General features: G+C 39.9%; 1 protein-coding gene across 1 annotated transcript; it reads left to right on the forward strand.

The window, feature by feature from the left end:
* Positions 1-12,755: 12,755 nt before the first annotated feature.
* On the forward strand, positions 12,756-96,151 carry pcdh1a (protocadherin 1a). Its single transcript, XM_026943979.3, has 5 exons — positions 12,756-13,439; positions 20,626-21,444; positions 22,042-24,228; positions 61,486-61,705; positions 80,093-96,151. The coding sequence occupies exons 2-5, from the start codon at positions 20,653-20,655 to the stop codon at positions 80,446-80,448; spliced, it is 3,555 nt and encodes a 1,184-aa protein (XP_026799780.1). The 5' UTR covers positions 12,756-13,439; positions 20,626-20,652; the 3' UTR covers positions 80,449-96,151.
* The last annotated feature ends 48,028 nt before the right edge of the window (positions 96,152-144,179 follow it).

Genomic DNA, 144,179 nt, shown 5'->3' on the forward strand with positions numbered 1-144,179 from the left:
GGCTATTTCTGAGAACGCCCGTGATAAGCCGAGAAACTGAGTGAAGAGGATGTTAAAGCACATCAGTGTTTCACCAACACACAGTCAATCCTCTGCTAAATATGACAAGTTCATACTGGAAAACAGATGTGATACCAATGCCAAGATATCATCAACAAATTGGCACTGAGAACTGATTAATCATGCTCTAAAGGGCAGAAGTAAGAGTGTGATAGTGATCATGTCCTAAATACCGCTTAGGAATTTACAAATTATTTGGCTTAGCGACTTTCTTTAAAATGCATCTTGTCTCTGAGATTTTTACCAATCCACCTGAAGCTTCAGTTGAAGTTTAGCAGTAAAAAAAAAAAGCCTCTGCAAAGTTGTTCTAAAGTACTATAAATAAAGAAGACCTTTTGACCAATTATATGTTTTGCTTTTCAGTCCCTACACCAATACTAGGTCTTCAATCAGCACTAGATTTGTGTTTGTCACCAACCTATCTTGGCTGAAAAAATATTTTAAAAATATATCTACATGTATTTATCTATAATATGTGTATATCTAACTGAGAGCATTTTTATTGACTGCCAAACCTAGGTATCAAAACTGGGGAAAATAGCTGAAATATATATTTAAACGCATACACATGAATGTTGCTGGAAAATGGTGAGTGAATAAAGAAGCACTTTTTTTTAGGAGTGAACTGCAAAACCTGACTGTCATCACTGATTTTTTTTTCTCTTATTAAACACTATCGTATCTGCGCTAGCAATAACAATAACAATGTCCCCATGGGACATCAGCACAGCAAACAACCGCTGACCTCTCACAGGAATAACATACAATAAAATCCAGCACCAACCAACAGATCAGCACTAGAATCATTACATACATCGCAAATCTTTACAATATAAACTTATTTAATGTGTTTCAGGGTGGAATTTTCCTTTAAGGGTTCTTAGCTTCCAGAAAGGTTTCTATTTGCAACCCTTTTTGATAGTTCTGTTCTGAAAAGAGCCTTTAAGAGAAAAGAGAATGCTATGCTAGAAAAAAAAACAAAGACAGAGAGAGAGAGAGAGAGAGAGAGAGAGAAGTGAAGCTTAATAAAACTAATGACACCACACAAATATGCAAGACATACTGAAAGACAATCTTCTCAGTAATCCGTTCAAATCTAAGCTATTGACTCCAAACCTTATTTGTTTTTCCTAACAAAACCATTTGTATGCGACTGGAGAAACATTAAGCAGCTTAATTTGCTGTTTTCACGCTGGCTGTCCACACGGCGCTTGTGATATGAGCGTAAATGAGTAGCGTAGACAATGAAGAGCTCTCCCACTATCAGTCATGTTCGTCTACCAACCACGGCTGCACACACACACACACACACACACACACACATCATGCAGATTTAATCCCACTGAGCAAGGGAGCCTCGCAGCCAAAAGACACAAGCGCCTGGAATGAAAGTAAACATGCGAGAGAAGAAGTGAAGAGTGGCCTGAGGGGCACGTTCACACACATTAAACTGTAGATTTGCGAATTTCTCGAGAGTTCTGGAGAGATGGAAAAATACTAATATACATTCCACAGCACCTTGGTGTGTCGTGAACTGTTCTGTTTCTCTCCTCCATATTAAATGATGCACATTTGAAGTTGCAGTTGCTTGTAGGAACTGGACGCAGCGCTCCACTTTAGATTCCGAATCGGTTCTTGTGCTCTCTCCGGGGTCTCTCTGAAGCCTCTCACACAAAAGCCGGACAAACCGAATTCATAAATCACCTCCCGCCATTTGAAGCGGAGCCCACTTCCTGTGAGCGCTGTTCGCCCCGTGGCGAAGCCTGAGGAAGTTTCTCTCGTGCCCTCGGCCAGGCCCCGGGAAGATCTGCAGCCTGCTTGGATCTGCCAGAAGAGAGGCACAAGTCCCAAGGTTCTCACTGCATATTTTATGTTGCAAATTATACATTACAGAAAGTCTCTGGAATTATTTGTCATACGGTGTGAAGTTGAGACTAAAAATGACTAGTCCAGGGAGAGGGGAGTCTTCTCCACCACAGGGGGATACTGTGTGAAAATATTCAAAACAGAATTAAGCATTTTTGATGGGATTATTTTGTTCTTGTTTCAAAGAAGTCTGCATACTCCAGCATGCTGGAACTTTACAAACATACTTCCAAAAAAAAGTCTGGAAGGAGACTGGCACAGTGGAGAGCATCAAAATCCTGTAACCTCAATGCTGAATGGTTAAAACATACAGCGTGGCAATTTTTGTATTTATGAAAGAAGGGCATGTTGTTTTTTTAATCAATTTTTAGTTGCATTTAATGTTGTAGAACATCTGCAAAATAAGTAATTTCCTTTTTTAACATATGTTATAGTAGGAATAGTTTTCACATGTTATAGTAAGACATAAAAATGCAGCTTGTCAGGTCATGTTACTGAGAAACTGCAGAGTATAAACTCCTCTGTCCTGAAGATGTCAGAAAATGTAAAGTTACAGCTTTACCTCTGACTGTTACAAAGTGATAACGCTGGAGACACCTTCCATAAATGTTAAATAAATGTCTCCTTCAACATATCAACAGTTACACGCTTTCTTTTTTTATTTATAACATTTACAGAAAGAAACATTTGAGTCTAGACCCCTTATGAATATTCCAAAGTCCACAGTGGGAAAGGAAAAACTCCCTTACAAAAAAAACATATGGTGGTATATTGCTATCCAATATACTGGATTGTGTAATACAATATATAGAAAATATATTATAAATATATATTTGCCAATATATAGATCATTACCACCTTTCATATAGAGAACATCAGAAAACTCAAGAGAAGCTTAAATTCAAAAAAGGGAAACCTATGCTCTTCCTTTTGAAACGTAAATGAGAATCTCAGTCTGAGTAACTACAAGGAATGTTGTGAGAAATACATCAAGAAGATTGTACAGAATAATAAAGGAATATACAGTACAAATGCAAGGTCCTGAGAACCTCAAATTCAAGCCAGCAAAGAGTGGCCAAATGGGGCAGTGGTATCTCAGACATTAAAGTTCTGGTTAGGAACTAGAAGGAATTTGAAAGTAAACTGCTCAGTTCCTTGTATTGCATATCACCTTAGTTTTAAAAAAATAAGTTTATGCCAAATGAATATATTGTACTTCTAAAAGTATATATACTAACTTATTCAGAAAAGTTCATTAATGGTTCATTGGATAATTGAGTTCTTTGCTTCCAGAAAGGTCTCTTTCTAACAGTTCTCCCAAAGAGGCAACTGAAGAACCTTTAAAAGAAAACAGCATGCTATGCTAGGAAAAAAACAAGGATTGGTTTGTAGAGCACCTGCATTCTGTATAAAGCATGCCCATGATAAAAATAGGCGAAAAACTTCCTTCTTTTACTTTTCTTTTTCATGTTTCCTTGCTGGTTCTGCCCTACATTGTGTTATCAACCTTTCCAGAGTACATATGCTCCTGGTTCCCAACTTACCTCCAGCATAGCAGTGGTTTAATTAACTCTCAGAGTGTTCAGTTTGACCCAGCGAGCTCCCTACAGGCCGCCTCGTCCTGTCAAGTACATATCGTTAATTTTCATTCTTCCTATACTCACTGTACCCATCTTCATCTTTTTAACACTATACCCAACTTTTTAACAAACTTCTAAAATCTTCCCACACCCGTATCCTCTCATCTTACACACCTCCCTCTCAGCTGTACCACACTTATTAAACAGTAATGTGCTTTTAATGAGCAGACGCCACGGCTCCCTTGCTTGCTATTCATGCCGTAAAAGAAAAGGCTGTCTAGCTGGGAAAACACAAGGCCAAATCTTTCCTCCCTACTTCTTTTTTTTTTGCTCAAGTTTATATTCTGGCCCGTAAATGATAGTGGCATAGGGTAAAGGTCGTAAATAAAGTGAATGCCTATAGGATGCCATAACACACAGCCATTTGAAATAGAAGGAGAAGTGACAGTCATTTAAAAGCTCATCTGGGCCGGCTGACACAGCATTTCTCATCGAGACAAATGGCCGGAGCTTTGGTCCTGCTGCAGCAGCGCCGGCTGACAGCCAGGGGAACGACTTAAACATTGCTGAACAGCACACATCCTGGCTCAGATGCTCATATACTATTTTTGCGATAGCTGTTTGTTTGCCCTCTTCAGTATTTATGCTCTGTCTTCAGATCAGCTTCTTCCTCCATGCGGCACTGGGAATTTTTCTCAGAGGAGAGGAACAATCCTGACAAGTAAGAGTCTTGCCAGTTTAAAGGAAAACTCCACCCTGAACAGTATTAATCTTTATAATCAACACATTTTCAATGGCGTCAACAATTCAACTACCTGCTGATAGTGGTACAGTGGAATTTAGCCCTGGCTAAATCTTTGTGCAAAGCCATCTCTTCCTAAAGAAAGCGATGCAGCAGCACTTAAGTTCTTTTTATTCTGTCTAGCTTTCTCACCTCCTCATCTGTACAGATCAGCTTCCAAAGCTTCAACTTCCATGCTAATACTGCTGTCAACACCACTGTACTCGTAAACTCATAGATCGCTAACTGCATAGCTGCATTGCATCTGGGACATTGAGTCCTGCATTTCATCCAACATCCATACTATTTCTATGCTGGATTTCCCATTAATATTACACTGAACTTGGCTGGAAAATGATGGGTGAGAAAATATGCTCTTTTGTTTTCAGGAGCTAAGAGCAAAACCTGATCTGTTTGAGATTGCTGATTTTTTTCTCCTATTAATCACCATTGTAACTGTGCTAGCAATAACAATGTCCCCCTGTGGCATCAGCATGACACACAACTACTGACTTCTCACAGAAATGTCAAAAATACAGCACCAGCGAGCAAATTAGCACCAGAATCACTAAACGCATCACAAATATTTCAATATAAATACATTTAATGTGTTTAATGTTGGAGGTTACTGCAAGCAAAAAAAAAAGCTTGCTCATTTATCATAAATGAAGGGCTGTGAATTTCCTGTTTTTACCTTGGGAATCTATATACTATTAGGACAAAATCACATTGATCCTTTATCTGCCATGAAAGTGTATGTGCAAACATACTCATACATGCACAAGTTTACCTATCAAAGACATCAGCAAAACGCCTAAAAGCTTCATTGATGTGGAAGCAGCGTCTCAGAGCAAATAAGATCCTCATACCTCACAAATGGGAGAAAAATCAATTACTCGCCTTTTTTTTTTGTTTTGTTTTTGCTGCTCTGAGATGTAAAGGCCAAATGCAATTATCAGAGACATGGAGACAGATAAGGACTGACAGAATCATGCTTGCAACGATCTAATATGTGTCACTGGCAGTTGACCAAGAGAAAGCAATTATGTCGGATAAATGAAATGACTCAACACTATTCAAGTAACTGCAACAGTGTTACAATTCTCTTCCTCTGAATGACAACAGTGGCTCGAGAATCGAGCAAGGCCATATTAACGTTGCAGAGGATAACAAAAAAGGTTCAATTTAACTTTCAGCAAAAGTTTTGCTTGTCTGGTGTCAGAAGACTTATTGTGCTAAATACCGTGTTATGTATTCAAGTCCGTGATGGTCCTTTGTAGCTGCAATTTAAAAAACATTTGCAATCACAGCATGATATGAATACATGATCTGATTTCATCTAATGTGTTCTTGCTACTCGCTCAGCATTCAATGGAACTGTTTATGTACATACAGTGAAACATGCTTTATTCGCAATCAACAACAATTTCCATGCAAATGAGCTCCTCTACTCGCAGCCTCCGCTTGTGCCCAAAACAAAGACGATAACAAAAACAAAAACGGACGATTCGGCATCGGACATCGCAGCACCTGAACGCGCACACAATCACTCGCCTCACACGAATACTGTAACTACTCTCAAGGACCCTAATTGTTCCCATTATAATTTGGAGCTCATTGATTTGCAACCACCACAGGTAGGATTTATAATTACCATGTGATATAACAGCTCCATTATATCATATTGAATGCTAAGCTGTACTGCAATGAAAGGCTTCCATTCTTTCCTTTTAGCCATGCACAGTAGGAGGGTTCTATTTTGGTGTCTCAAGCCCTTGATGAAGGCCTTCATTTAACCATTTTCTTAGTGGCCCTGGATGGTCATCGAGAGCATAACTATTGCTTCAGGCAAAAGAAAGAGAGAGCTCGTTAGAGTGATGGGGCCAACAGGGCCATTTGAGCACTTCGAGCATTCCAAGCGTTCTCCATTTTGCTTTGGACTTCCACCATCTCTCATATTACAGATCGGCTTAGCTCTCAGTGGAAAAGAAAACGAGCTCCTCTGCCAGAAGGTGCGAAGCAGGCAATTGTCTGATGATCATCTTTTATAACAAAGAAATCAAACCACCTCATTTCACAACTAAAGGATCAAAACCAAATGTTCGCTGGGGAAACATCTGCCACAGGTTTGACTGTGCAACCTTCCAGCGATTAGCAACGTGATAGCAGAAACAGCATATGAGTGAAAGCGGCTGGTGGATGCATATCCCAGGTTTTCGCTTTGAACTACTTCAAAGTGCCATGCTCATGATTGTAATAGATCCATCGCTGTTTTGTTTCAGAGCGTGCATTGCATCTGCTTTTTGGCCTGGAATCCCTTGCACACTGAAGGCTGGGAGCTGGTACACTGCGGTTACATGGCGACTGACCCTGAACTCAAAGTTCAAAAATGACTCTGGAAAGATTGGTTCATAAGCTTAGTTAATTGTTCTCCAGTGGCCTTGCTGTGTGGGTAGCCTGCAGGGCTGAATCCCAAACTCACAGATCTTTTCTCTAACTGAACTGTTCTCATAAGAATGTTTGAAAAAAATATGCAGCCAGATGCAATGAGCCTTTTCAATTCATATTCTATAAGATCGCTAGAAAAAGAGATAATGAGAAAAAAGACAGAGGAAGGAAGAGAAAAAAGTTAGACAAGCGAGAATCAACACAGTCTCATGAGGACTTAATGCTAAGAAGTTTAGGGTTTGGATTAGGAAATGAGTTAGCCTTGGTATTTTTTTAATTACTTCATTCATTCTTTTATTCGTTCACCTTCAGTCTCCTGGTCAGGGTCATGATGCATTCCGGAGTACTGGGAACACTGGACATGAGGTAGGAATACACTCTGAATTGGATGCCAGGCCACCACATACATTCACAAAAGTATTCACACCTAGGGGCAATTTAGCATAGCCAATCCACCTAGCAGAATGTTTTTGGGAGGTGGGAGGAAACTGGAGAAGCCAGATGAAACCAACACAAACATGGGGAGAACATTCACTACTCAGAATCAAACCTGGGACAAGGAAGTGGCAATGCTTCCTGCCAAACCACTGTGCCAGTTTAAATTATTCAAAGAAAATCGAAATTCAGCCTCTTGTTTGTTTGTATTTGTAAGTTTTTTTATGAGATTGGGTTCAGCAGAGTGGACAAAACAGAGTTAGTTAGAGATAAGTCAGAGAAAGAGAGAGGAAAAACTGACAGTTTCTGTCAATTTTTTTTTCACACATACATCTTAAAGACGTAAAAAAAAATAGCAAACACTCCCAACCACCTCAAAAAACTGCATAATCAAACTGCTTTGTTTGTGCTGTTGTGCACTCACCACAGCATAACCCCCTCAAGGACTGAGCAAGCCCATTATGTGGTTTTATTCCCTTTGAATATTTCTGATTAGCGCTGATTGACGGCGGGTGGCTGTCATTACTGAGCACTGAGAGGCGAGTGAGTCATAACGATTTCACAATCAGAGAACAAAGGCCTTGTGATTTTACAGAGAGTCTCACCTTTCATTAGAGCTGGGAATTTACATCCATATAGGATATGGCGAGGAATGGCATGCACATGCCAGAATGTAGAAAAATATAAGTGAAAGCAATAGGTGAAAGTTTGATCCATTCCTTTTAGTTCTTGGTTCATGTCTGGCAATTCTGATGTAAGATTACCAATAAAAGTTTTAGTAGGGAGCACAACTATGAAATAAGTCTCCCATTGGAATGCTGGGAATGCTACCTCATCTGAGCCTTACCTTTAACCCTGATGGGCGGGTCCAGTGTGGCAAGGTTTTTGTACTCTGATTGGGTGTTAGTCAGGCAGTGGATGACAGACAGCACTTAATGAAAGCCCACGAGAGGCAAGCTGACAGCTGTTTGTTTGCCACTAATGAGGATTGGTCGAGAAGCCCAGATCACATGTTGGAGATGTTTGATATAGGCTTCTTTTTCTTGTTTTCATCTTGAAGCTTGGGTACAGGGTGGGCTTACCCACTGCTGATCATATTTGATGATCGATCTTGGTGAAATGTGGGTGGTCTGCTTTTGTTTTGCTGCATCCCTGGTCATTCTCTGTGTTCACACATGTTTCCACTGACCCGTTGGAGGCTTGGAAACCCAGCAAATAAGTTTGTTTCTTTGAATCTTCTAACAGATTGTCCAAAACTGATAGGGGGTATATGTTTAATAAGGATCTCTGCTGTGGATCCTGAAAGGCTACTATTGTGTCAGCTATTGCTGCAATTCTGTCTGTATGGTAACATACCTCTTTTTTTTTTCCTGAGCTCTCACAGAGCTGCCGCAGCGTGGTGGAAGTAATTAAATGAGCGCTTTCCAGCCGCAAATGCTTAGATGTCTGTCGTGGGTTTTGAAGAGCACAGACAGCCTGCTGTCTCTGCCCCATTTCAGAGCTCCTCCTCGTTTAGCAGACAGCATCAGGTGGCCGGAAAATGTACTCCTGCTGCAGGAGACGTGAAGTGTATGCCAAAACACGCAGGGCACTTCACAGACGTTGCCTTGATTTTCACCATTAAGCTAAGAACAATTATGTACAGGTGAACAATATTAAATATAAAGCACCCACAAGTGACTTAAGATGCACATTCAAATTTCAGTGGACATGCTGAATACTCCTGAGTGTCTAATAATTTTTATTCTACCCACTGATACACTTTCTGTTAATTACAATTTGATGTGGTCCAATGAACTGAGAACTGGGAACATTAAACAAATGTGGATGTTTCCCCAATTTCATATTAACTGTAGGAGCCACAATGGAAATATGTTAATAACAATACAACTGCAAATATATTAAATGGTGTATATATTTTTAATACCAAAAAGCTAGTAATTGAAGCATTTTTTTTGCAATGTAAACATACCATTTAGTTAAATCAGAGAGTGTTAGCATTCTGCCAAAGGCCTTGGCACACTACCATTAGGTTATAAGTGTATTGACTCAGCAGAAGGCCAATGGCAGCACAGATGTATTTTTAGAGAAATGTCCATACGCATCATTAAACTAGAGTTGAAAAGAAATAATGCATTCCCTGGCAATATCGAGCTCATCTCCAAAGTTTCACAAGAAAGCTGTTGAGTCCAGATCACAGACAGTTCAGGGGACACATTTCCTGCTCTGTTCCACTTCTTATTAATATTGCCCTGGTTGGATCCCCAATGCCATCATATGGTTTGTTCCAGTACTTTATCAGCTTAAACGATTATTATATGAGGGATCGAGTCAACACCACTAATGATCACTGTAGAGAGAAAGCATTGTAACCTGACACAATTTCCATTAAAAAAAGCTAAACAAATAATTGAGAAACCTTAGGTAACTAATATGCTAAGTATGCTTTTTGCTTTTAAAAAAATTGTTGCAAAAATAATAACTGCTGGAGCAAGATTAGCGAGAATTACTTTGTGAGCAAGTGGGTTTGATCAAGAGTGTCCACAGGAGCAGGTGTGATTTGTCAAACTTTCTGAGTGAGCAGGTCAAAATTCCTTCGGGAGTGGGTGGGATTGGTGAGACTGGTCAAGAGTGTCTGCAGGAACAAGTGGGATTGGTCAGAATTCCTTCATGAGCAGGTGGGATTGGTCAAGAATGTCTGCAGGAGCAGATTGGATTGGTAAGAATTCCTCTGGGAGTTGGTCAAGACTGTCTGTGGAAGCAGGCAGGATTGGTCAGAATTCTTTCAGGAGTGGGTAGGATTGGTCAAAATTCCTTTGGAAGTGGGCGGGATTGGTCAAGAGGCTGTCTGCAGGGGCGGATGCAATCGGTCAGATTTCCTTTGGGGTGCAGGTGGGAGGGGGGTTAAAAAACACTTCTGCACACCTCTAGTTTCTGCTGAAAAAGCTGTCCTCTGCATCCTAATCCCTTTCTTTACATACTGTATGCTGTAAATAGGGGAGAAGGAGAAGGTAGACACACTACTGAGTTTCCAGAGTGTATCTGAAATCGCAAGGGTTCCAAGTTTAAACTGAAAGGCATGCTGGCTCCTTCCTGTCAGGCCTAGTGACCATCAAAGTAGCCCAACATCACTACTGCCAAACCAACATGTACTGACTTGTGTGCTTTGCCCCTTCTTGTCACCCTCATAAACACAGGCACATAAGCCTTGATTTAAACCTGATAGTATTGCTCACACTCGGGCTTCACAGACATATTGGGGCAGAAGGTTTATGTCAAAAAGACATTCACCATTTCCTCGTAATGAATCATATGTCTACACAAGATGTGACCCAAAGTTGACAGACAAACATTCGAGTGTCACGCTGTAACCCAGATGTTTGACTTAGCTGCAGCTAATCCGATTGTATTGACTCAAAATAAATGTGGTTAATCTAAAATAAATATTTGGTGTGAGCATCATATTAATGGTGCATAACTTAAATGAAATACACTATATGGCCAAAAGTTTGAGGACACCTGACCATCACACACATATGTGAGCCTTCCCCAAACTGGTGCCACAAAGTTGGAAGCACACAACTGTATAGGAAGCCTTGGCAAGAGGGGTGTTAGATCCCCACAAACCCACTGTAATATGCATCCTGATGTGAAGGCAGTTTTGCCAACTTGCAACTTTGTCGCTAGATTTTTAGATGAGTTTTTAAAGCCCTTGGCTTTATTTTAAAAAAACAGCCTAGCAATATATCTAGCAACTTTTTGAGCAGACGGCCCTGTGACGGTTCACATCACAGCTGCTGGTTTTAAATGTTATGAGAGCAGGTTCAATCAATCAATTCACCACCAGTGGACAGCCTGACTGAGTTGCGATTATTCGAGCCTATGTTCTCAATGACCAATCACTGATCGCCATTGTTCCAAATGACCAATCACTGATCACCATTGTTCCAAATGACCAATCACTGATCGCCATTGTTCCAAATGACCAATCACTGATCACCATTGTTCCAAATGACCAATCACTGATCGCCATTGTTCCAAATGACCAATCACTGATCATCATTGTTCCAAATGACCAATCACTGATCCCCATTGTTCCAAATGACCAATCACAGATCAGCATTGTTCAAATGACCAACCACTGATCACCATTGTTCCAAATGACCAATCACTGATCACCATTGTTCCAAATGACCAATCACTGATCAGCATTGTTCAAATGACCAATCACTGATCACCATTGTTTCAAATGACCAATCACCGATCATCATTGTTTGTCACGCCTACACACAGTTTGTTCTTTGTATTAAACTCTCTTCTTGGTGATACTTACAAGTAATTAAAAATAGTTATTCCATCTGTAACTGTTTCCTTTGTGTCTATTTCCTGACTCCTCACTACCACTGCATCATTTTGTCTGAATTTGTGATAGATGTTTTGATAGAAGTGTCTAGAATTTTGTAAATATGTAAATACTTCGTTTGTGGTGCCTTGAACACAGACTTCTACTTTCTATAAGAAATAACTTCCGATGAAACTCTATCTCTGGCATCTTATTTCTTCCCAGAACAAATTCTGATATGCAAAGGATCATGACGGTTAAATGAATATGCAAGTTAGTTTATGTCATCCAGTGCCCTTTTGAGCACGCATTAGCTACTTTCCCCTGAAAAGAGTTGGCACACACACACACACACACACACTTCATTTTATGCTGTCAGTTTTTGTACCAATTTACCTGATTAAAAGTGACACAAGCTTGATAAACAATTAAGAAGTTGGTTAGATGCTATGCAACAAGTGTGTGTGTGTGTGTGTGTGTGTGACCAGCTGGGTCTGGGTGTGAAAGTGGGTACTCTCTCTCTCTCTCTCTTTTCTCTCTCTCTCTTTCTCTTTCTTTCTCTCTCTCTCTCTCTCTCTCTCTCCCTCTGTGTGTCTCTAGGGTCTGGATGATGTTGATCATGGGATTTAGGACCCGGTGGTTGTTGTTTTCTGTTGCTCATCTCCAGCGGTGTTCACCGAAGCGCCCGCGGGTGGCGCCAAATGAGCTAAGAGCGCGCTCGCGCACCTTCTGAACTGTTGAGCGCGAGACCAGCCAGCGCGCGCTCATCCGTCGCAACCACGACGCGATCGATCTCCATATTTTAGCGGCAAAATCTCCAAATCGTTGTGGAGTTGACGAGTTTGACAGCATTGTGACAGGACGTGACAGGAAACTCGCCCAATTTAATAATAATAATAATAATAATAATAAATAATAATAATAATATCGCTTACTATCGTTCATACAACCAGACAACGGTATCAGAACCATCACAGCCGTCTTGAAGGAAACTAGTTACTGAACCTGAGGGACTTGTTAGCCCCGCCCCCTCCTCCTCCTCTTCATCGTCCTCCTCCTCGCGCTCCAGCGTTCCGGCGGGAAGCGCGCGCGGAGCCGACCGTTGAAGAATCGCCTCAGTATTCATTTTTTTTTTTTTTTTTTTTTTTTTTTCGGTGTGTGTGTGTGTGTGTGTGTGTTTACGTGAGGAGAAGCTCCGAAGCTCCACACACAGGATTAAACTGAAATTGTTGTAGTCGTTTTTTTTTTTTTTTTTTGAGGAAAGAAAAGAAACCCGCCGGCATTCGCAGTCAGATAAGTATGGTATAACATTTTTTTGGGGGACACTTTTGATAAACTGCATCACATCCGAGTGAATACAGTCCCGTCCCCCAACCACCACCTCCACCACCACCACCACTTCCCTCCCCTCTCTCTCTCTCTCTCTCTCTCTCTCTCTCTTCTGGAGAGGGAACATCTTCCGAAATGACTTCAGTTAAAGTGTGGATTCTCTGACTTGACACGACGCGAGTGCTGTCCTGTCGTGTTCCTCTGTTTAGAAACGTCAAGACTTTTCATACACCGTTTTAAAACTGTTCTTCATCTTGTATAATTTTATCACAGACATTTCCCAGAAGCGTATCTGCCTTATCCAAGCGGCCAGGCTTCAAGAGGATGGCGGAGGCGAATAAAACGGTCACTTAACGGATTTTGTTCATCGACGAGAAGGATTTTGTTGTTGTTCTTGTTCTTGTTCTTGTTGTTTTTCCGCCTCTTCATGGCTGGATTGTGTATATGAAAGGGGCTGTGGCGGTTTTTTTTTTTTTTTTTACAGCGACTTGAGTCTGGAGACACCCGAAAACAAGCAGTCGGCTAATCTCCATTCTTATAGCGAGACCCACTGAAGGGGACTGGAAGTGAAGAAGAAAAGATAAAGTGGTCCACGGAGGTAAGCTCGCTATGATGAACTTTAAAGATCGCGTGCAGGCGCCATTAGCATCGTTTTCTTTTCCATTTCGGATGGATGTCACTTGAGGAATTCACTTGAGGAACCGTGTAAATGGCGTAGCTGCCTGCGACTGAGGGAATCGTACAGACTGTGTCCAAAAATAAATAAATAAATAAATAACTCAATCAAACGAAATGTGCATCTCGCTTAGGATGGAAACCGTGGCATGTTTGCGTCGTGCGTTTTGGATGTAGATACACGTTTACGCTTCAGATCCGTCGGAGGATCGGGATGCAGTTTGCTTGCATGATTAGAGCACTGACACTTGTTTGCCTTCCATTCAGTTGCATTGGTGAGTCCTGTTGGTGGGGGGAGAGGAGGATGTATGGCACGATTGGATCAGGATGCATGCAACACTGTGTCACTTTTATAACGTTTTACAATTAGAGCTCATACATCATGGCGTAAAAGCTTTTTTTTTTTTTTTCCCAGGACGATTTTATGCTCAGTCCCATAGGGGTGCAGGCTCGTGCCGTGTGAGTAACATTACCCTGCATATATCCTGAGTAATACCACACTGATCCACTTAGAGAGTATTTGATTTCCATGCTTGCACAAAAATAAAGACTGAATCTCAAACAAATTTCACAAAATGAGGTATACAGAGGTATACACCCCAAGAACCCTCATTCTCCAACTCTCTGGTTTCTCCACACTCACTCCCTTAACATAATGGATTTTAAGATAAATCTTAGGATCACCACATGCACCTGCTTCAGAAATAAAATCTGAAGGACTGTTTTAACATATCAGTGGTAGTATGGCCATTTAGAGTACTTGATTTTAATAAGAATATCCATATTTGGACAAAAAAAAATATAGTCAATTAAATCTCCCACAACCCTCATCCTTCAACTCGCAGCTTTTCTCCAGGTTCACTGATCCATTTGCTTTAACATATTGGATTGCCAAATGTAGCTCGCTTCAGAAATTAAATCTAAAGGCCAATTTTAACAGCCTGGTAAACTTCTTGCAGTAGTAGGATCAAATAAATAAGGAACCCTAATGTATGAAGTTTGCATCATTAAATATGTATTGTGGATGTGAAGCATTAAAGATAGAGATCATAAAATTAATTTCCGATGACACATGCTTATAGTAAGCAATCATAATGAATAACTGAGTGAATGCATGCATGAATTAATTAATGCAAATGCACGTTCCTGAGACGAGATGCCAGGGTTGAGTGGATTTGCTGGTGGGGAAATTGTAAGCTGAACGAAGCAATAGCGCACATAAACGATTGAAGCTTGCCTCGCTGAAATGTTAAACCTGTTGAACCTGAATGAATGTGATAACAGATGATTTAGAGTGCTGTGGAAAATGAAGGGAAAAAGACCAAAAAAAAAAAAAACAACAAGAACAAAAGGTCACAACACTTAAGGGCGATAAAATGTCCAACATGAACTTTAATTACGGTAAGCTGAGCCATGGGATTTGAAAGGTGCTTGTGCATTTTTATGCATATTAAGTTTTAGGCGTTGAACAAAAATACGCAAGGCTTGGAACTGGAGCCAGTGCATCAGCATGGGTTCTTCTTGGAAGTATTACTAACAGAGACCTGGAATAAAAGGTGGAATTTTTGAAATGTCGTGACAGTCCTGAAAATGGGTTGCTACTGCTTTTATTGAGCATCACTGCTGGCAAAACAGAGCATCCCATAAGATCTCATTATCATTAAGTATCATTAAGACTCAGGTTCCAAACTATTATATGGTAATAGGCACTTTGTTTTATATATACATAATAGTGCAATGTAATATCACAGGAAACATTTCACTGGGGATAAAACTCACTCGATATATTATATATACCATATCTTTCTTTAGCATCTCCTTATCAGTGGTGTAGACATTCTGTCTGAACTGTGACTACTCCCCTACCCCCTACACTGACCTCCACCCCTACCACTACCACGCTCTACACTGGGAAAGATATACACCATTATTGACAACACATCCAAATTGATGAATTCATCCTCATGAGTGTGTGGCTTTGCATTTGTGTGAGTTTGCAAAGACTGCTAGTTGTACATTTCTGGTTTGGAAACATCACAATGAAACAAATCTTGAGTGTGACAAAGATTAAATGATTGGTTAATGTAGCACGTTGAATTGTTTCAGCAAAACAAGCATGGTCACCTCCTTGGAAGTCAGTTCACTCAATCTTTCAATACAAGCTGCTTTGCACACGATAAGAGCGATCTTATAGGTTTATTGCATGTGACACTGTACACTCTTAGAAAAAAAGTGTACTAAACTGTACCAATCCTTGATGCTTGGGCGGTTCTCTTAAGGGTACATCTGTTGTACCTATAGTATGTGACTTTTACCTAGTAGTGTACATTTAAATGTGAACTATTTCCACATTTCTGGGTGAAAGATACATAGTAATATGTGGGTACCAGCTCTTTTCTGAATGTGTGTGAGGTGATGTCAAATTCAGACTTCAATGTACTTGTGTCAATCTGCAAGTTAGATTTCTCTACTTCTGCTTGGAGATTTCTGCACTTGTATTGTGACTGACCTTATATTGCTGTGGATGGTTCCACACGGATATCCTCCAGACTCAAGGCTTCCTAAAAACCGTCCACGCCCATGTCTCGCCCTCACATCATTGGATAATCTCGTCTGAATGCTGCACAAATCTACCTAGGAACTGCTGGTGAAATCACAAAGGCTGTCCTGTGCTACTATTCACAATCTGTTTATAGCAAACAACTGGATACTGTAATGATTTATTATCTGAGTATCTGGTATCAGCCCAAAGAGTATGGAAAATGTTATATGATTAAAATTCATTCATTTAAGATTCACTGATCTTTTTAGACAAGTATTGTAGGGCTGGGTGATATTGCAAAAAAAAAAAAAAAATCCATTTCCATCAACCTTATGAATGACTCAAATACAATTTCAATTTTTTTTTTATTCTTACATAATGCAATTATAAATAAATTGCTTATTTTTTCAAAGTTTTTAATTTATTAGAATGGACTTTGGAAAATGTAGATATGCAAAAATAGTAACAGCACCATCTATAGCAAATAGTGCAAAGAATGGTTCTTTGAAATAAAGAATATTTAAAGAAAGAATATTAAAAAAAAAAACATTGTTTGCATTATTTGCTATAGATGTCGCTATTTTTGCACAACTTAGTGAACCCTTCTTTTTTTGACAGAGTAAATGGGGATCATGTCTTTTGTGACATGAAATGTCACCGCAACTGAGAAGTCAACTTGGGGTTTTCTTCTCAAATCCGAGTTCCTTCCCCGTTTACGGAGTGACGTCAAATCAACATGGCTGCGCACAGCATCAGAAATAAACAAAGTAAAATTTCTTGCCGTTAAAAGAGTTATACTGTATGTACAAGTATTAGCTTTAGGTTAATCAACATACAGACATGTTAGTTTGTTAAATCTATATATATTTGTATATATGTATATATATATGTATCTCGATTATAACATTTTGAAAATCGTGTTACAGCATTAATTCAAATTAACTGAATTAATTGTAAAAACCGTCCAGCGCTGTAACACACTGTAACAACGTTCACAATCTGAGATTTTGAACTGAAGTTTTTGGACAGTGCCAGAACTTGTTTGTCGGCCATCTTTGGTTCCAAAGGCACTAAATTAGCCGTCATGTTATCATTCTGACACCATCAATCTTAACTCATGACCAAGGAATTCTATCACAGTTTTTTTCCCAGCATTATTGTGGTGAAAATCGTACTGTGTAGAGCAGTACATGCTATACATAGGTAAGATAATTATAAGTTGATAATTAAAGCCATTAAAATTTGGGAAATTTGCTTTTAAATGAAATTATTTTTTATCCTGATAGGTGCTTAGCACATCAAGCATTTCAGTTTCAGGTTTATTCATAGTTAAGTAGTCCTGAGACCATGTGATGAAATGTAGAGGTAGGTAACTAATAGATTTTGTACAGAAAACTTTGGATGGTTGGCTCCCTTTTCAGACAGAGAATTATGCTGAAATATTATAAAAATCAATTGAAAGTTTTGTTAACTGATCAAATGCTGTTATAGGACATAGAACTAACTTAGCTATCTAATACTTCACCTGAGATGATAGTGTACTTCCAGACGCCATGCTAGCAATGTTTTGGCCAGAAAATTACTGTTCCTGGTGTTAATGTTTTACCAGTGTTAAAAGTTTATCTTTGCAGACACTAAATAAAATTATCTTTAAACACAGTTTCAGTTTATATTTTAAAAATGCAACACTACTATTATCCTGGAAGTTTCTTAGCAAACCTATATATATAAGTGATGCATATTGTGTATCATGGAAATGTTTTCAAGTATCATATGATATTTTTGTCATATCGCCACCCCTAGGCTGAGATCTGAGAGCATTCAGAATTTGATTGACGGTTGCTAGATGCTTAGGGTTATGAGTTCAAACCCCAGGACTGCTAGAATGCCATTGTTGGACTTTAATCCTCAACTGGATTTGTATTTTGCCCCACACCCATGCTTAGGATAAAAGCGTCTGCCAAATGAAAAAAAAGCAAAATATTTCCTGTCTTACAGTTGAATTAAAAAATGTTAGAACTGGCATTTATTTGGTAGCAACTATGAATAATGCAAAATCAACAGCATTTTAAATTGTGTGGTTAGCGCTTTTGAAAACTCTTATCTTGGGGTTGACGGAGCACATGGACAAAATGGGAAGTTTGGCAAGTCTCTTATCTTAAGAATGTTTCAAGAATATTTTTAAGGTTTAAGGTTAGTCTGGTTTGGACAAAAATGTGGGAAGACAAATGCAGGAAGACATTTGTTTGCCTTGGCTGTTGAGGAAATGTATTGACTATCTTTCAGGGATTTGTGTTCTCCAGTTGATTGATGAAGTTGGACATTGAGTTGGTATAGATGACTGTGCTGCAGCAGGAAAAGTGTAAGCAAAAAAAAAAACACAATCTAAAAAATAAAGGGGCAGAAGTTAGGATAAGGTTTCCTTCGTCATAGACATTAAGAGATATCTTTTGAGCCTCTGTGTCTGTAGACAAGTACATGAGTGCTGTCAAATAAAGTATCTACAAGTTATTATTAATATAGCATTAATCCAAATAGGCTAGTACTACTTATTACACTAAAGTAAAGCAGCATTTCAAATCTGATCAATTTTTCAAGCAGAAATGGTGTCTAGTATGCCAAAAGTACATACACTAAAGACTTTAATTGATAGCAGGGTAATTTCTAGTTCAAACATAAATATTTTCCCTTCTCTAGTGAACTCTGTGACTTTGATGGATTTTGCAGCAAGAAACTTATCTTGTCATAATTTTAGAGGTTTTATTTTAACTTCAGAAAACAAATAAACATCTAGATTTATGCAAATGTGCTCTCATGTAACATGTTAAAAAGGCTATATATTTATATTATATTGCTGTTTTTTTTTTTTTCTGAAAAAGTATTTTTCTAGTTCATGTAACATGTCTCCAGGCAGTCATTAACCTTTTTTGTAAAAATTCTCATCTCATAGCTTGAAGCAGCCAGAGTTATTGCCTGGGCCTTTAGAAAGTGGGTTTTATGCCCCACTTTCTAATCATGTTTTAACCCCACATGTAATCATTCTAAGCAAATGGGCACTAGGCTGCCCTGCAAATGCGAAAAAACACATCAATAAATGAGCAATTAGCCCGTCAATATGCTGCAATCCCAATCTCAGCAGATACAGAGGAATTGGATTTCTGATTGGATTACAATACTTTCCGGTGTTTAGCTATTTTGTGTTACACTCATTTGATTTGCTTTGCTTCCGACCAAGAGTGATTGCATGATGGTGCAACACCGTATTGATCGTAGTTCATACCAGTGTGCCATTGGTACTTTGTTTACACACAGGTATACAAGTTTTGTCAAGAAGTGATCTGTCAAAGCATTAAGACTCAACTCAATAAACCATCTGCTTCTCTTTCAACTAACAACAAGGAATACGCTCACCAAGGAAATAATTAGTCTGAAAATAATGTGGAGGCTGAAAAAGAGAATACCTTAGCTTGGGGAATGTGGATGAAAGCAGACACTACAATAGAGGGTATTCATTAAGAGAGGCATAGCAGGTTAGAAATCCATCATTACCATTACAGTGTGTAAATTAGCTTTGAAACAGCAGAGCTGAGATGAAATGGAGATCTCTCTTAAAATTTACAGTAAAGCTGTGTTTTAAGATAAAGGCTATGCTCTGTGATTGGACTACAGGGGAACAGTGTTTGTTTGAGTTAAATACCTAAAGGATTGGTTTCACTCTGTGATGCTCAGTAGTGCCCTGCTGTGTAAATATTCCTCTCCTTAACTACATCTGTCATCTCATCAGCACTCCTCCAGTTTAGCATTATGGATGAATTGAAAGCTCTCGCTTAAGTAACCTGTTCTTGATTCATAGTCTTCACGCTAATAATACAGTCATTGCTAGTAAATTTTGCATTAAGTTAAGTACATGTTGGGGAAAAATACATTACAATCCAGTTATGAGCTGGGTCTTACTGAGGTTGTAAATAATGGAAACTATGCTGAGCTGTTGTTTTTGAGCACAGTCACCCATACATTCTTAATAAAAAGCCCATTAAGAACTGCCTTATTACTGGTGTTAAATCATTAATTTCCAAAAGCAGCTTATCTTGGACAGCCATTCAAAAGGGTAATAATTAGCAGTTTCCTGGTGGCATTAATGAGGATGAGTCTTAGGAGAAACACTGGATTTTTGCATGGGATAAATTGAAGAATATTATGATGTGCTGTGTCGGAGGAATATAGAACATTTCATGCAATTAAATTCCTTTATAAACACTCATTCAATATTGTCTCCTCACTATTTTGAAGAGAAGTATTGAACATTTTATTGAAAAAAAATGTTTCTAGTCAAATACTTATGATAAAGATTGGAAGATAATGACAATGGAAGCTTTTGGGAATAAAATCCATCTTTTCCCAAAATGATTTTACCTGAATTTACTGTTTTCTGTGTGTGTGAGATCAGTTTTATCCTGGATGTTGGGATTTTGAAATATCTAGTTTTACAAGGCTGTTGATAATCTTTATGTGCTACACCCACGTTTATGATTTAACCTACTCTTTTCTCTTACTTTGTATTTTCCAGACTAAGGTGCTACCTACCTGGGGCATCATGTACTTCTCAGTGGGATTGCATCTGCTATGGGCATTAGTGTTGAACTTTGGGCGTGGCACACTGGGGGGCATCCTGTACCGTGTGCGTGAAGAACAGCCGCCAAGCACCCTGATAGGCAGTCTAGCGGCTGATCAGGGCTTACCTGACTCTGGACATCTGTACAAGCTGGAGGTGGGCGCCCCTTACCTGCGGGTGGATGGCAAAACAGGGGAAATATTCACCACTGAGATCCCCATAGACAGAGAGACGCTGAAGGATTGTCGGATGAAAGGAAAGCCATGCTTTCTGGAGTTTGAGGTGTCTGTCACGGATCTCATCCAGAATCAAAGCCCCCGGCTGATTGAGGGACGGATTGAGGTGCTTGACATCAATGATAACACCCCACAGTTTCCCTCACCTGTCCTCACTCTATCTGTGCAGGAGAACACTCACATGGGAGCCACCTTCTCCATCCCACTGGCCACTGACAAAGATACAGAGCGTAACGGTGTAGCCGACTATACCCTCACTGCTGGACCAGAGGCTGTTGCACTCTTTGGCCTACAAGTGGCAGATGACAGGGGTGAGAAATTGCCTCAGCTCATTGTGATGGGAAACTTGGACAGGGAGTTGAAAGACTCCTATGACTTAACCATAAAAGTAGTGGATGGGGGAAGCCCACCTCGCTACAGTAGTGCCTTGCTAAGAGTCGTCGTCACTGATGCCAATGACAATGCACCTAAGTTTGAGAAATCGTCCTACGAAGCAGAGGTTTCAGAAAACAGTCCTGTTGGACACTCTGTATTACAGGTAAAAACCTATACTGTACTATTAATCTTTAGTTAGCAAGAGAAGAAAAAGGAGAGTGGAAGATGTTTTAATGAGCACTGCTGTTTCAATCCGCCCCAACTGCCTCCAATTTTTACTTTGATGCTTTTTATAAACAGAGCATTGTATGGTTTGCTGAGTTCACCTTGCTTAATTGCTTGAAAATCTAGTATAAATTAACAGTTTTTTCTCCTAGAGCAACTTTATCCTTTTTATATGCTTTTTATTTCTTTATGAGTACAATTGCTGATGTAACAAGTTCTCGTCATCATTTTTTTCAGTGACTTTAAATAATTTACCCAAACAGTGAATTATTTTTTTAATTACTTTACACATGAGACTGTGGTGCTTCAAATCAAGTTTTAGGAATGCATCTGTTAAAGGACTGCTGCAGGACAAGAACATTTTTGTTAGTCTCCCAGATTTCTAAGTTTTCTGTTTATTTCATGTCTTGGAATATAGCCATTTTGCTATGACTTTAGAGTTTTAGATGAGAACATCAAGACATTTATTCTCAATAAACTCTGACTACTTTTGATTAATTATTTGATTACTGATGACTTATTTTTACACTTACAGGTCAAGGCCAATGACTCAGATCTAGGTCCAAATGGTGAAATTGAATACATCATTCATCAAGCCAGTGATCCAGTGCCAAAGCTGCTACAGATTGACCGTTCCACAGGCATCATATATGTAAAAGGCCCGTTGGATCGTGAGGAGATCAACAGCTTGAAGTTTCACGTTATTGCACGGGACAAAGGTCCCTCACCTAAAAGCTCAACAACATATGTTTCTGTTGAGGTAACTGACCAGAATGACAATGCACCAGCTGTGGAGATCCGTGGTATTGGTCTTAGGACCCATAGCGATGGGGTGGCAAACATCTCAGAGGACATGCCAGTGGGCACTGCGGTGGCACTGGTGCAAGTGTCAGATAAGGATGAGGGAGAAAATGCTGTGGTGACCTGTGTGGTAGCAGGAGATGTTCCATTCCAGCTTCGACCAGCTGGCGATTCCTCTATTGATAACAAGAAGAAATACTTTCTGCAGACCACCACACCTCTGGACTTTGAGCGAGTCAGGGACTACCGGGTGGAGATAGTAGCTGTGGACTCAGGCAACCCAGCTCTGTCCAGCACCAACTCCCTGAAAGTCCAAGTGACTGATATTAATGACAATTCTCCCATATTCTCACCCCCGGTGTTTGAAATAGAGTTTGCTGAAGAGAACCAGCCTGGAGAGAAGGTTCTCGATGTCATTGCCGTGGATGCAGACAGTGGCACAAACGCAGAACTCATCTACAGCATTGTTGCAGACTCCTCAACAAGGGGGCTCTTTGAGATTGACCCTAGCACAGGTGAAGTACGAGCAAGGAGCCCACTTGACCGTGAGCACAAAGAACGTTATGAGTTCCGGGTTACTGCTGCCGACAAAGGTGTTCCTAGCCACAGGGGTACTGCTACTGTTGTTATCAAAGTACTGGATAGGAATGATAATGATCCCAAGTTTATGCTTAGCAGCTACAGTTTCTCTGTCCTCGAGAACATGCCGCCACTCAGCCCGGTCGGCATGGTGACTGTATTAGATATGGATAAGGGAGAAAATTCCCAAGTGCAGCTCTCTGTCGAACCAGATGTTGGAAAGTTTGTAGTACAGAATGGCACAGGAACAATCCTGTCAAGTATATCATTTGACCGGGAGAAAGAAAGCAGCTACAGTTTCCGACTCAAAGCAGTAGATGGAGGAGAACCCCCTAGATCATCTTATGTTGGTGTGACCATCAATGTACTCGATGAGAATGACAATGCACCTGTTATCACCAAACCTTCCAATTCTTCTTTCACACGTCTGTCTCCCCTGGCTGCACCTGATAGCGTCGTCGAGGTGGTAGAGGCAGAAGACATGGACTCTGGCTCCAATGCTGAGCTGGTCTATAATATTGCTGGGGGGAACCCCCATGAGCTCTTCTATATATCTCCGTCTGATGGAGAGATCAAACTTACCAAGGAACTCACTCGGAAACATGGAGGTCTGCATCGATTGGTCGTTAAAGTGAGTGATAGGGGTAAGCCTTCTCGCCATGCCATTGCCTTGGTGCACATTTATGTCAATGAGACCATTTCCAATGTCAGCCTGGTGGAGGGTCTAGTGGGACATAGCTTATACACTCCACTGGACACCGACATTGCGGGTGACCCTGACTATGGTCTAGCTGCTCAGAGAAGCAACATTCTCTATGGTAGTTTGGCTGGTGTGGCAGGAGTTGTCATGGTGATCATAGTGGTAGTCTTCATCAGACATCGCCTCCAAAGAGAAACCAAGAGCGGCTATCAAGCGGGCAAAAAGGAGACCAAGGACTTGTATGCACCCAAACAAGGACCAAAGAGCATTAAGGGTAAAAAAGGAAGAAAGGGAAAGCCTCCAAAATCACCCAAACCTCTTGGAGAAGATGAAGAGGTCAGCCTCCAAAAGAGTCTGAAGTTCAACATTGATGGGGTTAACGACAGCCCTCGGATCCACCTGCCCTTGACCTACCCGCCTGGCAGCCCTGACTTGGGCAGGCATTACCGTTCAAATTCACCCTTGCCCTCCATTCAGCTTCAGGCCCAGTCTCCATCTGCTTCCCAAAAGCATCAGGCTGTCCAGGAGCTCCCTGCCACCAATACCTTTGTGGGAACAGAACGAGATGACAACTCTACTGGTTCTGACCAGTATTCGGATTACAGCTACAAGACCAATCAGCCAAAATACAGCACAAAATCGGTGAGTGTTTACAAACTGAATTATCTGAAGATATTGTGTTTTTTTTATTTTCAAAATAAGTCCCACCGATGAATTTACTTTGGTAGACTTTAGTAGATGTTTCAGTAAGCTGCTAAATAATTGGCATGCTATTTATTTCTATTCTTTCCTTTACGTATTTCACACAATTGCAGCTAGTATGTTAGAATAATGCATTTAACAGTCAGGTTTTATAGCACAGGGAAATAGAGGCATAGGTGGTTCTTGCCTAGTGACTGTCTTTAGCTTTTTTCTTTATGTTTATGGTGCTCCAAAAATAGCTTTAGGTATTGCTCAGTCGGTGGTAAACTGTCATATACCAGTGACAGTTTGCTTTAGTCATTTGTTTAAAATATCAGATAAACTTCAGTGCAAATATGCCAGCATTGTTTGCTAATTTGGCTAGCTGAATTTGACAGAGAGACACAACTCCAAACATGCAATGAGAAAAACTGGAAATAAATCTGCAGTTAATCCACATACATTATACCATCATACATTTTGTGACAATCATTTAGAAAACCACATTTTGACCAGATAGTATTTTCCTTTCATAATAGTTTTTCTCTTTTCTCTTTCTTATCTTTCATAGATAGAATGTGCAATGTGCATATCTGTCAGCCTTCCCGCTTCACCCACAGGGTCGATAATTTCACTGGTACATATTTGACCTTCTGCCACTAAGCAAGTTCATGGCCAATTTCTCTGCACTTTTTGCTCAGTGATGCCAACCAAACACCCTATTTATTTATTTTGTAGGCAAGCAAATGATGTTTAAGTTATCGAAGCAGAATTATGTGTGTGTGTCTGTGTGTTGGGGGAGTGGGGGGCGGGGTTGGAGCGCTATCAGGTTAAGTGTATTCTCTTGAGTGAACATGTTATTGATGGTTAGTAGGCAGGGGATATGCATGAGACACAGGTTGAGGATGTGTAGGCTCTGGCTTCATCAGTACCAGCCCGCTGGTTGGTAATGCCAACAGATGCTAGCTGACAGTCAGGGTGAGTGCAGGCCCTATGGACTTACTGACTGGAGAGAAGAGTGACCCAGAGCAGCACCGGCACTGTGATGGACAGCATATGGCATGGAAGTGACAATAGGCTCCAGCAATGCATGCCATGTGTGCCTGCCAAAAATTGCTTGCATGCTTGCACATCAATAAAGAGTACTGACTGGCCTATATCCTGTATTCACTTAAACATCTGATTATGTCTCTGCGATATGTCTGAATCCATGGCAGAGCTGAGTGACAGGAGTACAAAAACAGGGACAGATGTTAACTCATTCGACATCTCTCAGCAGATGTGAACTCATGTGAGGGTTCCCTCCCCACATCAGGCAGAACAGATTGACCAAAATAAATATTAAAAACGGAAGCCAAGCAGAATGACAGATGTGGAGAAACGGGACTTGGTGGAACCAATGGTAATACACTTGACAATGTGTCATTGTGGGGTGCGAAGATGTGCTCAGGTGTTGGTGTCCGGTGAGGCATGCTCCCTTAGTCTCAGCAGTGAAGACTGTAAACATTACAGTCTTGTTTGCTGTGTACTGCCAGTGAGGGCAGATCATGGTGGCTGGCTTCACTGCTTGCCGTCCTGCTTCTTAAACGATCATTAAAGGGAGGTTGTTTGTCAGGGAAGGCTGATCCAAAGGTGCAAAAAAAAAAAAACTCTGAATGGTCAATTCACACAGGCATGGGTCTGACTTTGTGAAGAGGGATTTGTTAGCAGGGCTGCATATGTGTGTGTGTTTGTGTGTCAGTGTGTGGCAGATCAAGGGTTTTTCCTGTGCCTTTTCTTTCCACCTTCAAAAATGTCTTGGATTTTGTGAAGGTGCTGAGGAGGAGAACACTTGTGCAGCTGGCAGAGTTGCTGAATTGACCTGGCATTTTTTTACACACAGCTTTTTAGTGGCGATGTAACATACAATAGTATGACTCATATATCAGTACAGGTTTCACAGCCCACTTTTCCCATAATATATTTTAGCGTATAAATAAATATTTAATGAAAATTAGAAAACCTGCACTTTCCCAAGTTAAACCAAGTGTCTTTTATTGAACCTGCTATACCAGTATGAATAAGTAGACTGAGGAAGAAAATGAAGAAATGTTTTGGTCAGTTTTATGTAAACACTCTATTACATGATATGCCATTTAAGATACAGTTCTGTATTTTCAATGATGCCTTCCTCCTCCTTTCAGAATTGTCTGAGACACAGCCTCACAAAGATAGATCAAAGGAAAGACATTTCCAGTTATTTTTAAGTGGGTATGATGAGAGCTTGTGAAGCCATAAATCTCTGCTTAAATTAAATCCACACAATTAAAATCCCTTTTAACATGTAGATAGCATAGTGTTGTGCCCATGATGTGGTGCACTTCATCTCTCCACAACTTCAAACTTGACTGGTTCCACAGGATTGGGAAGCAGGGATGCGGGAAGGATTTTGGGGCTGGCTTTAATTAATGGAACACATCGCTTAACCTTCCTCACCCAGCATGAACTCCAGCAGCTAGAGTGTCAGGAGATTACTCCCCAAACCTCCTCTCTCAGCCTGCTGTGACTGTCCAGTGCTGCTCCGCAGGAGGAAAGCAAGCAAAGACAGCTCATAATTTTTCCACACACAGCTTCAATGCTATCATCCTTTCCGTCTCAATATCTACCACTTGCGCCTCATATTAACTCTCTGTGGCATGTGAGGCTGTAAGATTGGAAGATCTGTCGTCAAAAGGTTATGAGTTTCCGGAGAGTATTCTTCTTTTCACCCCTCAGTGTCTTGCTCTGTTTGAGCTATTCTCTCTGTGTATTTCTCATGAGTAAATTATTTCTACCATATTGGGAATCGAGCCTGCCTGGAATTGAGTATCAGCCTGGTCACAGAGGACAAAAGCTAAAGCCGTAAAATATACTGCAGTGTTCTCTGACCCTCTCCTACTTACTCTCTTCCCAACACAGGCTTGGCTTCCTGCAGGCAGCCTTTAGACCTGTCTCAGAATCCCCCGTTTTTGAGCATCTGTTCTCACTGGCTCCAGCTGGCAGTTATCCATAACAGAATGCACTTGTAAACCCTTCAAACCTGGTATCCACCTTTTCAAATTCCGCTCCCTGGTGGATCCATCCCATAATGCCCTCAGCCTGCTGCTCATTAGAGCACAATACCTGCATCCCTTGCTCACAGAGGGGGCAATCCACCATCAGATCCACTGGCCTCCCAGGCTCAGACAGGGAGAGATCAAGACCGTCTGTTGCCTGCAGGGAAGATGTAAGCAAGCAATTATAAACAAATACATTTTGAATAAATTACAACTGAGACATTTAACACTTAGGGAAATTAAGCCACTAATGTGGAATTCCATGCACTTACATGCAGCACCATGTATAAGTGAACCTTATCAACATGGCAAGGGCTGATATGGTAAGAAAAGGGAATAGCTTATAATGTATTGGTGTTTGTTGAGGACCTCTCTGCACTGTCTCTTTGGGAAGGTCTAGTCTCTGCAGGCACTTACCAATCGACTGGTCCAGGCTGACACTTTGAAATCGATTGCCCTGGACAAGAGCTCTGGGATTTAGTGCACTGGACAGACATATTCCAAATGAGTGATCTTGTCCAGAGCATTTGTGGAGATAAGACAGTAGAACCACTCAAGGCAGAACCTGTCGATTTCTCTTAGCACTGTTTTATATGAATCAACTTACTTTCTGGCCTATGTCCAACTCAGTACATTTGGATCGAGTGGTCTTGCCAGAATGCTTCATATGATCTCACCAGTGTGATACGTCTCTACTGGAAATAAATGAGGGCAAAAGGCTGGTTTTCAGTCTAGGCTAATCGATTTCCATGATCCTGACAAGCACACTGGGATTGCCTAGCAGAACTTTCACAATAGTATTGGATAATCTTCCTCTCCAAAGCATCTCTTTCTGAAACTGCATGTTGGAGTGGTGAAATTGGTTAGAGCAAAAACTTCTGCTCTTGCCGTGGCCCCTGTGAGTAAGGTGGAGATTTTGATCTAACATCCCCGTTATTACCTGTTAAGAGAGATTACAGCTCATGCTGAGGAAATACTTAAAGGGCAGAACAGGCCTGCTCTGAAGATCAAGGATGTGATTCCTGATCTTGTCGTAGAGATGGATAGAACAGTACACAGTGGTAGTATGCAGATGTGAGACTAATGATATTGTAGGCACAGATGAGAATGACAATAATAACAGTGATTATGTTAATATCCAAGGGCTCACAGTCAGTTTCATTTCTTCCTAAATATATTTCTTCATACAACCCAATAAGCCTGATTTGTGTAAACTTTGTTTCAGAATGATTTTTTTTTATTTATCATTATCTGCCCAGGTTTTTAATATCTCCACTGTTCCAAAGATCTAAAATCTCTCATCACATCAAATTACCATCTTACAGTGTGTCCGGGGAACAGGAAATAATCCAAGATAAGTGGACTCGTAAATAGTGAATTAGCTTTCATCAGGCCATGCACCATGGGATCTAATTCTGTGAGTAGTCTGAGGTTAGGTTCACACTTTTGTGTAAAAATAAACATGATACTAACTTTCAGGTGAAGCTTTGAGGACACTCAGCTCCCTGATGGTGTTGCCTTTAGCTCAGATGTTTTATCACCACACATACCATGCGCCTTACCTTCCACCAGTCAGATTAGTGCTTTTATCAATAAGCAGCTTACTGCCAAATGAGCTTCAATAATGCGCTACCATATTTCCTTTCCTTCACTTGGATGTGACTTTCTCTGTCTCTCTGTTGTGTCTGTCTGTTCACTATGCTCTCTCTAACTCTCTTTCTTTCTCTCCATCTCTCTTACTCTTTTTCCCTCTAGCATGTTCTGTCTGTTTTACTCTACAAATACATCCCTGTAGTGTTTTTGATCACAAAAATTAAAAGGCTTATCTTCTCAGTGTGAAAGAGCAACTTTGCATGATGTAAATGCCTCGTCGTCGCACTTGCATGTTAACTGGGATAAGCTTTTATTCATTCCGTGTGTTGCCATGGTGAGCATGAACAGTAAGTTCTGTTCTAGCTGTTGTTACATTTCATAACATTATTAAAAAATGAAAATGTCATAAATAAAGTAAATAACCGATCTCTTCCAGTCTGAGTCTTGCCCTTATCTTGATTTGTTTTCACTTCTCTAAAATGACTACAAGACTTGATGGACGGCTGGCTTCTTGATTTTTGCAGTACCTTATAAAAGATAGTTTGTCATTTGGAGAGTAATAAATGCCAGACATTCTAGGTCTTCACAATGCTGTCAGACAAGACACGTCTTTGAAGAAGCCAAGTCTGTTTCTCACATATGTGTTAGTGTTGAGATTGTAACTGCAGGTCAGGTGCAAGAGAGAGAGAAAGAAAGCCAGGCAACAAAGATCCCTCAGGCATCTCACCCCATTAAAGCAGCAGAGAGCTGCACAAAATCCATTAAGCTCCATTAGGGAAGTATACAATCACACGGACACCTCTAAGGCCATGCACTGAGGGCAGTGTGCCGTTACACATACAATCCAGGTTCATTATTCAAATTCTTCATTCATAAATAATGCAGATTACAAGCTACTAAGGGAAAACACTGCATGTTGTGCATATAATATTTGGGTCTAGATTAGCCTTAGGGCTGAATCTGCAATTTAGCATTGTATTAAAGGCATTATTTGAGCAGGGTATTTTATTAGCTGTTAATTTAATTGCATGTTAGTGCATTGAACGTGTTACATTTGTAAATGTCAAAGACTACTGAACAGTACATGGGGTTTCCATCCAAGTTATGCAAAAATTAATATACCCTCCCCTCACCCGTTGATCAGTTGAGGTATTAGTAATTCAATCACACATCACAACCCCAGGATCCAAATAAACAAGAAAGCAAAAGAGAAATCGATCTTTGAAAAAGCCATCTTCAGAGGCCTGTCAATCACCTGTTTGTCTGCTCAGAGTCTGTCTCACCAGCATTGAGATGTCGACCAATGGACTCCACTGACGACTTCACCAAAGGAGGATTCCAGACAAAAATGCAAAATAGCACCATCTCCAAGGGAGCTTCCTGATCTTTCAGCAAAATACTGATTACTCTCTATGTTTAAACAGTTTGAACTGCATATTAGAAGGGCGGTCATGGTTACAGGCAGAGATGTTAAATATCGAATGCTGCAAATGATTCCAGTCTCTGACGTGTGTGAGAACATTAATTTCCACATGTCCCACTTGGGAGAATAATCCACTTACCAAAACCCTAACAAAGAAAAACACAGAGAAGTGATTGTGAAGTGTGCTGTTGCATAATTCTCTCTCCGTGGCCGCTCGTGTTGGCTGGCATGTGGAATGATCATTATTTCTGTCTGTTCATCCTACTGGGGGCTCAGGATATTAGAATATTTCATGAATATTGAACCATTTCTTGCTCTTGGATTGCTGCAGGAAGATGTTCTCTGCTGTTTCATACTGGCACTTAATTGCACAAGTCTTTAAAAATGGGTTGAAAGACGTCTCTCACAATGTGAGATGTTCTGAAGTGTCAACTTGCATTTATCAAAAGGCAGGGACTTGGAGTTCAATGCAATCAAGGACCAGAGATGAAATGGAGCTTTTGAATGAGTTTAGACAAAAATGGCTAATGGAATCAGGGCATAGAAGTGTTTAGCTCTAATGCCCTATTCGGACTGGATTAGTTTTGCACATGGAGGTGGAGTAATGTATTTATTACTGGAATAGCTTGGGTTTTTTTTTTACCTGTTCAAATCTGTCAGTAATTTTTTTTTCCAGACTGAGTGTGCACACATCTGACCAGTAGAAGTAATATCATTCTTACTTTTTCTTAAGTATGGAGCCACTCCGAGAAGCATTCTTCTCTATTGTCCTCAGAGAAACCAAACCAAAACCATGTTTTGGCCAAGTTTCAAAAGATAAACACCAAAACATAGATAATGTTCAAAAGGACTTATATGTATCCTAGCATAGGTATAGGCTACATATTTATACTGTAGCTTACTCTATTGATCAACATCAGCTGACACACACCCTACGATGGGAATCGGTCATAATCGTTACAGAAGTTGTCTGGCAACATTACTTAATATACATTTCCTGAAATAGTAGTTAAGACAAAGTTTTAACTATAAAGTATACCAGTCTTGTGGTGGGACAACAGTAGCATTTTGGATATGCAACTTTATATTTGTTTGTGTGTGTGTGTGTGTGTGTGTGTGTGTGTGTATGGGGGGGATATTCCTTCCAACATTGATTCCAGAACCTTCCTCCTGCCATATGTTAAAATAATCTCTGGTGTTGGATGACATGGCTGAACTTGATCCATGGTCGATATTTTCCACCATGTTGGAATCCCTTGTCTGACAGGCAACAGCAGGAGGGAGAGAGGGAGAGAGATCTACTCAAAAAAATCCATTCATTTCTGTGAGTTTTAGATGCGGTGAGTAGTCTGACCAAAGAACATTCAGAACAAAGAAGAGTGGTGGACAAAGCCCCAGTGATAATCGTCTGTCTAAAAGCACTTGTCTGGATGATGAAATTCAATTAAAGTGCATTAAAACATGCAAGGAGATTGGATAAATAGTAGGACAAGCTAGCCTTCATTCCTCACGTGCATCAATGAGCCTTGGGGCCCATGACCCTGTCACCGGTTCACCGGTTGTCCTTCCATGGAGCGCTTTTGATAGGTACTAACCACTGGATGTGGCTGATCGGTGTGTGTGTGTGTGTGTGTATATATATATATATATATATATATATATATATATATATATATATATATATAAAAAACGTTAAATCAGTAATTTGGGTAACAGGTTTGTGACCTCATCACATAATATCATAGTATCATTAAACGTAAAGGGTTAAAGAATGAGACAATGTTTTATTCTTTGTGTGATCTTCAGGAAATTCGCATAATGTGATTTCCTATTGAACATGGGACTTGAGAGATGTTAAATCGATTCACGCATTAATGCAAAAGTAATACAATTCTTGAAGTATTTAAGAATTTACTTTACATTTCAAGCTAAAGTGTAGTTACAGAGGGACCTGGAATAATATTGTTTTCTAAGTGCTGTAGATTTTTATTCATTTTCTATGTTATTTACATGCACATAGGTAATTGAAAGAAACTTTACTATGTGTTAAAATGTCCTTTACCTTTATTTTACTTTACATACATATTTAAAAACATTTTGTCGGTTGGACACAAATATCACCCCAACTGATATCAAATAGATAAATATTTGGTGATAAGAATACATCATGCCATGTACATGAACTTAATAGTTCTGGCAAGCAGATGCCCTTTTCCAGATTCACTTACATAGCTTGCAGTTTACTCATTATCCATTATGTGGTTGGATACCCAGAAGAATTCAGGTTAATTATCTAGCTGAAGGAAATGCAATGTTGTCCCCAGTCAGGGCTGAGCCTGTGACCTCAGGCCTACCTGCTGCCTCCCTCAGGACCTGTAAAATGAATCAGAGCGAGATGGAAAGTTATAGCAAGAGCCTGAGACAGAGAAGGAAAGAGAGAATGTGTGAGTCAGAGAGAGACTGTGAGAGCATGTTTACAGCAGGAGATATACTCCACCGTTCATTATGCACTCGGCGCTCAGACTGGACACTGGGCCAATAAACAAGTTTGCAATTTTGCCTGCAATGCATTGAAGAGTGCTACGTCAGCGTCCGGACACCTCTGCACACACCAACATCCTGTATGCTGGATAGAGAGAAAAGAGAAAAAGAGAATTATTTATTTTATTTCCTATCTTGCCTCTGTCACAGTGAAAAATTCCAGATGCACCATGTACCTGTCATCTCATTGTCATTTTGTTCTCAGACAAACAAAATCATTTACTTTTACAAATTTAGCCTGAAAGCAATGAATAAACGCCACATCCACACAGCATTAACTGCAGTCAGCACGCTGAATCAGATGTGCAGCTGCATATTACAGATGAAGGACGGCTTCCTGTGCCGTCTATAAGAAACCTATGCAGTTTCCCCCCCCCGCAGGGGTTTCATGGGCCGCGCTCCGTCCTCCTAGTTACGAGCGAAAAGCGAACCAATTTGACAGTGACAAATGAACTGCTGTGGTGCTCCTCCAACTGCCAGTGCCCATCCCTCATCCACCTGCAATTCTCCGCTGTTCTCCTCTCCTGTCCTGCTTTGTCTTGTTGCCCACACTCATATTTCTCCTGTCCACTAGTTTTGCATTTCTCTCGGCTCAGCGTGACCGGAAGTGGAAGTCCAAGGCAGGTTCTCGATCCCTGCCCCTATCCCCCAGTGCCATACATTTATTTCAGAAATTAAGCCTGCGCTCCCTTGCTCTTGCGTTCACCTGAATTCCAAACTTGAAATGCTTTATCTGTTTGCATGCATGGCGATCGCCTAGGGGCCATCAGAACTGCTATTATTTTTCAATCTACTGGTTATAGTCCAGTGACTGTGAAGCAGGGTAAAATGACTGTTTTTGGAGGGTCTATGACAGCAACGGTGCAAAGGCGGGAAGGCTTTTTTTTGTGTGTGTGTGTGAGTGTGATTACTGGTGGGTTTTAATGATCATCCTGTTCCTGTAATAGACTTTCTTTGCTTGAGTGTTGAAATGAAATGCCAGGCTGTGAAGACAATTAATTGCTTGGCTACCTCTGTTTCTGCTTTCACTCTCCCTCTCTTTCTCACTCTTTCCATCTCGCTATCTGTCTTTCTCTCTTTCCATCTCTCTCTGCCAGTCTCCCCCCTCACCCCACCCCCCTTTTTTTTCTGAAGCCTGGCCCTGCAGACTGATAAGGGAGGTGAGCAGCAGACTTGCCCTGCTGCTCAGTGAGCCTGTCTATCTTCCTCTCTCCACTCTCACCACGGTTATGCTAATGCCGTGGCCCCACTCTGTCAAATCCTCTCCACTACCTCACACTCAGAGACACACACCGAGCTGCACTGTGCACCTTAGGTCCACAGTGACCAGTGCAAGAGTATTACAGTATTATAGTATTAACGATCCAATGCCCAATATCAAAGCAATACACAACAGTATACCCGAAAGAGCAATTAATGTTGAATTGCTTCTTACATCACAGAGAATCGAGAATAATATTGATTGTTTTCCTTGGGGAAGACAGAAAGCAATCAGTAATACCTTAATGTAATCCAAAGTGTAATCAGAGAGCCCTTGGATGTAGACTGCTAAGTTCTTATGATAACATTCTCAGTGTAAGGTATGTACTTTTGCCCTTGTTTTTAAATATTCATAAAATTTTTGGAAAATCTACAATATACTTTATAGTATACTATATGCTCTTAATACTATACTTAGAAAAAAAAGAGTAGTAAACTGCACTTTTTTTCACCTTTTCACTCTCAAGAGGAAGCAACCTTGAGAGGAACCAGACACAAATTATATCTTAACAAGTGAAAATAACTTGAATATAAGCAAATTGATCTAATATTTCTTATTTTGAAATCATTACTTTTACAGATTTCAGGCTTCTATTGGTAGATAGTTTTGCTTCTTTCTAGAAATAAATGCTTGAAATTAGAATAAAAAAGCCTAGAAATAGGTTTAATAATCATATATTTGATTTATTGTAATCTTATAGCAAGAAATACTAAATAAACCTGACAATATTCAAGATACACTACCAAGAGTAAAAGTGGACCAAGGCCTAGGTACTATAGATGACCCTATGAAAGTAATTCTATTCGACCAGTAGGTTCAGCAGCATGTGGAATAGGTTCATACTCCCATGACAATGTGATATAATTACACATAGTGGTAATAGATTCTCAGAGATGAAGGCGTGAACGTGGGTGTTGTGTAGTCCTTTGCCTGATGACATTTTTGGAAACTTGCAAATAATACGTTGTACACCAAGTCAAGTCTGAAGGGTAAAACTGGGTTGTGAAACAACACATAATTGTTGGGTTGGAGAACAGAGCAACAGTCTTGTTTCCGATTTCTGTCTGCGAATTTCAGGCTAGAGAAAGCAAGCATGAATTTCCAAAACCACCAAAATAGAAAAACATTTGCATTAATCATCATATTATTTCACACTGTTTGATAATGTCCCTATTACCAATGATGGCCACTTCTACTGGCTCATCTACACTTTCATTAAAAAAAGGGTACTAAATTGTACAGTTCCATGTTCCTGGGGTGGTACCAGCAAAGCTTCACCTTCTGTACCTTTAGTATGTATATTTTACCTAGAAATGTGCATGTACCGTGAAGCCTTACTCTATAAACTTATTACAGGCCAAATATGTACCTTACGTTTCACTGTACCACCCCAGAGGCAAAGAGAGGTACATTTTCATTTTTTTTTTCTGAGTGTATAGTGAACACATTTTTTAAAGTAAAGTTTTGTCTCTTCCCTGTTTGAATTAATGGAAGCTAAAAAAGAAAGCGAAATGTACACTAAATGGCAAATGTTTGTGAACACCTGACTAGCACACCCATATGTGATTCTTCCCCAAACTGTTGCCACAAATTTGGAATTACACAATTGTATAAGATGTCTTTGTATGCTGTAGCATTACAGTTTCCCTTCACTATGCCCACAGCCACACTCCAAAATCTATTGGAAAGCCTTCCCAGAAGAGTGTAGATTATTATAACAGCAAAGTGGGGACTATATCTGGAATGGAATGTTCATCATATGGGTGTAATGATCAGGTGTCCACAAACCTTTGGCTATATAGTGTATTTGTTTATGTATTTATGCATATGTATGTATTTATTTGTTTGCTATTATTCTTATAAGTATTAATAGTATTAATTGCTGTTATTTCTTCCTTTTTTCTGCTTCTCCTGTCACAGCAAAATGATTTTGCCTTTTGCCTAGGAACATATTGATTCTGATTGGCATCCGTATAAAATGTCAACTAGGATTTGACAAGTACTATATGAAGCAGACAAACCCCCACTGGAGATTTCTCAAGCACCAAAACATACTATATGCTGTTGTTCACTTGTGAGATACGTGCTGTACTGAGCAACCCGTGTTGTTGTCTGATAAAATTAATTACTAACTACAAAGCTGACACTGGAGCTTTGGCTGTTTAGGCCTGGAATAGTGCATCTGCTTCAGCATGCAGTGTCAGGAGCTTCAGTTATCTCTTGCTTTTTAAAACTCTGCCCATCCTTTTCATTGCAAACTAGCATACAGTATGAACATTCGAAGAATGTAAGAAGGGTGCGTCTTGTGTTCTGGCGTAACTGCATCATCACTGCTGAGGAACCCGAGCACATCTGCATGGCTCCTGGACTGTATTTCGCTATAACAGCACAGCTGGGATTCCTCAGGGGTGTATGCTGGGTCCGTCCTGATTTTTTTTTATCATCACTATGGCAGCTCAGCTGGGTTCTGATTTGATAAACTGCTCTCGTCCCTTATTCTACTATTGCCATAGTAGCACAGCTGGGGATCAAATCATCCAGCTCTGCGTTGTGAGTTGCCATGGCAGCACAAGAGTCACACGTGAGGGCTACAGTGCCCCGCATAGGCCCTACCCACAAAGCACAGCTTGATCTACTCTGAGTCTTAAAACACTCGGGCTAAAATCAACTATGATTCGGAGCCTCAAAACCAAATGCAGTGCGTGGAATGAATTCAATCTTCCGGTCTTAATCTGGCCTTGTTTCGAAGAAGCACTCTCTGGGGAAGAATAAAAAGAGGTTAAAAAAAAAAAAACTCACTATTGACTGCTCTTTTTATTTTTACTTGCACAACAAAGCATGGAAATATTTGCCCCAGCTCATATCGATGTGTTTTCACACAGACTGACTGGGATGAATTTCAATCTCTCCAGTGTAGTTTCTGCCTGTGCTCTCGCCATGGCCTTCAGCCATCATTTGCTTTTTACGCCCCTTGGACAAAACCTCCACCAACTTTAATCTCTCAGTATAGATTCAGTGGATGGTTAGCTGATGAACCAAAAAACTGTTCTGTAATGGTTTTATGAGAAGTCGTAGGCTGCGGGTCCCTGCCTCTCTTTGCATTTTACATTAAAAGCTCTGTGAGGATTTTCTCTGAACTGCATTCATAGTTTATATACAAAAAGTAAGATAATTTAATGAAAGGCATTGCTTTTAGGCTATTCATGAAATAAAGTCATGCTGTTTTTGTTTCATCAGGATTGTCTGGGGAAGTCAATGTCTTTCATTTTTTTTACACTCAATAGATTGGAGTTGTATTAATTGTATTTATTTATTACATTTAATTTTTTCACTCTATAGGTTGGAACTTGTTTTTTTTCAGTCCCACATTTCATTCATTCATTCTTATTTATTTATTTATTTATTTGTTTATTTATTTATTTATTTTAATGTTTCCTCTCTATAGGTTGAATGAAACTTGAGTTCTTGATTTTGGTTCATTTTACACTTTTCATTCATTCATTCATTCAGTCAGTCAGTCAGTCAGTCATTTGTTTCTTTATTACTTATCTATTTTTATTTATTTTTGGTTGGAAGGAACTCAAATTTTTGATTGTGGTTCACAGTCAGACTTTTCTTTGTTTCTTTATTTATTTATTTATTTATCCATTCATCAATCCATCTATCTAAACTTAACATTTTTTTATGTTTAAGCTTTGCATGTAATAAAGTTGCATTAGCATAGGATCTTGATTTTTTTTGTTTCATCAGGACTGTCAGTGGGTTGAAAGTCAGTGTCTTTAATTTTTCCACTCTAGATTTGGCGGGAACTCGCGCTTTTGATCTCGGTTCAGTCGCACTTTTCAAAGACAGAATCCCTGATCATAGATCCGTGTTCATCTAATAAGGCCCGCATCCTTAGTCATGGCTGTGTGCACCATTAGAGAATGCCTAGAGAATGAGTTGAGACTGGCTTTAGTTTGATAAGGAATACATATTTGATCTGCAATCGGCACGCGCTCAACTCTGTGTGCTGTTTAACTCGAGGGGCCGTGCTGGATTTGATGAAGCCTGTGTGAATTTGATTAGAGCTCATTGTGCATTTGTATTATGTATTATGGCCCAGGGTGGGCCTGCATCGCTGGCTGTAGGCTTTGTTTAGATCTGCATGAGTGTGTGTAGGCAGTCATCTCTCCACAGCCGCACTTTCCACCATGGCCACTGACTCAGAAACAATTACCTATGGGGGACCTCGCTGGCTTGAAAATGATTCAATTAATTCTCCTTGATTTCACTGGTAATAATGCTTGCCTCACAGTGGTGCTTTATGCCTGTCTGGAAATGAGTGAGAGAATTGTTTGAGAATACAACAGAGAAATAAATAAATGTTATATTATTTTTTATATCGTTTTATAAGTGGCTGGATCACTATGATGGCAATATAGCAAGAGGAAAAGAAGGCTAGAAAAATCAGAGAACTTGATCGACATTATTACTCTGGCCATCTGGGTGTCATATCGATTCAGCTTTACTATCTATTTTTATGTTAATTTGTTAATTAATTAGTGCATTTGCATTCATGCATTGTCAGACATCACAGATGTGTCCTGCCATGCAGAAATGTATCATTTGCTGGTTAATCTGATAATAAGCAGACCTGTTAATGTAGGAACTCAGAGTATGCTACTATGAGTTATCACTCAGAAATACAGAAAAAGAACAGCCTTCTTTTTTTTTTCCCAGCAATAAAAATGGCAGATGAGCCAATCAGCTTATGAATCTGTAATGACTGGCAATTGCATCTATGTTTTGAACTCTCTGATATTAACTGACACCCTGGAAGCCCCGCCCGCTCCCCCATCTCACATTAGCAATCTTTCATTTCATCTCAATTTTCCCACTTGACAGTCTCCTCTGTTTCTGTGAAGGTAAATGGAGAATGTTTTGAGTTCATCATTCTATAATCAATCTATAAATATATGTTTGACTTCGCTAATATTAGACAAGCATATAGTTGACATTAATTAACTGCGCCACTGAAATGTTTTGGCCGAAAATAGTCAAAAACTATTAAACTATTTAAAGAAAATGTTAAATAGGTCTTCAAGAATATGTCGTATCTAACACATTACAATTGGTAATGATAATGGTGATAATGTAATGTAATGGCGATTAAAAACATTTTTTTTGCTCTCCTGCATCGGTCAGTTCAGCAGACTGGTTCAAACAGCACAGTCAAGAACAGGAGGAAAGACAGTCACTTTTTTCTAATTTCCTGTATGTCATCATGATAACTAAATCAGATGATCAGATGATTTTTGCCCTCCCCCCCAAGTGCCTGGTGGTTTGCATAAAACTCCATATATGTGCACACTGCAGTTTCTACTTTAGACAAGTGATTTGTGAAGGAACTACAGTATATTGAAAATGTACTGTGAATTTACACCCCATGTCCACTCCCACAGACTACCTATTATTCTTCTACAGGGTTGGCAGGTCTGAATAAATAATAATTTGATCTATCTATGTACAGAAATATAAAATAGGGGCATTGATCTAAAATACTGGAGCATGGGGATGAGAAATTAAAATTCTCGGTATAGGCTACATGGTAGAGAATATGTTTCACATTTATGATTATATGATTACATATTTCACAGTAACATGCTAAAACTTGTAAGTCATAGGAAACCATCATGAGAGAGATTGGGTCACATACCAAGCACAGTCTGGCAGTAGGAGAGGGGGCTAAAATAAAAAGGGGTAAAGGCAAATCGAGTAAAGATCCAGGGATGCCTCCTGGGCCATCGAGACAGCCGGGGTTGCTAGGAGACAAGGGGATGAGACAAGGTGTGTTCTGAGAGCAGAGAGATGGAGAGGGTGCCAGTCTGAAGACCGCCTGCTCGGTGCCAGCGCCTGCAGCCATTGCATAGCCATCAGAGAAGATGTGCTAAAGTCGAAGACGGCAAAGGGATCCTGCTTTAACGAAGGAGTGGCGACGGCTGGCCCAGATCTCTGGGCTCTTCTGTAATTCAGACAGTCTAGAACACATGGTGTGGTGTCAAAAGGGAGAAAATCGTTGCACACACGAGCTCAGCCCATCGTATGCATAATTTAGAAGGAAGATGTATCAGTAATTGGCAGGGTTTAAACATTGCGATCTGAGGTAATTGAACAGTCTCTCCACTAATGGAAGCGTGTCGGACACGAGCTTCAACCCCGCCGACAGTGACTGACAGACACACTCATCCTCCAGCCAAGGCAGAGAGTCAGAGAGAGGGGACGACAGACAGAGCAAAATTCTGGTCTCTCTTCACATTGAGAGGCTGTTGAGATGAAGATGTCATGATGGCACAGAAGAGTCTTTGGCTTGCACACCACCATCGAGTTCCTTGCCCTCACACGCACACAGCAGCAGAGCTGCAGCTGATTGTCTTCATGTTAAGCAGCTCCAGAAAAGGCGAGGTGAAGCCAAAGCTTTTGCAGTTTAGAAATAGCTTCGGTTCCACAGTGACAGCAAAGTCCTATTGCATCTTCAGTGTTAATTATACGGCTTCCTCATTTTGTAGGATGCCATATCTGTTGTCCTAATTGAATGGCTAGTCTTATTTGTTTTAGTTTATGGATTTATTCTGGATTGGATTCTGTCAGGTCATTAATGTGAAACAACTGAGTTTCAAAAATGTTTATTACTTTGGTGAGTAATTAAAATAAGTGATTTAAACTTAACAGCATAATCTGTATATAACATCTCAGTAACTCACCACCAGTTACATGGTTTGAAGCCAATGAACAGAGGTTCACATTACCGAGGCACTTTATACTTGAATTTACGCAAAATCAAGACTGAACATAGGATAAGAAACAATTTTCCTAACTGGATTTTCATGAACAGCATATTTTCTGCAGATGATTTACGAATAAATTTGTTTGCATCCAGTTTGATAAACAAAGCCCATTGTTGGCTTTTACATGAAACAGTTTGCAGCGGCTGACAGCCCTGCTGGATATGGTAAGTCAGAAAGAGGTGGGAGAAAGAAAGAGTATGGAAATAAGAGAGAAAGGGGGGAGAGACAGAGAGAGAGAGAGAAAGAATAGCAGAGGCGAGCCAGCTTGCACACCCTGAGATGGCTGAATGAGCCAAAGTGAAGGGAAGAGATTGCATAGCGGAGGCGAGTGATTTCCGGAGCTGGTAACAGTGCACGCCTGTGATACTGTGGCCACTGCACTCCCCTCCATTCATGAATCAGCGCTGGGAGGTTCTCGGGTGAAGGAGAGCGCCGGCAGCCTTCCTGAATAATTCAGGATGGGAACGCATTCTGGCCTGCTCACACGCCATTGCCTCAATCTCCATTATGTAACTGAAAGTGTACACAAACGTAATATATTTCTGCAGAAAAAAACAGTAGAGAGGTCACTACCCTGCAGACAGTCGTGGAAGAAAGGTGGGGCCGAGACAGCATTACTATATTTATATATTTTCATGTTCTTATACCATGAGAAATGTGACAAATGAGCTCACAGTGGAGTCAAAATGTAGCAGTTTTGATCCAATATTTTTTTTAATTTTATATTTTTTTATATTTTTTCTTGTGATGGCCAATGTTTTTGTTGATCTCAAATGTCTAGGATGGCAGCGTGAAACAGAAAAAAAACAGGCTTTTTTTATACATCTAATGGATTTCTTCTTTCCTCTCTCCCCTGGGATCCTCCCGATGCTCATATCAAAATGCCACCGAAATGCCAGCAGGGAAATGGAGGCATTCACCAGGACGCCGTTTTCCCGAGCAGAGTGGCTGGGCGACGCCGCCGGCCTCGGCTCTCCTCGAGAGCTCCTTCATTATCTGTCCCACCTGCAAATGCCAGCGCCTTTCATCCTCCTTATCTCCTCCATCAGACTCCACCATGCATATTAAATCCGGAGCTGGATTTAGTGCCGTTTCTGCTTTATCGGTTTGCAAACCTCATTTTCTTAGGCTGTCATTTAAACAATGCAGGTTGACGCCTGATATAAACGGAGGAAGGAGGAGGTGGGGGCAGAGTGTTTACTGAATCACTGCTTTCTATCGTTGGTTGTACCTTAAATTAATTTCGATATTATTTATTTTTTTTAGCTTGACAAGCCAATATGGGCTCCTTGACAGGAGCAGTAGTGGCAAATAAGCGACTTTTCTCAGGTTTGTTTTGTGTGTTTTTGGTGAAGGCACGAGTGCGGGAATATCACAGTGAAATCGATGAAAACATCTACATCACAGGTGAGCGCATACCACATCTTTGACAGCAATCGGAGAAAACCGGGGGGATTTAAACAGCATGTTTAGAGATCTTAGCTGTTATCCAAAGGTGTGGGATGTCTGTGAATGTAAATGTGTGCTCATACAGACACACATATAAAGAAACGTGATAAGTCAGCTGAGGAGATCCTAAATAGCCCCGGCAAGATTCACAAGTCTCTCTTCCCATTGGCATCGGAGATACAGTGGCAGGCCAAATGACTGCAGAGATTTATGGGGAATGCAAGCAAGCATAGTTCAGTTAAATTGCTTGCCGTTGTTCGGTGCAGCTTCCCAAAAACTGTTCCTGTTATTGAAAGTGAGCGCAGAGCACATGCAAGGCAGGCCTCATTAATCTGCAGTTTAGAGGAGCGTTAGTGGGCGCATTCACACGGAGGGAAACATCTGCGGACCTTTGATGGAAGACGGTGCCTTTGCCCTGATAGATGGGGTTAAAGATAATGACCTGCTTTTATGTCTATTTCTAGAGACACTAGAGTGTGGGCCATATGACAGGTTTGTGTGCTCCGTTCTTTTTGAGCCAAGTGCTGTTCCTCATGGCCCTGAAGATAACATCCCTTCCATTTGTTCTGGAAAAAAAAAAACTTCTTTGTCACTTCTTAATAGTACATCACCTTCGTTCCTTACTGAAGTGAAAACCAAGGCCAGTGTTATTCTCCCAGGAAGCCTTTCAAACTAAGTGTCATTTTATCAAGGCTTCTGGAGCTGCTGCTGCTTCTGCTGCTTTTGCTTTAAGCTAATGAAATGTCCCCAACTGTGGAAGCAAGGGGAGGTTAAAAAAGACATGATGAGATAGCCCTCGTGTCTCTATCCTTATAACCAAACAGTCTATTTCACGGATTACCCGCTCACTCCGAAAAATGATCAGGTAATTGAAGATAACACCTCTTCAGCCTCCAGATAGTACCGTGTCAATGCTAATATCAAGTTGGCATAATAATTGGGTCTCAAATTGTCAAAGCACATTTAGAGACTTCGTGGATTCACGGAATTTTTGTTAATGCATGAGGGGAAGTTCAGGCAGATTCAATAGCTCTTTTATTCCTTTATTTGCAACAGAAAATAGTTAATGATTTGTGGAAAAAGATTAGATTGGAGTGGCCCATGTACTTTGCATTCATTTCTTTTTGCAAATGTTCAATAAATAAAGGAGGTGCAGCAATTTAAAATATTTTAATCAATGCAGAATTCATTTCTGCGTATGTTGGTCCTATTTTTACCAGATCTTAACCAGAGAATAGAGCGTTTAGAATAGCCTACTTGCATTTCCAGATCGACTCAATTCACTCAGTGGGCATTTTTTTTCCTTTTTGGAATCATAAATATTTAATTTTTAAACAAACAAGTCAATATTTTTTAGAAGTACTTCTATGAAAAAAAAAAATTTCTTATTTTACTGTGTGCCAAGACAAAAAAAAAGTAAAATAAAAAGCTATTTCCTTGTTTTCCCATTTTCATTTTGAAACCAAAAATGAATAAATGCAGGGTACACATACTTGACCACAGTGGTATCGATTCGTTTGCATCAAAGTAAGCAAGTGTCCAACCGTAGCTTATTAACAATACTGTGTGCACACTGTTTTTAAACCCTGTAATGCATATCAATAGCACAGTTACAACATTGCTCTAACAAGAAAAGAACACCACTCAGGGTTTAACATAAAAACAGTGAGGTATTGTCAGAATTGGCGTGTATCTGCGTTAATTACGTCTGGGTTTTATTCATCTGACGAACTAATTAACGTCCGGTTTTGAGAAGTGACTCTAATGGGCCACCTGGTCATTTCATTTCAACGCTACGTCTCCTTTGTGAGTCTAAGCGCTAATAAAGCATGCTCAGAGACAACCCCACTCAGATATCCATTATGAATGAGTAAAAAAAAAGAAAAGAAAAAAGTCATGCATATGTATGTTTAACCTTTGTAAAACATGATAATGGAGCTTCCCTCATCTCATCTCTTGTGTGTATGCAAGAAACATCATGGCACCAATATGGCACCAGTAGGTGAGACAGGTTTGAGCAGTAATACTAGAGCACATCATAGGGAGATCATAGGAGTTACTGAATCCAGTCACTGCTTCCTGTCTGTGGCGTTATTGATTTACAGCAGTTCACAGCTGACAGGTTACGGCACAATTCTCTTTCAACCATGGCATTACACAAGCTTTCACAAGCACAGGTGATGTATAAGTGAATGCACAGCTTGTTCTCGAGGCTCCCAGACAGACTTCTGCAAGGATGTAGCAGAGAGAGACAGACAAAGAGACAGTGATTGTCTCTCAGATGCGAAGCGCTTGCAATTCACGAAACTAACGCTACAATCTCTGAAAACAAGGGTACGAAATTGTACCTTTTAGGGAAATTATTATCAGATTGAACAGATAAGGCATTCTAAATGGATACAAATACAGATAGGAATAAGAGGCATCCTTTAAAAAAAAAAAAAAGTTTATTTTTTTGCATTTGGGATTGGGATCCCACAGAGCACAAAAAATAATCACGTAAGCCAGAGGTATTTACTTTCGTGTGATACATGTCCATGTTTGTTAAAATGACATAAATAGGAGGCGCACTGTTCATGGTTTGCTGCAGTAGCCTGACCCAAACATTGCCTTACTGAGCTCCAAAATGAAACCATATTTCTGTACAAACTGGCTTGAAATTCAACACAGAAATATGCTTTTGTTTATAGAGCTGCCACATCATATAGCCCACGCAGACCATTTGCTGCACACAGGGCAGCATATCATTGCTGCCCTTCATTTAATTAATCGTTTAATTCATTTACAAAATAATACAGAAGAAAGCCCATATAGTGTGCCTCCTATTTGAATCTGTATTTGTATCTGTTTAGAACTCTTTCTGAATAACATATTTGTATTCGGTTACATCCTAAGTGTAAGAGATTACCAGCTCCCAGTAAACTCCATCTTATCTGACAATGGACACACATCATGGTTAAATGTTTTGTACCCTTAATAGTTATCTTTCACCTGGAAACATGGATATAGTGTGCCTTTAATGATTTAAGGTACAAAATTGCTTTAAAAGTAAACTACACGCACCTTTCTAAGCAAAAGGTACAAACGGTGAACCTTAGTATGTGCTGCACTAGGAACAAGAAAGGTGCAGTTTAGTGCCCTTTTTTAATTTGTATCTGATGTAAAAACCATGAGTTGTGTTTTTTTGTAGTATGTATGATTTGCTGTATGATGCAAGAGATAGCCTTTAGATTTTTTTTTTTTTCAGGTGATTTTCTGAATGCTTATAGATTTCTCAGCCCTTAATTGGGGTCTCATTCCCCTTACCAGTTAACAATGTTCACCAAGATATGAACAGGGCTTAATCATATGTGAACCATGCCAAATGAGACAGGTGTATGTGTGTGTGTGTGTATAAATGTGCTTTTAGAAAAACAGAAGAAAGCAAGCCTTATCAGTGTACATTTGCATATTTATCCGGCGGACACTTTAATCCAAGGCGTCTCACTCTTGCTTCAGTGGATAATCTCACCTGGTACTGCTTATAATCATAAAGACTGTTCTGTGCTCATCCCAGGACTCCAAACATGGCTTTTAACATCAGAGTACACTGCTATGAGTTATCACTCAGGAATAGACAAAAAAAGAGCAGTCATTTCCCCCCAAAAATAAAAATGGCAGATGAGCCGACATGTGAATCTGGAATGATTGACAGTCGTGTAGGTCCTTTGAACGCTCAGATATTAAGCCCAGCCCCATCTTCCCCATCTCACATTAGTAATCTCTTGATGAACAGACAAGCTGCAGGTTGTCATATAACCCTGTATATAAGCTATAACAAAAATATACTGCATTTGTGAATTGAGCTAAGAAATATGGCAGAATTTAATCCAAGCACCTAGCTGTTAACATAGCTGACAATAATACAAGTGCCACAGAATGGAGTTTCTAGCAATAAACCAGAAACAGTGCACGATACTCATGGGAAGAGCAGAGAGAGCCACAACTAAACCTGAGTGCTGAAGTAGGTAACATTATAGTGCTATAATAGTCTTTTAATTTTAGGGAAATGAAAACTGGGAATAATGCCTTAAATTCACAGCGCTTGCATTTCTCAGTCACTGCGCTTTCTGCAAGTCACCAAGGATATATAATTTATCACAGTTAACTCATTGTTATGCACTTCTAAAAGCATTTCCATCACTGTCATCAGAATATATCTGACTTTTAATAATTCATGACGTTTGAGTGGCAGCAGCTGTTTCTGTTCTGGCCACGTCGCACCGTACATTAAATGAGACTTTCGATTTCAATTCAGTCCTATTATAATACATCATATATTATACATAATCCATAATAAAGCATCAGCAGCATGTGGTCAGCTGCTGACCAGTATCATCCTTATTGGCATCATTAATCTGATCAGAACCAGTACGCTAGTGAAACAATGTAGAACAGTAAGAAAATTTTTGTGTTCATAACATAATGCAATCCATCTGGATTCCGATTGGTCAGAAAGTGTTGTTTAATTTTCTGTAACCAGCAGTTGTGTCAGTAGAATAGTTGCACATTTAATGCACTTATTCTAATACATTATAATTTTTTAGTAACAAGTCATCTCACACGGATTTGTATGGTGGATAGTTCATATAAAGTGATTAAAACAATATGTGTAATTGTTGATATGCTGAAGGAGGCTTTTATTTAACATTCATGGAAGGAGTCTCCAGTGTCAGTGCTTTGTAACAGTTAGAGGTAAAGCTGTAACTTTAAGTTTTCCGACATCTTCAGGAAAGAGGAGTTTACGCTTTGTGGTTTCCCAGTAACATGACAAGCTGCATTTTTTTCTCATTTACTTCAAGAGAGAGAAAATAACATAAGTGAGAGCAGGAACTTGTTTGCGGAGATTCTATTATATTGAACTATAAATGAATAGATAGTATGATGTGCCGCTCCTGTTTTGTTCCTTATGTATTAGCTGCCAATATTCCGGACAGCATGGTCTACTGTACTGGTGTACAGTGGGTTAATCCCTCGCATCATGTTCTTTTTTTAAAACCAGGCCGGAGAGCTTCCCTCGGCATGGGCGTGTTAGGATAATGAATTTCAGTCTTCTGCTTACATACATGACAAAAAAGGAGCAGCAGGCACTCTGTATTTGACATGATGTGTACACTAATAAGGTCCCTTGAGCATCGTAGCCACAGTGGTGATGTGTTAGCTCAGCTTCCTTGCTCCTCTACTCTTTTTCAGACTGGGCCTAGATTCACTGGGATGATGTGCCTTAGTATCGGACTAATGCCCATCTCAGTGCTCCGTCTCGGTGTCTGCATGTCTGAATATCCTGCAGTCATGTTATGGAGGTCATTCACTGAAGAACTACCTCGAGGCTCCGATTAGCCCACTGACCTACAAGCAGGAGTTGTACAGCCTACACCTCGGCTCCTGTCACTCAGAAACACTAGAAATAACAGCAGCGAAATGAACACCGGGGCTTCGATTCAGCTATCTAGTGGCTTCAATACTCTTGACTGCTATTCCATGGACAGTTAAGTCATTCCCTTTAAGTTTTTCTTGTAAATCAAAAGTCAAATTGCTTCCAGGCAAGGTTCTGGTAGTGCAAGTCCTTGCATTCTTTTTAAAAAATTCCAGTTCCCACTGGGCTCATTTGCATGTTCAGGTTTCCGGGATAATGCTTCAATCTGTCATGGCTCTAATCAACGTTTTAGAAAGCAACAAGAAGATCACTTAAGCCAATCGGTGTCTTTAATCAGCAACCTAAGTGCTGAGGTGCCAGTAAAATCCTGCACACTTCAGTTCTCCTGTGATGAGATTTGCAGCCATGTGAGTTCGAATGCTTGCCGGTGTCAAAAACACTTAGCTCAGAACAGAGCTTTTGCAAGACCACAGAGTAGAGGATGGATAATTGCATCACCTCACAGAGTGAGTACATTTGAGAAGCACAATTTTTGTGATTCATTTCAAACTAAATCAAAAGGAGAGCCAGGTAAGCGAAATACAGAACAAGTGAGAGCAGCCAGAGGCTGAAAGAGAGCTCGGCAGATAGAGGGTATCTGTCTTGACTCTTAAGCCATTATCACACCACAGTAAGCACAGACAAACACTCTCTCCCACACATGAATGCGTAATCACAAACTCCTCGACCCTACATGCATTCCTAGTTAATTGGAAATGTCGGGTTCAATGCCTTCTGATTACCAGGCTTCATGAGAAGGTTTGTTTCACACTTAAGACAGTGATTTCCATTCCCTTATTATGTTTTTCTAAGGATATAAGATAATATATTTACTTTGTGCCGATAATTGCTTAATACTTCCATATTGGTATTAGGCTGTGATATTTGCTTATGTAACTGTTTATCATGGTTAACCTTAATATCACAGCATTTGTGTTAAAATATTAATAGATACTTTATTGCTCTCAATTATGTTATTTTATGTAACATTGGATTAATGGTACAATAGACAGTAAATCAGAAAACAGCAAATTGCCTCCCGAATGTGTAGTTGCCAATATTGCATAATAATATTATTGTATTACAGACTATTGGCATTTAGTGCTACAGAAAGACATTTACTGCTGATATGTTTATTTTAATTGTAGAAAGCTGCTAAAACTATTTAGCCTAGTGTGTCAATTAGTATGCACATTTATGCTTGCATGCTGAAAATCTGCACAGCTACATTAAAACATTTATAATTAGATTAGGCTATTTAGCAGACGTTCTTATGCAGAGCGACTTAAAAATGTGCTGTTGAAGACACAGCAATACCAAGCACCTAGCAAATCTGCGATGATTCCTGTACTTAAAGACAGTATAGAAGAAGCTAGTTAAAACAATTTCAGAACCCGGCTCATAAACAGCTCAAAACACAATCAGTAACAAAACATTCAACCTGAATTAACTATATGAATAAACTATACTTTATTACTCTGTTAAATCTGTCCTCCTGATTGTGATAGGATGAATGTATAGTCTTTAATGTTACACATCAACAACGGTCACTACTGCTGTTACAAGTTTTAGCATATCTGCTATTTCTAACTTTTGCCCAAATCTAAATTTGAACTCTCTTACTCTGTATTAATGTCCATTTTGTTTGACTACGTTCCACTTAAAATCCTTGACGTCACTGGCATATGAATGCTGTTGTTAAGACCAGTTGAGCTGTACTGAACCCAGTTACCACCCTAAATCCTGAAGTGCATAAACAATAATGCAAATAAATAAAAAAAAAGAGGAAATAAAAAAGACTGTCAATGCAAGTCAAGTGCAGAGAGAGTAAAGTTTTATCCCAGATACTGTCTGAAGTGAAAGGTCTTTAGACCTTTTAAGGAAGTTATAGAGACACTCGTTTGTTCGGAGTTCGAACTCTGAGAACACTGAGGTGCCAGGACGAGGAAATAGCTAGACCTTGCTCTACCAGCAGGATTATACCTCAGAGAAGCTGAAGTGGTATGACGTTGCAGACGTAAATAATGTGTTGCAGAACCCTTTGATGCCAAGGACAAGAGTAAGCCAGTGAACTGACCTGAATAGGCGAGTCACAAGATAACACTTGGGGAAGAGTATGAACCAGGCAAGCAGCAGTGTTCTGAATGATCTTTAGAGGAGATTATTGTACATAAAGGGAGACCATCAAGAAGAGAAAATATTGGCATTGGACAATATCTTGTACAGGGGAAAAAAATCAATGACCTGCATTTCCTTACAGATTTTATATTTGCAAGGCCTTACATTTTTGTTCTGTTGACTATCACAAAGGCCTGATTGCTTTCAGCCATAGTAAGCCATTGCTAATTCACATCCAATTTATTAACCGAACAGAGCTGTAGCTTCAGTAGCACTGGCCAAGATCTTTGACTTTCTCTGGGGATATAGTGATTGGAAGAGCATCATACAGCCACATCAGCTACAACAGAGTTATTTATTTGGTGTTCTTAAAGTCTTTTGATATCTCCAAACTGGCCCAGACTGCCCATTCTTGTGATTGAACAGGCTCAACAATGAGCTTGGTTCGCCTCCAATAAAATGCTCTCTTGATCTGATGTTTTTTATTTTTTTTTCCCCTCATTTTCGTTGAGCACTGTTAGAGCTCTTGTCAAAGGCAGAGGTTTGTGCTGATAGATCAATAGTGGAAACGTGTCCTAGTTCCACTGCTCTGGCAGGCTACTTACTCTGAACAGAAGATGAAAGTGCTGCTCGGGTTCTAATTAAACATTATTTTTTAATATCATCACCCTCATTTTATGTGTTAGGGAAATTCAAGCCACTGCTTTATTGCCTTTATCACTAGATGGCAGGAGTGGGAGAGGACAGATGAAATTAATTCTGCATCTAATATCGAAGGAATGGGCTGAATGAAGACATTTTGTGTCATCACACCATCATAGCGGAGCTTCCTCCCAGATAGACACACGCTAGCCTATTAATAGAGATGCATAAAACAATTCTGGAGATAGCCCCAGAAGTCTTAAGCTTGCTTGAAAGCTTTGTCATCTTGCCCTCCAATCCCATTATGTACTACGTCCTTAAAGCAATTGGAGAGTGAGCTCCATGCATGCCTTCCAGCTACGATATTAACTCTGAAAATTGAAGTTTGAGAGGGAATAAGGTGCCCCTTGGGAGTGGATATTGAGGATTAATTTCTCTAGTGCTTCTCCCTCCCTTCTTTCACACCCCCAACCCCCCACTCTACTTTCCTAGTCCCCATTTTTCTCCCTCTAGCAGGATCACTACTTCCTGCCTCTTTCACTGTCACTCATTTAAAAAGGAAACCCTCTTTGCATATCATAAAATGAGATGCAATTTATGTCCTCGAGCCTCTGAGCTGATACATGGCAAGAATACAAAGGCATGGTGGGAGACTGAGCAGTGCAGCATTCTCTTGGATGAAGAAGAAAAACAGGGATGGAGTGGAGGGGTTGAAATGAAGGAAAAGATCTGGCTGATATGTCAAGGTAAAGTGACAATAATGAAGAAATGGCTCCTTCTTTTCATTTGTGCAAGAAATGTGTGTTTTTTTAATCATTTATCATGGAGAAATACACATACACGCTACAAGGAACCCTGATTTTTCACACCAAGTCACAGGTATATACCTTTCATGCTATGAAACGGGTTTTTCTTAAAAGAAAAAGGCAGATGTCTTCGTGGCCTCGCAATATGAAAAATTCAATTTAAAAGGATGAGAGAAAGAATGGTGCGCGGCCTATTTTCATTCCCGCTCACTGCAAGATATGAGAATGATGTTCTATTGTGAAGGGGGAAATGATGCCAATCGTGCTTCTGAGAAATTCCTTCATAATTCAGCTCAATTCCTCCAAATCCCAATGGCAAGCTGCTGTATCAAGGAGATGGAGCAGGTGAGGTAGGGGAGGCAGAGCAAGGTAAGAGAGTGCAAGACTGAGAGTGAGACAGAGAGAATGACAGATCTTGGAGGAGGACAGGGCAGAGGGAAGGGTGGAGAGGAATGGAGACAGGGAGAACTGAAGAGACGACAGAGGTGAGAGCGAGAGGTGTAACAGTAAGTGTCGATTGGTGTGTGTTCTTCGCTTCTCATCTGCAGGATGGACAGTGGACGGAAAAGTGTGAGGTTACAGATTCACAGATTAGCTGAAAGAAATGTGTGGAGAAAGAAAGCCTGTAGATCGCAACCTGTGGTATTTAAAAACTTCTACAGTGCAGTTAGAAGGAATAATTTTATATTGGCCAGCTGCACTTTCTAAACTTAACACTTTCCAACACTTAAAATGAAGTCGGGGGGACAATATTTGTGAAAAGAGTATCATGGGAATGACCTACATTCCTAGAATTCTGGGTCTATACATTTTTTTCCTTTTTTCTCCCTATAAGAAGAAGCTACCTGGCTCTCCCCTATCACACAACAGCTATGAACTTGTGGGTGGGTGAAGGGTAAAACATGCTACTTCATGCTAGATACATGAATCCAGGTGCCCTTTTCCGCATACATGAGCTCACAGATGCCCACGATGGGCTAGTGATTCTCTGATTGACAGGAGAGAATATGCCATCCCTCCCACCCAGGTAGCATGGCCAGTTTTGCTCTCCTGGACTCCTGGCCACAGATAGCTGTGGCATCATCAAGGCTTTTTTTAATGTTGCACCACTTGGGGACACTCAGAAATGTTTTTTTTTTTATCCTGGTCGGGGTTGTGGTGAATTCGGAGCCTATTCTGGGAACACTGGGTGCAGGGTGGGAATACAAGGATAGGACACCAAACCATTGCAGGGCTCCATGCACACAGACACACACAGTCACACCTACAGGCAACTTCGCAAATTCACCTACTGATTTTAGAAGTTGAGAGGAAACCAGAGAACCTGGAGGAAACCCAAGTGAACACAGGGAAAACAGAGAGCAACCCAAGCTCAGGATCCAACTGGGGACCCTGGAGCTGTAAATTTCTCCTGAATGCGTTTTCAAACAGTGCTAATTTAAGTTTATTGAAAATAAAGTGCACAGAAGTACTTGTTAATTCTGTGGTTGGTAAAATTTTCCTGCAGATTCTGTCACAGTTTACATTATGGTTCTGTGAATTCAGTTGGGGTTAAAGTTGTGAATCCTTGCATTGGTTAAAGTTTGTGCATAAGATGAATTAGTTAAAGTCAGGAAGAGAGCATACAAGGAAAAGAGAAAGAATGAGCTCTTCCTGCTTCAGGCTTCTGTGAGGATCAATGAGCCGTTTCCTCTGAAAGCAAGTAGCGCACTGAAAAAAATGATCTGCACAAACAAATTTGACAATGAAGGAGTGCAACTCTGTGGAGATGCAGCAAGCAAAAAATCATAGAGACTGGAGCACAGGGGAGAGCATTGCATGCGGATCTTTTTGTATTTTCCATCGAACTCTCACCTTCCTTTTTTTTTTAGTTTTTTTTTTTTCATGTGCAATAGCTAGGAGGCACACAGCATAGCAGTGGAGTCTTCAAAGACTTGAAGCTTATCAAAGAGACACAGTGAGTAAAGAAGAAGACAAGATAGAGGGAGCAAAACAGAGGGGGGCAGCTGAGCGGGAGCACAAAGAGGTGGACGAATGACGAGGAAAGTATGAGCAATGATCACAAGAGTGTGCTTAAAAATGAGAGAATATGGGTTAAAGTGTCGTTCTGTCAGATTTGTAGTGTTCGCTGCATGCTATTTGCATTGGTAATATAGCTGTAACCTCTTATGTGTCGGATACAAGCTTCTTTCTGGATCTTTGCTGGTATTGTGTCAGAAATTCAGGCCATGTGTAGGGAGACCCTGCAGCTTGAGGATGGAGCTGCCACTTTGAATGATAGATTGGACCATTGTCATCAGTGAGTATGACAGCATGCAGGACTAATGGAGTGGGCGAATGGAAAAGGAAATGTGTCACCCATCCATTTGTGCAGCATTTTACACCTCAGACCACACCTAAAATATGATGAATAGACTGGCATCAGACAACACTCCATTACCCAAGGCAACCAGTCCTTCAGCTCCTGACACCCAGTGCCTTTAAATCCCTCTTGCTGGCCAGAATTCTCCATGCTGAAGACTGAACTTTGTTCCTGGTTCTTGTAGTTCTTCTTTCCTGAGTCAAACCTTATTTCTGGTATTTCCATCTCCTCATCTTTCCAAGCTTGATCCTGAAGTTTGCTTGCTTCTCTTGTAGTTCTTCTTGTAATCTTAAACATTACACTCTGTTGTTTCTGGCTTTGCATTACCACGTCCTCATCTTTATACTTCCTGAATATCTGAATTGTCAGTGTTTCATGCCAAGCTTTTTAATACTTCCAATTGGTCCAATTTCACTTTCTATTCAAGTGTCTTAAATCAGGTACTGTTTACTGGTTGAACTCTCAGCACCAAATCTGCTTTGTTTGTCCTTCACTTACCAGCGCTTCCCAATTTGCTTTTTGTTCTGCCAACTTTTTGGCTCTCTAAGCGATTTGGAAGCCACGTCCGGCCTTGTCCCAACTGTGCTCCATCAGCTTATCTACCTCCAGCTTGGTGCCTCCCTACTGCTGCCCAATTCCTGTTATCCCTTTACTATCCTGCTCCAAAACTCTCCCCTCATCAGTCCAGCACCAAGCTCCATCCAACTACTTAAACCATGGCTTACCCTGCTCCAATCCCACTTTGGCTCAGTCCCCACCTGAGGCTGCTTTTAGCCTATCTGGCCTGCACTGTTCTTTTATGAAAGCAACATTAAACGAGTTCGAGAGGGGAGTCTATGCTCCATCTGCAGAGCCTCAGCTCCCAGAGCTCGGAGAAAAGAAAGTGCTGACTCTGGAGCGATGCCTGCAGGAGTCGTTTAAGCATAGGATCCATATTTATACAAGTAAACGGTCTCCCTACATTTAAATAGTAATGTGTCTGCCAGGGAGATCTTTAATCACAATCTCAGCCACTCTCTCTGGGAATACCTCGACTCCAGGATGTGGCCTGAGACGGTCATAATGTCCTTGATTGAAATGTCATAACTATGCTAATATGCACTCCCATGTAGATCTGGTCCCATACTTAACAAAATTACAGACATTTAACGCATCCCTGTGCGTTTCATTCTTTAAAAACATGCACTGTAAACGCTCATTTTCCTCATTACAATGCTCATTTCTTGTTTCCTAATAGGGGATAACAGAAATAATGCTACATTTTGCACTGATAATTATACCAGTATTACTGTTGACACCTAAAAAGGTACATGTCTCTTACAGTATCCTAGAAGATTTTTCTAAAAAGTGTGATCAACCTTTTCTGTAGTCACTCATTGTTTTCATAAACTACTGAAGCAATCCTTTGAAATATTTAAAACTAAAATTAAAAATGAAATATTGTAATCCTTGTAAAGTTGCTGCACTGTTTTATGGCATTTAATGTTATGTTCTTTACCTGTTTGTAAACAGACTGCTACTTGTTGATGTGCTACAAAGTGGTGTGTACCCAGATTTATGGGTTTTTTTTTTTGCTACCATTTTCTCCAAATTTGGTAATTTGCCAATTCCCAACAACTAGCTAGCTCTACTCTATCACACAACAGCTATTAACCAGAGAGCACCCTCCTAGCACATGGGCTAGGGCCAGCAATTGCTTTGTCTGAGATATGTGAAGCCAACACATATTTTTTTCCAAACTGCTGCTCATGCTATGTCATAGGGAAGATGAGCACTTAGAGTAAAGTGCTCTATCTGTCACAGACCCCCTTGATTGTTTAGTGTCACTGTGATTGCACAACCAGAGGGTTTTTTTATTGTACATATTTTAACCTCTGGATATTATAATTATTAAGATCAGCCATCAAAGCATTATGGTCTCCTAATTGATATGTTTATGAATACTTTTATGAATTTCTCGGAATTTGAGAGACAAGATTGACCTAAGCTTTGATAGGTTTCTGAGATAATGTATGTAATGTGGGTATAAAAGTGTACATTTTTTGTTTCAAGGTTAGTAAGAAATGATCATAGTGCAACTGTCTTTCAGCATTTTTTATCTTCGAGTGCCCACGAGCATAGCTTTAAATTTATCCTCATTCAACTGTAATTACTTGGATGCCATCCAGTCTTGTATATCAGTAAGACATCGTAGTGCAAGGCAAGCTGCAGGTTAGGCTGTGTTTGGAACTAAAACTGTGTAACATCAGCATAACAATGAAAAGAGATATTATGGCACCTAGCACAAGGTGTCGAACTCAAATTCGGCTCAGTTCACGTCAGCATTTTTTGGGACCCCTTGAAGGGCTTGGCCATAAAATAAGGCCATTGATTTTCAACATATTATTATCTATTCTATTGATTAACAGTAGGTTTTGAAGATAGAATAGGACACTTTTAGGAAAAAGAGATGGTCCTTGCTGGAATATGAAAAATCCTCGGGGTGGAGCTGGACCTGATCCTAGTCCTCCTATAACCCCTCAGCCCTAACCCTAACTCATTAGTCACTGTACAACACGGAATAGCAAACATGCGTGAGTTTTCCCCACCCCCTGGATTTCGGTTTGACTCAGGAAGCAGAACTGGATCGGGTCCAACTCCCACCCCCTGGACTTTTCGTTCTACAGAGAACCTTCTTTTTCCTAGAAACATCATGTACCTACAGAGCCTAGGTTATTGTTAATTGATAGAATAAGGGCTAATAATGTGGAGGTTTATTAAACTGATTATTTTTTAAACATCTGTGTTAATAAAAAATCTGTTTTCTAAATATAACATTAGTACATAAGTACATAACATTGAGAATGATTTAAGAACTGACATAAGCTTATCTCTGCTATGAACCTGCATGTACTTAGTCTCCCATCACTCTTGTCGTTGCGTTCTGTCAGCTTTTCTTTTTTCAACATATTTTGTGGTCTTTACTGGGTGATATATATTTGGCTGCCATGCGGCACTTTCCTGGTCAGGGAACCAACCCTAGCCACTGGAGAGTTGCATGAGCCAGTGCACTCTCAGGGCATCCGGTGTAAAACTTGTGCCAGAATCAAAATATGCGGACGGGTGATCCGCTGTGCTAAACCCGAACGGGAGCAGCCAAAGGAGGGGTGAAAAAACTCAGGGTGATATATTTTTAGATTATGAGTCAATCACTGAATTTTTTACACACCTGTTGTTTTTCATTTCTTGATGCATTTTGATTAATTTCAGTTGTTGCCTTTTAAATTGATGCATTGATTCAAATCAGCAAATAGTTACACCCCATGAGGAACGTGGATGGCCGCTAAGATATGGATCTCCTGTGAATTATAGATAGAGTGGCTGAGTAGTAGTGTACTATGAGTTGTTTCAATATTGGTTTTATAGACAGAGAGCCATGTTAGACTTTGAGATTGACACCTGTGATCGAGAGAATGCATATAAATGCTAAATAAAATAGGACATAAAACTGAATCCTGTGGAAGACTACTGAAAGGTGGTTAGCATTGTCCCATTGTGACACATTTTTTTCTAGCCAGTCAAATAAGAATGGAATCGGTCAAGCACCAAACCAGTAATTCCTCGGTCTTGTAGCTGTTGTAAAAGTTTGAAGCAATCAACAGTATTGAATTCTCCACTTAGATTGAGCGCAATCACGACTTGAAGATCTGGAGTTGTCTGCACATAGGAGATCATTAACACCCCTCACAAATGAAGTACTGTGAAATGCTCCAGATTCAGACTGAAAACACTTCCCACAGGCCTTTTAACTCAAATATTTTTGTAATTGTTCAGGAACAACTGTCTCAAACACTTTAGAGAAAACAGGGAATGTAGAGATGGATCAATAATTTGGTCGTACAGCCGCCACCTTAAAAAAACATGGGACGACCCCAGAGGAGGATAACTTATTTATCATTTTTAAGACAATAGAGTGTGCTGACTGAAGGTGGATCAAGAGTGGAGCTGGTGGATTTCATCTTATTGACTTTTTTAAGCAATGGTGTAATACTGACTTAATGAGAGGCTGCAGTCCTCATCTATAAAAGGAGTAAGGATAGAAGGAAGATGTGGATTCCATGTGGATATTATGTTCTGCCTAATTGCAACGACCGTTGTTTGAAAAAAAAAATCAAGAAATCTGTCAGTGCAAGGAGTCACATTGGGTTCATGCAGTCAGTTGATGGTGGGAAAAAAGGTGCCTCGGGTTGTTATAGTTATTTTCAATGTATGTAATATAGCTTTTGGTCTAGCTTTGCTCACAGCTATTTGTTGACGCTCCCTAAAAGCTTGTCAATGATTTCTGTGTTGGTCAGTGAACCAGGGGGATGAGTGAAGGGTGTTTACTAGTGTTGGGTTCAAGACCACATTAGCCGAGACCGAGTCAAGACCAAGACCATAGCTAATGGAGTTTGAGTAAAAACTGAGTATGACGGGGGCGGGACTAAGACGAGACCAACATCACACATGGCTGATGTCAAGTCCGAGACCGGACGCTCAGATGTGTTAATTTGCTGGTTGTAGTATCTTCTTAACTTGAAATAAAGTTTTTCTCGATTTAACTAAAATAATTCATCTACTTTGGTATTAGAATTTTGTACAAATAAGTACACAGGACATGCATAGGACATGTTAAGCATAGCCCATTCTTCTAGCAAGCGCTGCAGTGTAATTCTAGTTCATATCATTGCATTGGGGGGTTAAGGAGCATGTGTGAGGTAAATGAAATGATAGAGTTTGCTAATTATACAAAAGATTATTTTTTTTAAATAAATGCAATGGCACATGTAAAGATTTGCCAATCAAAGCACAATTCCTTTAATTTAAGCCCACAGCAGGTAAATAAAATGCATTAAAAACTAGAATTTGTTTTGGTTCATACAACTTTCTGAGACCAAATACAGCTGTGCATTACACATACTTGTGCTATATTATTTTGAACATAAGAAGATGAAATATTTTAACACATAGTTACTTGAAATTTATAGGCGCTATATAACTCCACAAGCAGAGATAAACATTTACATTTTGTACTCTATAAAATATTTTACTTACTAGGCCAAGACCAAGACAAGACCAAGTAAAATTTCATCCGAGTTTATAACAAGACCGAGACCACCGATTTGTGGTCTCAAGACCAATACCGGTCTCTAGTCTTTACAGAAAAAAATTTGTCACTCAAAATAAGATTAGAAAGAATTGCTGTTGATAATCTTGCACATAGATTAACATGACATTTCTGACATTACTATTGTTATTATTACATTACTATTATGCCTCAGCCACTATGTTTTTCTGGGTTAAAGACATTATGTTTTTCTGGATTTCTCGTCTGTCTGTCTGTCTGAGATTCTCGTTAGCATACTCTCTCAAGAAATGGTTGAATGTTTGTAAGATTTATATGGAATTATCATTGTAACCAGCAGAGTAAGTGATTAGATATTGGAACTGATCCAAACAGGGTCAAGGACACAGCGAGGTCAAATGTCTGAAATAGGGTTTCTTCAATGTTTTTTTTTTCTGTTTGAAGTATATTTTAAGGGTATTTTAGTTGTTGAGTTGTTGACTTGTTGTCAGTGGAGGCATCCCCAATGATGCCACTGGCATCGAGTTTTACTTGTTTTTTATATGTCTTTTGCTAGTTTACTACTAGCTAGTAACTATTGTGCGAATCATTCAGTAAGTACAAGTCTGTTTAATGGAGTGAAAAAAGTGAAAATATTTACTTAAGCCTGAACTTACAATACAATACAATTTTTGTCCCTGTTTTGCCTTTGCAGCCCCATATCATAAAAGAATTCTTTGGCTGTGAGTTGAGATGTACTCACATAATTGGCAGTATGAGCGCTACTGCGACACACCTGCAAAAGCCACCAATATGAGGACGGCATAGGATGATGCCAAACTCACTGGACAGATACGATTACTTTATTGGGATGGCGAAGTGTAAAAGTAACATGCTAAGGGACAGAAATGATTCTTATTACATCAAGCATACTTTAACGCATTTTGATGTAAACGTTTTCTGCACGAGCTGATTTCCGGATGACGCTGATTGATGACATAAGCAGGACATAGTAATTTTCTATAATTGCAGGTCTATCGTGAATGGATCTTCATCATATAATCTGACATGGAGAACACACATCATCACACAGTCTTTTATAGAATTCGGCATGTAACTCCAAAGTCTAAAACATGCTTGCAAAACACAAAATGTTCACTTAAAGGAGTGGGAAAGTAGAGCAGAGCTCAACTCAGTATTAGCTAGCTAGGACTGTATCTCCAGACGTTACCAATATCTAATGTTTGAAATCTAGTTACTGTTTAAGAGAATGTCCAAATAAGGGAAACTAGCTAAATATAAATAGCTAAAAATATCCAAAAATCTTGTGTTCCAAAAAAAAAGAAAAAAAAGAAATGGGTTAATCAGCTAGTCAGTTAATGCACAAGGGAGACAAGCAAGTAAATTGGGGAGTGGCACTGAGACTGTAATATAAAGTTGTACACATACACAGTGGATTTCTGATACAGACACATGTTGCACAGACAGTGACAGACTGAAAGCTTTCAGTTCTGCAGCACCATATTTGCGTTTCCTCAGGAAGCTGATATAATTACTGCGCAAGCAAAATGCTCTCCTGCGAGTTACAGTGCTACTCGAGCCGTGCGATGGAGAGCCGGAGGGAGCACACGGCAAGCAAGCTGATGACTGATATGTGCGAGTGTGTGGCAGAGATACGTGTGTGAGTGCACCAGCTCATTTAATATGAACACATTAGGGAGGGAAAGCGGGAAGAGAAGGTGGGAACTGAGGAGAACGAGCAGACAAACAGATAAATAAATGATCAGATAAATAAATAAGCACCCAGGGGTGATGGAGGAGGAGGAAGCATAAGAAAGTTCCGAGCTGATGGTATCCTGTGTTAGGATAGACATACACACCCACACACACACACACACACACAAAACAGCTTTGAGTTGATGCTGATGAAGAACATACCGGTAATGGCACTCCTATATGTTTTAAATGGCTCCGTTAATGGAGCTTTTATATGGCCATCTTAATGGGTCTGATTCCTGCTTTGCTCTGATTCTTGCCCTGAAATGAATGTGTGTGTGTGTGTGTGTGTGTGTGTGTGTGCGCTTATGCAAGCCCTGCTTTTGTGCTATTGATCCCCACCTACTCTCAGCGTAATGGGAACTAATGCAGCATGGGGAAAAGAGTTTTTCTACAGGATCAGTGATTTCCACTGTTTTATGAGCTCCTTGTTGATGTTTGTTTGTGCTAGGATGTTTCTGTGTGCGTGCATGCATGTGTGTGTATGTGTCTGTTTTATTTCTTTCTGTCTCATTGAAAGACGGAGGTCATCTTCACACTAATATCAATGAATTTAATTAGGGATTTTTCACACTGCCGAGCCTCACTGAGCTGTGTGTCAGTAGTACCCTTGGCTAACAGGGGGGAAGGAAACATTTCCTCATTAGTTACCCCTCGGAACATTTGTGTGGCTGAAAAAGCCTGTGTCTCTCCATGTGTGATATTACAAATTTGGTGATCAATTAGCCTAGTTAGGAGCCGGGAAGTTAGAATCAGATCGTAATTAGCATGTTGTGACCTGACGCCCCGCTCTTCTCTCGCTCCGCAGCTGCCGCACCGCAGAGTGACGTTCTCCACGGCCAATCCGGTGCAGGACGCTCAGGACTCGTCCCAGCAGAGTTACTATGACAGCGGCCTGGAGGAGTCGGAGACACCCAGCAGCAAAAGCTCGTCAGGGCCACGCCTCGGCCCGCTGGCACTGCCTGAGGAACACTACGAGAGAACCACGCCCGACGGTAGCATCGGAGAGATGGAGCACCCTGAAAATGGTGAGAGATAGAGAGAGATAAATAAACATATACATACTTTGTTGTTCCGTGAGAGGGATTTCTTTAGAGACAATCAGGGTTGAGCTGCAGCTGTGCCGATTCTCCAACTGCTGAAGAAACTGTGTCTTATTTCACCTCACTGCGCATCTGCATCTTATTCACTGTAATTTTGTTTTATTATCATTAGATAGATAGATAGACAGACAGACAGACGGACAGAAAAACAGACGGCTAGACAGATAGATACACAAACAAAAATGGAGAGATGGATGGATACACAGAGACAGACAAGTAAACAGAGAGATAGATAGATAGATAGATAGCAGGCAGTAAAAGGCAGAGGTAGACAGACAAAGACACAGACAGATAAACAGACACACATAGACAGACAGACAGATAGATAGATAGATAGATAGATAGATAGATAGATAGATAGTTCTAACACACATCCCTGTATGAACACGGTGTCAGCAGCTCTGCAGTAGTGGTTCCTCGTGTGTGTGCCAGGTGTTAGCCGCAGTCCGTGTGCTCTCCATCAGTAGGCGCTCCATCACCACTCCAAATCCGTCTTAATGGCTCCCTCACAGCAACACGCTAATTAAAACCCCCGGCTAATGGAGCTTTTGGACTGCAGATACGCTGCAGTGTGAGCGTCCAGTCATCCGCCTGCTGCCCACACAAACACTTGTTTTGTGTTTCCGCAAGGCCGACTGCCTGCTCAACAAAGTGCATTTCTCTTTTTTTTTAAACTTTCATTTATGTGTCATACATACATGCTAATGAGCGCCTGTTAATGCCAGTACACCGCAGAGTTTCTACACGAGCCTCCTGAGTTTAATATCTTTAACAAAGTGCATATTTTACAGCCCGCCTTTTCAGAAAAATTGTCCTGACAGCTGCTTCCATGCTAAATATATTCTTTAAATTCTCTTCTGTACAATTTCATCTCCATTACTGCTGCTGCTCTTTCTAATACCATTTATGTTTTCCACGCTTTAGTGTTTCCCTCCATTAGCATGGCCGAGTTTAATCATTTTGCTAGTCTCTTTCTAGGCTGAATTAGCAAGCACTGTTTTTAGCCTCTCAACTCCAAAAACATGAACTATTTCCTATATGTCGTGTTTTATTAAACACGCTCTGTAGAACGTGGCATCCCGCTGCCACCAGTAAACTGCACAAGTAAATGTGGAAACACACACACACACACACACACACACACACATACAGCTTCATGTTTTCCAATTCACAGTGCTATTTCATTGCACCTGTGATGTATTATGCATGTTTATTTCTTTTTGTCCCGTGTTAAAGAGCTTGGAAATAGAAAACTTTAAACCTTATCATTATTTTCATTTAAAATTTTCCTTTTGTGACTTTTAGCTTGGGTGATGAGACATAGACTGACATGGATGCTGCTGCCAATTAAAGTGAGAACTCATTTCATGTTGTTAGTGTAGAATTAGCTTATTAATGTTGTTTTTCCATAAGTAGATTAAGTTATAAATGTAGAGGTAGATGTAATGTCTTTTAATGGCATTGCAGTGAAATCTTTAGATGCATTTAAATGTTCCCCCTTTTCCAGATTTTAAAATGCTAGGACTTTATCTCTGATTGAGATACATGTTAAAAAGAAATTTCGGTTCAAGAAAATGTGTGGTCTGCATAACTACTTTTAGTAAAAAATGGTGAAGGGTTTTCCCAGACTGCCAGACAGATGAGATTTTGCCTTAAATGGGGCTATAGTAATGAACGAAACATGAAAGTTAAAGCTGGCTGTTGTGTTGGTGGCGCTGAGATGCGCTGGCGGTTTCATTAGGACCTTATGACAGGGGAAAAAAAGCAGCAGTCATGATGGCATCTTTGATTTTGACAGAATTTAAAGTTAAAGTGAGTGATGCTGACAGCATGGCGGAACTCCTACCGGCAGAGCACATACGCCGGCTAGATCTAGAGGTAGACCTAATTAAAACATTACTCTCACCTCAGGGAGATGGAGGAAGCCCTCGCTGACAGACGTACAGAAATATAGAACAATGAGAACCTTTCCGTCACTCTAACCATCACCTGTAGATCTCCCTCCACCTGTTTATTTGTTGGAGGTTGAATATGAGTGGCAGTGTGACAGGAGGCACCAGCAGAGCCTTTATTGTTGGTGGCCGTGCAGATGATTGACATGTGCAGGGCTGTGGGTGTGAGGGGAGCAGCTGAGTCGCCGTGCGGTGCTGTGTTAAAGGAAGGATGAAAGTAATATGTGACGCTCAAAGATCCCGTGGCACAAACAGTGGCACTGATTTGTGATGCACTCTGACCTTATGTGACTTTTATTTTCTCCAGACACGCTCACCTTTGACAAAAAAAGAGGAGGTTTTGTTTTGTTTTGTTTTATGATTCATGCTTTCTGTTATGTGAAACGTCAGATTTTTGCTGTTGAACATTTGATGTGTTCTGGGCATGGGTGGGCAAATTATACATTTATTAGCTAGCTCCCTGGTAAAAGCTCTAGTGTGCAGCCTAGTGGTATGTTTTGGTTGCCCAGGAACCTAACTGACTAGGATAAAATATAGTACCTAATGTAATAAAAAAGTAATAATGTATGCCAAGCTAGTTAGCTAGTTAAGTGCATGAATACAAACTAACGTACAAGTTTATAGTCACTTCTGACATTGTGTAAAAAATTAATGTTGGAGAACATTTTGGTTAGAGATGTGGTGTTCTGTCCTCCCATAATGTGTAAAGATATTATTTGAGTCTTCCTAGCATCTTTGTTTTGTATCAGCATAAGCAAGAGAGTGATATAACGGCTTTGCACTTTATTTTACTTGGTTTTGTCAGTGTTTCCAGAAACCTGCATGTAGGAAGATTGTCTGCCATCCATTTCATTTATTCGTTCATTTTCCTTCTGCTTTTCCTCCTGGAGGTCATGGTGGCAACAGGCTAAGGTCAGCTCAGACTGCTTTATCCCCAGCCACAGATTCCATCCCCTCCTGGGGATCATCAGATGTTCCCAAGGCAACGGTGATATAATTCTCCAGTGGGTCATGGGCCTCCATCCACTGGGACGTGCCTGACACAGCTCTATTGTGAGTTGGGACATTGTTATTAGGTGCCTAAACCACCTAAACTGAGACCTCTCAATTCCCAGGAGCAGTGGTTGTACTCCGGGACTCTCCCTGATTGTTGAGATCCTCAGCCTATCATGGAGAATAAGCCCATCAGGAACCTCCTTTCCACTGCCTGTACTTGAGACCTTAACCGTTTGGTCACTACCCACGGCTTGTGTGTGTAGTGCAGCACGTGGTGAGACTTTGAAGCTTGTGTTCAAGTTACAGCGTCACTGTGAAGCATGTGAAGAACTTTTAAAGTGTAAACATACATACCAGAGTAAAACCTTTGTTTTGTGAAAGTCAGTATGGATATTTTTTCTTTTTCTGTCTGCTGAGCAACTATGAATTAAGAAAACTAATAGCCCAGACGTGAAATCTGCTTGTCCCGAGTGCCCAGGCTACAGATTTGTCCACCTTGCTCAATAGTAGTTTAATCTGCAAGCATTTCAGATCTTCACTGGGGCATAACGGTAACAAGATTTGTATACAGGTATCGAGTCTGTTGGCCTGTTCTTGGACTAAAGGAATTCATTAACTGCTAAATGGACTCCATCCATCATAAAGTTCATTCACTACTCTTGACAACTAAGCTAATATATAAATTCTTTCTGGGTGATGTAGGTAGGTTTGCTGCCACAGTTACTAATCCTGATTTCATTCTACACTCCACATGATGGAAACATGTAAAATGGAAATCAACGGCAGTTTAATCTGATAGATCATTTGGTAATCATCTCTAGGAAACGTTCAATAAACATTGATTATATTGGCTCCTTTAAATCTGCAACAGTTTTGCGCCAACTTTAATCAGATACAATTGGCTCTGATATCCAGATGCTGCTGAGGACATTGATCAGTTGGAGTAAAGACTAAGGTTGGAATTAAACTCAGCTGGAAAGTAGCTCTTTGTGGCAAGAACTGTTTAATCCTGCTGTCAGCAATTATACAGTCACATATAGGCCTGAAACAACAAATCAATGACATTTGATCAATGGAAATTAAAAAAAAAAAAAAAGGTAACAAGCTTCCATTGATTCATCGGGCAGTGTAGCTAAAAAACATTTGAAATCTCATTTATGGAAAGTAGTGCATGACAGACACCTGCTAATTACAGGAGCATTTTACTTTCCAAAGACAGTTTTAAAGAAGTTGAAATTTTGTAGCGCAGAATCACCTTAGTAGCAAAAATAATTTAGGTCATAGTTCTCAATTGATTTTGACTCTGAAAGCAATTATTAATATTTCTAATGCTAAGATTATGATACTCATTTGGGAGAATGTTTTTTCCACAGTGAATCAGAAGTGCGGAAAAATACAATCCAAGCAGAGAGCTGAGCAGTTTAAGTTTAATGACCTTGTTCAACAGACCAACACTGATATTATGAGATTTCAATTCACAGCATTCTACTCACTTACATAGAATCATAACAACAACAAGCTGCCACTGGCATACTGTGAGACTGCAAAAAATGGGAGCATTGCCTCTTTAACTTTCTACTTCTTTAAAAATGATGTGATGTAAGACATTGTCAAGAGTCCCTCAGAATTCCATGGTGATGATCATTTCCATAAAAGACCAGTTTTATCAGAAATCAAATTTATGAAGTTTGCTTTATAATTCTAAGAACTGGTCCCACATGTGACACATAAAAATGGTCCCAGAGCCTTCAGAGTAGAACATTTGCAAAGAAAACCCTCCGAACTAGAGCCAGCAGAGGAAGCAGTTATACTCGTGATCTCTACGTAGAAGTTTCTCACTAAGGAAACAAAATGGCCTCCACCAGGCTAAGGTTAACCTTGGTGAACCTGCTCACGTATGTCCTTGGTGAACATTGTAGCTTATGTTCTGTTGTACCTTGTAGCTCATGTCTTCAGTGGAGGTTGTAGTCCGTGCACTCGGCGCAGTTTGTATCTTGTGCCATCAGTGTGTGTTGTAGTGCACGGCCTCAGTGAGTGATAGTGTCAAAGCTCCATGCTCCATGCCACAGCAGTGTTTACCCCACGGCCATGCTGAGGTTAGTGCATCCAAACAGGCGACACGATCCAACATGCAGAAACATCCCAGCCGCCACATCACAGATAAGCCTTGCAGGCTGTTTCCATAGTAGCGGTGTGAACGCCCTTTGATCCTGGATCAGATTGATGTATGACGGTGTACTGTAGCAAGCCGGGGGGATTCGGGTGGAGGGGGTGAGGGGGTGGCATCTCATACACACAGGAAATCTCTCTGTTTCTCAATGTCTCAGTGTCTCTTTCCTTTTAAATCTTTTCTGCATTCATACTCTCTCCCTCTCACCTCCGCTCCCCCTCCTTCCACTTTCCCATCCTTTTGATTCGATTTTCTCTCCATTTCTGAATTTCTCTCATTCTTTTAGACATTATTTTCTATTTCTCTTTCTCTCCATCTATATTTTACACTCTCACCCTATTTCTCTCTCTCTCTCTTAGGCCGCCCTCCCGTGTTTATTTTTCCTCTCTTTTCTCTTTGTCTGCCTTTCCCTCTACCATATATCTGCCATATTCATCTTTCTGTTTCTTTCTCTTTCTCATTCTAACCGCCTGTCTCTCTGGCTTACTGTCTCACGCGTATTTCTTCCTCTTTTACATTTCTCTGTTGCGTCTCATGTTGTCTTTTGATTCTGTCTTGCTCTTCCGTCGCTCTGTTTCTCTTACTTTCTATGTCTGTTACTGTTACTCTGCCTTTCTTTCCCTCTATATATCACAGTACTTGTCTTTTTATTTCTTTCTTTTCTTGCATCTCTTTCCTACCTCTTCCTCATTATCTCTGTCTTATTGGCTCACACATTTTTCTCTCTCTCTCTTTCCCAGTCTGAGATTCTCTTTGATTCTGTCTTACTCTTTCTACTTTTCTATTTTGCTCTGTCCTTCATTAATGTTCTCTTTCTCTCTTTAACTTTAACCACTCTCTCTCTCTCTCTCTCTCTTTCTCTCTCTCTCATAACCCCAACCTTTCCTTATTGTTTGTCTGTCTCTCTATTCCTGTCACCACATTTGTCTTTTTGTTTCTTTCTCTTATTCATTCGTTTTCTCATCTCTTTTTTGCTTTCTTTAACAGTCTGTCTCTCTCTCTTGCTGTCTCCGTGTTTCACATTTTTTCACAATCATACTCTTTCATTTCGTCTTGCTCTTTCTGTCTTGCTGTCTCACACATTTTTTTATCCCTCTTTAACATTTCCCTTTCTCTGTTTACATTATTGTTCAATAAAATTCTCTTTTTTCTTTCTCTCTCTCTCTCTCATACCCACTCGGTCCCTCGCTTTCTCCCTCACCCATGCTGTTTCCTCCAAAGCATTGTCTAAAGCAGCCTCGCTGATATCCACACTACTCTATTTGATTCTCATGTAACACGATCTGTCACTATTGATTTCTGCAGGTCTCTATTAGGGCTCGTGCATTAGCTCTGCTTTTTCTCATCCTCCTCTCTGCCAGGCTGTGTCTCACTTCGCCTCTCCCGTTCGTTTGCCCGTGCTCGTGCCCCAGCGCAACGCAGCGAACACATTATTCCGCGCCAGTCTTGGCAGTGATCATTCTTTAATCACTATTTAATGATTTGCTAATGAAATCTAACACCACGCAAAACGTCCTAGAGCTTTTCGCCGTGCGAATATTAAGTCTGTAAAATGGGAGGTTAAGTTTTATTTTTCTAACACAAGCAAGACCAGAGTTAGCAAATCAGATTTCAGAGAAGGATTAAAAAGATATCAGTTATGCAATCCAGGGGCTTCAGTGTCCCCATGAAAAAGCCATGTTTACACCAACAATTATGAATGTCACAGCTCCATTTTAATTAGCAGTTACATCTGATTCCATTGTCAGCATAACAATTCATCCAATCATTGTTCATACTAAACAACTGATTGTGGCTGTGTGGATTCATGTTGGATTTGATTAAAACCATGATAAACATCAGAATCTGATGAGTGCCGTGTCTTGCCAGCTTAAAGTTAATCAGATAAGTTCAAAACAAGTATACTCTTTTACAAGTATTTAAAAAAATACATTTGGTGTCTCTTTAGGTTCTCTCCTTCCAGAAATTTTAAATAAACACCTACCTACAGAATACATCACCATATCAGCTGTTTTATTTAAATAACACCATGTTTTTTTTATCCGGTTACATGGAGCCTCCACCTTACATGTCCCTGTGACTGATCTGTTACTATAGAAATGCTAATGTATTAAAATGAGCGCATTAATATAAACCTGTGATTTGGAGCTGCTCTACTGTCAGAGCTGCTGTTATAGAAGATTAATCAACACCTTCTGACCAATCAGATTTGAGAACTCAGCAGCGCTGCGGAATAATGACATTTATCTGTCATGCCAAGCGAGTATTATCAAGTGTTTTTATGAACCACACATTTTTTTAATCTGCCACTCAAACGGCATTTTTTACTGGTTCCACCCAGGATTTTGCAGCTATATTTCAATGGACCAATGGTCACTTGCCCATAATGTTCTCAATTACATGATACTAAATTGGTAGCCTGAAGCTTTTTATACACAATGTGCACCTTATAGGTGAAAAAAGATGCCAAACTTATCTTGGCTGATTTAAGGGAAAATGTTCATACATTTTATTTTCACTTGAAAGATTCTCTTAAAAGCAACAACAAAAGTAATAATGAAACCATTTCGGCTGTGCATTTGTTCCTCGACATGGTTTTGAAGGGTTTCAATTATTGCACGTGAACATGGCCACCATAACAGGTTGAGCATTGTAATGGCACATAATTGGACACGTTTGATCGGGTGAGCCAGGTGTACCGAGCCGGCGTCTGTCTTCTGTCGTTTGAGTGACAGCAAGTGCACAGTGACATGCATTAAAACGCTCATTTTCGCTTTATTACCTTCCAACACACTCCTTCCTTCTGTCTGTCTTTCTGTCTCTGCGCTGGAGAGGAAGAAGGAGTGAAGTATCTGTACTGATGAGTCACTTTTTCCTTACAAGAGGCTGCTTGACAGTAATTAGAGCTGCTAGTTGTGATTTATGAAAGTGCGACGACGCGTGTTTTTATGGAACATTACAGTTTTACAAAGACTGTCTGCTCCCACGTGTGTTCGTCTGCTGCAATACAGTTCTCAAAAACACTTTCCGGAGTTTCACTGAATGCTTGTAGCAACTGATAGAATAACAATGGAAGAATAACTGAGAGTCTGCAGTGCAAATAATGTACATGATGAGATTTTTAAATTTCGAATGGCATCTATGTGTCTAGGATTATAACACCCTGATAATAATGATAAGTAATTAATTGCATTAATTAATTAGTATTTTCATTCTAGTTTCATTTATTTAATCTTATTTCTCACATTTCCAACAGTTATAAAAAATAGGGCCAGAAACAAAGAGAAAAGTTAAACATGACTAAATAAATCATCAAATAAAGCATTCATGAGCAAACACAACTACATTAACGATTTAATCTTTTTGAAAAAGCTCAGTCTAATAAGAGAATCCAGTTTCAAGCTTCTCTGTAGTTTATTCCACATTTGCGGAAGTGTCGTATTGGAAAGATTATCAGCTTTTTCAGCTCCATTAAGCAGAAACTACCAACCATTCAAAGCAGCATAGAGGTGATAGATTTTATCCGGTGATAATTGATCAGGTCTACCTACCATACAGGTCATGTTTTACATAACTGATCACTGACTGTAGCCTGTCTGCTGCTTCGTACAAGACGTCAGCTCCCTTCTACCCCTCCACAGGGACTGAAAGGTAGTGGCTTTCAAAATAGAAGGGTAACCAGGGCATCTGAGATTTTATCGTTTATTTATAATGAATTTCTTGTCGTTTAATGAATGATAAGACAACAATGGGGCGCTACAGCCAAGATCTCCCATGATATCAGAAAACAACCTACAGTATAAAGACACAAAGCTTGATTTTCCTTTAGAAACTTTTCTACACACATCAGCATACACACGTGTAGAAGATATTTCTGTAGAGCTGCTTTGTGACAACGTCCGTTATTAAAAGTGCTATACAAATAAAATTGAATTGAATTGAATCACTGAGTTGTGTAGATACCTGTATCGCCATGGCGGATTTAACAGAGTTTACTCTGTTGGCTGTCCATGACCCCGGCCTGTGTACTGTGTGCAGCAGGGAGAGTTGAGCCCCAGATGGACGTGTTTACACGTGCACTCACTGTCCACAACATGACTTCTCTTTGAAGCCAGCAAAGGCGCCTTTCCACATATGGACAGCACAGAGAGGGATGGAGATAAAATGGACTTTACACAGCATTTGCATAAAGATGAGGAGGTCGGAGTGAGGCAGTGTGACTCTTTCACCCTACCGACGATGTTGCAGTGCATCCCGAAGCCCTTATGGCATAACGGCTCCTTCAAACGTTTCATCAACTCTTATTTATAATTTCTGTATGCTTCATCATGTTTCCATTATATGTTTAATCTTCATTCCTCCCTTATCTCAGTAGTATGTCTGCGGGAGTGTTAGCGTGGAAAAAAGAGAGCGAGACAGACTGAGGAACAGAGTGCGAGTCTGAGGGGGCTTGTTTGTCTTGCGGCTGCCAGCTTGGGTGTATGCCCGGGTGCCAGCGTGGCGTGGCGACGCGGGACACGGCTCTGCTCACACAGATGGCGCCGGGCCTCATCAGAGCCCTGCCTGTTAGTAGAATTGATTGTGCCGGCCTGAGCCAGCTTCTCCTGAGCTCCTGTCACCTCGGGCAAGAGCCCACAAGAAGCTGGCTTTTTCTGTTTCACCCCCAGTGTGGGGCATTTGGGCTGCGAGGGATTTTTGGTCAAACAATAGGGGGGAGAGCCTTGAGACAGGTTTCCGCCACTAATCTGGCATCATTCTTTAGAGCTTCATTGTGTCAAGGTTTAGTTTTTGCTCCTGTTTTGTTTGTAATTGTCCTTAATGGAGAGTTAGCAGGACGGCAGCAGAATTACAATGTCTGTCCCGATACTTGCACCAGCATCAAGGAAGTCTGGGCCTTTTATTTGTTTTTCGACGCATATTAATGGGTAGATTAATGTGAACGTGGAACAACAGGAGAGTTCTAGCTTTCATTCGACCCCTTCTCCTTGCCCTCCTCAAGCATCGTTATTATACACCCCGTCCTTACTGATATGTTGACAAAAATCACATCCATGCCTGTCTTCTCTGTTGGGACAGCGAATCCTTACACTCCTCTCTTGGCCCTTTGCAGATAAAAATCTGATGATTATCTGCTTTACAACACGTTAGCGTCAGCAGCGGTAGCGCCAGGCCGACAATATGATGACACTGATTACATCCTCATCATGTCAGATAGCAGGAGCACACACTTGGAGTGCTTTCATGCTCCCTATGTTCGATGTCCTCCAAATAACATCCCATTTTCCAGAAGTTACATCAGACTGTCAGACGAGGCTCATTTGGCATTTTATAGAGAATTAGAGTAGTCACGTGGGAAGCATCTAAATACAGGATTGACCCACATAAGAAAGCCGTCATCAAGTTTTATTTTACCTGCTTCTTTGGTTTTTAAATTGTTTATATGTTTTCAATAATATATTATTCAAGTTTAGTTCATTAAAATAAAAATATAAAATGATTTTCTTCCGATTCTCATCCCATAATCTTGTCTCAACTACTCAAAAGCTGTCAGTCAGAGAGGGTGTTGCCAGCCACTTTAACGTTATGAACCACCAACTATAAAATGTTGAAAGGGAGCTAAGCTTGCTTTACATAAAGAGTCAGGCACGTGTGATTGGAAGCCAGTTCAAACAAGGAAATTATAATCTTTGGATTCTCATGAGTGAATGTGGCATCATGTGGTTCCAAACTTATGATCTTCCAACAGTAAGGAGAGACTTCAGACATCTGAGATACTCGGCATTTGCATGAGCTGTACCGGATCATTAAAGAAGCAGTCATAATTAATACAATCAGAATCACTCTTTTCCTTTCAATCAGAGCAGCATTACATAACCATGGACGTCTGTAAGCTCAAGTATGCAGAAAAGGGCGGTTAGCATTTACATCAGATGTTTGTTTCACTGTTTTCTTAATGTTACTTGTGACAAAAAATAAAGATGGCCAGCTACGAATTGTTAGTAGTTTAGTGAATCATGAACTATGTCTCCAGAATGTTGTCTGCTAGCTAAGAAAGTAGTGTATGTGCATTTTCCTGCAATTATGCGCAGCAAGATGGTATTAAACAGGCCTCTACTGTGCATGGCAACAACTTTCCAATATATCGCACTCTTAATATGGCTCGGGTTACTTTTCTGTATATCCTCTCCATTACGAAGTAACAGAGCTGTTGTTCTCAGATTAATGTGAGTATTATATAGCATTTTTTAGGCTACCAGGGGAAAACCTTGGCTGATGCTGTGTGTTTGTCTGAGCTGGCATTTTATAGAGCGAGCGAGTGGCTGGAGAGAGTACGACTCCATAATGAGGCCAGGAGAATAATGTCTCCATCAGGTGTAGCCCTGAGCTGTGGATTGCTGCATCAGGAGACATGAGAGAATGGGTTAATTAGACAATCCTAGGAATCATAAAGTCAATTCAATGTTTATTGTCCACGTCTGAAACATTGAGCCTTCAGACAAAACACTGGGCTGTGTACACAGGAGTGTATAAAGAGTAAATATGCCCAGTAGCACAGTGCTAACGCTGTAATGCTGCAGATAGAACATGGAAGCAGGGGAGCAGCAACTGAAAATTTGGTTAACGGCAGCAACATTGGTATCCATGTTTTGGCAAAGTCCAAGCGGTTAAGGACTGGAGTCTATTCAGGGGTGGGCAAATTATTAATTATTAATTAGCAAGCCCACCAGGCAAGTAAAAGCTCCAATGTGTCTCATGTTTTGCCTGCCTGGAAAATGGCTAGGCTAAAAATTCCTAAATACCATAATGTAATAACGAATGATGAGCTAGTTGTCTAGTTAAGTGCAATAATATTGGCTATATAGGAAACAAAGGATTATATGATTATTTTCCTGACAAAGTTTCTAATAGAGAAAAATGTGCAGCAGGTAGTGGGATTTAGTGGTAGTCACTAGCTTGCTACCTAGCTAAGCATATGACAAATGATAACCTATCACTTCACGCCATCATGTTAGCTTTGAACAGTGGGTACAACATGTGATGCAGCATCTTGGCAATGCCTACAACGTTTTCCGCTGCTCTGTAATTAGGCATGATTTTGTTAGTGGGAACATATACCATTATCCTCACTTAGCCTTTAAGAGCAGGTAAAACAGTGGGCACTTTAGGGAGCCTGCTGGCTCGCGGCCTGATCTCTTTCCGCCCCAGTTGGGTCTCCCGTGTGCCGCGTGGGTACGGAGACACCCTGGAGCATTTTCCTCCATCGCTGCAGAGGAACAAAGGCAGACAGCTAGTCAAGCACTCTCTAAGTACTGCGGTGCCCTGCCATGATGGCTGCCACTTGAGAGATTGGGGCTGCTCAGAACTGACATGCACATGCACTTCCCTTATTTTCCGCCGGGCTCAGAGGAACAGGGCAATCTGACTCTCTTTCTTTGCCAACAACTCAAGCTGCAGCCTGATACACACATCCATATTTTAAACACTGCTATGAGCTATGACTGTCCGTGCTTTGCTCGGTTGCCACTACCTTGTTCATTAATATACGCGGATGATATAGCCATCCAGCAGTGTGCCAGCCCCTTAATTGTTCCCTTACAGTCCAATAGCAAGCTGATAGCGTGCCAAAGCAGGGTGGACCTGCCAGCCATCTCCATAATAAAGGCCAACACAGTGCCACCTCCCCTCAGCCAAGAGCCAGCGTTCCACAGCCAAGAGGAAAACGATCGCTAGTCTTAGCATCGCAGGCCATCAGGAGAACCTGGCAGCACCATGCGGCTAATCAGCTTGCATCGCTAGCCCTACTTCCTTTTCCTGCTGCTACAGCGCCACGCCCTTTCTCTGTCTAATTTTTATCCAGTTTGGAGGCTTATAGTAGTGGCCACTCACCCTGACCTCGATCATCTGAAATAGAAATTGAAATAGACACGAAATAGACCTTTTGTTTTTGGAGTGACGTATCTGAGGCTCAGTAGATCAGTAGAGAAAAATAGAGCTTGTTGTTTATGTCTCTGGTTACACAAAGAGACCATCTTTGGCCTCCACATTTAGGCCGTTCTATAATTTCCCGCCGTAGAGGAATCACCTGTCTGCTTTAAATGCCAGCCGAGTATTTCAGCATGAGTTTAAAACCAGCACAGGCTCAAGATAAAGCAGGTCAACGAACCCGTTTCTGGTCCAATATGTGCATGTATTACTTCTCTTACTTCTCTGAGACTTTTTTCCCTCTTTTCCAATGGCAGAGAACATGACGAACTCAGAGGTGTCAGCTTGTTAGACTCCGCTCCCGAATATGATAACAACCCCAGCATGCCACAATGAAAAAAAATGAAAACAAAATACACAGCTTGTGTCATTCTTCTCCTACAAGATGGTTTCCTCGTGTCATTATCTCGATACAGACAGCATTGTCTTTAGTGCTAGCAGCAGGGAGCCTGGCGTTTTGGAAGAGGGAATAAAGCGTGCGTTTAGTTTCATTTCGGAAATGCTTCGCACAATGGATTAAAAGCATGAATGACCATGGATCAAGACAGATGTCTCTCCATTCGAGGCTGTAACTTCCAGTTGATTAGAGCACGGTGGAGCACTCGCTCTCAGCAGGTGTCGAGAGAGAGAGAGAGAGAGAGAGAGAGAGAGAGAGTGAGGGTGGAATCAAACGGAGCAGCCCTCCTGTGCCCCTGAGTAGAAGATCAGATGGAGAACAAACCTGTCACAAACACACAAGCCTGACGCAAGCCCACTGCAAAACCTGCTGCACGCAACGTGTGTGTGTGTGTGTGTGTGTGTGTGTCTGTGTCTGGCTTGCGCTCTCTACCTTTGTCTCTGTCACTCTCATTTTCTCCCTCATCTTCCTCTCTCTATTTTTCCTTCTCTTCTTTCCCACTCTCCTGCTGTCTCACTCTCTTCCCCTCTCTAGCCATTCCTCCTCTACTCCCCCCATCACTTGCTTCCATCTCTTTCTCACTCATCTCTCTTGTTTTCTTTCTCTTCTTTCTTTTATTGCTTATTTCTCTCCTCTTTCTCCCTTATATCTGTTTTCTTTCACCAATTTTGCTCCTTTCTTCTCATTTTGTTTTCTTTTTTCCTTCAGTTCTGTTTATCCCTTCCATCTCTGCTATCTCTCACCCATCTTTCTATCTCTCTTTCCTTTTCATCTCTCTTTTTCTTCTTTCATTGGTTCTCCTTCTCTGTCTCTCTATCTTATTTTCTTACTCTTCCTACTTAATCTCTCTCTCTCTCTTTCTGTTCTTCCATTTTTTCCCCTCCCTATGCTTCACTAACCATATCATAATGGAAATGCTTTGGCTGTGTGCTGAGAAATATGTTTTAATAAAGTTTTGGTTAGAATTCAATTTCTCTCTCTCTCTCTCTCTCTCTCTCCCTCCCTTATCTGTGTTTCTCATTGTTCCTCTTTCCCCCTGACTTTCTACCTCTCTTTTTCTTTCTCTCTCTCTCGGAGCGAGGGATGAAGTCCCCTGGGCTGAAGCCACAGCGTGTTTGCCAACCTGCATGCTTTCAGGCTTTTATTGTGCAGTGAGAAAATGGAAGATTTTCTTCTTCTTCTTCTTCTTCTTCTTCATCTTCTTTGTCTTCCCCCAACGCAATCACCTGCTCCCTAAATCCCATTATCTACTGCTTAGAGCCTCTGGCACCTCCTCTCTCTCTCTCTATCTCACACACACACACACACACACACAAAACCATACACACACATTGAGTTACATTCACTCCCTCTTTTTCCCTCTGTCTCATACACACACACTCCACAGCCTACCCATCTCTAACACAATTTCTGCTTCCCATGTGGTTACACACACACACACACACACACACACACACACACACACAGTGTGGCCAGCAGGAGGCTAGGAGCTGATTTACTCACATTACACTTCGATCATGAAACAACTGCGCATGATATAAAGCAACATCCGTCCATCTTTTACCCCTCCACCACACACAGCGCTGCTGAATTCTGGGTGCTGGTTGGTTAGAAGGTGTTGATTAATTTTCCATTACAGCAGCTCATATACTTGAAACATGTAATCGTTGATAGGATGAAGTTTATTTAACATTTATGGAAGGAGTCTCCAGTGTCAATGCTTTGTAACAGTCAGAGGTAAAGCTGTAGATTTACATTTTCTGACATCTTCAGGACAAATCTTTGCAGAAATCTTTGCAGTTTCTCTGTAACATTACATTTTTCTCATCTTATTAACTTTAAGAGCAAAAAAAAAAGAGGCTGGTGAGGGAACGACTGTTTATAGCTGGTGTGAAGTGAGAACAGAAACTAACATGTTTCACGGACGTTCCACAGCATGAAATTTAACTAAATGGATAAAAAGTGTGTTGTTTTGTTCTTTAATAAGTTTTAGAAATGTCATTGTTATGAAATTTCTGTGGTGTAAGAGGAATAAAACTCTTTGCAGTGGTAACAGTAATTCCGCTTCATCAAACCACACCGTCATTGATTATTTTCCTATAACACCACAACACAGAGTGTTTTATTCATTACACTGTAACTATTATTAGGCCTTACAGTTTGGATTTGTAGTTTACTAGAAAATTTACTAATGGCAAAGTTTGTCTCGCTGTTCATGCTAAGTGTAATTAAGGTATCATTTTGACGCGCGTTTTTTTTTCTTAGCAATATATCTCCACATCTGATGAATATTCCTGAGTTGCTTTTTTCTATTTCTTCACCATACCTTTACATCATCCATGTGTGCTATTGTGTTATTGATTAGCTACTTTACGCTTATACCCCCCCCCACCACACACACACACACACACACACACACTTTTGAAAGCATGGATTTATGAGTTCCATTTGAGTGTGTGTTCAAGGATCTAAACAGTGTGCGCTCCACTCGTAGCTAGATTTGTACTCTGAGTGTGTGACCTTTTTAGTGTGCAGCCTTCAGGGTGTGTTGCACAATTTCCCTTTTTAACACATTCAGTATTTTGGAAATAATATGTATAAATATTTATGTGAAAGAGAAAGAGATGTTGGTGGTTTTTTAATTTCTGTTAAAGCTTCAAGGCTGTGTCCTAAGCTTAGGTGTAAAAAATGGTATTACATTTTTTTTTAGATTTTTTGACAGTAATTTGGTGACATCCCTTTGAGCCAATGACATTTAAAAGATGACGGGAAAGACGGCAGACACTCATGGGATGTCTTAATTTCCGAATTTAGAATTCAGGCCAGAGTGAAAATTTTTTTATTGAGTTTTTTTCTGCTGACAGAAAATTTTTATTATTTTTTTATATATATTCAGTATTTTCTGTGAGAAGTTTTAGCTACATTAACTGGCTTTGTAGCACTTTTGCAAAACTAAAGAAGCAAACGTCACACACCAAACATTTAGTGAGTTTTCAGTAAACTTTTAACAAAACTTTAGCGAAACTTTTCCTTCCTCGGCAGAGTGGCATCTCAAAGCCTCCATGTGTGGAGCTACATCATGTTTAACGCGCTCATCATCTCTCTACACACACGCTGAGAGAACACGTGTTGTTGAGGAGCACATCATGCTTTGGCACGCTCTTTATTTCTTTGTGTGTGTGTTTGAGTGGAGTTTGATTGTTTGAGGACACACACAGCAGTAGATACAGTAGATGGGTGTGCTCGCGGCTCCGCTCACTGGAATGAGGTCACTGGCTCTCGGCTGTGTTTAATTAATTAGGAAGAGTGGGATGGAAATGGAGAGCAATCAGGAGTGCGCTAATTTCAGCCCTGACACTCAATACACCAACATCCCGTCTGCCTCCAGGGCCAATCACATGCCTTTATAGGCCACACGAGGGGCGTGTCCACCTACTGGAGAGTGGGTGTGTACTTGCGTGCACAGTGTGTGTGTGTGTGTGTGTGTGTGTGTGTTTGTGTGTGTGTGTGTGTGTGCTAGTGCGTGCACGCTAGTGTCTTCATATGTTTATGTCCTGTATGTGTCTTGGTTTACTGAATTACGCTGGAAGTAAGTGTGTGTGTGTGTGTGCTAGAGCATGCACGCTAGAGTCTTCATATGTTTATGTCCTGTATGCATCTTGGTTTACTGAATTATGCCGGAAGCAAGTGTGTGTAAAGGTGTGTGTTTGTATTAAAGCATAAATCTCTGCACGTGTGTGTGGATGTATGAGATTGTGTACTAGTGTGTGTGGCGTCTGGATTAGTGTATTAGACTGGAAATCTCTGTGTGTATGGAGGGTGTGTGTTTATATTATCTAATAATTATCTGTGCATGCGGGTGTGTGAGATTATGTACAAGTGTGTGTGGGTGTGAGAGATTGAGTATGTGTGTGTGTGTGTGTGTGCGCGTGTGAGTGGGTGGGTTGCGTTGTCTGCGCTAGAGTGAGCATATGTGTATGTCTATGTCTGGGTTAGTGGATTAGACTTTAAGTGTTTATGTGTGTGTGTGGACATGTGGGTGTGTGTAATTGTGCGTCGTTGGTGTATGTGTAAGAATGTATGTGTGACTATGTTTGTACACGTGTCTGTATGCATGTGTGTGTGCACATTTAGTGCACTGGATCGTGTGTGTGTGTGTGTGTGTGTGTGTGTGTGTGTGCATATCCAGCACTGTTAATTGCACATCTCACTCAGGCCCCGCGTACAGAAATCACCTGCTCTGATCAAAGCCCCGCTGCAGTGAGTGCCCCATAGCAACACCGCAATAGTGCATAGCAACCACGACACCTCACATAGCGACCACGCCACCACGACGCATAGCAACTGCTCCACCTCACATAGCGACCACGCCGCCACAGTGCCTAGCAACCGCTCCCTAATCAGCGTGTGTGGCTGCAGGTGAAGCGCGCTCTCTCTCTCTCTCTCTCTCTCTCTTGTCCCATATACACCTTTATGCAAATTGTGGATTTCCATATCCATGAGTCTGAATGGAAACGACAGCGATTCAGAAAACGTTGGGGGGCGTTGCTGGGGTGTGATGGGGGGAGTGTTCAGGGTTATGAGAGGTGTACAGAGAGGAGGAGACACAGGATGATGGAGATTTCTGGAGTAAGTGAGGAGTGTGTTTAAATCTCTCCATTATGGCACACTTTTCATATACCTTCAGCTGTGTTTGCTTCATAAAATCATTTTCTCTTGTTGATATTTTTGGAAATTCACTTGCCGTTTGGATGTGCTCAAGGTATGTGTGAGTTATTTACTTTTATTTTTCTCTCTCTCTCTTTTCTCCGCAGATGTTCGGTCGCTTCCCGACGTGGCCATGACGGGAACCTGCAGTCAGGAGTGCAGTGAGCTCGGCCACTCGGACGCCTGCTGGATGCCTGGTCAGCCTTCACCCGCCCGCAAAGCACGCACGCTGCCCAAACTCTCCACCTTCGTGCCTTACCAGGAGAGAGGAGGGACCCTGGGACGACTGGCCAATGGCGAGCCCCGGCCCCGCCTCCCGCCCTCGCGCAGTGCCTACGCCCCCAGCGACCACGCCCCCAGCGATCACGTCCCGATGGAGGAGGTGCCTCTGAGCGTCACCTCCGAGTTCCCGCCCACCAGTCCCACCTCTAACCACGCCCCCAAACGGGAAATATACCTGTGAACGAAGCGGCGATTGACCTCTCCACTGAGGAATGGAATGAAAATATCACTCGAATAGCAAATTCGGGCTGTTAGTGAACTTTAAAAAAAAGTGTGGTAGAGTTGTACGTTTATTTATATTTCTATTTATTTATTCACCTATGAATTCATCTATTTATTACCGTGAGCTTTTTTTTTTCTTTTTCTTTTTTCACCTCCCCTCCTCCTTCTCCATGAACCATGATGAAAGCGCTCGAAGACTTTCTGAGTGACTTTAGCTTCGCTAGCCTGTGGAATGTTTACCAGATCTTTCCGAACAGTGTGACCTGTGCTGTAGTGCCATAAGCCTGAAGCTCTCGCTCGGCTTCTTCTTCTCTGAGTCTCCGCTACTTCCTGGACCGGGAGTCGCGATGGAGTGGTCTTAGTACATGTACAGCGATGTAAATACATTTCTATGATGTGTATATGTGAATATGAGGAACAGGCTTGAGCTGAGATCAAAAACAAAAAGAAAAAAAATGGTACATTCCGAAATCTATCAGCCTGAGGAGCAGGTGTTGGTGCTTCACCGTCAGCTCCACTCCAGCTTAAGTCTGTGTTTGTGTGTGTGTGTGTGTGGGTGGGTGTGTGTGTTTGCTAGGCTTGCTAGACTTCTGGAACTGCTGTATATGGGATACAAGTCGCTGCACACTATCACATACTTAACCAGTGTGTGAGTGTGTGTGTGAGTATGCGTGAGTGTGTGTGAGCATGTTTGGCACTGTGAACTCTAAACTCCACCCAGAAGGCAGGTAACGCTTCTCTAACACACACAGCCTGTTCCTTTACAAGTGAGGCGAGCTGGAAAGGCTTTTCTTTCGGGAAAGGAAAAAAATCTGCACTGAGCCTCTGTGGCATCTCAGCAGGATTACGGGACCGGACCTACCGACTGTCCCGTCCATCACAGGGCCTCACCACATGGCTGTTCTTCATTTTTTAACGTATCCTTTTTATCATCGTCACGGCCTCGTGTTCTGAAACCTGTTTAGGTCTCAAGAACGTTTTTTCAATGCCTTAAAAAAAAGATATTTGTATCTAACAATCATAATCGTTGAGTTCGATTGATAATCTCGCCTGACCTCACGAGCATGTCAGTGGTGCATGTGTTTCCAGTCAGGAGTGACTCAAAGGTCACAAGCGAAATGACATGAAATGAAACGAAATTGCCTCAATCTATTTATTCATTCTTTCAATTTCCACTGACCCAGTGTCCTTTCTCTAAATTGGACTGATTTCTGAAGGCAACTTATTAGCATAAACAGCTGGACAGTGCAGTTACAGGGAGGACTGCCCTTTTTATGTGTGATTACGGTAATGACACGACAAGTGTGGCTACTTTTCTCCGAAGCAAACTGCAGTCTAACACTGAGTAATCATCCGAGTGGTGCCGCTAAGCCCAGGAGCGTCACGGTGCGTTACGATATCTTCATCACTACGCTAACGTGACCTCCATGGTGCATGCCAGTGTGTATGTGAGCGAGTGTGTGTGTATCTGTGAGCAAGCAGTTGCAGTGCAGTGGCCATAGAACTAATTAGAGACTGGTGTGTGTGTGTGTGTGTGTGTGTGTGTTTGTGCGAACCCTCAGAGCTGGGAGACGATCGCCACACTAACTCACAGCTCCTACCTCATCGGCGCCCCCTCTGGCACCTTGCAGAGAATAATTAACACACAGAACATATGGACACGACTGTGATTCAATAAGGCGACCCGTTACGGCGCCTTGCGGAATAAAAGCACATTACGCTGTTCTTTGAAGCCATTCCGTGACTGTGACAATAAAAAAATACATAAATACAGTGAGAGGCATGATCTGGTGCAGTTAGCGCTTCTCGTCCGTTTCTCTGTGTGCCCAGCTCTGATGTGGCTAAGCGCAAGTTCTCTGACCTGAACATAAATCGGCTAGACCATTCTGCTGCCGAGAATCCGAGTGTGTGTTTAAAACACCACAGGCTGAGACTGCTTTTTCTCGGAAAAATTCACCCTGAACAAGTCGCATATTAATCTTTATAATTAACAACATCCAAGATTCATTTGCTAATGAAAATCTGAGTTGACTGTTTCCACTTAATGGAATCCTACATTACCCACAATGCTGTGTGACTACCTGCTGATGGTGCAGTGGGATTTAGCCCTCACTTCAGCTCTACTTAAAGAGAGCGATGCAGCAGTGCTTTAGTCTTTTAGTCTGTCCAGCTCTCTCACCTCCTCATCTGTACACTCTGCTCAAACAGATCAGCTTCCAAAGCTTCAACTCTCATGCTAATTACCATCGCGCTCGTATGTCACTAACTAGCCGAGCTGAGTCTCTGCTGAACACATCACATATATTTCAATATAAACACGTTTCATGTTTCAGGGTGGAGTTTTCCTTGAAGATTTCCTGACACTGAATTAAAGTCAGAATTTCTGGGTTCGACTTTTTTCCACACTGACCTGAGACGTTTCGAATCACGGGTTCGATCTTTTGCGAATCCAGCCTCTTCTTCGGGGCAAGTCCTTTAGGCCGAATGTGAAAACTCTTTACTCGTCGTCGTTTATTTAAAAACTGGTGTTTAGACATGTGCTCTCTTGCTGTTCGGTGTCCGTAGCTGAGGAACTATGGGTGTGATACAGTCGTGGTGAGAGAGGAAAGTTTTTATTTCATTTCTTTTCCCAATGAACGCAGTGCTGTTTTGTGGCTAGCATCTCTAGAAGGTGTTCTGTACATAGACCTTTCTCCCCCCAGTGTGTGCCGTCGGGCTGCGGCCAGTTTAGCATGAATTCCAAAGATAATCGGTAGAAATCGTTTGCTGTTCTTCGCTAAGGTGTTAGTGGTGGACGAGAAAACCTTCTTTTTCCTCTCTCTGTTTCGAAGTGAAAAACTCGAATCTCACCACACAGCCCCATCATCACTATTCACTGTTCACCCGAATCTAAAGACAGCTGCCTTGAAAGTATGTATTTTACAGGAGAGTTAAAAAAAATCGTTATCTTTAATTGTTGGTTATATTTATATAGGAATAAAAACTGCTTGTGATGCCCTGTTTTTTGTACAGTTTTATGTACATGCAAGTGAAGCTTTTTAAATCTCGCGACAAAAACGCTGACGGCATATAAAAATCGTAAAAAAAAAAAAAAGTGTTTATTGAGACGTGCACATCTTTGCCTTGGTTGAGTTGATTCTTTGGCTGAGTCGGTGTGAATGTGGCCGTTCTATGCCTGCACCATAGTCGTTTCACTGGCTCCCACTTCCTGAGGGCTTCATCTGAAACTCTTTTCTGCGTTTATCGTGAACAGTGGGCCGTCCGATCCTCTCCGTTCGTTTGATTCCCGCGTGTTATGTTTCATTCTGTTTTCCGCATGTTGAGAATATACCCCTTGTAATAAGTCCTTCTTGGAAAAAAGAGTTTGTAATAAAATGAGTAAAGAGAAATGAACATGCCTGTTGAGTCATTGTTTATGGGTGAAAGCAAGACCTTGATTTCTGTGCATTATGTAAAGAATAAAATACTCAGTGTCATGCTGTTAAAGGAAACTAATCGACGGTGGGGTGGTGCGACAGGAGGCGGATTATTTTTTTATAACAGCACGTCCCGAAGTGTGTTATTCTTCTTATACAGCAGCAATCTGCCAATGATTATAATTTTTTTATTTCTTTGCTGAAAGACACACCATACTTTTTATCAGTTTACAGTTACATTTAATGGTGTTCAGTGGGGTTGAGGTCAGGGCTCTGTGCAGGACACTCAAGTTCTTCCACTCCATGTCTTCATGGAGCTCGCTTTGTGCACAGGGGCATCGTCATGCTGGAACAGGGTTTGAGCCTCTTAGTTCCAGTGAAGGGAAACTGTAATACTACAGTATACAAAGACATTCTATACAATTGTGTGCTTCTAACTTTGGGGCAACAGTTTTGGGGAAGAACCACGTATGGGTGTGATGATCAGATGTCCACATACTTTTGGCCGTATAGTGTATATCATATAAAATATATGCTGCTGAGCAGCAACAACAAAACAACATAAAAATTTTTTCCAGGTATCATGGCATCTCGAGCTGAGATCATGGGTTTGGGTTTTACTCTGGCCAGACCCTGATGGAAGCTGAAGAGCAAAATGTTATATTGAGTTTGAGGATAGTGAGCAGCTCTTATGTCTGGAAGTAACCCAACCCCAAATGTCCATCAATATTAATGCACTTAGATAACAGATTGTCCCAGCAGCACTGAGCCGAAGATTGGAGATGGAATAGGAAGTGTGTTTTGAAAAGGCAGAGGGTGGGATATTAGGCCAAAGATCTCACAGCCCTTGACAGCACAATAAAGACGATGCAGTAAAGATAATGCGGTGCAGATAAAAGACAATAAATCAATCCGCCTTTTATATGCCGCTGGAGGAGATGCCACCTCGCATGAACAAATGATTGTGTTTGAAGATGGAAATAAATGGCCGTGAGATGAGAAAGTGAAGCCATACAGGAGAGATACAGACAGGTCAAAGAGATGAGGCAAGAGGAAATAGCGAGTAAATGCGACGTGTAGATGAAAATATGCATGAGATGATGAGGAGCAGTGGGTCATACTGCCCCTACCTGTTATCAGGAGAACAGCAGCTGAGGGATTACACATTAATCTCAGTGCAGAAGATTAATGAATCTAATGCAACGACTTTCCTCTGGGGTTCAATTTCACATTCTTGGCACCAGTGGTGTGTTAGGATAATGATCAGATTAGACTGATCAAATGATAAAAACAGAGTCTGTGTCTCAAATTGCAGAAATGCCTACGTGACTGCAAGAAAGAGGATCAGCCACATGAAGTGTACTGTTATTACAAAAAAAATGTGTGAAAGCAAGACACATTATGGACTTAACAGGAAGACTGGAACAATTGGAGGCCATGTTTTATGCACCAAGCAATGTTTGGAATAGAAATTTTGGGTGGATGTTTTGGTGGGGCGGTAGTCATAACCGCCAGTGCCAAGTCAAGGTCAAGTCAAATGAAACGAGACTAAAAACGATCAAATCCTTTTCAAGGCAAAGCCTTTACTTTGACTAGTTGGCTTCATTTGTGCATTGCACCAATTATTAGGCTGTTTTCTAGAAGAAGAAATTACATCCTGTCAAACATCGTGCATGTGAAATGAAAGGACAATAAGAACAGTATCGTTTACAAACTCTCAGTCGAGACTAACACCATATTTAGTGAGACAAGTCAGAGACAATTCCAAGTTCATACAGAAAACTTCTTGAGACCGGACGCGAGTCCTACAGCCCAATTTCAGGTTGTAAAATGTAAAATTAGTGTTTGATAGGACTGAACAAAATCTTATATCACAATATGGATAATTTCATTTCTTAAAACAATATATATAGTGGGGTCCAAAAGTCTGAGAGCACTAGTGAAAATGCTTCTATTTTGCATTCTTTCAATTTAATACAACAGTTTTCCTTATAAATTATATTATCGACAACAACTTGAGTGAAAAGTAGAATCTTTGAAATATTTACATGAAATTCAGAGTTTCTTAGTATTCGGTATGTGTCCTTTCTTGCTTTAACGACAGCATGCACTGGAACTGGCACGGACTCCACACATTTGTGCGAAAGCTTATGATCCATTTTAGATCAAATCCATTGGAGTGTCGTCTGATTACACGCTTCAGTAGAAAAGATTAGACATGAGGAAAATTCTGTAGAAAGCAGTTAACATGGTCAATATCACACATTTGTTTACATTTAAAAAGGGACCTAGAATAGTGCAGAATCTTGAATATTAAACATTCACGATATTAAAAATTTATTTCTTTGTTTATATGTTGCAAAATTGAAAACCTTTAAAAACCTTCTGTTTATTTACAATTTTAAATGAAAAAAAAAATCTCAGATTTTCGATGTGGTCTCAGACTTTTGGACCCCACTGTATATCTAGGTATATTACGTTTTTCTCTAAAATTAATGAAAAAAAATAATAATAATAACTACATGCAAAAAAAGGGAAAATAAATAAAGACCCAAATAATAGCGAGACTTGAATAATATGTTTTACATGCAGTGTTACAAAAAAAAACACTACAGCTCATAACCAAAACATTCGCCAAAACTTCCATTTTGTTCAGGACAAAATTGTGCAACTTAAGTTTGTAAGAAGAGGATAAGGGTTTCACATTATAACTATTTCCAGAAATTCATATACGTCATATAATCCTTTCACTTGGTCTATGTTAATCCACTGAACCAGCATATGCTTGCCGTATGATATTACATTACATTTTAGCATGTCAATTAGTTTTCTGAGAAACTGAAACATAAGACTGGAAAGCACACGGGATCTTTTACTTGTCTGGTGGGCTAGCTAATGAATTTAGGATTTGTCCACCCCTGTATTAATACCCCACAAAAATCCAGGTACCTGGGGTCTGAATTTGTAGTATATAGTCACTGCATTGTCAACTGATCAGTTGCAGTCTGGAAGCAGCAAAGTATTTCAGATCAAACCGAACAACAGGAAAAAACTACGATGTATGGAGACAAAAATCTGGCAGCAAATCCATCATGGCTTGTTGTCGCCTTTTTTTTTTTTTTTGACTTTGATACCTTCATTTGTTATTCCTTCTCTGGCCTGAGTAGTGAACTGACAACATGGCTCATGCTAATTTTTTTTTTTTTGTACAAAGTATACATCTCATCAGTTCAGAAGGCACGGCACTAGTCAAAATTAGTAATGTGAAATTCCAGTATAAAACAAAGAAACCACTTAGAAATGTCTTTATAACACTGAACCAGTCATGAATGTTAAGCATTAAAAGATAAATATTATCTCCACTCAGTCATAATTGAGGAATATAAGATAACAGGACTTTTACAAGTTTTACTCGAATACGAGTTGATATAGAGTCTTATGCTCTCGTGCTGGTGTGTTCATTTCTGTCTGAGATGCTCTCACTGGTGGAACTTGCATGCATTGTGCTAATCGGTGTGCTCATTTGGTAGAAGGATGTCTTCTCCTGTTTGTCTTTTGCTTCCTCCTCTCCCTGAAGGTCATGCTTTTTTAAAAAGGCGCTTTTGATTGAGCCGGTGTCAGTGGCACATGTGTTGTTTAGAGGAGATTTGGAGTTTTGTTCTTTTGCTCTAAGACAAAAACTTGCCCTTGGGCTACGGTTGCTGTTGATCCAATGGTTGCTGTGGCAACCTTTCTCTCTCTCACTCTCTCTCTCTCTATGTCTTTCCATCACCCACGCACACACTCTCGCTTGCTCGGAGATTAGAGCCTGCATGCCTTGTAGCCTGTGCGCCAATTAAAACCGCTGTTTCCTGCACACATCGTTGCATTTCCTGTCTCTATGATAAACACGTACAGTTCGTAGTAAAAAACAGGACGGGGAAAAATGTAGAATAAATTGCGTGATGAAAATGTGTAGGTTGATGATGAAATTTGCGCCCAAGGCCTTGTTATATTCATCTACAATGCATTATGCTTACTTATACATATGTGTTATCACATTTCTTTTTCCATTTTTTCGATTTCTGCGCTCGCACTTCAGCACGACTGAAGAGTTTCAGTGAGATAGATTTTCATTACTGGGTTTACCCCTGAAGCAACCGTCAGAACAAGACTACATCTGGGGTAAGTGGATCACTGTGTATATTTTATACAGTAGCACTGTTGAATTCTGGATTCTGATTGGTTGTTTTTGTTTCTATAACAGCAGCTCTGACAGTAGCTGCAAATTCCAGGTTTATATTAGTGCGCTTGTTTTAATAGGTTATCGTTTCTGTGCTAACAGCTCATTCACAGAGACTTGTACAGTGGACGCTACACATAAAGGGATAAAAGAAATCATTGGTATGGTGACTTTCTGTAAGATGTTTATGTAAAATTTATGGAAGGACTCTCCAGTGTCATGACATTATAACAGTCAGAGGTATAACTTTAAGTTTTCTGACATCTTCAGAACAGAACAGGTTGCACTTTGCAGTTTCTCGGTAACATGACAAGCTGCGTTTTTTTACGTCTTATTACATCAAGAGAAAAAAGAGAAGCTAGTGAAGAACGACTGTTTATAGCTGCTATAACGTAAGTGAGAACAGGAATTAACTGTTTCGTGGGCATTCGACAACATTAAATGTAACTATAAACAGATAAAAAAGTACCTGTTCTTCCTTAGTAAATAAATAAACTTAATCATAAGCATATCGCTGTGGTATAAGAGGAATAAAACACTTTGGAGTGGTAACAGTAACTCTGCTTCATCACACCACTCCATCACTGGTTATTTTCATAAAGATTCTCCTCCTCTTTATTCCTCAAGCACAAATTTAAAAAATTACACTGCTTTAAAGAATTGCTTAAATCCTAGAAATGAATCTCGTTTTCATCCGTTTGTATTTCCATCTTCCTTATTGACCTCATAGACTAAAGATTTGAAAGTAATGACTGTTAAAATTAAATTAAAGAGGATGTGAGTGAAGTCATTAATTAGACTGCAGAGCATCTTCAACTTCATAATAGACACATGCAAACTTTGCAACTTTGCACACTGCGAGTCTTTTCACTTCTCTTTGTCTTTGTCTCACAGACGCACACACACATCATTTTCTTTTTTTTCATTTTTCAAAGGCAAGAATGTGGTCGTCTCTTGCTCAATGGTGTCTATGAAACATCTCACTAACTCATTTAACACTCTATTGCCTCGCACCTGAACTCAATCTTCGAATCATCTCTGATCCAGAAATACCTGAGAGCCATCCATCAGCACTGACAAGGACTCACACACACACACACACACACACACACCTGCATTTTGACTCATAGCAAAGACACTGCAGAATCTACAGACGACCCGCTCATGTGCATTCTCACTCACATACATGATCAATGATCCGAAACAGACTTCAGCCATCATCTGTGGGAAACAAAGGAGAAAAATAGAAACACTGAATATATTTTAGTTTGTTTTTCACTTCCTCATCCAAGGCCTTCTCCTGAATATTTGATAAAAGCAGTCAATATCTCTTAAAACAAACAAAAGAAAGGATTTCTGAAGACTCAGCTAAATGCCGCAGGTCTTGAAGGAGCAGCCATTAAAAATCTCTCGCCTCTTATTGTTGATGTTGGCAGCTAAAAGCCAGTGTGTGTGTGTGTGTGTGTGTATGCACACACTGCACAGCCCATTAAGACAGGATTACATAAATCACAGCGACGCGAGTGAGACTGCGGGAGCGCCGGGGCGTCCGGGAAAGCTCACTCTTCCTGCTCCCAGCCCACCCACTTAAAGCTGCTAATTTGCTTCTCCAAATCCAGACATGACAACTTCGGATTAATTTAATTAACCACAATTTAGCATCCGAAGGGAATCAGAATGCTTTTGGAAAGTGGACTCATGTCTAGTCAGCTGTTTGGTTCTTCAAACTTGTTTACTCCTGGGGTTATGGGACAAGGGGAAAACCGTCCCCCAAACATTCTTGTGGAGTTTGTTGTGTCACACTCCACAAGAATAATGTTTAGAGCTGTGCATTGAGCATTAGAGACAATGAAAGATGGGAAAACCCTAACGTGACCAAAATTGGTAAAACCAAAAATGGCAAACGCGAGAATTCACAAGAATGTGTAAAATTATACCGAGGTGGAACTACTGCAAAATTAAACTCCAAACATCATAAAAAAGAAATTACAGAAAATAACAAACTGATCAGCAGCTGTGTTAAACAGAGTCCTAGCATATTCATAACACATGCAAAACACACACAATGGACATTCAAGCTGTGACATTAGCATTTTTAAAAATGTGTTTTCCCATCTGCAAGAAACCAGTGAAAAGTTTACAAAGTTCTCCACTGTGGAGGGTGTTTTTGAAACGCATTTCATGTGGATTCAAAGGCAAAACACAGAGGAAAAAAAAAAAAAAACAATGTTTACAAAAATATCTATATATGATTGGACAGGACCTGACGTTTTGTATAAGCTACATACTGCAGAGGTGCCAACATTTATGGTTTAGCCATGGTTAAGTGTTTTGACCTGGTCCTACAGTGATACTGGAGACACATACACAAAAAACAAGTTAAACAGTGATCAGAGCAAAAACGCAAACAAAATTCACCGGGAGTAAAAACTGGTTAATTGAAGAGAAAAACTTTATCTATGTGAAATTCGCAACTCTCGATCATTTTCTATTAAACCAGTATAAAACTAGAAGGCAGGGCCCCTGGTCCCTTTGTTTGGAATGGAAAGCCTCGCTTTTTCTTATCGTTGCTTGATGCACATCTGAAAAAAAAATTAGCTGAATAATGTTACCACAAGATTGTTTATAAAATAACATGCTTTTAACAAATGTGCAAGGTTGGCTGTGTTGTTTAACGATAGCGCACAACATTTCCCCTCCGTCCGCGCCAGCAGAGGTCACAATCACCAGAATAGTAACATGACCCCTGACATGCACTTCCTGGTTGCTTCCTGGTTTTCACAATATAAGCACATGGGGTCTTTGCAAAGGCAAAGTAAGTACTGAGCATTTTTAATATAAAAGAACATGTACCTTTTAAAGGTAACCAGTTAAACCCTAATTATTTTGAATATTGTTTGATTTAGATGTTACATGTTTGGCTGCAAACTAGTTTCATTCTCAGATTAGCAGAGCAAGCTACCTGTCCTAGCTATGTACACTCACCAACAGCAACCTTCTTTCAAAATGCTTTATTTTTCTTTATGCACATTTAATGAGTTGTTTTTCTTTCATTTGTGCGTATCCAACAGTAAGTGGGATCTAATTGCAGATTAGTTGTGAGTTGGGAACTAAAGAAATGTCAGACCACGCGCGACACAGGATTGGTCCAAGGAAACATGTGAACCGTCTGTTTGTATTTGTGGCTTTACCTAATTTGTTTAGAGTTGTGAAATTATATTTATTTAATTTATATTTCAATTGTCTCTGAAATTGTGTCGCCCACATACGTAGAATATAAATGCTCACGTCATTTTGCTGCTTGCTAGAGTTAATGTAGGGTTAATGTTTGTTACATCCAATTTTCAACTTGTCTATCAAGATCTGTATTAAACCCATCACATTTGACATCAGGGTTGAATGTTACAGCTGTGCGTCATCTATATTTTCTAAATTGCTTCATAATTTTACCTTAGAAAAATTATTTTGTGTACCTGTTTTAGTGGACAGTTATGTATCAGTTATTGAATAGTAAATCATCATCTTTTCAGTCATGGACAGTTAACTGTTAACACTCATGTGGATGCTTATGAATCCGAACACTTCTGCAGATTGCAGTTAAATATCATTTACATTTGATCATTTCTGCTGTTCCCATGAAGCCGTCCGGTCCACTGATATGGCGATATGGTAATTTTTCCCCCTCTGCCTGTTAGGAGATTTCTTGTTAGTGATGGTGGCACCTTGGATATTGCATTAATGTGTATTTTTTCACTTTTCTCAGGCACAAATCCTTACCTGAGAATGATCTAAGTCTGTGAATCAATTAAATGTGTTACCTTGCATTCACACTAGCAAGCAGCAAGTCACTATCAGTTTCTCTCTTGTGGTTGTATTGTTACTTGGTAGGTGGGGTAAGAAATGGCAGAAATGTAAATGCAGTGTGCTGTATTATTCATACACACTGACATTTTACTTTTGTGTTAAGTGTAGTTTAATATTATGATAAAACCTCAGTGTACACAATCTTTCACATGGAGAGATCTCCAAATCTCACTTTTCTCATGAGAGTTAGAAATAACCTGATAACAAACATATGGTGGTTGCTACAGCAATAAGAAAAAAAGAGAAATAAGAGATGAATTTGGAGGAAGGATTTGTGGTGTCACTGGAGCAAGAATTGCCTGTTCTGCAAGGAGAACTGGAGGTATAGGGAAATATAGCTATTTTTGAACTATGCACTATCAGGAATCATGCTGTATTTGCATTTTATTTATTTTTTTTTAGTCTTTGATGTTCATAATCACTGATTGTGTATGACCTGCCAAATAATTTCTTATAGAAACATTATTATTGTGTTTGTATTTTGCCTTCCCACACATATAAATGAACGATAGAACCTGAATTCAGGATTTCCTCTTGAACTCTAATTGGCTGTTGCGCATCTCTGTTCTTGGTACTTGACGCTACAAAATTTCAAACATGCTTAAAAATATCAGAGCCTACACGCTATTTGAGCGGTCACCATGGGAACACGCAGTGCTTTGTCGCAGATTCCCAGAAGGAAATTGGGCTAAAATTGTGTAGTGTTAAAAAAGGGTTTGTTGTTCTGGTTTAAGGGTGTGAGGAACCACACACTGATCTGACCTAAGAAAAATCCAGGCCCTACATTGTTGAGTGTATAGTGTAAGATTATAGAGTACGATTTGAGACAGTGCCTGTGTAATTATTACTCTTTGACAATAGGAAGGAGACAGGGAATATTGTGTGTTATGAGTCTGTGAGTCATGTTTATTTTCTCTCATTTCTCACTATTTTGCACCTAAGAACAATGTTTCATTTTGGTTAATTTTGACTGATCAGAGCAATGCCACCTACTCAACAATCACAGTGCTTCTACAATAATCAAGTCTCACGGGCACCGCTGGAGACCGATCACCTTCCTGTTTCACGAGACATTCAATCAGAGACAATAATGCTGGATTGAAACTGCAATCGTAACACAAGGTCGCGTCGTACTGAGGGGAAGAGTAATTGGAGAATGCCATGGTTTTCTTTCATAAGTGCTAACCAATTCAGCCTTACACGCCTTCGCAATATTGATGTGATGCTCTTTGCTGCCTTGCTTTTGTCTGATCACGGTCCTGCTTTTGCTTGAACTGCTGCTCTTTCACACACAATGAGCTGAAAAAAGCGCTCGAAAAAAGGACTTTCGCTTACTTCAGAAAAGAAGTGCTGCAAAAACATCATGGCTATTATATACAGCTTTTCCACTGAGCAATGCACTATAGCATGGCATGGTTACATAAAGACTTTCCTTTGCTCATCTCAGGACTCTTATTTATAGTACGCTCATTAGGGACGTAACATAATACAAATACATTATTTAAGATGAACCGATAATGTGTTCTAAACAGATACAAAATGCTAAATGCTGTAGGGGCATTTGTTCATTTTTGCTTCCATGCTTTGGCTCCACTCATCCTCTTGGATTGAATCATCACTGCAGACCAATCCAAAGTTCTTATATCCAGATGATGAAACATTTCTATCTTAATGGGCATGGTCTCTTCCAGGGTGACTCTGCCCCATCCACAGGGCATGAGGACTCACTGCAGTCTGAGGCTATGACCTTCACGCTCACCAGATATCGATTCAGTCGGGAGATTTTGGAGCAATGTGTTAGACAGCGCTCTCCACCACCACCACCATCAAAACACCAACCGAAGGAAAATTTTTCGGAAGAACAGTCATTGATCCAGTACAGTTCCAGAGATTGACGCCAAGGTGTATCATTCGTTGGCATAATGTGCAAAGTCTGAGCAAAGCTGTGCAATATGAATGCAGCAGGCTATTAGATGAGTACACATCTGTAAGGTCATGAGGTATAAGTGAAGCCCAGGAGATGAAGCTGTGCTGTAAAGCGCAGGCGTGAATAAAACGTGCACTGTTTGATTGGGTTTGTTCAGTTCAGGTGGGTGTTAGAAGGCAGGAAGGTGTTCAGAATGTTGCCGGAGGGAAGAAGCTTTTTCAGTAAAGGCCCTCAATGACTAGATGGTTTTCAGACCTAATCGAAGTTTCTTCTTTACTATCCTCTTTACAAACAAACAAAAAAAAAAACAACTTTAAGTGCTCAGTTTATGACTTGCTATTGGATTTTGCTTTCAGCCCATCGGTTGATGTTTGTCAGGAACATACCTGGACATTCTGCCTTCAGCATCTTTAGCCTCAGATACAGCACAGTAGTTCAGATTTCAGGAACCTCAACGTTTATATTTGCAGCATTCAGCAGATGCTCCAGAGAGACTCACAGAACTGTACTGTAGTCTCTACTGAAGAAGGATAGAGCAGGGAAAACTATAAAATGTGCAGAACAGAAAGATTACCAGGAACAGAGAGGGATCCTGTGGTTTAAAATGTGTTATGAATTTAGTGTTTAGAATATTCTTAATTATGAATAAATTCATTGTCATCTTCAGTAAAGAGCTTTATCCTGATCAGGGTTGCAGTGGATCTGTAGTTAATCCCAGGAGTACACCCTGGATGGGATGGCAGTCCATCTCACACACACACACACTCATTCACACATAGGGCAATTAAATTAACCAATCCACTCACCACCATGTTTTTGGGAGGTGGGAGGAAAGAGAAGAACCCAGAAGAAATTCCTGCAAGCATGGAAAGAACATGCATATGCTCAAGATGAAACCAGGGATGCTAGGAGGCAGCAACGCTACCCGCTGCGCCATCTTGAATAAAATGTCACATCAGTTTATATGAAGACTTTAATGCATGACTTCACTACGGGTGGTGATGGTTAATCGCCATTTAGTGTGTGCGCAGAGATTTAAAAATGGGAAAAGTGTATTTAGTATTTATGTATTTATTAATATCTGTCTCTCTCTGGGAGTGTAGAGACAAGGCCAGTCATGTTCTTTAGTTTAGTAAAGTGGTGTGCGTTCTATATTATTTGAGGATTTAGACACGGCTAGCAGGAATATGAGTTTGTACTACAGCCTTATGCAGCGTGTTCCTTTATTGATCCTCTTATGAATTACAATTTATATCCAGTGCAAACAATTACACATGCTGCTGATTAGACTCGGAGCAGTACGCATGCTTGCCATGCAGATTTTCTAATCAATTCAAACCACCTTTCCTTCTCATAAGACATTTGGCTGAAATATAGAAACACTGAAACACTGGGGAGCTGAAAAAAGTCTTTAGAGGAGTGGAAAGTTTGTAAGAAGCTGCTCTAGCTATACTGTCACCTATCACATCACAATGTTGAGGAGAGTATATTAGGAATACGTGCTGTTCCTGAGATCCCTTCACCCTTGCACCCTTTCCTTTCCCATCATGCCTGTCATCCTCTCCTTTTTTTTAGTGGTCAGTTGTTTAGATCCAATTTCATGGTCAATCATTCCTTTCTGGTCTGCTAGTCTGTCGTTTGTTTCATGCTCATTCCATTATTTCTTCTCCCGTTCAGTCATTTATTTCCAGGTCTGTGTAATAGCATGCTAAAACACTTTTCTTTATTTTCTTCTTTTTTCCCTATAGACCAAGAAGCTGTATATGGCTAGACCGTTACTTGGAAACTCTGCGTTAAAGAACTTCTTAAACCAAGTGAGAATAGTTGTCTCAGGATAACCAGGAAACCTCCTGAGGAGGCTGTCATAATGGACAGAATGAACAGTTGCTAAAGAAAAAAGTGAAAGGCGAGACTAAAAAAAGGAAAACAACAGAGATGGATCTTTTGTTGTGGGAGACACAGGGGGTGCAATTAAATATCACACTCTTGGTTGGGGTAAGCAGTTTTATTGAGAGCTGCAGCCAGGGGGTATGAAGCATCAGGCTAATGGGGAAGAGTGACATCGTGCTGCTTGGGAAAAAGTAACAGAACATTTTGATGATCGTTCAGTTACAGAATATCCCGCTGATTTTTTTCTTTCCCTCCCCAGAGTGCATTGGGCTAAACTGTCTCACATAACCCTGTGCCTTGTGATGGTTAACCGAGTTACCGTGGTAACTGCCCCAGTGTCTTTAAAAACAGGCTTACTGTTGGTTTTACAAAAGAACTGTTCATTTATTGATTTATTTCATGCAAATAAAGATCCTTAAGGCTACGCTCAAGGCAGCAAAAGACTCAAATCAACGTGGCGGACGTGATCACTCAGAGTGCCCCTTTTAAGAATTTGTTTAATAAACTCTGTTGATCTTCTGTAGAAATACTCTGAATTCTGTCTACATCACTGTCCTACAATTGCTGGCTCCTCTCCAGCTATCCGTCTGGCTTTTTTTTTTTTGGCTTCTTGACCAGAGCAACATTATGATGCAGTCTGGGAGTAGTAGGACATTCATTTGTTGGTTCTGCTATGATGGATTGTGTAAAAGTACAAGAAATTAGAAAGGCTGTATTATCACATATACACATACAGTACAGTACAGTGTTTTTTCTTCACAAATCTTAGCTTGTTAGAATGTTGGGGTCAGACTGCAAGGTCAGTTGTGATACAGTGCCCCTGGAGCTTACAGACCTGACTGTGGCAGAATGACAGCGCTAGGGCTTGAACTTATGACTTTCTGTTTGGTAGTCCACAGCCTTAACCACTGAGCCACCACTGTGCCAAGAAGAAACGGTTGTCTTTTTGCATGAAGTCCAAAAAGCAGTTATACGCTGCTGCCGAGGCAAGTCTCACAAGACATTTTTTCTGATATTGATATGTGCATGCAAGGCTTGTAATGTGAACGTAGCCTTAGTGCAGCAGGTGCATTTTCAGCCTACATTTGTTGGATATATATTGGCACGCACAACAAGGCCATTTTTCAGCCTCATAAATGCGATGTTTGGTGAAGGTGGTGTGAGGTACAGTGAGAAAAATGCTGAGGAATGGTATATAAGTGGCAGCACGAGCGGAACTGGCACCTCCCAGAGAACGCCTCGACAGCCTACATGATGGAGTGGAGGAGAGATTCTCATTTAGAAGATGAATGCTGACAAGGAGGCTCCTGGGGGACCTGTTCCTTCTGTCCAATTTGAAAACGAAAGGAAAGGCACTTCTGATTAACCACACACCTGGAGCGCTGGAGTGACGAGCTCTGAGTGCGGAGCCAGCTGATCAGCATTCGGATCCATCTCCTGCTCTTCCATCTTTTAGATCCTGGAGTTCAGTTACCACTTTGTCCAGCTATTAAGTAACTATTAGCTGAATTCTGGTCAGTTTTCATAGTAACCAGTTCACAAGGCTGAACTGTCTGTAAAATCTTGCAAGAAAAAGGAACTACAAACCATATTAGTTGCTATCTTAAATGACAGATTTGCTATAGGCACACTCCCTTTACTCCCTTGGCAGTGAGTAACACTGCAGCTTTCCTCAGGAAAAAAAAAAGAAGAAATTTTCTCTCTCCATTTCTCGCTCTCATCCTCTCCTCTCATTAGAGACTTACTCTCACTCCTGGCCTCCCTCCCTCCCTTCCCTCAATAAAATCTTTCCTGTCCTCTGGTCGATTCCCATCCAATTAAATGCCCCTTTCCCGTGTGTCCGTCATCTAATTAAAAATATCCCAGTACCCTTACGCCCCCTACGCCGCGTCCATCCACTTATCCACGTAAGAAAATCCTCCCACACGACCACCGCTTTGGAAAAAAAACTTTTACCCTTTCGTTACAGGTCTCCTCTGTAGACAATTCAGCCTTCCCTCTCTCCATTCCGTCTTTCATGCCTGCGCTAAATTGGACGGAGACTTGAAGGTAATTGCAGATCATTGTCTCCTCGGGCTGCGAGTTTTTCTTCGCCGCCTCAGCAGTGCCTCGCTCTCCCTCGCCGGCCAGCCAATTTCCAGTTCTGTATGTTCGCTCCCCTACCACGAATTGGGCTTTCCATTTGGAGCCCAGCATGGAGCATCTCATCACCTCCATCTCATTCGCTTCCTTTCTACCAGATGGTGGATCCACAGGTCCCAAGAGAAGCAGCTTCACTAGTGTGTAGTGGAGCTGCCTTACAGCCGCTTTCACACTGGAAAAAAAAAACAGCAACTAATAACACACCTCTGAATGACATCATCACCCCGGCAGGTGATATAAGGCATTTAGCCTCAAATACAAAGATCTGAATATCACATACTGGTATGTATTTGCTTCATTTTTTCCTCTAAACTCTTCTGCTTTGAAGATAGACCAGGTGAGCCTTGAACTCATCTCTTATCCAAACGGAAATGAGTCCATGAAAATGAAGTTTTTTGTGGCTTAACGTTAATCATTCATCTTCAGAGCATTCCATTGTTGAAGAGGACAGGAAGTCAAATTCATTTCTAAATTATCTCCATCTTTTTTTTTTATGTTAGAGGCATTTTTTGGGTGTGTTTTTTTCTCTTTTTTTTCCCAACAGCAGGACTGAAACGTTTCAGTTTTATAATGAGTTGTTCCTTCACGCTTGATGAAACTTGTATTTCTTCTTCGTTCGCATGAAATAGAAGGACCTCTTGGCTCACCGTCTCTCTCTCTCTCTGTCTTCTCTCTCTCTCTTCCTTTCTCATTTTCAGAAATGAGAGTGTGAAAATCTGACAGGCTTGGTCAAGTTTTTCCTGCCCGAAAAATGGAAATGAGTAGAGATATATCTAATTATTCAGTAGCAGGATGTTTGCATTTCTTCAAACAATTAATAGTGACAGAGAATGAGATAAGTGCATCTTATCTGCCTGTGTGAAGAAGGAGATCTTTTTTTTTCTTGTCTGTCTCCGGGGCTGTGAGGAAATGTTTTCCTCTCTCTTTCTCTCTTTTCCCCCCGCAGCTTAATCTCTCTTCATGGTGAGGTACCTTTAATGGCCTGTTGTGGTTTGGGCTGTTTCGGTGGCACTGGAGCATGCAGATACAGAGCGTTTACTCATATGCGCTTTGGAGTGGAGCACCAAGAACGCTGGGAGCCAGTGACAGATCGCAGCGTGGAGTGCAAACCACGCCGATACGGCCGTCCATGCAAAGCAGCCAACGCAGCCAACTCGAATGAGATTCATATCATGAACGAGTGCTCTTCTTTCTCCCTGTGAGCCTGAGAAGTGCCAGCTTATTATCAGAGCTTCCATCTGATGCCTGTTTTTTCAAGTGGTGATCCCACTTCAAGTAAAAAAAAAACAAAAAAACATGGGCATTTATTGTGAGAGCTTTCTAAAGTGATGAATCTATCACTTTTCATGCTAATATGTGGGCCTATAACTTTTGCCCATGAATAAAGAAATTGTGCCCTGTCGAAAATTCATGTTTCGTTAATATTCATACTAAAGCATCATCCATTTTTAAAAAAATATCTCGAACTGCTAGGATCCACTCAATCTCATACTCAAACAAGTTGTTATTTTTCCTCTAAGTACATGTACAGTGTTGTGCTTGGCGGCTGTGTGTTTCTCACAGTCAGTATCTAACAAATAATGAGTCAGTTATTATTGGCACCTTTTATAAAACGGGAAAAGGAAAAAATCATTGTGCAAAATAAAAAAAAAAATGCACAAAAAGGGCCTCATTTATCATTTTTTAGTAGCATTGTGTGTAAATGTTTTCGTAGGCCAAACTGTAGTAAAAACTCAGAATGGAGAAAAATTAAGTCACGGATATAAAATAATATAAAAGCATTTAAAATATGATTAAGCACAACTAGCGCCATAAATGTTTCATAATATCAATTTAAATATTATCAAAAATATAATATTAGTAAGTAATAAAAATTTAGAAACTTGTACTGTGCAGAAAGAACGTTGCACTAATGTTATGTTTGAAAGAAAAAACACCTCCATATCACTAATGTAAACTCATTAATATAAAAGTAGTTAAAAATACGATTAAGCACACTCGGGGCCATGAATGTTTTAAAAGTTGCAAGTTCATTTTTAAGATTATCAAGAATTAAATATTAGCAAGTTTTAATAATTTCAAAACTTTGCACTAATTTTATGTTTGAAAGAAAAATACAGACAAACTCCATATCATTAAGCTCAAAATATCACTCAGTTAATGTATTATTAACCATCAGTTATTTTCATTAAGGGTGCCAATAATTCTGGTTTGTCTCTTGTCCTGGTCCATAAGTGTTTTTAATGTTTTTTGCATCTCCTCTTGCATGCTGATGCTGTTTGGCTAGCAAGCTTCTAATTATCTATCCTCTTCTTTCCTTTTTTCCACAGTTCTCCTTTGTATTTCGTTTAAGTGCTTTATTTTGACATGCCACTCTTTGGAATGCTAATCAGACCTTTTTTCTATCAAACACTAAAGTTTAAACCAGGGAGAAATGCTTAGTTTCTACATTTATTCCCCTTGTTGAAAACATTTTCCAAGCTGAATAAAACTTTCAGGTATTGCTTTCTATTTTGCAAAGAGGTTGATGGGGATCATGCCAAAGAGAGAGCTCATTTCTGAGGTAAGTTCTCGGTTTAATGCTCAGAGAAGTGAGGAGCAAGCCTTTGACTCAGTCCACGTTCTCAAACCGTCTGCATTTGGGACCTGAGTTGTCTTTCTGCCTCACCTTTTCACCCCTCCACCCATCAGAGGTGCATTATTAGTCCCAGAGCAGTGTGTTTCACTGACCCTTCTGCTTTCCACCTTATCATACTGTTGTTCAGTGCAGAAGCAGCTGCTGAGGGAAAAAATATACAATTTATGCTCTGTGTGTCTAATTGCTTCTTCAAGGAGCCAAGGGTCCGCCTGGGTAATGCTTCCATAACACAGGATTTAGCGGTTGCTTGTTAAATTGATTAGGTCTCTTGGAAGCTTGTACTGTGGTTTCATATCAATAGGATGTAGGTTTCGATTTAAACTCGCTGCAAATTCCTGCAAGGTATTTTTTTTTATATCTATTCAAGATATTCATTATGCTTGTCCTGCTTCATTATTTCCTTTTTTTCATTCAATAGACTGCTCATATTATTTGCTCTAGCAGACTTTGTCACTAGATTTGGCGACTTTGTAAACCCCTTTGTAGTGACTTTATTTAAAAAATAGCCTACCAACAAATCTAGCAACATTTACGAGCTAGCGACTGACCGTTGTTTCCAATGACTAATCACTGACCACCATTTTTCCCAACAACCAATCACTGACCACCATTTTTCCCACTGACTAATCACTGACCACCATTTTTCCCAACAACCAATCACTGACCACCATTTTTCCCACTGACCAATCACTGACCACCATTTTTCCCAACAACCAATCACTGATCACCATTTTTCCCACTGACCAATCACTGACCACCATTTTTCCCAACACCCAATCACTGACCACCATTTTTCCCAATGACCAATCACTGACCACCATTTTTCCCAACAACCAATCACTGACCACCATTGTTCCTGATAAGCCGTCACTGATCACCATAGTTTCCAATGACCAATCACTGATCACCATTGTTACTAATAACCAAAACCTGATCAAAATTGCTCCCAATGACCAATCACTGATCATCGTTGTTCCCAGTGACCAATCATTTTCTCTTAGCACTAAATATGTAATTGGTAAGAGGAAATTTGAAATGTTTGTTGTTTGTGTGTGTTTACTCTGTTCTGTAAGTAGGCGTGTGCTAAGTGATGCAAAATACAATACTAGAGTTCATCTGTCAAACTCTCTGGTGCCACTTTGTTATTCTGAAGCAGGTCATTACACGTCAAACCAAGTTAAAACGTCGTACGTCATAGATGAGGTGTTTACTGGTGGTTATGGAGGACGACGGTTGTGAGTTTTCTGTTTCTCTTAAAGCTGTCGTCATTTAGGATAATCGTCTAGTTGATGGAGCTTTAAGTTTACTTTTATTTGTTTGTTTAATATACAGGTTGCGAATGCGGTTAATGTGGTTTGCATGAGTGAGTGTTTGTGTGTGTGTGTGTGTGTGTGTGTGTGTGTGTGTGTGTGTGGTGTGTCAGTTAGGAGATGTGAGTGGGGTCTGGGTGAAAAATGAAAATCACTAGGTGAAAGAGATGGAGACAGAAGTGAGATAATGTCTGTGGGTATGAGTGTGGGCATGTTTTTATATCTTTGTGGAGACCAGGCAAATATCCCCACAAGGTTTTACAAAGACTGCAGCTTTTATTTAAAAAAAAAAAAAAAAAAAGAAATGTTTCCTTGGCTTACTTTGGTTAGGGTTAGATTCAGGTGTAGCATTACATTTATTAACTTCATTAATAATTATGTCACTGGAAGGTCCTCACAAGGATAGTAAGACAAACGTGTGTGTGTGTGTGTGTGTGTGTGTGTGTTCAATAAAGAGAAGAAAGTCTGCTTCCTAAATCAAATAGATTAGTTGACTCGAGTCAGACCCTCTCATGCTGAATCATGGTATTGATATCATTACGGGGCGTGCTGTGTCTGTACAGTGCTGCATTCGGCGTGCGCGCGCGCGCCCCGGGTCGATCGCTCGCGTCCGGTGAGTTCATCACACATTCCCGAGCAATCGCGCGCGCATCCCGCCTTGGCTAATGCGACTGTATGTAAACTTGGCAGGCCTTTCTAATGTGATTGTGTATGCAGCGCTGAGCGCCGGGATCTCGAGTGTGTGTGTGTGTGTATGTGTGTGTGTGTGTGCACGCACGCACACGCACGCACGCGCACGCCTGGTAGAGAGATGTTGCGCGCGGAGGAGTCGCGCGGCACCGCTGTAATGTATTTACTCTGTAATTTGTGTCTCCGTGACAGGCCATATATCCTGTTTAAGGGTGACACCCTCCATCCCTCCATCCCCTCTCCCCCTCCTCCTTCCTCCCGGCGCGAGCCTGACGGAGTCCTCCGCGCTCTCACTGATGGATGGGCTCATCAAAGCTGCTCCCGCTGCAACACACCCCCACACGCGCGCGCGCACACACACACACACACGAGCCCCCCCCCACACCTCCAGCCATATACACACACACACACACACGCCCCCCCCACACACCTCCAGACACACACACACACATGCGGCCCCCACACACCTCCAGCCACACAAACACACACACAGAGACCAAGTTGTGGCATGTGCCACATAAGGACAATTCCACCCACGTGCATATGAGGAGCATGTATTTACAAAACACCCATCACACACACACACACACACACACACACACAAAAACACAATCAATCCGGGGTCTGTTGGTGTCATCAAGGAAAGTGCATGCATCCATCACACACTTCGTTCTCTGCGACGGTCGTTCACTGTCACCATGGTAACACACAGTGTACCAGATAACTAGCCTCATCTTCAGAGGAATCCATACAGCGTCTCCACACACACACACACAGCCGCTTCAGGCTCATTTCCAAAGACTAAGGAGGAACTTTTGTGCCCACTGTAGGTGCATGTGCAAGTAGCAGGAGGTTTTGGTGTTAATGCAGGTGGCACAGTGGTAGAGTTCCTTAAAAAACAAATAATAATAAAAAAAAAAATGGTTCATGCCCACTTTGGCTTTAAATCCAAATCTGATACAGATACAGATATTTGGAGCAGATACAGATAGTGCATCTAAAACAGAGGCACACAGAAGGCGAATATGTTGAAAGTGAAAGCATAAGGAATCGTGGTTCAGCGAACCACAAGAATCTACATATACAGTATGACGTCATTTATGATATGCTGATCCAGGCGGCGTATCTGCATTGGTGAATTAGGTGATTGCTTGGAGCAGCACTTGTCTACATGTAAGCAACTCGATCTTATTCACTTTAACAAGCTTTCTGTGATTGCGTGCTGGGAACACTCTGATTGGCTGAGAGACGTGCCAGGCATTACACAGGGTATATAAGAATTGAGATCAAATAATGAATCTGATTTCAGTGTGCAGACGTTCAGCTATAATTTGAGGGTAGTTACGTGTATCAGGTGAATGGTGTAGGAATTACAACACATTTTATATGTGGAGCCTGCCTATTTAAGGAACCAAGTAATTAGACAAACTAACATAATCATAAATTACATTGTCATTTTTAAATTCTTGCTTGCAAATCCTTTGCAGTCAATGACTGCCTGAAGTCTGATACCCATAGACATCACTGGACGCTGGGTTTCTTCCCTGGTGTTGTTCTGCCAGGTCTTTACTGCAGCTGTCTTCACTTCCTGCTTGTTCTTGGGGCATTGTGCCTTCGGTTTTGCCTTCAGCAAGAAAAATGCAGCTCAGTTGGATTCAGCTCAGGTGATTGGCATGGCCATTGCAAAACATTCCACTTTTTGCCTTAAAAAAGTCTAGGGTTGCTTTCGAAGTGTGCATTGGGTCACTGTCCATCTGCACTGTCAAGCACTATCCAATGGGTTTTGAAGCATCTGGCTGAATGTGAGCAGATAATATAGCCCTGTACACTTCATGATTCATCCTACTGCTTTTTTCAGCAGTCACATCATCGATAAATACAAGAGAACCAGTTCCATTGGCAGCTGCATATGCCCACGCCATAAGATGAGGTGGTTTATTTCAGATCCTTCCCTTCTTCATACTCTTCTCTTCCCATCATTCTGGTTCAAGTTGATCTTTGTCTCATCTATCAATAAGATGTTGTTCCAGAACTGTAAAGTTTTTTTTTTAGATGTTCTTGGCAAAGTCTAATCTTTTGCACTTTCTGGTTTTGAGGCTTACCTGTGGTTTACATCTTGTGGTAAACCCTCTGTATTTACTCTGGTGAAATCTTCTTTTGATTGTTGACTTTGACACTGATACATCTACCTCCCGGATGGTGTTCTTGAGCTGGCCGACTGTTGTGGGTTTTTCTTCACCACGGAAAGAATTCTTGTCATCCACCAGCAGACTTTTGGTATTCCTGAGCTCAGCAGTGCATCCTTTCTTTTTAAGAATGTAGTTGATTTGGCCACACTTAATGTTTTTTGCTGTCTGTCTGATGGGTTTCATTTTGATTTTTCAGCCTATTGATTGCTTGCTTCACTGGCAGTGACATTATATTGAGGATTTTATATTGAGTATTAACAGCAACAGATTCCAAATGCAAATGCCACACTTGAATGAAATAATGAAGGAAGAACACAGACGTAGCCATGGAACAGCTGAGCAGCCAATTGTCTAAATACTTTTGGTCCCTTAAAAAGGTGGGGCCACATCTAAAAAGGGCTGTAATTCCTACACCATTCACTCAAATGAAATGTACATAGCTTCAAATTAAAGCTGTAAGTCTGCACTTTTAGCTTGTATTAATTATTTAATTTCAACTTCAGTATACTGTGGTTGACAGCTGAAATTATAATAACTTTGTCAATGTCAGAATATAAATATAGAAAATATATTAGTACCAGTAATTACACTTCATCATCCCAATCCGTCATTAATTATTTTCCTATAACAGCACAACACTGAGTGTTTTGTTCTTCACACGATCTATGTTTGAGAAGCATGCCTTCTTGATTGACAGCTTTGTTTTGCCCTGTAGAGCGATTCAAACCCTTCAGAGACGAACGCCCCTGTGGGCTCATAAAACAGAACACATTTCAAAAACAAAGAACAATTCATCCTTGAAGGCTTTTGTTGTTGTTGTTGTTCTTCATTTCTAACTCTGAATTAGTTGTTTGTTGTCTTGTTGTGATGATGACATGCAAAAGATGATTAGGCAAAGATCGGGCTTCCCCAAGATCATTTTTTTAAATCAGTGCAGCCCTGAATATCCTAAATTTGGAGGAAATTGCTTGCTGCGTCTCATTAAACTTGTCTGTCTTTTATGGGCGGACCTGAAGCGTAAATAAAGATGTGTTTGGGATAAAGTGGACCTTGGTCTCAGAGTTCATCACCAGTCTTTGTGGTGCACTGCACACATGGGGCACTTTTACTTCTGTCATTACTCTTTGCTACGTCCATTTTCAGGAAGAGACCCGTGTATGTTCTCCGTCACAAAATCAAAGCATGAAAAGTATATAAATAGCAGAATTCTATGATTAAGAGAATGACCACAACATGATTACTTGTAGTTCAGATTATTTGGGTCTTGATAGATCTTTGGAAATATATTTCAGATTCTGATGTGAAGTGCAGAAGAAATCAGGCTGAACATGTCGTCGTGCACGGGTGGCATTAGCATACACTATAAGGATGTTTAGACCCTTACTAATTCAGAATGATTAATGACAAACAAGCAAACTGCACTGGCAGGGTTTCATGTTTACTCCACAGGGAGAGTAAGCAAGAAAGCACTTGTGTTTGTGTATATGTGTGTATGTGTATGTGTGTGTGTGTGTGTGTGTGTGTGTGTGTGTGTGTGTGTGTGTGTGTGTGTGTGTGTCTTCAGTAAATTTGCTTGTTGACACAGTATTAAATCCATTCACACTTTGCCTCCTACACAGAAATTATCCAAATCCACTGACTGTCAAAAGTTCCAATTTGCTCTTACAAATGAGTTGTTTACAGGTGAAGAAAATTCTGTAACTAAAACTGCTTAGCATTAGAGGGAAAAAAAAGGAATGTGCTAACTCAAACACTGGAAAAAAAAAAAACATAATACATGTTTTCATAACTTATAGTTTGAACTATAGCTGCATGTTGCTGGCTGGCTGCCAAGGCAGCAAGATTTCAGCTTGTTCAGTACTCAATGTCTGCACTAGCAAAAATAAAGTCAGTACATTATTCCAGTCTTATTCAAGCTACACTGGTTGTCTGTGTCTGTTACCTTCCAGATGAAGTTCCAGATGTTCCCTGTTTATGTTGTTTAAAGATGTGCATGCTTCTAGCACGGATGCATCTTGTTGATCTCTTGAAGCAGTATAACCCATCTCTAAGGCAGGACAACAGTTAGCTCAGACAGTTAAGATGTTTTTCTTACATCATCCCTAAATTTCCTGAACATAAGGAACACTCAGTAACTTTTAAAATCCAGTAAAATTGATTTTACACTTCACAAACTCAAAATATTCAAGAGAGGAATGATGTCGCTTACACCTGGGACATTTACCTTTTTTTGTCCCACCATAAATTTTCAAAGACTATGTGCACAGAATATAGAGAAAATTAATAGTTGCATAAACTAATTGCCGTTACAAAATCCAAATAAAATTACAAAAAAGTGGTTTTAAAATATTTGAAACACCAATAACCTTAGTGTACACCCCAAACAGGCTGTGTTCTCTTGTCCCACATTGTTTGCAATTATTTTCCATGTCAAATATAATAAATTATTAAGTTACATTTTTTGTATGGTCAAATTGTTATATGTGTCTTTTAAGGGTTAAAGCATTCATTTGCATTATAAACTTATTTTAAGTAATCATAGTTATACATTTAAAACATGCCCTGCAATGTATGTGCAACTCTGTTACTGAAACCCTGTTTAAAGAAAACGTAAAACCAAAAAGTCACATGATAAACAGAAAGTTTCATCATCAAGACACTCTTTTAACAGCATAACCAAGAGAACAGTCCCCATCAAGTCCCCATCAACAGTTTGCCATATTTTTCAAATATTGTCAGCATTGATTGACATCGTCCAGCTCAACAACTCAACTCTGTTACTATGGCTGCGTCTGAAATCGCATACTGTACTGTGACTGCAAATACTGCACAGTATGAATACAGTCTGGACATACTACATCCGCCATGTTGCCATTGTCATGTGACCTATGACGTCATAATAACCTCAAAAACTTCAACAAGTTAACAGTTTACTCAGGTGTTGCTAAACAAGTACGGTTTAACCACAAGGAACAAGGGACAAAGTTTAATACCTATAACACTCATACTTAAGAAGAGCCGATGCGCTACCTTCTGCCATTTTTGATTCTGACAGCTTTTCCGCGCCAGCCCCGGTGCCTTATGGGATAGCGCAGTGTCCATTGCTTCCATGAAGCAGCAGGTCATCTGGGAATTTCTCACCTACTGTTTTATGAATACGGAGAATTCGGACATACTACTCTTTTGGCGTACTGCTTTTCACCTACTGTATAGTAGGGTAGTAAGGATACTTGGATACAGTGAAATATTATAGCTACAAGGAATATTCATTTAAAGAATTTCTTTATTTCTTATAAAAAATGTTTGTCATGATGTTGAAAGCGACACGTGGCTCCAAAGTTAGTATCCTTTATTGAATAATGACTAATATTAGCCTGCTTCTTCAACCCTGTAACAAACAAAAAGTTGATTTTTGAAGATTGATGCCTCAGTGGTTCTCTAATGGTGGAACGTCCCACATACATAATGCCACATATTGGACTAAACAGGAATCACAAAATGAAAGCCAACAGAGCTAATGGTCAGAGCCATGACATTATAACATTATAACTCAAAGACTTGGCCTATCAAATCTGCTGTAAATAAAAATGACCAAATGTTGAATGTTTTAAATGGTGTTAAATGCTTGTTGTCTTGTTTTTTGTCCTAGTGTATTTTTCTAATGTAGCCTACATAGTGACATAGTTCAGTTTGTTAACTAAATTGTGTGCACACATACGTAAAGGATATATAAAGCATAAAAAACACAATTTAACTAAACCACCCTGTTTGAAAAATGCAATTATTTGGGGGAAAAACATTTTGTTGTAATGCACCCATCCTCTATAAAGCACTGGTGGCTAGCTACATTTTCTCCAACTGAACTCTAGTAAATTATCTATAGAACTCTAACATCTTAGACACACACTTAGTCTCATTACACATGTATCGCACTTTAAAGATGTCCATCAGCATTGTGACAAATCTGAATCAGCAACTTTTCATTCACACACATTACAAGCAACTCCGGAAGACCAGAAAGACAAGTTATCAAAAGTTCACTAACTGCAGAGGAGAACCTGAGGCTCTGTGCTTGTCAAGCTTCTCCAACACTACCACATCATTCCCCTGTCAGTAGAAACAGCAGCCTTGTCCATGATTCATGTGTACAGATTATGATGTGGCGGTAATTGATGTGCTGGAGAGCCAGAGACTGATCCTGTGCAGAAACCTGTTGGCAAACTTTTTGTTTTTCCAGACAGGAATGTGTTAAAACTGGAATAATAAAAGCACATCCCCAAATGAATATCACCTCATTACCACTCATCATGTCGTGTCAGTGTGAATATGTCAGCGTCTTCAGATGGTTAATGTACTGCTGCGTCTCCAGGACCTGACCACACTGTAGCTGGGAGGAAGCAAAAAAATGTGTACCACCTTAAAAATGCAGAGGAATCAGAAAAACGAAGGTGTGGAATCGATCGTTTCTCCTCACGCCAGGCCTCCAGCTGAGATGACTGAAGATTGAACACAAGGCCAGGCCGAGAGCTATGACATCCGGTGTGCATCGCATTGCACTCCGAACAACAACAAGCCGCTGAAGTAGTTTGTCCTGCTCATTAAAAAACCTGGCATTATTGTCGCAAGTCCTACTTTGTCTGGTTGGTCATTAAATAATTTGTTGCTGGACATCTAGCAATTTTTTATTTACGCTCCCCAAAGTGACGGTGCACTCGTGGGTTTAAGTGGCACATGAGAACGACGAAAAAAGCTCAAATGGATGCTAAAAAGTGAGCATCGAACGAAGAGCGCCAAGCTAAATGGCCCTCTTTAAAACTTCAGAACCCTCTGAGCTCATTTCGTTGTCTATAAAGAATGCTCACACCATATTTTAGGCACTTAGGGCTCATTAAAAATTTCCCAGAGTGTTTTGGAGTAGCTGAGGAGTGTGAGATGTGGTTGTCCTTTTTAGATCATGTGTTAGATCACCAGTTTCCTCATGTCCATAAAATCAGTTTGGCATTTCTTTGGAAAACGAATATGCACTTTCACTATTAAAAAAAACTAGCTAGCTTTTGCAGTTCAGCCCCTGAAAGGATGACGATGAAAAGGACCTGTAATTCAAGAGCTAAAAGTGTAGCAGGAATGCGAAATTAGCAGCACGTCGAAAACTTCCACCCCTGCGCTATGGGTGACTACATGCATCAGCTGGAAATTGAACAGCCACTCCAATGAGCAGCAAGTTCAGTCACCAGTGTGTCATGAGATGTTACTCAAAGCGTAATTTATAGACCTGCTTTATGGATTTTTCCAAGCTTGGTCCACCAAGAGAGACGAGCAACTTTCATTACAGACAGAGATGCCATCACGGTCCCTTTCCTTTAATCCCAGGCTTGCATTTCAACCTTTTTTTAACACGTTCTTTTCCCCTCATCACTCAGAAGTTTACATCAAGCAAGTGGCAAAAGGGAATAAAGTGTTCAGTTAGAGTACATTTCCCATGGTAGCAAGTAGCACAGTGTCTTTCCTTTCACAGTTTGAAACTTTACAATGAAATGTCATGTGCTGTGATTGTTCTAATCTAGGCTACTGGAATTTCACAGTACATAAGCATTCTGTAATTAACGGTAGAACTTAAAGAATTCTCAGAAACTACTCTTTTTATTTCATTTACCTTTATGTTCATTGCTACAAAATTTGTACCAATATTTACAACTGTGTCTGTCTTTAATAAATGAAAAGCTGTTGACAAATGTCATGCTGTTATAGCAAAGTATACTGAAAACTACGAGTTGGTGTGATGACGCAGAGTTACTTTTACTCCAAAGTTAATAATTTTGCTATAACAGAATGTCCCAAAGTTCCTCTTATATCAACAACTTTTCATTTTTTTAAAACAATTTATTACAGAATGACGCTTTTTATCCATTTATAGTTACATACAGTGTATGTTGAGGAACATCCATAAAACAAGTTTGTTCCTGTTCTCACTTACATTATAGCAGCTATAAACTGTCGTTCCCTCTCCAGCCTCTCTGTTTTCTCTCTCTTGAAGTTAATAAGACAAAAAAAGGCAGCTTGTCATGTTACCAAGAAACCGCAAAGCATAAACTCCTCTGTCCTGAAGATTTACAGCTTTTCCTTTGACTTTTACAAAGCGCTGACACTGAGGACTCCTTCCATCAGTGGTTTTGACTTCCAGAAATGAGGTGTTACTATAGAAACAATACAGTATTAGAAAAAGCGCATTAATATAAACCTGTGATTTGTTGTTGAGGGAAAGTCAACATTCATGTCATCGTTAAAAAAAAGCAAACAAAACAGTTTTTGCTCTTGTTTATTCATCATTTCCTGTTTGTCATTTTTAACCATTTCTCTGTGATGCTTCCTGCTTCCTACACAACAGTTCCACCGTGAGGTCCACTCCCTCCTTCACACCTCCCAGGGATCATTGAACAAACTTCACTCGAGTTAATAACGTATTAAAACAGCAGTTAAGATGGCAACAGGGATTCAAGTGAGGGGGAAATGGCGAGGGAGGTGTTAAAAACCGTGCTGGAAGGCAGCACAGGTCACTTATTGTTCATGGAAAAACCATTTGCTGCATTTTATTTCCAGTTTATTCCAAATGTTCCGGTCATCCTCCAGATAATCAGCACACAACTGCGTCAACCGTCCTCTGGAATATTTCAATTTTCATGACGCTTTGCTGTATAGTGAGTTCTTAAGGTGAGAGTAATAGTCCCTTTCTACCATGCATGGCTTGTTTGCTTCCTAGTGTAATGGGAAACAGTTGAGGATAAGGATTCGTGCAATCCCTTACAAATGGCCTTCGACGACAGGATAAATTCTCACTTGGCCACATAATTGGCTTCTCAGGTGCCTGTTCCTGATGTCCATTGCACCACATTGAGGCCCAATTTAAAATAGTACGGTCGCTACGTGACACCGTTGCGCTGTTTTTGACAGGGTGAGGTTAATGAGTCATCTGTGTCAAACGGACCCAATGGTTTGAGCTGTTAATGAATGCTAGTTCAGCTAATAAACAGGAGGATGCTAGCACAACACAACAGGGAGTGAGGTAATGAACATTTCTTCAGGTTAAAAACAGCCATCATTTCTTTTGTAGCCTTGTCATGAGTTTCTTAACATTGTTTCATTTATTTATTAATTTATTTATTTAAAACATCCATTTGCAGAAGTGGTCCCTCATTTTACATGACCTTCTGCTTCAAATTTGGACTTCAGAACTCTTGAGAGAAATCACACACACATTTATGCTTTGTGGCTTTTATGAATATTCATCAAATATTAATCCTTTTGCCCAAACATGTCCCAGAAATCGCATCATAAACAAAGAATGATGGTTCTGGTGTTCACATTTGAAGAATATAAGCTGATAATGTCACGCAGCCAATCCTCCAGACTTTAAGCAATATCCAGACACCCACATAGAGACAGACATGAAAGGTAAACATTCATTTTCTAACACTCATCGCTGTTAAATGGCTACCTGTCAACACCCACATGGCCAAATAACAAGATGAATAAAACACAGCCTGGCAATAAAACCACGGACAATAAAACCCAGCACACTGCGGTCACATTTGTGCCAAAGCATGTTATTTGCAAAAAAGATGAAAAAATAAATAAAAAAATAAAACAAATTCAACACTTTTTTAAAAAATGATTGATATTACTAGCTATTTATTTTATTCCTCACTGTAAAACATATCTATAAATATCTGAAAAGCAAGCAAATTTAGCTTTTGTTGAAAATAATGAATTTTAATTATAATTAATATTATATTTAATAATTGATATTTAAAAACAAAGCATTCGTTTTACTTTCTATTTACAGAACAATTTGAACTAGACCTTTTTCTTTTATTTATGTCAGAATGAAACTTAGTTTGACTCCTTGATGCCATCTGATGCTGAAAAGTCGCCTTATAATTATAAGATTGTAGATTACAATATTATGAGGTGTTTGAGAAAATGAAGTAAAGCACAGATGATTAAAATTTAGACTTTATCGAAGCTCTGGACCTGAGGTTGAGAATTGTTACATTTTTTCAACTTAATATCTCATTATTTTGACTTAATAACTTGTTACTTTAAATTAATATCCATAATGTCAAGTTATATGTCATTATTTTGACTTAATATCTCATTATTTCAAGATATACAGTATCTCATTATTTCAACCTAATAACTCATAATTGCAATATATCATGCTATTTTGACTTAATAACTCATTTGTTTGAGTTATTAACTCCTTTTTTTATTTAATGTTATTTTGACTTAATTTGTTATTTTGAATTATCTCATTATTTTCAGTTATTATCTTGATATTTTGAGCTGTCCCTATTTTGAGCTATTTTATGTTGACTGAATAACTTGAAATAATGAGATATTATCTTGTTATTTTGAGTTATCTCATTACTTTGAGTTATCGTCTTGTTATATCAACCTAATATCTTAGATTAAATTGTGGGGTGTTAACTACTATAAATAAAATGAATTATTAAGTATTACCTACTACATTCTGCTATTCTGTATGCGATAACCCGGAGAGTCAGGGAGCCATGTGGTGCTTTAGTGGGATTTATTCGACAGGTATACGTCTAATGAGAAGTAATTCACTCAAATGTGTTTAGGTATGGTCTAGCATTTGGCTTGTAACACTTAAATTGTACAATGAAGTCATATTAAGTCAAAATAATGAGGTAGTGTGTTGAAATAACGAGATAACTCACATTATTGATATATTAAGTTAAAATAACAACATAACATTTCAAAACATCATTTTGAAATAATGGGATATTAAGTTAAAATCATGAATCCTGATGACATCACGGCTATCCGTGACCATCACTGCGACACTAGCCAATCGTGGGGCGTCTGTGAGCTCATGTGTGCAGAAGAGGGCGGACAGCGCTTTCCGACCGAGTGTGTTACGCTGCTCGAGGATGCAGTATGACCAGCAGTTCCAAAAGATGCATTTGGCTGGCTTCAGAATCAATATCAAACAGGCACACAGTATCAGTGAAACAAAACCAGACAAAATAGCAAGAGATATTACAAAAATATAGATTATTATATATTAAAGAGTATAAAGTTAAAATAATAACATACTGAAATGACGAGGCATTACACCAGAATAATGACACCTTGAAGTAATGAGATATTAAGTTAAAATAACAATGAAATAATGACAACATTCTGTAATAATGAGATACCAAAATAAATAATGAGATATGTCGAAATATCATACAATATTGGAATAAGAGCTATTTAGTTAAGCTAATGACTCAACATCTGGAAAAATGAGATAATAAGTTAAAATGATGGCCATAGACTCAAATAATGAAATAATATTTTGAAATAGCAAGACATGAAATTAAAATTAATGACATCACATCTTGAAATAACAAGATATTAAGTGGAAATAACTTCTTTTCAGGGCTTGTGTCCGACGCAGCTACAGTAATAAAGTGACTGTGCTTTGTCACAGCTCGTCTCTGGTCTTAGTATTAAAAGCCATTCATTTTAATGCCTCTCCATAATGCTAACCTGTATTAGCCACGCTCAGGCTTTTCCAAACACTACATTTGGAGCCATAACATTGCAATTTCATGCATCAACTTTATTAATCTCTGTCTTTTCTCTCGTCTCACTGGGGGTCGTGATTAAACTCGCAGGTCAGGAGCGTGTTCTTCATAATAATTTCTTCTTCTGTATTTCTGTATGTTTATCCATCACTCTGTCTCTTCTCTGTCTCATTTCATTCCCTCTTTCTCCACCCACGCACTCGCTCTTTTTGCTCTTTGCTTCTCTCTAGCAGGTGGTGGTGTATGTGTGTGTGTGTGTGTGTGTGTGTGTGTGTGTATCTTGACTTTGGTCAGCACTTTTGAAGAGTAATGACTGCAGTATGGGCTCGACTCCGACTGTGGCGAGTCACACACACTGCTGTTTATTGGAACACACCCCGTTCAGCTCCCTCACACCACACTGTACTGTACATCGCCTCCTGGAGAGGCAGAGCGTTAACTCTGCTACAAAACTGACTTAATTCATGAAATGCAGAGAAATAAGGATTAGAAAGACCTCGCTTTCCTTTGAACCTTCGAGTAAGCATCCAGCTATTTACATGAAAAACATATTTATGTAGCTGTAATGTAGATAAAGAGGACTAGTGTTGTGTGTGTGTGTGTGTGTGTGTGTGCTCCAGGCCACATCTTGAAAGTGGACTCTTTCACTCTCTAGAATTTTTTTCTTCCCCATGACATTGATTTTCTGTCTTTGTATTATTTTTTCTTACTTGTCTTTTTATTTTTCTTTCTTTGACATACGTAATATTTGTTCTCTTTTCTGTTCTTTTTAATTTGTTCATTTCTTTTTTCTCTCCCTCTCTTAGAAGTGGCTTTAACAGTCCATGAAAATGAAAAATGCATTTTTATGTATTGCTACCCAAGTCATAATTGTCCTCTGAAGAGACAGCATGGTGGCAGGTTAAAAAAATAGATAAAGAGATAAAAGTGATTAATTTGATCTATGAGGGAACGGCTGTTTATCGCTGCTGTAACAGAAATGATAACAGGAATTTATTTTGCAGACATTCATCAACTTTAAATTTATCTATAAACAGATAAAAAGTACATTGTGTTGTTCTTTCATAAATATTTCTCAAAGAGCTGTGGAACAAGAAGAAAAACCCTCAGGGACATGCTGTTATAGGAAAATAATCAACGTCAGGGTGGTAGCAGTAACTCTGCTTCATCACACCCCCCTGTCATTGATTATTTTACCATAACTGCATGACATTGAGAGTTTTATTCCTCACATGAAATGACATAATTATGACATTGTCTAGTTTTTGCAATAATAATAATACTAATACTAATACTAATAATAATAAGATACAGTCTTATAATTCCAAGTAGCTGAACTGGTCTAGAGCTCCTTAAGGGTTCTTTGGTAAAGGTTCTATGTAGAGCCCTATACCAAAGGAGTTCAAACTACAACCCCCTTTATGAAGCTAAGAACACAGTTAAAGAACCCTTTCCTAACAATGTAGTCAGCATTGCTCTCAAACCTCTACTTGTGTGGACAAAAAATATTAAAAAATGAAGTGGTCTAAACATCCCTGAGTCTGCTGCAAGGCTAAAGTCAGCAGTACCTCGGTGGCTTAAACAAGAAAGATTCAGAATGATTTCATCAGTTTCACTTCAACTCGAACACAATTGCCATTTGCTTCACACGTTCATCTGCTTTAATGCGCAGCGATGAAAGTCTCATTCCGTCCGTCTCTGATAAATCAATATGTTTTCAGGTTCCACTATCAGGTTGGCAGGCGTTATTGTTTATTTGCTGCTTTGATGAAGAGCAGAAACTGATATATTTGGGCAATTTATGCTCATAGCAGAAAAGGTGCCTTCACATTGTGTGATATGATTGGGTATAATGATTGGATTTGTTTGTTTGTGTGTGCATGTGTGTGTGCGTGTGTGGGAGAGAGAGAGAAAGAGAATGAGAGACAGAGACAGGGAACCTTTAGAAAGAGTCGTGAATGTGATTTGCGGATGCTCGCTGATTCATACCAAATCTGATAATGTGATGAAGTGACTGTCGTGCCTGCAAGACATTCTGCAGTTTAAATCAATTAACGTGGAGCTGTAAATGCACAGCTCGGAGCTCCTGCAGTCTAGAAGCGGCTGCTCGGTGCCTTTTTAATTAACTGGAGGTGAAGATTACGGCTGATTCCTGCAACGAGCGAGTCATGCTGAGCGTCTGCACCACTCTGAGCTGCGAGACAATGAGCCTCATTCATGGCATGTGTGCGCTGATGAAGAATAGGATTGACCATAAGCGGGGATGCATGCTAATCTATCCGCTGCGGCCATCGACGACTCGGCTTACCCATTTGTACGCTTTGCATCGAGGCACAATCTATGATTTCAGTGGCAGGCATTTATCATTTAATTACAGGCAACAGTTTAGAGACAGAGAAGTGCTCTGTGTCTCTTCCTCCCTCCTGGAAGTCTCACAGCATTTCTCCGAAGCTCAAGAGCTCCCCCAGAATGTGAGCCTAAGCCTAATAATGAACAGATTCAGTTATTTAACAAAGATAAACATATAATCACTGATATGGTGAAGGTTTCTGTAAGGAGACTTTTAACACATATGGAAGGAGTCTCCAGTGTCAGTTCTTTGTAACAGTCAGAGGTAAAGCTGGAACTGTATTGTTTTTTTTCAGGACAGAGGAGTGTACGCTTCTTTGCTGTTTCAGGTAACATGACAAGCTGCATTTTTTTGTCTTACTAACCTCATGAGAGGGAGAGAGAGAAAAAAAGAGGCTGGTGAGGAAACGACTCTTTATAACTGCTATAAGTGATAAGAGGAACTAACTTGTCTCACGGCTGTTCCACAAGATTCATCTTCAATAAGCACTTTATCCTAGTCAGGGTCAGGATGGATCTGGAGTCTACTCCGGGAACACTGGGCATGAGGCAGGAATACAGCCTGGATGGGATGCCAATCATTTGCAAGGCACCATGCACACACACATTTATACCTAGGGGCAATTTAGAGTCGCCAAACCATTACCAACAGGAGTTAGGAAGAAATCCTGAGCTTTCACCCATGTGAAACTCTGTACAGACAGTAACCTGAGCTCAGGGACCCTGGAGCTGTGAGGAGGCAATACTGCGCCACTGTCCCGCTCACTGTGATTTTATTTTTGCAAGTCAGATAGAACATTATAAGTACCACAGCATTATAAATCTTGATTAGCCAACTTGTCTAATTGGTCCATAAGAACCCTTACACGCTTAGGGTGAGCGATCAACGACATGGCTTACCTATCTGTACACTTTGCGTAGAGGCACAATCTATCATTTCAGTGTCAGGCATTTATCATTTAATTAACAGACAGCAGTTTAGAGAAGGAGGAGTGCTTGGCATCTCTGTTGAAAAAACATCCATCCGAAGCTTGAGAGCTCCCCCAGAATGTGAGGTGTGGAAGTCCTGTAATCTCGGGGCTCCTTCAGCCATCTAAACTTTTTGCAGGAGCAATTGTCTTTTATTGAGCTGATTTCTGAGCTGTAAATTGAACTTTTCATCACCGAAGGTTCGTGCAGAAATAATTTGGACGGCAATTATCCCCAGGAGCGGGGCAAGCGAGGACACTTGGATGGACAGGCTCTCGGTGGGAGGTAGAGGGGGGCTCGTTTCAATCTCACGAGTCACTCCAGAGGACGAGAGCAGAACAGGAGGCCTGCACCGTCACTGTTTAATAGACACATCATTCAGCGGGAGAGTTTTATTGAAGCTGCTGTTGTTGAGCGATGCTGCGCGGTGTTAAAGCGGCTCCCAACGTGGCCCAGAGGTGTCCCAGCCTCTGATTTGTGTGCTTTCATTGCTTCAATTTTGTTCTCAACGCTTGAGCCTTGTTGCATTGTTAATATACATGAGTTTATTCCTCGTGGTGTGATAGTGACTAAGCGACATGAGGCAAGATGCTAGCTGTGTGTGATGGACGTAATTTCACAGAGGTGGTGCTACATTCTCTAAAATCTGTCCTCCTGCAATCACAGACACATCCTGCCAGCGTTTACTTCTTCTCACCACTTCCAATCCCACACTGTTTAGACCTGGAGTGACCTGGTGAGAGGAAGAAAACCCTATCTATGCATTTTTTTATTCTCTGAACCCCCCTGCGTGGGCTGTTCTTCTGGAAGGCTGCTCGGAGCCGAGCGCACCGGGGCTCGGTCCTTTCTTACGACAATGCATTAGCAGCTCTGAGAGCAATTATGAGCTCCTCACCCCCCAGCCCCAGTTCATTCATTATACATCGCACAACTGGCCTCTGCTCTTGGCGCTCTTTTCGCCCTCCCGCCGGATTCGCCAGCTATTATCAGAATTAACTCCTGCCAGGAGCATCTCCCTGGGAGAACATACTAATTCCATTATCGCAGCTGGACTGGTGTGGAGAGATGCACTTCCTCCTCCTCCTCATCTTCCTCTTCATCCCCTCCTACCTTTCTTCCCTCTGCTCAGATTTGGTTACTGTGTGTACACTGCACACTCGCCAGTTTCCACAGCAGGACCCACTTTCTAGTGCTTTCTGTAATGAAAGTGTTTGCATGTGAAATATTCAACAATTCCTCACTCCCACACTTTGAATCTTTTTTTTTTTTTGCTTCTCTGAAGAATGCACTTTTCATGTTTTCATCTTTTATGCGTCCATTTCTTTCTCTCCATATTACGCATTCCCACTGATTCTGGCCTTCGTTTTTTTTTTTTTTTTTTAAACATTTGTTAACTATTTAATATGTCGAACTCAGGATGTTAAAGCAACAGCGCAGCCAAAAATAAAATGTACTCAATTAATTCCATTTTACAATTATACAATTCAATGTATACACTTTTCCCTTTTTCTTTTTCTTTTTTTTGCACTATCCTTAGATCTTTAGAGAATAAATCTTGTATAGCCTCCTGTGTCTTTCAGATTGAAGCAGGCTTGCTGAGTGGAGAGCAATATGAAGTCCAGGTCCGTTGTCTGACAGTTTGATGGCCATCTGAGGCCAATATTATATACGTAAATATGACATTAAAATTTTTTTTTCTTCTCACATGGATGACATTGAAGGAGACACATCTTAATCAGAAACATTGCTTATTTTTTATGGACAAAGTTACAAGCTAAATTAAAGTGAACTGTTAGTGTAGCAGATGAGTGCTTTGTCAGCTTAGCATTCAAACCTTGGTCATGTTTTCTTTACAGCGCAGTGTATTGAATAACAAAACCTGTGCCATTAGGTTATTAATTTGAGTCAAATTACCCACATCCCATGCACACATTACGACGTTGTGACCTCCATTTTGTATCTCGTAGCTTCATTAAGTTGCACATATAAGTATCTGTCAGAGCATTTTATATATATAAGCAGTACTGTGCAAAAGTCTTGGCACCCTATGGTTTTTTTTTTTTTTTTTTTTAGTAAAACTTTGTTACAGATGTTTATTTTCTGACTTCTACATTATTGATTCAGTATAAAAACATTTTAGATTCCAAACATTAGTTTTCCAGCACAAAATTAAATGTTACTGAAAAATGTTTGTATGTCAGTAAAGAAAGCAGCAGATTCCATAAGAGACACTTTTCAGATAAAAACATAATGAAGGCTGCTGGGTTTCGCTGCAGAAATAAGAAGCGAGTCGACAGTCAAAGTCTCCAGAAGAACTGTGGCTGCTTCTGCAAGATGCTCAGTAACAATTCCAGCTCATTTCCTTATAAAACTGCACACACTGCACCTCAGATACTGATTTATTTTTAAAAGCAAAGATTAGTCACACCAAATATTGACTTTGTTTCTTTTATTACTGTTTATTGCTCTTTATAGTGTTTTTTTTAATGTAGAAACATTTAGTTTCATTATTTTTGAAGGCATCTTTGCTCTACAGCTTTTCATTGCATGTACCTAAGACTTTTGCACAGTACTGTGTGTGTGTGTGTGTGTGTGTGTATAATATATATATATATATATGCAAGTGCCATGTTATAATCTGCTGAAAAAAAAGAGTGGAAGTGATATTGAAAAATTAAACCCTTAATCATTACAACTAGGACAATTCAATTCATTCACGTTTGCCATCTTCTCACTGATCTATCATTGTACTAGTCTTTTGTATTTTTCATTTTTAAATAGCTTTTGTTACATCATATTACATTTGACAGCAAAGAAAAACATGCTGCTTTCTTCTTCAGTCCACATTTTCCATCCCTGCATTTTCCAGGTTTAAAGGCAAATGCTTGTGGGCTAGACACTGCTGGAAAATAAGTCTCTGACAGTGTCTCTGGGAACCATAGAGGTGTGAACTGCACGACAGAGATTTGCATAACCTCAGTGGGCCACTCAGAAAAACGACTAAAGCATGTGCGTAATCCGTCTCTCTTTATGCATAACTTTGCCTGTGTAAATATTCATGTGACTTTTGGTTTTAAAACTCTGACTTTGAATACGGCCCAGCCTCAGGTGGTAGACTCGGCTAGGAGGCGTGGCCTTAAAGTTTGAAGGCAGAGTTGTAGATTGGAAGTGATTTAGATGAGGATATAGTTTCAATTTGATGTGTAAATTTGTTTCATTTGCTATTTTATGCTAAACTAGAAGCTATAAACTTGCTCTAGTTGTTAGCTACATTAGCCTCATAGCTCCAATATAAAGACGGCGTCTCGGCTGATCAGCTACATTTGCGTTAGGAGAAAATGGAGTATGTTTCAGGATTTTTTTTCTAATATAGCACGTGATTTTGCTGATAGATCGATACAAACTCTTGCAGTTTAACTTTTATGCATTACCTTCTGAACGTGGAAGGTTTTTGCGTTTGCTTTTCTTGGTCCATTAGTTGTCGTAATGCTCTCATCAAGCGCTGAAGACGCTCAGAGCATTTCCTCATAGCTCTAATGTGATGTACGCTGTACGGCCCGCTGTTTGCAATTAAATTTTTACAGTGGAGGTTTATTACGGATTGTGAATAGGACTCTTACTGCGTTTCATATAGCACACTTCATAAGGGCTAACACTGACTAATGTGAAAATGCGATAGATTGTTGTGCGTATTGCTCGTCACGTACTCCAAGCCACGTGGTCCCGTTGAGTCCAATCAAATATTACAAGCCAGAGTTGAGTATTTTTCATGATAAAGGACTTTTACTGCAGTGTGTATTTCTATGAACATGCAGATGAATCACATTATTGTGGTTTTTGTTCATCCTGCTGATTCATCCTCCGATATGGATCATACTGCTGATTTTATTTCAGCCTATTTTCATACAGCAAATTCAGAACAAATAATATATACATACATTCACATTTATCTAGACCATCATTTATCTTTTACTTATTTATTGTTTGTTTCAAATCAGACAATTAAAGTAAGTTAGCTGCCTCTTTATTTTGCAGTGCTGTTGAATTCTCAAATCGAGAGAAATTATTTAACATTTTCGGAAGGAGTCTCCAGTATCAGTGGCAGTCAGATGAAAAGTTATACATTTTCTGAGGTGGGAAATTCTTTGCAGTTTCTCAGATACATGACAGTCTGTGAGGGAACGACTGTGTATAGCTGCTGTAATGTAAGTGATAACTGGAACTAACCTGTTTCACAAATGTTACACAACCTGATGTGTAACTGAAAATGGATTAAAAAAAATACATTTCCTTACCGTAGCCCATGTCTTATTCTGGGAGTATCTTTGCAGATTGCTTTTTGTATTGTAAACATACAATAAAACATAGACTATCATGAATGTTACTGTAAAGCTAGCTACTAAAAGCATTTACCCAAGCAGATTTTTTCCATTTTGATTTCTTTCATTATTTAATTTCCTTTCATTTAAAAAATAATAACTTCAATTATTTTAGTGAAGCAGCTTAAGTGCAATTAGTTTAAACTGGATGTAAAGCTAAGCAGTGCTAGGTAGTATTAGCCTAAAATGGTAATTAACACATGGTAGAAAAATGTTCTGGATTACTTTTGGGTTAGTTTGTAGTTATTTACTTCCACTCACGTTTTCGTGCCACTGATACTTAGCTACAATTTATAATTTCAGTTTGTTTCATGGCTACATGTGTTTCAGTGAAGTGTACTGAATAAATAAAGTAAATGATCTGCTGTTTTAAACCTTTGGATATTTAGTAAATATTCTGAGCTCTAAAATATGTGCGCTCTATTTACTACACCGATTTGTGCATACATACAGCTAATAATGTTATACATTCAAATTTAGCCAAGCTAGCATTTTTTTTGCAGTGCACATTATTATCATCTTGTATATTGAGTATTTGTGTTCGATAACTGGCAGAAGTGAAAAGCCGAGTTTGTGCTGAATCAGAGGTCACTCGATGACATTGTGATACATCACAGAGTTACAAAGAAACTATAAAGGTATGGGTGAGTGCAAAAGTTTGTGTTCCCTCAGAAAAAAAAGGAAGATGACAAAGAAAGATGAGTAGTGAATGATGAGATGCTTTGCCGTCTCACAGCTCCAGGGTTCCTGGTTCGATCCTGGGCCTGTATGTACATGTCGGGTTCCTTTAGGTCCTGCGGTTTCCGAAAAACATGCCAGTAGGTGTACTGGCTACTCTAAATTGCCTGTGTGTGTGTATGTGTGTGTGTGTCAGTGTGAGAATGTGTGTGTGTGTGGTGCCCTGTGACTGACTGCCATTCTGAGTGTATTCCCATCTCGCTCCTGGTGTTCCTGGGATATATTTGCTCGGGATCCATTGCCACCCTGACCAGGATGCAGTGCTTACTAAAGATGAATGAATGAGTGAGTGAACACACTAACTTCGACCAACCTTTTTCACATTTACCTGAATAGCTTTCAGATTCTTTCGAATTCTCACACATTCCTCCTGACATTTAGGTTCTCACTTTATCAGGAAACTTCTTTTCTGTGTATTTTTGGATTGTTATCTCACTGAAAGGAAAAAACTCATATTTGATTTTTTTTTTTTCCCTGTTCAAAATCATCGTGTGTGGGGTGTGTGTGTGTGTGTGTGTGTGTGTGTGTGTGTGAGATGAGAGAATATGATGAGAGAACATAGACATAATGTTTAGCCTACAGCTAACACAAATGAAATGAAATAACAGTCAATAATCAGTGTGAAAATCATGTGCTCAGCTTCATACTAGCTACATTCTCAGGTAAGCAACATAAGCTAACACTCACCAGTAATGACACATATGTAAATGACACTTTTAACGAGAAATCATATATAATAAGATGAAACTACAGTTAAAAGTTTTTCTTTCATTTTTGCAGGAACTAATTTCAGGTAGGGACTAAAGTTGTGGGGAACTGAAGAAACAGCGGACCACGCGCAGCACAGGATTGATTAGAGGGATGATTTCGAGGAATCATTTGAGCTGATCTTTTGGATTTGTTGCTTTACCGCGTCATACATCATTTGCATAGGATTGAGAAAATCTCAATTCAAATGTAAATGTGTCTCTGAAATCGCAGCGTTGTGCGCATACAGAGGAAATGACCATCACCTGTTGCTTCCTCACGTGCTGGTGTGAAATGGACAAGTCACGTAGGCTCGGAGGCCGTGTTTTCACATCCGAGGTGAAAAACAAATATAATATTCTGTTCGCGTCCAAATCGTCAGCCCATGTTGTGAGTGAGTGTGTGTGTGTGTGTGTGTGTGTGTATGTGAGTGATCATGCCGCAAGCCGACTGGCAGTTGAGAAGTCTCAGGAGGACAGAGATGGCAGCTAGCATGCTGCTTATTTAGTCATTAGATGCTCAGTGTAGGGAAAAAAAAGTAGGTGAGGGAAGTTTCTCTTTATAGAGACAGACAGAGTGAAAGAGCGTGTTATGAGGAGACATCATCGCTTTTCCTTCTACTGTTTGTTCTCTCTCATTAATTCTGACATCTCGCAGTCATTCAATCAGCGCCAGTCAGAGGAATCAGCTTTGATGCGAGACTCTCTGCTGTGCTGTCTGTGTGTGTGTGTGTGTGTGTGTGTTTGGGGTGGAATAAGAGTGCCAGCAGTTCAGTTCTCAGCCATGTGTTTGCGAACATGCTGTTTTCCCCCCCGAGTGCAGACACTCGAACAGATGTCAGAGCGCGTGGTCACATCTGGAGTGACGGGGCGAAAATGAGAAACAAGAGAAACGAACGATGGCATTCCCTGTGATAACACAACGCCTGAACACACACGCACACACACACACACACGCACACAAGCACACAGCATCCAGATCCCTGTGGTTTGGGATGATGGGCGTGTGTGTGTGTTTGATTTTGTAATGACTGCATCTGTTTGTTTCTGTATCTGTGTGTTTTTTTTCTTATTTATTTATTTTTTTACTCTGCGTACAGGAATACTGTAGTATCCAGCAGCTTGTGTGTATGTGTGTGTTTGCGCCCATCTGCCAGTGTGAGATATTGTCTGATTGATGGTGGAGATTGTCGGGGAACAGGGCACTCTTGTGTGATGTGATGGAGGATTAATGTGTGCATGTTCACTCAGACAGATGAGCGACCGCAGGCTCTGATCCGAGTGATAACTCCTCCGTCGACTCCGACATGCTGATGTTTATTTTTCCAGCTCAAATTGGGCTTTGAGGACTGTAACTCAATGATGTGCTTTATGTTTGCTCGGGCGTACGAGCGTTTACACGCTTGTGATGCCTCTGTGTGATGGATCAGAACTATTAACACATGCAAAATTTAATCTTCTGTGAAATTTGTCATGTGCTATTAAAAACCACTGAGCCAATAAAATGACACACCACATCACCTTTACCGCAGAAAGCTCACTGATCAACCGAAGACATCTGAAATCTACTTCCTTGCTTTTTTACATTGTGCTAAGAAACTACGTGCCTATCTGAATCACTTATACAACTCCGCCCTAAAACTTTAGGCCACGCCTCCTTCATGAGTCTAAATAATAGAGTAGTAAGATGCTTATATGCAGTTATGAGCTGTGAATTAATGCTTATTATTGCACACCATAGCAGGGCTGAATTCTCAATTCTCATTGGTCAGAAGGTGTTGATTGATGCTTACAGGTGATTGATTAATTAATGGAAGGAGTCTCCAGTGTCAGCGCTTTGTAACAGTCAGAGGTAAAGCTGTAACTTTAAGTTTTCCGACATCTTCAGGACAGAGGATTTGCGATTTTACGATTTCTCTGTAACATGACGTATGTTTTTTTTTTGTTTTATTAACTTCACGAGAGAGAAAAAAAGAGAGACTGGTGAGGGAACTGCTGATTATAGCTGCTATAACGTGAGGGACTTGTTTCTCTGACGTTCCACAACATTAAATGTAACTATAAAAGGAGAAACTGTATGATGTATCATTCTTCTGTGACTAAAAATTGTATTCGTTGGCAAATTGCAGTGGTATAAGAGGAATAAAGAAGACTTCAGGAAAATAATCAGCTTCTGGGTGCTAACAGTAACTCCACTTCATCACACTACCTCGTTGTTGATTATTTCCTCCAGCCGCATGCCACTGAGTGCTTTATTCCTTACTTATATGATTGTCTATACAAGTCCAAATCATGAAAATCATGAAATGACTTCAGGGTAGGTTAAAAATCAAGAGTTATGATATAAATGCTGCTATATTGTGAGTCTGATAACATCAAAACATTTAAATGAGGATGATTAAGGACTCGAATCCTCTGACATCCCATCACTCTCACAACAAATAAAAATGAAGTCTAGTAAATTTAACCGTGACTGCACGCTCTCTTTATTCAGCTAACGGTTCGGAGCGAAAACATCATTTCGGCTCACTAATTCGCGCTCTGTGGCCAGATGGCTCTAATGTGTTGCTTTTTGACTCGACCAAATTGCAGCGCACTTTTAGCTGAGCCACTCCATGTTCATAATTACAATGAGAACCATCAGCAATCTGTCCTTCTCTGGCCAGGAGTCTGTTTTCATACCATCACTGCTTATAGCAAAGGCAAACAGATGTTCAGCACGTACCATTTCATTAATTCATAAATAAATACTTGGAAAGGATCAACAGGAAGGGACAATAGGCAACAAGTGGGTCATGATTTCCGTGGAGAAGTGAAGCCGTCCGTGGAGATAAAAATAAAAATTAAAAAACTGCCATCTGCTTGATTGATTACGAGATTGATTACGCTGTGTACTACTGTCATTTCCGCTTCATCCAAACATCAGATTTAAACGGATGTAGAGTTTTTCACATCAAACAAGAAATTGCAGAAATTTACACCTTTTATTTTATTTTTTTTTATAATTAATGCTATTTAGTGTTAGGCTGTTACAGTAGTATCTTGGCAAGCTAATATCTTATGATTGGATTTTACAGTGTTTTCCAACATAAGCACAACTTGAGTGCTCCCCGTCCTCGTCTTGTGAAAGTGATTTTAGGGAATTTTCAGAAAATTCATTCACATTTAAGGAAATAAAGGAAAACCTACTTTGCACCCCTTGAGTCACTAGATCTTTTTGGTAATTTTGGATGCTCTTGTTATTTGATCAGAACCGAGATTCACTCCCCTCTCATTCAGTGAGTCAGTCTTTGAATCAGTGAATATTTTGTTCAGCAGGTCAGTCTTTGAATCAGTAAATATTTTGGTCATGACTGGTATTCGCTCCTCTCTCTTTCATTGCTTCAGTCTTTGAATCAGTTCAGAACCAAGATTCACTCCTCTCTTTTCAGCACTGTTTGAATAAGTGGATATTTTGCTCAGTACCAGGATTCACTTCTCTCTCATTCAGTGCTTCAGACTTTGACACAGTGAATCTTTCCATCAAGTCAGAGATTCAGACCTCTCTCATTTGGCAAATCAGTGTTTGACTTGGTGAATTTTTCGCTCATCATCTCTTTCATGAGTCACTGAATCCTTTTGGTTATTTCAGTTGCTCTCATTCAGCACATCAGTCTTTGAATCAGTGAATCGACCAATATTCGCTCCTCTCTCATTCCTTGCTTGTTCAATAGGTCAGTCATGACAGATTCTCTCCTCCCTCATGAGTCACTGAATCTGTTTGTTTTTGTTGTTGCTCTTCTTCAGCGTGTCAGTCTTTGAATCAGTTGATCTTTCTGCCAATCTTTCTGCCTCTTTCATTCAGTGGATCGGTATTTGAATCAGTGAATCTTTTGATCAGGTCTAAGATTCACTCCTATCTCGTTCAGTGTGTCAGTTTGTGAAATAGTGAATCTTTCAGTTATGACTGAGATTTGCACCTCTTTCATTCAGCTAATCAGTTGTTGAGTCAGTGAGTTGAGTGAATCCACTTCTGGCTCAATCAATCTGTGATGGAGATTTCCATTGTTTCAGTACACGTAGTAGTCTGTGGTGAGCTGGATGTGAAAAATAATTCTATTAAACATGGACATACAAGCACATAAAATTGCACAAAATAGCAAAGATTATTTGCTATTTTACATGACTCAGTTTGTTTGTTTCTGTGTAAACAATACACATGAATACTACTGAATGAATCAGAATGAATTGTTTAACTGAATGGACTCAAAACAGTCAAGTCATTGAAAAGACTCAAAAACTGTGTTGCCAACTCTTTCTGAGGAAGGTAGCTGAAGCATGCCCAAAAAGTCATCAGATGACATCATAGACTAATTTGCATATTAATTTATTCATCATGATTGTTGGCATATCAAATCACAAATTTGGGTCCATTAAGGAGGTGATTAGTTGTTGGGGGACAGTGGTGATTGATCATTGAGAAGAGTGGTGATCAGTGATTGGTTGTTGGGGAACAGTAGTGATCAGTGATTGGTCATTGGGAACAGTGGTGATCAGTGATTGGTTGTTGGGGAACAGTAGTGATCAGTGATTGGTTGTTGGGGAACAGTAGTGATCAGTGATTGGTCATTGGGAAGAGTGGTGATCAGTGATTGGTCATTGGGAAGAGTGGTGATCAGTGATTGGTCGTTGGGGAACAGTGGTGATCAGTGATTGGTCATTGGGAAGAGTGGTGATCAGTGATTGGTCATTGGGAAGAGTGGTGATCAGTGATTGGTCATTGGGAAGAGTGGTGATCAGTGATTAGTCACAAGTGCTACACAGGCAGGCATTATACACTGATGGTGCGTCGAGCGATCCTGCTCTTTTAACTCGTATATCAGCAGCTGTGATGTGAGCTGGAGAGCCATATGGAGTTTAAGGCAGACTGCTTGTGTGCTCAAAAAGTCATTAGATTTGTTGCTAGGCTCTTTTTTGAATAAAAGTCGCTAAAGGGGTCTAAAAAGTTGCCAAATCTAGTGACAAAATCGCAGCACTGCTCGAAAAATTCAACTCTGCTCCGAGGAGGTGAAGTGGGTGGAGCTGGTTAATCAAAAACGGGGCTTTTGACTTCATATTTAACATGGATAGTTAAGGTAGTTGTTTCTCCCTCCTAATGTTAGTTTTTTGTTGAGATTAGTCCTTTAAGAAAGTATGGTTAACATTCATCATAATTTTTCCTAATTAATGATCATTTCTGATTGTTTTTGTGATTTTACTGTTGTACTCAAAACACATATATATCTTTATTAATAACAGTAAAACTGTGAAGTGTTTACCTCGTGCAACGTATACAGTAATCCTGCATTACAGCCTAAAATGATTGGATACTGTCCGAACCGATTACTCGCTCGGGTGATTCGAGTGAAATTCAATCTTACCTGGCCTTCGTGGTGCTTTATCATCATTACGTGTCGAGCTGAATTAAATAAAGTGAAGCCTTTGGTGAAAACTTTAGCGCAGACGTCAGTGCAGAGATTTCTGCCCTTTTTGCCTTTCACTCATTTTTGCAATTCAAAGAATTTGATTCCTCCATGGGGTTTTCAGAAAAAAGGACTTGTTGTTCCCAGCATGTATTCTGCTCTCATGAGGGCTTTACAAGCTGTTGTACACGCCGATAAAGTGGAAAGAGCGAGAGCATTGATTCACACAGAGCATGCAGCAGATATTATAAAATTAAATGGAGTGAAGTCAGCCATCAGTGAAACAAACTGATTATTTCCATGGAAAGGTTGCCGTTTTGTCTCTGTTCAAAGAAGAGCCTTTTTTTTAAAAAAAAAACTTTGCATTTGTTCAGTTGACAAATACTTTCACTCAAAGCTACTTACAAGTAAGGTAGAATCCAAACCAAGCACAGATCTGAGCAAAAACATCTCCCTGATCTTTAAAAGATTGTACATTATACATCTCTTCACCATTACCCTCTCCCTGATCTCATTAGTGATGGTACTGTTATTTCTAAGAACTTTTCTGAACATTATGGTTTTGAAATCTTTTGATTCTGAGAATGTTTAATCTCTCAAGTTAAGTTAATGCATGTACTGAGGATTTAATGCAGAAAGAGTGCACATCCATATTCAGACCTGAGAGCTAACTACAGATAGAAGCGCTATTCAGAGATTAATGCACGCAGGGAGCAGTTTTATGTAGCCTTCTTCCTGCACAGACAACTGTGATTTCATTTAGACGCTACTAAAAAAAACTCGTCTCAGATGCTTCTACTGAAGAAAAATCTTGACTTTTTGAGGTGTGGCTTAAGCAGATGTGTAACCTGACTCTGAATACGCAGAAGATTCCATATGGAAATACTATATGTAAAGGATAGTGGACACCTGACCATCACACCCACATGTGCTTTTTGTAACTCTAACTATGGCCATACGGCCCACTGAGGACATACACAGCCACACCCTGAATCACACTGCAACGGATTGATCTATATAACTAGAACAAGGCCCTATTTGGACAGGATTAGTTTCACTGAGTGACACCTGTGTGAATATTTTTACGCGTCTGTTCTGAGATAAACCTCTCACATCTTGATGGAAATTGTAGAGCTGTTTTTCCTCACACATGGTCACAATATTTATTTATTTGGGAGCATCTAATATTAGATGATTGTGGAGCTCATTCACTTATTTCTAGAAAACTAAAAAATTAAATCATATGGTCTGATATGTGACTATTAAGAGGCTTTATACCTGTAGCTGACAAAAAAAAAAACTTATTTTCTTGTATCTGCCTGCGAAATCAGTGGAGGTCAAAAAAAAGAGGAATTTTGCAATTTTCTTACAGGAGGAGGGTCAAAAAAACCACCAACATGGCCAATCTGGATGGAAATAAAATCACAGAAGTGCACCAGCAAATGGTGGAGTTACTCTAAATGTCCATGTAAATGAATCCCGTCTGAATAGGGCCTACGCCATCTATTAGGAGACAGCCATTAAAAAATGACCTTTCTAAGTGCTTCCTCGCTCCTGGAATCTGAAGTCATGGCTTTCCAATCGGACAGAGAGCATAACATTGGATCCACTGTTACACATTCACTGATGTTGAAACTCGAATGCGTCCTGTTGAACGATTACGGAGGCAAAATCTCATAAAGTATTCATAAGCTGAATTATGATTCTTCATTTGCGTGTCATGCATTTTGAATCAGCGCAAATGTTCATCAAACCGGGAAAGTTGTTAAGCGACTGCAGTAAAGTTAACGTGCACATTTACAAACCTGGCACACAATATTACTGAGTACCAGATTAATAAATTGGATTTTTTTTATTACCTTCACGCCTGGTGACTTTTCAGTCCTTAATTTGTAATTACCTTTTATTATTCAGTATCTACAAAAAAAAAACCATTTTACCACCCAAAAAGAGAGTAAATTGAAAACCCAGATTTCCATATGAAAAGTAAACAGTACATCAATTACAGCCATGTTTACATTATAGTTCAGTTTCGGAAGAATGAAGAGGTTGTATAATTGTTGTTTGCTTTATAGCGTCGAACATTGTGATTGCTCTAAATGAAAGGCTGAATGTCAGTTTGAATTGTAATTGTGCCTGACTTTCTTTAACCATGTGTGTGTGTGTTTGTGTGTGTGAATGCTTTAATTCAACTAGGGAATTTTAATTACTGTAAATGTGCAGCATGTTGGAGGTTACTGAAGGTTGCTGAAATATTTGAGAGAACAGGAAGAAAAAGCATCTGCCAATTCTTTTTTTTTTTTTTGGCTTATTGCTTTTATTGAAACATTATTTGTCAAGGTTGTTGTTGTGAATCTTGAAAAAAAAAATGTATGGAGGTCGAAATACATTTTTGCGAGATGACAACATCTGGCTTCTTTCCAAAACACTGTGGAAGTGAGGAACACGTCTGTATTCCAGTGCTGATTGAGACGCTCTGGAAACTCTGAGGCGCAAACACCTGAAAGTCCTGACATGCAGCATTGAGTACTATGAGAGGAGTGTTTAATGGTGCGAAAGGGAACGTGGGGATGAGCAAATGTTTGTCACGGCAGGAGTGAGAACCAGCAGAGAGCTCGAAGTCTGGCTTCAGAGTTTCCTCCTCGTATGCAAATCTTCTTGTATGAGAAGATGGATTCGAATACTAAATTGATTTAGATAGATTCATAAAAATGAAATGGACTATTTTATACCTAACTGTACGTTTGGTGTCTGACGTTTGCTTTCGTTTTTGCCCTGGAGCTACGAGGCTAGTTTAGCTCATTTTGAATAGCATTTTGTTTTGGCATCCCGTTCACACTGACTCGCTAAAAACAAACCTTGTTGAAAGTTGCAAAAATGTTAAAACTCTTAATTTATCATGGCTGCTGACCAGGTTGTTAGTTTGTCTTCTGTATTATCTTATATGATAAAGTGTCTGCAGTTTAGTTTCACTTTGTTTTATTATTATACACAAATATGTTATGGCTCTGTACTGCCCCTGAGTTGAGGGAACCGAGGTTTTGGATAAGACGGGTGAACACTTTGTATTTGAGTGTAACCATAGTTCCATCTCATCATCAGTACACACATTCAAATCCTCATGTCTATCATTTTGTTTTTCTGCATTTAGTTTTCTCTAATGCTCTTAACATTCGAGATAAAAGTCTATGACACACTATCAGCACCTACTTGCCTGGCATGCTCATGTGAGTGCTTTCTTATGGGTAATATATTTATAGTTTCTTAAAGTTGATGTGCCAAAGTATGTTATAAGCTAAAGAACGTCCAACACAGTGACATTTGATGGTTTCACCCAGACCATCACGTATAATGTATACACTGTACAGCCAAAAGTTTGTGATCACTTTACCATCACACCCATCTACATATACTCTTGGCCATACAGTGTATCAGAACTGATTCAATACACTCCAGTGTTAATCTCCAGTATCAGCCCCAAAACCTGCATTCAGTATGAAATTATATCCTAAATTATATCCTGTATCCTAACCTATCTTTAATGTCATTTGAGGTAACTAAAGTTTTGCTAGTAGTAATACTTAATTAAATACACAATACTTAGCTACATTAGCTTAATTTCTTTCACTACTCCTTTAAATCAGGCTATGGTAAATGAGACGACTTGTGTTTTATGCTGCCTTTGAGTCCTCCTTGGAAGTTTGCACGTACGAGTTCAGAGGTCATTAATACAACGTGGTTTCTGTTAAAGTGGCTTTGGTATAAAAAAAAATTGTTTGGCATGAGTCGGTAGGCAATTCCTCATCAACATCAGTGCAAAGCTGTTCACAAAGTGCATACCTACTAAAACTGTACAGTACAAAACTATACAAACTACGACTGCACTGTACTGTACAGTTAACATGCAAAATTACCACTTGTTTTTGACATGCTCCCAACTCAGAAAGAAGGGGATCATGGAAAAATATGAATTCCCGAGTTTTAATTATGACACTGTAGTGGCATTCAAGTGCACTCTCTCCATAACTACAATATTTCCGACAGGACTTGATGGCAGCATTAGCCATTATATGCAAGTGGTTTGTTTATGAAATTTCATCGAGGTGACCCAAGGTCCCAAAGCATGAATTTCTTGTCCTCTGTGAGTCACGTAATTTAAATCAAATGTCAATATTGGCCTAGTAGGTGTATGATGTAATCCTGTCAGTGTTGTGTTGGTAACGCTAGCTCAAAAACCCTCAACCGAGAAAGTCAAATTTAGGTTTGTGTGTGAGACAGAAAGAATCTACCGTTTGTCCAGATTCCTTCATGCTGTTGGAAGTGAATCGATGAGGAAATTTGTTGACATCCTCAAGGACATATCAGGAGCAAAGTCGAGGATTTAAAGTCAGATTGAGTATTTGGCAGCTTGAATAATTTAGTACTTATGAGGATGTATGTAATTCCAAAGCTGCTTGTTTCTTTTCCTTTTGCTCACTTTCAGCAGACCTACACATGAGCTATACCTGCAGGCCACAATTAAAATCATTTCAAGTCTCTTAAAAAAAATCAGAACTTTTTAATCTTTGTATAAATTGTCTAGACTGACAAGGTAAAGGTTTACACTAGGTATGTTGGCATCTTTTGTCTGAATTCTGCTTTTAATTGCTCAGGGACGAGCCTGTCCTTCAAACTGAGCTTTTTTCTCTCTAAAGGATGACCATAAACTGTTAAACACAAACAATTTTTACTTTTGGTTTGGCTCATCCGTGCATTACGGTTTTAATGATCGATGGACGATGTTGTTCGTGGCTGTATTAATCAAACCCAGGTCTGTTGCTACCCAGATGGTTAGTTGCACAATATCTGATTGTCAAATTTGTCAAATCAGGGAGCTGTTGTGAGTGCCGTTCAGATCGAGAGTTTGATTTAATGTTTTCATAAATGTGCTCTGCTTCTTGTGAAAGGATCTCTAATGGGAGGAGGCATCAAAATTCGGTGGAAGCTTTGCTATTCTTCAAATGGATTTCTTTCCCTCTCATCATAAAAAAAAGAGAATCAGCAGGCCCTTTTTTCCTATGAGTTTCGTCTGAGTACATCATCCTTGTGACAGTGGGGGGAAAAATATTTAACTGACTTCATAGCTTATTCTTATTCATTTTTTTCCTGGGCCCTGAATGTGTGCCAATTAAAAAGGTTCCATTTGAAATGGATTGGCTCAAAGTAACATTGACTCTCGACTTCAGGGCCTGTAGTTTCAGCATAATTGCCTTTGCCGAGGGATGCGCAGGGAGCAAAAGGAGATTTGATAATGCTACTGAAGCCTGGAGGTTAAAAAAAAGGCATTGACTCAGGGAAATGTAAGACACAAGGAGGTGAAAAAAAACCACACACAGGGCTTGAATTGGCTAGACGATTGCTGTCCTGTCTCTCATGCAGGTTGGAAAAGCAGTGGCTAATAAGCAAGACTGTCACCATTCGTCCTTTATTAAATCACGGCTGTATCCTAATTGACTATCCAAGCATAAGAAACTTGGTTAGACAGTTTGGGCTAATTATTGGAGCTTTAGTGGAAAGTAGTGCTCTGATGCTAAGCTTGGAAGTCTCACCATTTTTACACGGAGCACACCGCACTTCTGAGACATTCAAATGATTAACTCCGAGAGGCTGTAAGTAGATAACAAGATGTAACATTGTTAAGGAGCAATTCAGTAGCATTACACAGTGTTGCTAGATATATTCAGGCCTATATTTATTCATTTAGCAAGGGCTCTTCCCCAGAGCACTTTACGCAACTTGGCTCCAGTCAATCGCACAGTGATGAAGGTGCGCTCCATTCCTGTAAGGCCTCCTAATCACATAATCATATCCAAGCATGATCAGTGCTTTCTAAATAGAGAATACTAATGAAATCAGTAACAGAAGAAATATGAGAGTGGGTCGACAGAATGGAATAAGCATCACTCATGCAATAAGTGCAATTAGAGTTTAAGTACAGAGCAGGTTTTTGTATCTTTTCATATTACATAGCTGGTAGTATGCGCTGAGTTGATAGTTTATCAGATTAACCTAACATGCATTCTTGTCTAGACAAATCAGTAGCCCAGGCACCAGGGACAAGCATATGTTCTGTCCAGACCTTATTGACAGACCAGTAGGTTCAACAACCAGAAAGATATAATAAAGATAAAAAAAGATATAACAACCATATATATATATATATATATATATATATATATATATATATATATATATATATATATATATACATGTTTGGTGTGTATATTTAAACAAAATGTGCTTCACAGTCATGCAATGCATCTCAGTGCTGTAACTTTAGCATGCGCTACTTGTTATGAATCTGTTGTTATGAATCTGAATCAGGAACACATTGCTATGGCAAAAAAAAATAAAGTGCCGTGATGTAAATCTCCTGCTAGCACAGCACGCATTCACTTTGCAGTTTAACATATCAAATAAAGGCAAAGCCAGTAGGCAAGTAATAAAATGATATCTTTTTATGTACCATGTAAAGAGAAAATACAACATCTTATAAACCAAACAACTCAGTCATTTTGATTAGAGAAACAGCTCGTAGGTATGACTACAGGTATCCAGGTGAGATCATCCATTGAAGCAAGAGCCAGGCTTCAGTATAAACCACTAATTTTTAGAGCATTCATGTTAGATGACTTGTTTGATTACATTAATATCATCTCTGTAGAGAGCTCAGTGTCAAGATTGATTAAGCCCCTATATAACAAAAAATATATAACAAAAAGGCATATAGAGTAGATTAGAGAATATAATAGAGAATAAAATTGATGGCGTATATTTGATTAGAGTAGAGCTGAGTAGAATAGAAGGCACAGAAAAGTAGATTAGAAGAAAAGACGTCGGAGCACTCGGCAATCCAAACAGAATAACTGTGCGCTCAAATAAATCCGTTCTACCATCTTAGCTGAGAATAAAAGTACTTTGTACTTGTCTACTCTCTAGAATTACTCGTCCAGATGTCACACAGACAGTTACCACCTCCTGTTTAAATTGCTGCTATGTTATGATTTGCAATTAGCTAAACATTTGCATGACTGCTTGCATGAAATTAAAACCTTTTCTGAACCATTCGTCACTTTTCAGACCTTCAGACTATTTTCACATTCATTTATCACTCCATACCTGTCAAACAGTTTATTTTCCTTTCAGTCTGCTGATAGACACGACACCAGCCCTCGGCATATCTCAGCGATCTTTACTCTCTTTAACCTGATTACATCTCGACTGTACTCAGACTCTTCCTATGCTAATTCAGCTATCCGCCCGCAAAGAAAGGGAAGACTGGCTCCCCCGTTTGGCTTCTTCCTTCCTCTTGAGTTTCTTTCCTAATGATCTCAGGGAGTTGTTCCTCACTGCTGTCACCATCAGCTCACTCGTTACTGGTCTAGACGTGGATTTCTGTAAAGCTGCTTTATGACAATAAGTTTTTCTAAGCAGTGTATGAATACATTGCAATTGACAAAGTAGATTGTAGAGTAGAGAAAGTAGGTGAGAGCACAGAGCAGATTGGAGAAATTTCGAAGTTAGAGGATGGGAAATAAAAAAAAAAAATACACTGAAAATCTTCAAAAGTAATTATAGAGTTTGTAATTATTTAGTTATAATTAATTATTTAATAAAATGTTATCACAATAACCATGATATCTCAGAAAAGCCTACTGTGATATCGATATTATATTGTCATATCCCCCAGCCCTAGTAAATATTAGTAAAGTAGAACTGAAATTAAGTAAACCTTAGAGTAGGGAAGTAAGTAGAGCTGATACTGAAATAGTGAGAAGAACATAAAGAACATGTTAGTAGTTCAAAAGTAGATATTAGTCCTGAGTTATAGAGTAGCATACTGCAGAGTAAACAGTAGAGTAAAGATTACAGTGCAGTGTTTAAGAGTATATTAGCACGTAGTATACTGAGGTATACAGAAGAGTTTAGAAGATACAGTGAAGATAGATATTAAATTATTGTAGAGACCAGAGTAGGATTTAGACTTGGGATTAGACTAGTGAATATATTTCAGAGTATAATAAGTCTTCTCCCCAGGGCAAGACTTTTTAAGCTTTCCTCATTCATAGCATCTCGAACATCTGCATTGCCGCTGCACTGACCACCATTATGCTCCTGTGCATGTTAATCAAATTCCTGCTAAGGATGCACTGTTTGGAATACCTGCTCGAGGATGAACCGTTAGTGGTGGCTGTATCAGGAGAGGGACACGCAGCAGATATACTGTAGCTGTGAGGTTTGCTGCAGTGTGTCATAGCCTGAGGGACACCGAAGGAGCACAGCGCTAATGGTCTTGAATGAGTCATCGCAAGTCCACACTCTCTCCCTCTTTCTCTCCCTATATATATATATATATGTATGTATATATATATATGGATTTTTTATTGTTGACATCAGATGGTGATCTGTTGTTTACAAGTTCTGCAATTGCATGTTTTGTGATCTAGTGGGTACTTTTCATTAGAGACGTTAGAGCAGAGAGCACAGAAGAGTAAAGAATAATGAGTGTAGTACACTGAGTGTTGCGCTTCAAGAAAAAAAAACCTGATGTGGGTAAGATTAGCATTAACAAGACAGCAGCGTATATACGTGAGTAGAAGTAGTGTCCAGATTAAAGTAATGAGTTTAGAGTTTAGATTATATATAGTTTTAGATTGTAGCGTATATAATGTATGTCAACACTTTTAATAGGATAGATATTAGACTATAAGTCATATTAGAGTAACGAATAGAGTATATAGTTTGGACTAGAGATTAGATAGTGTATATAGATATTAAAATATGGAGAGTAACTGGAATTGAAATTATTGTAAAAATTAAAATAGAGAGTAGAGTAAGATACAGGAGAAGGTTTAATGTAGAGTGTAATTTAGGGCACAGAAATATAATGTATGTAATTTTTAAGATTAGCGTAAAATGTACATTTACTTTAGAGTAGCATGCAGTATACTGTAGCATACTTAACTACATATTCTTTCATCATCACTAATCTTAACTTTACTACTGACATTCATGAACATCCATAATATATATATATATATATATATATATATATATATATATATATATATATATATATATATATATATATATAGTTAAAGTCAGAGTAGAATCAAAATTATAAGCGACATTAGATAAAAGCTCAGTAGAACCTATTGTGGATTTGATTAGCAGGAGAGTTGGTTCCAGATTAGACTGCTGGCTATAAGAGAAAGTAGAGTGTAATTGAAATTAGAGTACCCAAATAATAAATGAGAGGTGGCCCTGTGCCAGCACACACTTAGCACTAGCATTTGGCTCCCATCCCTCCATTTAATAACAGCAATGAACTCCAAATCTGGCTCCAAAACCACAGCAGCAACTGAACTTCGATGCACTGATAATGTAGAAAGTACTTTACATCTCAAAACTGAAACAATAGTGATGTGGTTGCTTGCATTTGGGACATTTTTGGCTCAGATTTCAAATGCTGTACAAAGCTTTTGAAGCAGTTGGAACACTTTTGGCATAACTGAGACTTCTTTGCCTAAATTCGGCCCATTCCGTATGAGTAGAGAGTAGTGCAGAGCAGATCGCAGTAGATTAGCAGAGATGCTAATGTCTGTGAATTAGCCCTAGCATTTACGATTTTTGCTATAGTGAACAGGAGACACTGGAAAGCTATATTTTTCAGCTTTTTCAGTTAAAGCAGCGGTCAGATCATACGGGAATAAAATTTCTCCAACAGAAAAGCAAATACACTGAAGAGAAAAGAACACATGACATGAAAGATGCTCATTTTCTTCTTGTACATTTGTTTTGTTCTGACTTTTTTTTAACAGCAAAAGAGGTCACAGTCCCGCCCGCTTGTTTTCTCTTGGTTCACAAAAGCGAGACTTGTGAATTTACCGGTTAAATACATAAATTCACTAAAGTCACTGAAGGGGAAAGGACCCAGGATGTGAAAGGCACTCATTTGCTTCTGATGCTTTGTTTTGCGCTGATGTTATCCAAGTGAAATCTGACCTGTGGATTCGTGAGCTTCAGTCTTGTGAGCCATTAGAAACCAAGAAGGCAGAACTGTGATCTCTTTGGTTGTTAAAAAATCAAGATGGTACTTATTTTAAATAGCACTTGCACCACACTTTCACCTCGTTATTTTCTTACTGTTACCTTGGTGAATATCTGAAAAATAAACAAACAAATAAATAAATAAATTAGCTGTCTCGGTCCACCAACAAATGCTAGGCTTTTTGTGGTAAAATTTAGTTTTTTTCTCGCTGCCTGCTAGGATTTTGGTCTTAGCAGTGTTGGCAATGTTGGTGAGTAATAGAGATTTTATATAATATATTATGCTGTATATAATAAATAGATAAATAAAGGAGATTCTCCTTTGCTTTGGCATACATGCTGATTTTTTTTTTTTTTTTAGATCACTTGTACACTATAGAGTATTAGAATATATTTCGTTCAGGAAAACTCTGAACTATTCAGTACTCCTGGTGGCTGTAGTGCTTTGGTTATTCATTTAAAGCACTAGACGTATAAGACTTACTGTACCACAGAATAACGCAGTGGCTGGGGAACTGATCTGTTGCTACTGGCAACAGGGGAGGCGAAAGAATCCATGGCAACAAGCTCCAGCACTCGCCGTTGCCTTCAGTTGTCCACATCCATTTCGAATCGACCCAAACTCAGGATGTTCTAGGTGAACCTGTGGTTAAAAAAATCACCTCTGGGATACGGGAGTCGGCTTATGAGATTAATAAAGTGGATAAGATAAATAGTCTCATGCTTTAAGATGATTCCAAGACTCCATCTACTATATTTAAGCACACTTTCACATAATATGCAATTACCCGTGCAAAAGCAGCGTGTATTCCGAGCGGTGTCACGCTGTATGTCATTAATCGCAGAACAAAAAAAGACCCTGCTTGGGCTTTTTTTTTATTACTTTAGCTCTGCAGGACGGCCGATGAATCACACTTAAAATTTACTAATGCACTCAATAGCTCTGAATATCTCCTTTCACAGCTTTCGCAGCCCGGGAGGTGGCGGCTCGGCGTTTCCAGCTGAATGGAAGTTTCAGGGGAGAAAAGTTTGAGCACACGCAATCTCTTTTGAGCACGCCGTGGCCCTGCCTGGCCTGTCAGTGTGCCCCGATCGATGAAAGAAGGATTAAGCAGAAAGCAGGCAAGCAGAAGGAAACATCAATGATGTTTACCTGTTTACTGGTGATTGGCAAAGAGTTCAGAGATTTATAGAGAAATCTGTGCAGGGAAGCAGTCAACACAACTTCAAGAGCACACAAATCCATCAGAGCTACGCTTTATAAAAGTTATAATGTTGTTTGGAATGTATTTTAAATAAAGCAGGATGTGATAATTCAGGTGCATTAGCATAATAGACATAATGGAGAACTTCCCGGTCCACTGATCTATCCTGGGTTATTCTGAGTTATTTGCATCTCTACAGGTCTTTCAGTTCACTAAGTAAGGAATAATCCACTCTGTGGTGCGCTCTTATAGGAAAATAATCAACGATGAGGTGGTGTGATGAAGCAGAGCTACTGTTTCCACCATGAAGTCTGTCCTGAAACACAGCATTTTCCTCTTACACTGCAGCAGTGTGTCAGTGAATACAATTTTTTATTTATTAATGAACGTCATAGTATTTTATCCATTTATAGTTATATTTAATGTTGTAGAAACAAGTTAGTTCATGTCATTATTGTAAACAGACTATAAAGCTAGTGTTAAACAGACTAACTGTAAACTAGCATTAAACACGCTAGCATGAGAACTAGCCTCATTGTTAACAAACTAAAACACATTTACCATTAAACAGGCTTTCAGTGAATCAGCAATGAACAAACTATAAATTAGGCTATACTATATGTGAATCCAAACTAGCATTAAAATTGTAATTGTTAAGAACTAGCGTTATAGCAAGTAAACATATCTGAATGGCACAGGATAATGCAAAACTCAGAGGACAGCCACACATGCGTTAGCGGCAACGACGCAAAAAAAAAAAAAAACACACTAATGGACAGAAGAAATGTCCTTATCACCGCAAGCTCAGTCTGAAGAATGTTTGTGTTCATGCTAGCCCATTTTCTGCATGATCGGATCTACAGCTCATTAATGGCACAAGCAGAACGTAGTAATTTTCTATGATCGCAGCTCTATCTTTATAAAATCTGCAATCTGACATGGAGAACACACACTATCACACAGTCTGTTATAGAATTCAGACAAGATGGCATTGTGATCTTATACAATAATCTGAAAAGACTAAAAGTGGAAATCACACCTGCCTGAACTACAAGAACAAAAAAAAAAACAACAACCCTGGGATTAATGCAATTACTCATTTTAATGTTCTTAACTAAAACATCTAAAATGATTAAAGGCAACGGGATGAGAAAAAAATTAATCAAATTTATCGATCATCCTGGATGTGATACATGAACACAGTCAATTTGTATTGAGTTAGCACAAAAAAGCTGATTACACACTGAGCTAAATTAGCTAAATTAGCACCTGGGGTGGGGGGAAGTTTGGCAGGTGTGTGTGAGTCTCTCCAAAATAAATAAATAAATAAATAAACACACACCCAAGCTCCCTGAGCATTCCTGTGAAATCTGACTTCACGTTCGCTCGCTCGCGAATATTGCATGAGGTCCGTTTGCGGCATCAGATTTGTGCTTAGCGTAGAGCTTTATCCCCGTGTGCTTTTTTTCTTTGTTTACGCTTGGGGTCATTTTCACAGCACATGTTCAATATCAGGAGCAAGGAGAGCATATAGACTCTCACCCAAACCTGGGCCATACATATCTGCATAATGTTTTCTTATGAATAGTTAATAGTGCTAGGCTTCAGGGGGAAAGAAAAATAATAAATTTCTGTAAAGTCCTGCAGAACAAGTGGCTACAATTATCCGCCTCGCTCGTTTCAGGAATGGTCACGGCCCTCTCATGACTGTTTCTCTTTCCTTCTTCCTCTTCCTCTCCTTCTTCTTCTTCATCCTCCTCTTCTTCTTCTCCTCTGCAGTTACAGGTCATTATTGATGTGCTCAAATTTAATCAGGGAACGTTCAGTTCTGTGCTCGTGTCAGCATCGGAGGCATCACAGAGGCATCCTCGTGAATTATTGTTACTTATTCTAGAGTCACATTCTTCTTCATGACACTTATTTCTGAGGACCACGACATCCATCATCTCGCTGCTGCTGAAATCTCAGCCTGACATGCATCAGCGGCCTAAGGTTTTTTTTTTAAATTATTATTATTCATTTTATTTATCTATTTTTATTTTAGCAGCGTTCACCTGCCACGTCTCACTCAAACTTTTCTATGAAATGCATCATTTAGTGGGAGAGTAGTACAGCAAAATAATAATAATAATAATAATAATAATAATAATAATAAACTGCAGTCATGATATTACATGTGATGAGGGCTGAGATCTAATATCTACAGGATCTTATTTACAGGAAAATAATGAACAATGTGGATGTGTGCCTGTGAAAAATATCAGCTCAGATCAAATCTAGGGGGCGTGGCATTCTGTGTAATCACATGACATGTGACTGCCACTGACTGGCTGCATGAATCTACAGTCTGGGCTAGAAAGAAATCAGCTTCACTTCTTGACACCATTCTATGTGTGTGTGTGTGTGTGTGTGTGTGTGTGTGTGTGTGTGTGTGTGTGTTTTTTTACAATCTGTTGAACTTAGTTATACAACAACCTAAACTAATCCACATTTAGGTTTCTGTTAGCAGCAAATAAACTAATCTAATGCTAAAATGACACCTTACGAATTTTTTTTTTTTTTAATCTTGAAAGACAGGCCCTGCTAGCACACTTCCTTCAGCCGCCCCTGCGTACAAGATAATAATACAATATGATTAATACAAGTTGAAAAAAATTGTGAATGGAGATTGATTTTCTATAAGTAGTTCTTTTCAAAAGCAGAAAATGGTGTACTTTTATGTTCATTTGCCACTTTAGTTGCTGAATCTGTGCAGTCCTTCTTTCCTGCTCTCCGCTTCCTGGCTAGACGTCTGGTTGCATTCAAGAAGAAAACAGTAAAAGGAAAAAAAAAATCAATTGCTTTCATGAACGTAGAGTGAATGCTTCCAGTCAAAAGAGGGAAAGATGTCGATGAGAACAGGATTATTTTTGTGGCTGTGAATGCAGGAGGCACTTACGTGAGTGCATCTTGCTAACACGGCTAACCGCTTTCTCTCAAAATGCCAAATACACAAGTTAGAGCAAAGCAAACTTCCCAGAAGTGCTCTGAAATTCCCTAATGAAACAAAAAAAAGTGCTATAAACTGTCAGGATGATATCAGACTGCACAAGTTATCTTATGTGAGTATCAGCATCAGTATGTCAGTAAATTGATTCCTGCGTTTTTGTGGCTAATGAGAAACAGATGGTCGATTAGCGTACAATAATAATACACTCCGTCCTGCATTACAATCACACCGCACTCCGAGAGCTGGCAAATGTGCAACTGATCTGATGTTTAGATTTCTGTGTGCCTTTTTTGTTTTGTTTTTTGCAGTTATCAGATTTGAAAATTCACCAGCGCTGTGCTTTAATAATCAACAGCCGAATTGTTCAATAGCTTTATAGCAAACAAATGATAGCAAATCCCAAATTTCCAACATTATAGTAAACAAACTAAAGTATAAGCTAGGAGTTTAGTAAACAAAATCTAGCTAGCATTATAGTAAACAAGCTGTACTAAACTGAAAACACACTTTCCTGAACTGAAATATCTTTCTCTTTTGCATCTCAACCAGAAGTAAAAGGTCTGTAAGGAATAACACATGATGGGGTTGTAGGAAATAATCCACCTGTATAATTACACTGTGTCAGGAAATCATTATATTTACACTATGTCACATGAATTAGTTTAGCTAGGTAGCTAACTGATGTGGGTTTTTTGTTTCTTGTTTTTTAATGTAGAGTTTGACAGGAATTAGAAAATTTACACATAAATGAAAACTGACACTGCGGCCTTGTTTTCAGTCTTTTAGTAAAGTTGAGTGTAAATGTTTGCGTAATCCAAACCGAACTAAAAATTTCCCCCGGATTTACAAACGTTACAGAAACGCTGATTTTCTTCATACTCGCGTGTGTATGCTGATCGCCCAT

Source organism: Pangasianodon hypophthalmus, chromosome 17, assembly GCF_027358585.1.
Source record: "Pangasianodon hypophthalmus isolate fPanHyp1 chromosome 17, fPanHyp1.pri, whole genome shotgun sequence".
Classification (NCBI taxonomy): domain Eukaryota; kingdom Metazoa; phylum Chordata; class Actinopteri; order Siluriformes; family Pangasiidae; genus Pangasianodon; species Pangasianodon hypophthalmus.

Bases quoted from the DNA above. Each gene is read 5' to 3' on its own strand.
- pcdh1a (XM_026943979.3), top strand. From the start codon at position 20,653: ATGTACTTCTCAGTGGGATTGCATCTGCTATGGGCATTAGTGTTGAAC. The intron at 24,229-61,485 runs GTGAGTGTTTAC...CTCGCTCCGCAG, and splicing joins CAAAATACAGCACAAAATCG to CTGCCGCACCGCAGAGTGAC. The intron at 61,706-80,092 runs GTGAGAGATAGA...TTTTCTCCGCAG, and splicing joins GATGGAGCACCCTGAAAATG to ATGTTCGGTCGCTTCCCGAC.